Source organism: Triturus cristatus, chromosome 5_2 (assembly GCF_964204655.1).
Source record: "Triturus cristatus chromosome 5_2, aTriCri1.1, whole genome shotgun sequence".
In the NCBI taxonomy this organism is placed as follows: Eukaryota; Metazoa; Chordata; class Amphibia; order Caudata; family Salamandridae; genus Triturus; species Triturus cristatus.
The window spans coordinates 315,108,967-315,253,145 of record NC_140588.1 but is presented as its reverse complement, the minus strand read 5'-3'; the positions used below and the strand labels follow the sequence as shown (position 1 = coordinate 315,253,145).

At 43.7% G+C, this 144,179-nt stretch overlaps 1 long non-coding RNA gene across 1 annotated transcript; it reads right to left on the bottom strand.

Annotated features, from left to right (window-relative positions):
- Positions 1–75,767: 75,767 nt before the first annotated feature.
- Positions 75,768–136,005, bottom strand: LOC146822918 (uncharacterized). Its single transcript, XR_014961854.1, has 4 exons — positions 135,903–136,005; positions 121,570–121,708; positions 97,986–98,013; positions 75,768–75,790 (listed from the first exon to the last, which is right to left on the bottom strand). It is a non-coding gene; the product is annotated as an uncharacterized LOC146822918 (long non-coding RNA).
- Between the last annotated feature and the right edge of the window lie 8,174 nt (positions 136,006–144,179).

Here is a 144,179-nt window from a genome sequence, read left to right as displayed (position 1 = left end):
ACGACGTGTTCCAGCATGCAATTGATGATCTGAATAAAAATTATAGGCCGGCGGTGTGCACGTCCATAGACAGATACAACTTCCAACAAAGGAAACAAGCAGTGGGGGAGTCCATTGACGAGTACATAGCAGCGTTGAAGAAATTGGCAGTCACGTGTAAATTCGGCACATTACACGATTAATTCATTAAAGATCAAATTGTCATGCACACCACGAACTCGGCGATCCAGGACAAGCTGTGGGTAAATGGAGATGTGACCCTGAAGGAAGTCATAGCCATGGTGAAGAAAGCAGAGCTATCGAAAAGATGTGCGGAAGCAGCAAAAAAGGAGACAGCCGCCAGGCCCATGGTGAACAAAGTCACTGAGGTAGAACCACCGGAAAGAGGCAAGGGAGCAACAGGGGACACGAGGACACAGCCAAATGGACGTCCAGACCAGCACCGGCGAAGAAACCTGGCAATGAAGGCAAGAACACGTGCTACAGGTGCGGCAGTCTGTCTCATCCGGCCTATGATAAGCGGTATCCAGCCTTTCGTGCCAAATGCATGTTCTGCGGGATCGTAGGGCACTACGAGAAAGTATGTCGCCACAAGCAAAAAAGACTGAAAGTCAAGTATGTCGCACAAGGGTCAGATGTAGAAAGAGAAGGCGAAGAAGAAGAAGACAGCGTGTTGTGCATAGAAGAACACATACTGGGGATCAACTGCAACCGCTCTAAGAAACCCCAATGCGACCTAGTGATAGGAAGAATACCGATAAAGATGGTAGCAGATTCCGGATCCCCGTACACCATAATACAACGGACGGTGTGGGATGAACGCTTCAAACACCAGCTGGGACACCACCTGGAACCCCCGGATATTCATCCAGTCACATTCACAGGAGACCCCATTCCCATGGTAGGATACCGAAGCCTGAAATTTGAATTCAAGGAACGGAGTGCAAGATGCAAACTATACGTGGCAGAGAAAGGTCCTTCGGTCCTAGGGTGGATCGACCAAGGAGACTTGGGAATACCGTTGAACCCCGGTGGCACCACACAAGTTCTGATGACCAGCGATGAGCAACAACCAGACGTCGCAAAACTGAAGGAAGAATTTCCCACCGTGTTCGGAGGCAAAGTCGGCAAATTGACTAAATTCACACACAAGATCGATCTCAAGGCAGATGCGAAACCAGTGTGCCACAAGGTGAGAAATATCCCACTGGCTATCAGAGAGAAAGTACAACAGGAATTACGCAGGCTAGAAGATAATGACATCATAGAACCGATAACTAGTGCAGAGTGGTTGGCACCGTTGGTGGTAGCAATTAAGCCAAATGGCAAGGTGCATCTGTGTGTGGACCTGAGGGAATTGAACAAAAACATAATAGTGGAAAAATTCCTACTACCAAGGATAGATGAGATGTTGGCAAAAACTAAGGGGGTGAAATGGTTCTCAACCATCGACCTCTCCTCAGCCTACCATCAACTAGCCCTACACCCCACATGCTGGAAATTGACATTGTTCATAACCCCCTTCGGGTGCTATCAGTTTTGCAGAATGCCATTTGGACTGGCCTCGGCAGCAGCCGTATTTCAGAAACTTATGCACAAGGTGTTCAAGGAAGTGGATGGAGTTCAGTACTTCCAAGATGATATCTTGGTGATGGGAATGAACAAAGCAAACCATGACGCTAAGTTGTCCAAAGTCCTACATGTCTTGGAATGCAATGGACTCACTGCGGAGTGGGACAAGTGCCGGTTTGGAATGACATCTGTCACATACTTAGGCCACGAGATCAGCGATCAAGGCATCACACCTAAACAATCCAATGTCAAAGCGATATGTGATGCACCACCTCTGGGAAACAAGGAAGAAGTCAGGTCATTCCTAGGCATGGCCGAGTTTTACAGCAAATTCGTACAGCATTTCTCCACCAAGACACGCCACTTGCGCCAACTCCTCGGGGACAAGACAACCTTCGAGTGGACGGAGGAGACACAAGAAGAATTCCAGAAGATCAAAGCGGACATCAGCACAGCAGTTCCTCTATGTGGATTTGATCAGCAAGCAAAATCAGTATTAACGACGGACGCGAGTGAGAGGAGCCTAGGAGCGGTCCTAATGCAAGAGACAAAAGATGGGGAACTGGCCACCCTCAGCTTTGCATCCAGATCTTTGTCACCTACGGAGCAGAAGTACAGTGTAATAGAAAAGGAAATGTTGGCGGCAGTCTGGGCCTTGGAGAAGTTCCGCCAGTTCTTATGGGGCACGAGTTTCAGGCTAAGAACAGACCATAAGCCTCTGGTCAAAGTCCTCACATCATCTGGACATGCGAATGCGACCCCCCGCATCGCGAAGATGACCTTGAAATTGTTGGACTACAGGTATGATGTAGAACACATCCCGGGGGTCAGAAATAAAGTCTCAGTCGAGCCTCAGCCATGGAGGAAGCTCCAAGCGGTTCCGAGGATAAGGATACCAGAGTGGCGTTCATGGAGGATCACGAACGAGTGATAAGCGAACAGGAGTGGAAGGAAGCATATGAGAACGACTCAGACATCGGGGCTGTCAAGCAGTTCATACTAAGAGGATGGCCAGAGAAGAGGCACGTGGAGGCAGCGCTCAGAATATTCTTTGAAGTGAGAGAGGAATTATCAACTTAAACTGCTATGGATAGCCAGATAGAAAGGCACGTGCGGGAGTGCGAACAATGCCAAAGAGCGGACAAGTCCTGAAGCCTGATGCGCCCACCCATAGGAAAGTTTGACAGCCCCGCTAACCCTTGGGAGGATCTGTCGATAGACATCTTGGGTCCAGTATTGGATGCTCAGGGAGTCCAGAAAAATGTGGTAGTACTCGTAGACCGGTACTCCAAGTGGCCAGAGATCGACATACAGGAAGACATGGACACCGACAAAGTATTAAAGTTTCTAACAACCATTTTCTTTAAAGAAGGTAATCCACGCTCCATCCTAAGTGACAATGGGCCTCAGTTTAAGTTGGAAAAATGGAACGCGTACATGGGAAGGAATGGTATAAAGGTCAAACACACATCCATATATCATCCGGCGGGAAACGGTCTAGCCGAGAGGTTCAATAGAGTCGTCATGGGCTCGGTACAGTCAGCGATCGAAGCCGGGAAGGACTGGGAAAAAGAATTACAGTGCATGTTGTGGGCCTACAGGATTACCCCGACCAGCAAAGGATACAGCCCCTTCCAGATCTTAAGAGGTCGAGACCCATTCACGAAGGACAATGTTGCGTGGAAGGAGCACACTATCACGAGCAAGTGGTCTCCAGCAGCAGTGCACCACAATCTGGAAAAGGTGCAAAGAATATATAAGGAACACTTCAATAGAAGACGAAATGTCAAGGAGACGGATCTAGAGAGAGGAGAGTGGGTTCGAGTCAAACTAGCCCAGTTAAGAAAGAAAGGTGATAGCAAGTTCAGTGCACCAATGCAAGTGGAAGAGGTTTACAACCAAGCAGCCCTGCTGAGTGATGGGAAAGTTCTGGACAGGATGTCCAAATGCAACAAGATATTGCGATGGAATGAAAGAGAAAGTGGACAGGCAGAAACCCCCCAGACTCAAGGTACTGAAGTCAATCCGGTGGAAGAAGGAACAGGAAATACTAGAGAAAGAGAGAGAGAAGAAGAAGTAGAGTTGGGGAGTGATCCTGGCGCCTTGGAACTCTCGGGAAGCACCAGTGGAACGCCTCAAAGAGGTGTTCCCCTGAGTACAGAAAGAAGTGGAGCAAGAAATCCCCAAGAAGTTGCCGTGTACACTTCCAGTACTCCTGTGATGCGTACCCGCACCAGCAGAGCTGTGGTAAGACCGTTGAAGTACAGAGACTTTGAGATGGGAGACGGGAATGAGCCCACCAGCAGGTAGACAGAGAGACATTATCTTATGTTTGAAATGTATATCCATAAAGGAGGGAGATATGTAGCGTCGCGCTCTAGTCTTCACGATGTGACGTGATGACGTTGAGCGCGGTGGCCATTTTGGGGGCGGCCAAAAAGAGCGAGGGGCCCGCGAGCATAGCGGAGGTCTCCCAGCGCTCTCCCTGATTGTGTACCTACAATAAATATAATTTCACTTACCTGCAACCTCCTGTGTGAGAGTGTCCTTCCCCAGGGAAGCCTGAACATCACAAGAATGAGGGTGTAATGGAGGTGTGGAAGCCTGTGTGAGACTTGAGTCTGTTTATAAGAACCTCTTGTAATGACTTTAAGTACTACAGCCTGGTACAGAAAACATGTCTGTCTTACACAAGGAACCTCTATTAACGGCTTAAGTACAGCAGCCTCCTAAATCATATATATGTGTATGAATCGAAGGACCTTGATCACCTACTTCAGGTTCAGTAGACTTGAACAGAAAGCATTTGTATAATATTCAATGGATCTTTATCAACAGCATAAGATAAACAGAAGCATCAAGAAAGTGTAGATTGTAGCTTTTAAGGGAAAGCAAATGTGTTCTTTGAAATCGCAAGACCTATTGGCTTGGTCAATGCATGTTTTATTATTATCAGTCTTGCTCCATTGTCCAAAATGGCATATGCATCCTCATTTTATCCTTTAACATTTATTTAACAGCTCAGATTTTCAAAACAGTCATGGAATGCAGCACAGTAGCCAAAAATCAAGAGCTATTGCTCTCTTCTCCCCCGTCCTTGGAGCCGGCAGTGGCGGCTCCTCCATTGTGGTGGAGGAGCGTGACCCCACTGCTGGAACCAGCAAACATATGTAAAATAAAATGATAGTAAAGCAGTTATGAAACTGCTTTATTTATCACTTAATTTGACTCCAGAGCCGAGTATTCATGGCAGGGCCACCAGGTGGAGTGGCCGGCCCAGGGCACTGCCACTGTGCATGTCGCTTCGGCCAGCAGTCCACGGCTGGCCAAACCGACATGCGCACTTGGATATCTCCAGGCTATTTTCTTGGAGATATCGGCAGGCTCAGGAGCACAGGCTCACAGTACGTGGTGGAGTCAATCCCTACACTTATCTCTTGCTGGGTAATACCATCATTAGAGTAGCATCTGGATTGGCTCAGGGGGACTCTGGGAGCCTGTGCGAGCATTGGAGCTGAGGAGGCCACAAGGTAGCAGACGTCAGGCTGAAGGTACATTTTTTTTATTCCCCCCCCACTGCCCCACCAATTTACCCTGTCTGAGGGCCAGCGCAGATTTTAGCTGCCGTGCACCAGGCACACACCTCTGTGCCATAGTGCAATGGTGTGTGCCTGAGTCTACCATAGTATAATCTACAGTTGGTTCTGTCGGTGATTCAATTGCTTAGTATTTGGTAATCAATACAACACAACAAGGAACGTTTTGTCAACGTCAAATTAAAAAAATATAAATATTTTAAGAATAGCCAACGAAACACACCAAAAGCACTAAGTTATTAGTTCAGAAACAATCTTTACTCAGTTTTAAAGAAATATATGGCTGTCACATTAAATTTTTTTATCAACAAATGGGTAGAGTGATTTTCGTGAATCAAGTGCAATAAAGTGATAAAGGGATATCATGAGTGAAAATTGTACGAAACACATCCAAGTAAAACAAATAAATCCTATGAGATAATGAGGGTCTGTCCCTTCATAATTTTATAATCCCAGTTTTCACTTACATACCGTTTGTGACAGTTCTGGATACCTCACAGTGGTACAATTCTCCTATATGCATCTTTATTATCCCTTATTTGTAGATTCCAACCGGATGGTGGATTCTCACTAATTATTAATTAATTGTGCTGCTCGCACAAATTCCTTTTCTACAAACTTCACAATTAAGGTAGGCCATGCGCCTCATTGCCAGTATCACATTAATGATCCATAATACAGTCTAATCAAATGTTCAATATACCTTAAATCCCAGATTCCAACCGGATAGTGGATTCACCTATTATACTCTTTCAATATGCGTCTAAGATGTGGAATGCGTCTAAGATGTGGAACTCTCTCCCTTTCCACCTAAGGTCCAACCCGAACCTGTTCACCTTTCGTAAACAAATAAAAACTTTTCTTTTTAATCAAAAAATATCTAAATAAAATCATCCACCAGCGATCCACCACAGCAGAAGTTCTCTATCCACCAGCGCCTGGATGCCTCAGGGTAACTGCCTGCGCTTTACAAAACTCCTTTACATTACATTACTTTACATTACATTAATTTGCGACGACTTCAGTTCTAAGGTAGGCCATGCGCCTTTTGGTCCATGTTTTAGTATATGCTTCTGGAACAGAGTCTATTCATCTGAAACTATACCTTAATTCTATACTTTGATTCTAGACTCTAACCGATGGGGATGTCTTCCCATTAACTAATCTCCCATAATATTGAATGGTCCTTGGAATCCGTTAATGAGATTGTCTAATATTTTCAGAAGCTCTGCTGTGTGATACATACCACAGTAAGATCTGGTGAGTCCATTACTAATTGTGGCCGCCTAGTGATTAAGTCATTTTACCCATATAAATACACCAGACTCAGACAGTGCATACCTCTAAGTCTAAACGTCAACACTGTTTTTGTTCATGTCCACCAGTTTCCTCACCCCAAGGCTATAAAAATAACATAGGGCCTTAGTGAAAACTGAGATTATAAAATTATGAAGGGACAAACCCTCATCTCATAGGATTTATTTGTGTTATTTGTATGTGTTTTGTACAGTTTTCACTCATGATATCACTTTATCACTTTACTGCACTTGATTCACAAAAGTCACTCTACCCATTTGTTGATAAACATTGTTCATGTGACAGCCATATATTTTCTTTAAAACAGAGTAAATACTGTTTTTGAACTAATGACTTAGGGGTTCATTACGATGGCGGGTGGACCGTCACGGACAACGGGACCGACCGCCAGAGGTGTAGCGGTCCCGCTATGCCCATTAGGATGCGACCACGGGTGGTGCTGCAAGCAGCACCGGCCACAATGTCAAAAGTGCATGTTATGCATTGGCATGCACATTGTGCATGCAAATGTAGGGGGGTACCATAGGTACCCCCCAAGTGCAGCCCCCAACCCCCCGGTGAATTTCCGCATGCCTTTCCATGGTGGAGTCTCCGCCATGGAAAGGCCTTTCTGCATGCCCATCATAATATGGATGGTGGTGCCTGCAAGGCACCGCCACCATGTTATGTCCCTTTTCCACCCGGCCGGCAATCCGACCGGCGTTAAAGCGGCGGACGGTCTTTCCGTCCGTCGCAGAGCCCCTCGCAATACTAATATGGTGGGGGGTGGACCAGGGACATTTTAGCGGGCGGATCTCCAACGCCGGGGCGGCGGGGGCCACCGCCTGTCCCGCGGTGGTGGACCCATCCGTTATGCTAATGACCCCCTTAGTGCTTTTAGTGTGTTTCGTTGGCTATTCTTAAAATATTGATATTTTTGAATTTGACGTTGACAAAACTTTCCTTGTAGTGTTGTATTGATTACTAATACTAAGCAATTGAGAAAGCCGACAGAACCAACTGTAGATTGTACTATCAACACCCAGGTTCTGAGGGACACAGGGTTACCCCATTATGCTTAATGAATCTACCATAGGTTTTGTACTGGAAGGGTAGCCTTTCAGTACAAAATACTATGCTTAGACACACTTTAAAACTTTTCCTACTTTGAATGTGTGCTGAATAGTTCAGTACACATGCAAAATCAGAAAAGAAAGGAGAAATAAAAACAATTCTTTCAAATGGTGCTGCACAGCTGAGGGGGAAGGAAGATGGCGGATTGAATCTGCCCTGAGAAGCAGTATCCAACAAACGCTCTGATGGATGGCTATTCTGACGAATTGCTGCATGTTGCACGCTGTGTTTAATGAATAAATCATCAGATAAACTCTTACTATGACTTTGACTTATACTTGTGACTTAAAACCAAAAGTTACTATTAAAAAAGAATCTCAACACCCTTTCCCCTGATATTTTTTAAATCTATCTGGCGGTCGAAAAACTTACCTTTCATGATCCGAAGGGACGGCCAGTTCTTTTTACTATCTGGAGACACCCAGAGCTCCGTGCATTGTCGGCTTGTACAACGGCGCTCAGTATTCTATTGGCTTGGTCTAACGGCTTGCCTCTGATCCGGACAACAGCTAATGGCTCCTCCGAAGGTGGTGCAGCGGGTCGGACGACTAACCAGAAACTCTGCTGCAACTGGTGCGGCTAATCCTGTAACAGAACAGACAGACGGGGTACTGAAAAAGGCTGCTTTAAGAGTAAGCAAGCCGGTGATGCAGCTACTCTGTTCAGGAGAGGCTGTAGATCTTCTCGCTTCTGCCTCTGAAACCGCCATGGCAGAGATAGTCATGAAGGTGGTACAACGTAAGTTTGTAGCATCACTGGTGGGCTCACCCGGTGCTATGCTTGCGGCAAATGCTGTGAGTGTCATGCAGCCGGGAATAGAGTCAGCGGACGCTTTGGGAAATGCGGCTAGCTCAGGAGGAGTTTCTGAATCTCAACTCAATAGCGGACCTGCGACAGGCTTGTCGCTGCTTGATTCACAGGAAGCTGATGTCAGTCAGATTCATCTGCCAACAATTAAGGTGAGTGGTGGTAGTGGGAGTAATGCTAGCGATGCAACGGGCGAGCTGACCGGCTCCTCTGCTCTGACACTTACTGAAAGCGAGCAATCTAGCCTTAAACTTAATACTACTAGGGCTATGTTGCATACGTCTCCAGCAGAGCATCGCTCTAATGAAATAACAGAAACCGGCAAAGAAAACCTGCAATCCACAAATGCGATCTGTAACGTCTTCTTGGCTAGCTTGGTAGCTTCTGCAGTGAACATAGATACACTTGTTTCACCACAATTGCACGCACCAGCAGAAACAGATATTGTTGAACTGCCAAACTTGATAAACCCTTCACAGAATAGCATACATGTGGAATCATCAGTTGACACAAATTATACATCATTGCTCTCTCTATCACAAATGAATATCAATGATTCATCTGGCCACTCAATTGCGGAGATTACAAATTCTCAACCTCCGTCTGTAAAAAAAGAAAAAGCGTAATTTGAAGTTTGGTAAATCAGTAAGGACTGGTCGCACGGCGAATTTACCAAATAGTGATGCTCTTACTCATCAACAACAAGGCAAAATTATGACTACCTCAAAAGCAAAATTAAATACTCAAGAAAGCCCTCTACGCAAATGGGTTACTTCTAAGGGGGAGGTAAAGGCGATCGTTTCAAGGCTATCTGGATCCGTACAAAATGTGCCTACTACTAGTGGACAGCCTGCTGTGCAACTGATCAATTGCCAAAGCATGCTAGCATGACCAGGGGCTGCAATAATGTTGAATCTCCCGCACCATCCAGTGCTATATCTGTTGTCAATCCATCTAGAGATGTTTCAATGCCAGCAGCTGCGCCAGAGCCTTCATTAACTTTAATTATGCAAGCGCTATCAGCTCAAAGATCTGAGGCACAGGAATACTATACACAACTTAGGGCAGACAATGCTATTATATAGCAATCGCTGTCAGCAGTAACAAGTAAGGTGGCAGAACTTGCAACTGAAATGACTACTCTGCAGCAAAGGCTGTCTGATAACGAAGACGCAGTGATGCATTCTACTAAATTGCTACAAGAGCATGATATGCAACTTAATGTCCTGTAGGAGAAAGTTGAAGATTTAGAAAATCGGCAATGTCGGAATAATCTACGAATTTTTCGGCTCCCGGAAGGCAGAGAAGGCTCGGACTCACGACCATTTATCCTTTCAAAAGGCCTTTCCTGATTTAGCAGACTGGGACTGGGATTACCAAATACAACGAGCCCATAGATTACCAATTTTCCTTAACCAAGCAGATCAGATCGGCTTGCGCCGACCTCGACCAATACTTATCTATGTTGGTAACTTCTTGTTACGCCAGGCTATTGCTATTAAATCCAGACCTACTACACCAGTCTTAGTTGACTTGTTTTCCATCATCGCAAGATCTGATCTATGTAAAATCACAATGGATAAGAGGTGGAAGATGAGGCAATGTATCGACTCTTGGAAGGCTCTTGGAGCACTGGTCTATCTTCAAGAACCTGCCCGATTGAAGGTTATCAAGGATGGTATCTTACACATTTATTATACTGACCAAGCACTCGCTAAAATGCAACAAAGTTCTAAATAAGAATACAAACTGGAAACATTTGCTACTTTTGAGATAATTTAAGCAAGACCAACTTGAATCGCTTTAAAATATGGGTTTTGTTGTCCTTTTTCTATTTTTCTAGCTTCTTCTCTTTTTCTTTTCTCCTTTTTTTCTCCATTTTTCTTTGCAAATGTTCTTACAAGTGTGGTATTATTAGCCGATGCTGGAAGGGTTTCGTAGGATTCTGCTTCTCTATGATGTCATCGATCGACAGCAGGTTAGAGGGGGTGAATCCTTTCCAGGATACGGGGTGGGGGCTGGGGAAACTGCCAAGGTTCAAGGGGGTAGATGAGGGGGATGTCAGTTGACTGAGGGGTGGTGTACTGATAAGCACTGGCTATGGGGGTGTAAAAAACGGATGACACAGATCAAACTAGCATTGAGCAGGGATATAAGCCACTGCATTTGCATGGGAAAGGGTAATTTGTTTATGGTTTTATTGCAGATATCTAAAAACTTGTTGTTGTTTAAGTTATTTTTGAAATTCTCTAATGAGAGAATTAGTGTGAACCCGAAATATTATATGTCATATCACAATTAGATATATTAGTTGGAATGTGGCTGAGCTAAACTTATCTATTAAGTGGCGGCTGGTCAAAGAAAAGCTTAAGATATATAGACCGCATTTGGTAGTTTTAGTGGAGACACATCTGGCATATAAAGACGAGCCTGTTTAAATAGCTCAGTTTAGAGATGTTAGAATGTACTTCACAGGGTGCAGCAGTCAAAGGTGTAGCAATTCTTAAGGACAAGCATTTTCTCTGTAAAAAAAACTTAAAACAGTTTCTGACCCAGGTGGCAGATAGGTCATCTTACAGTTTGAAATTAACATTAAAAAGTTAGTTTTGTGCGCATTGTATGGGCCAAATCATGATGATCCTACTCTTTTTAATAAATTAATGCTGGAGCTTCTCGACTGGCAAGGGGAAATCGTTATTTTGGGTGATTTTAATTGTACCTTAAATTACACTATTGATTCAACTAACCGACATGCCTCTCCAAGAATGAGTAAGGTCCAAAAGGCAATTCTTGAAATGGCTCGGCTTTATGGGTTGTCTGACTTATGGTGTACACTACAGCCCACTCTGCCCGGTTTCACGTATTATTCTAAACCACATCAACATTACTCCAAAATCGATTTAATATTTAAGAGTAACTGCCTTTTAGAAATGTCACATATAGAGGTCTGCCCTCGAATAACATCTGACCATAATCCGCTCCTGATCTGTTTTCAGCTTTTAATTGGGGGGAAGAGTAAGCGTCCTTTTTCATTTCCAAGGTATTTGCAGTCCGATTCACAATATATCACATATTCAAGGGGCTCTTACAGAATTTTTGCAACATAATTTGGATACTGCCCCTCCCTTCATTATATGGGATACGATGAAAGCTTTCATATGTGGCTCCACCCAGCAATACACCTATCACACGAATAAGATCAATCAAAGGTGGGTGAACGAGCTTTGTGATACCTTAACAAATCTAGAGACTGCACATGCTGAGGAGATTATGTCTAATGGGCAAACATTGAAGCAATATATTCTTCATTAATAAGTACAAGGGCGCTCATGACTCAGCAGTTTAAAGAGAAGGCTGCAGCTGCCTATAATAAAAATCGATTGAATCAGGATTAATATGGGGATTAGGTAGGAAGATTACTGGCTTACCAGGTTGCAGAAAAGAAAGCTAGAACCCCGATTGATTCAATTATGGGCAGAGATGGTCGGACATACAGCTTGACTAATTAAATCTTAGAACAATTTTATCAATTCTATTCAGAGCTGTATGCTTTGCCTGACAATGTTGGCCGAAGAATATTTACAATTATCGAACTCTCATGTTCTTAATACAGATGCTGTTGATTAGCTCCAGATGGATATAACGGAAGAGGAAATTACAACGGCTATAGCAGCACTGCCATCGGGTAAGGCTGCTGTGGATGATGCTCTACCTATAGAATTTTATAAAGTTTTCAAAAACGTAATCCTCCTGTTGCTTTGGGTGGTCATGTATCAGATTGGTGAATACAAGCAAGCCCCTAAGTCTTGGGACATGACAAAGATCATTTTCTTTCTAATGAAAGGGAAAAGCGCTGATGACTGTGGGTCTTTTGGCCCAATTTCCATTATCAATTTCGATGCCAAAATATTCGCTAAAGTTCTTGCCAAACATCTGGCATCTTATATGCCCACTCTGGTATCCAAACATCAAGACGGATTTATTACTGGTAGGGATTAGGCCTGGGTGGTGAACTTCGCTCTGTTCGCGGAGTTTGTGGAGTTTTCTGCACTCCGCATTCCGCGGAGCTTGCGGAGTGCAGAAAACTCTGCTTTGCGATGTGCAGCTGAGTTTTTCCCCGCTTGGCATCGCAGCGGTAAGTTCGCGATCGCGAAGGCTAAGTTCCCGAGCGTAAGCTGCCGCTCGGGTATAATTTCTATCCGAGCGGCAGGAATACCAGCACAAACTGCAGTTCGCACTGCACTCTGCCACTCGCTGAACTTTGCTGAGTTTTTTTGTATCTTCGCGGAGTTCCGCGTAGCAAAACTGTGCGAACTGCGCCCAGGCCTAGATACTACTGCACATGTCAATACAGCTATAACTACTTTTGAAATTGCTAACAAAAGTCTCAGCAAAATGGGTATGATTCTTTGAGATGCTGAAAAGCATTCGATCGGGTGGTATGGGACGCACTATGGCGGATACTGAGCAGCAATGGTTTACCAGACCAATTTACGAACTGGATTCGGGCACTATATACTAATCCACAGGCTAAACTAATATATGCCCACTCACACACGGCTACATTTTCTATACAATGCAGTACAAGGCAGGGTTGCCCACTCTCCCCTTTACTTTTTGCCCTTTGTATAGAGCCGTTTATTCAAACTTTAAATCGGAATACTAATATTATTCCATTTAGTAATGGTATGTACCAACTTAAGTCTATCGCTCATGCGGAGGATATCGCGGTCTTTACATAAGACCCAGCAACCGCAGTCAGTATTATCCAGGAAGAAGCTAAGGTCTTCGGTCGCTTTTCGGGGTATAAAGTAAACTTAATATACATAAAACTCAAGTATTACATAACTTAGAATCTACAACTTCTATTACGGACGCCTGTACTGTCGCAACTTACTTGGGTGTCAGGATTACTACTAATGTGGATCGAATATGGAAACTTAATTGTGAAATATTACTTCAAACAGTAATTAAGAAGTTTAAGAATTGGAATAAGCTCCCAATAACCATCATTAGGCGAATTATTATAGTTAAAATTACAATTTTACCAAAATTGCTGCAATTATTTCGGGCTATTCCTATACGGGTCCCAAATTATTTTTTCCACAAATTAGAGGGTGCAATCAGTAGTTTTATTTGGGGATACAAGCAGGCGCGATGATCGATAAAACCTCATTATTTGATTGGCTTGCTCTCATGAAGGATATTTATGAACGAGAACATACACTTGCTAAAACTCGATCTACTCATTCAATGCTAAGATTTGGACGTATTTGAAAACACTTTGAGCATTAGTATGGTATGCTATCAGACTGATGGTTGATATCCCCAGGATGTAGATATATTTACATGTATATTGTCTACTCAAATGCTGATCATGATTTATTTCTTTGTATTGCTTTCTAATGCTCTGTTTTGCTTCTTGCTCATGTCTCATATGTTTTGTGCTCTTTATTATTACTAATGTTGTGACTGTTTATGTCTCTTTTTTTCTTTTTTCTTTTCTTTTTATATATGTATCGTACGTTAAAATTGAAACTAATTTTTTTTTTTAAATGGCGTTAACTTTTGGCTCTAAGCCATGTTAACTACTGTTTGTAGATAGGGTTTTGCATCAAAAGGCATGGGTCGTTGCATGGAAATGCCCTTGTAGCACCCATGTAATGCCCCCTTGGTGCTAAGTAACGTAAAGCCGTGCTTTGTTCTGCTTTGCGTTACTTTCAGGGTACTTTTCAGCGCAAAACAAGTTTTGTCCTGAAAAGTAAATGAGGAAAAAGCATTTTGTGCTGGTTAGCGTCACTTTTGTGATGCTAGTACAAAATGTTTGTAAATCTACCCCTTGTTTACTACACACCACAATTTGCTGAATCCGTTCACCCATAAGCAATCCCATTCCTTTCACTTCCTTTTACATCTTTGGTAAATAGCCCTCGTAAAAATTCATCAAGAATTAGATCATTAACCTTTTATTTTCATGACAAGCCCGTTCTCCTAAAAGTACCTCTTTTTCTCAATGTAAAACTGGAAAATGAAACCCAAATATTCCAACTCAGTGGGCTTCAGCATCTGACTGTCTGCTCAACAATTCTTTGCTTAATAATACTCCTCTTGTTACTCTAGGTGACATATTACATGTTTGCTTCTTGTAACCCTCTGAGCCATACGATGCCCAGTTTATCCATCCATAACAGCTCGTTTTCTAATAACTTTCCTTTGCAGTCATCTTCTCTTGTTGTTGGTTATTCACAAGCTCTATACAATCCACAACTTGAAACCTCTATTGTGCTAACATGGGACTTTTAAATTGACACTGTCTGGCAACCATGTGACCTTTTTAACTACAGTGCATGGCTAACTCAGACTACCCATTGTTCAACCTAATATTGATGGTAATATGCTAACGGTACAGCTAAGGGACTGGCTCCTCTCTTGCTTCTTAACATTTCCATCCACCGAGATGGCAGATCAAGGAATATTCTCTCATTAAAACTAATCACCCACCTTAGAAATGTATACTTGATCAACCACAGTTTAACATCTTAGTCTCTGGTACTTCAATATGAGCCTGATTTTTTTGTAAACAGATTTTATTGAATCAAATAACAAATAGCAGCATTGTTGTTCTTACAGGAAGTCATAAGGACAAAAAGAACTGAATTAAGCAATCAAAGCAAGATACAAATATACAAAGATATTTATAGAGCACGCTACTCACCCGCTAGGGTCTCAAGGTGCTGGGGGGGGGGCTGCCGCTATTGCTCGAAGAGCCAGGTCTTGAAGTGCTTCCTGAAGCTGAGATGGTCCTGTGTCAGTTGAAGGTGGGAGGGGAGGGAGTTCCAGGTCTTTGCTGCCAGGTAGGAGAAGGATCTTCCTCCGGAGGTGGCTCTGTGGATCAGTGGGACGATGGCGAGGGCGTGGCTGGTGGAGCGGAGCTGGCGGGTGGGGGTGTAGAACGTGAGACGGCTGTTGAGGTATTTCGGTCCCATGTTGTGGAGGGCTTTGTGTGTGTGTGTGAGCAGTCTGAATGTGATCCTCTTGTTGACGGGGAGCCAGTGGAGATTTCTTAGGTGCGTTGAGATGTGGCTGCGGCGAGGGATGTTGAGGATAAGTCGCGCAGAGGCGTTTTGTATGCGCTGGAGACGGTTTTGGAGTTTGGTTGTTGTTCCAGCGTAGAGGGCGTTCCCGTAGTCCAGTCGACTGGTGACGAGGGCCTGGGTGACTGTTCTTCTGGTTTCAGTGGGGATCCATCGAAAGATCTTCCGGAGCATGCGCAGGGTGTTGAAGCATGCGGAGGAGACGGCATTGACTTGCTTGGTTGCGTGTGTGGTCGGTGGGAGTTGGTGGGGCGCACAGTGCCGAGGGCCACCAGGAGTTGTCCCATGCAGAGGGGGATTGTCCGAGGACGAGGACCTCCTTCTTATCCGAGTTGAGTTTGAGACGGCTGTGCTTCATCCAGTCTGCTACCTCTTTCATTCCTTCCTGGAAGTTTGTTTTTGCGGTGGCTGGGTCCTTGGTGAGGGGGAGTATCAGCTGGGTGTCGTCGGCATAGGAGATGATGTTGAGGTTGTGTTTTCGTGTGATGGCGGCGAGGGGGCTCATGTAGATATTGAAGAGTGTTGGGCTCAGTGACGATACTTGGGGTACGCCGCAGATGATTTCGTATGCCGAGGAGCGGAAAGGGGGGAGGCGGACTCTCTGGGTTCTGCCGGTGAGGAAAGAGGTGATCCATTCCAGGGCCTTCCCCTGGATACCCGTTTTGTTGAGGCGGTGGACTAGGGTGCGGTGGCATACGGTGTAAAAGGCTGCTGAGAGGTCCAGGAGGATGAGGGCAGCTGTTTCTCTGTTGCCCATTAAGGTTCTGATGTCGTCTGTGGCTGCGATGAGGGCGGTCTCGGTGCTGGGATTTGCCCGGAATCCGGATTGGGAAGGGTCGAGCGAGTTGCTGTCCTCGAGGAAGGCAGTCAGTTGTTTGTTGACGTTCTTCTCAATGACTTTGGCCGGGAAGGGGAGGAGTGAGATGGGCCGGAAGTTCTTGAGGTCCCTGGGGTCAGCGGTGGGTTTTTTCAGAAGAGCGTTGATCTCAGCGTGCTTCCAGCTCTCCGGAAAGATGGCTGACGTGAAGGAGCTGTTTATGGTGTTCCGTAGGTGGGGGGCGATGATGGTGTCGGCCTTGTTGAAGATGTGATGGGGGCAAGGGTCGGCGGGGGAGCCAGAGTGGATGGTGTTCATGATGTGGATGGTGTCTTCGCTGCTGATGGGGGTCCAGGAGTTGATGGTGGTGGTGGGGGCCGTCGGGCTGGTGTCCGGAGGTGGAAGCTGGGGACCGAAGCTGTCGTGTATGTCAGCATTCTTGCGGTGGAAGAACGTGGCGAGGGAGTTGCAGAGGTCTTGTGAAGGGGTGATGTCGTTGTTGTTGGCGTCTGGGTTCGAGAACTCTTTGACGATGCTGAAGATTCTTTACTGTTGTGGGTGTTGTTGTCTAGTCGTTACTTGAGCGATGTCCTCTTGGTGTTCCGGATCTGCTGATGGTATTCGCGGGTGGCAGCTTTGAGGGCTGTCATATTGTCTGTTGTCCGTTCTTTGCACCAGGTTTTTTCGAGAGTTCGGCAGGATTTCTTTGCGGTTTTGAGGGCGTCTGTGAACCATGCGGGTTTTCTGGTGGTGGACTTGCAGTGGGTGTTCTTTAGTGGAGCGAGGTCGTCGGTGCAGTTGGTGAGCCAATGGGTGAGGTTGAGTGCTTAGATGTTGGCGTCGGGTGTGTTGGTGTCAGCAGGTGCGTTCTGGCTCAGTGATGTGGTGCGTTGGTCCGTGGTGATTTTGCTCCAGCATCTGCGGGGGATCCGAAGCGTGTGTTGGTGATGGGTGGTCTTCTTGAATGTGAAGTGTACGCAGCTGTGGTCGGTCCAGTGAAGTCTGGTGGCGTGGTTGAAGGTGATGTGGTTGCTGGCGGAGAAGATGGCATTGAGGGTGTGGCCGGCGAGGTGGGTGGGGGAGTCTACTAGTTGCTTGAGTCCGAGGCTGGTGAGGTTGTTAAGCAGTGTGGCGGTGGCGCTGTCGTTGTTGTTTTCAAGGTAAAAGTTCAGGTCTCCTAGGAGGACGTAGTCTGGTGAGGCTAGGGCGTGCGGGCTGATGAGGTCGGCTATGGTCTCGCTGAATTGTGCACGCGGGCCCGGGGGTCTGTAGATGAGAGTTCCTCTGAGGGTGGTCTGGGGGTCGGTGTGGATCTGGAAGTGCAGATGTTCGGCGGTGGGGAAGGTGTCTTCGATGTTGGTCGTGATGCTGATGGTGTTCCTGTAGATGACGGCGACCCCTCCTCCTGTTCTGTTGGTGCGGTCCCTTCGGGTGATCTTGTATGCGTCCGGGATGGCTATAGCAATGTCGGGGGCTGAGGAGGCGTTCATCCAGGTTTCTGTGATGAAGGCGACGTCCGGGGCTGTTGTGTCGAGGAGGTCCCAGAGGTTGATGGCGTGCTTGTGTACGGAGCGGGTGTTGAGGAGGATGCACTTGAGGTGGTTGTTGCCGATTGGTTTGGTGGGCGTGGAGCGGTTTTGGAGGCAGGTGAATTTGCAGGCTTGACAGGTGAAGGGTCCATGGGTGCGCTTGGGGGTGGCTTGGTAGCAGGCTGGTGGTCGTCCGGTGTTGAGTGCGTTGAGGGCGGTAGTGTCGTATCTCAGTCAGTTGGTTTGGGTCCGGCGAGGTCCAGGGGTTCTTGCGCTGAGCGTGGTCCGGGCGTGGACGGGCGTAGACGGGCTTGCCTTTGGCACGCCTTCGGTGCACCATCGGCGCTCCCGCTGCGCGTGACCGCTGCGCGTTCGCATGGTCTCCGCCATAAATGGCGAAGTGGGAGGGAGGAGCAGCTGGGAGGCGGGAGCGGGGCGGCGAAGGGGGAAGGGAGGTGAGGATACAGAAGAGAAAGGGGCAGGGACGCAGGGGAGCAGCGGCAGGGAGCGGGGGGGAGTGCACAGGCGGGAAAACGGTCCCAAGGGGCGGCGAGGGAGAGAGAAAAAATACAATCACAAAACAGTGGCAAAAACAGTCACGGGGCAACAGTACAGTTACAGGGCACAAAATACAGGAGAGCACAAAATACTAGTTTGCAGAGGACGCGAACTCGCGGCAGCAGCGGTGATAACCTGAGCGCACTCACGAGGAGCCATGCGGTACGTGGAGCGACCGGCCCTTCAGCAGGGACAAAGTCACAGTATGAAATCTTCGTGTCAATGTCCGTGGTTAGTAGGGACACTGAGAAGATGAAAAGCAGTACCAGGAGTCAAGCATAATCAAAGTGGCGGGCTCAATATGGGGATGGAAGCATCCTCTGTGGGGTGCTTAAGCAGGCCCTCATCATCACTCTCACTCACACCTCCCTGGAAATCAGCCAGCATGATGTCCCACACTCTAGCAAAGTCCATGGGCCTTCTACCCTGACGTGGCTCTCAGTGTAATGTTACTCCTTCCTATGTCACCCAGCATTAAACATCCGCCCTCCAACCCTCCAAGCGAGGTCCCTCAGCATGTTTCCAAATCACAGCAATTCTTTGTTTAGCCAGTACAAGGGCTAAATGAATTAAAAGAGTAGTAAACAGCTGCATCTCGTGCAGGTAAGAGTGGTGGGGCCGGGTGTGGGGGATTTTGACAGAAGACAATGATGGAAAATGTATTATTTATTTAATTTCCCCTCGTGGTTGTCTGTCGTATCCCTTCAACTCAGTCCCACCGCTTTTACCTGCACGAGCCCCTGCTGGTAGTAACAATATGCTTAGCAGGCTGAGGAAAGAGACCCAAGAACCAAAAACGTAGTGTGGGCATGACGGTAACCATCTGTGGCCTCAGTTCAATATGAGATCAACTGGGGCCAGCTCCAAAGCATATGAAGAATATCCCCTACGGCAACATGGCAACACGAGCAATCAGGAGGGGCTGGCGGACAATAGATGCTGAGCTTCAGGGGCATAACTTCAGCCCTATGGAGGATATTAAAGTGTATCTGAAGCGAGCATGTCGATTAATCTTAGGAGCTGCCTCCCACATTTTGACCCAGACTACTTCCGACAGAATAGAACCCAGGTTGGTTTACCAGCGATCGCACAATACTGCAAAAGGGGAAAAAAGTTGTCGCTCAGTGCACTATATAACCCTGAGGCTAACCAGCGGGTGTTAGCTGTGTCACATAAATTGCTGCAGCTGTGGAGGGGCTGAAGCTCTACTCCACGTTCCCCCCAAAGTTTGTGTAAAGCAGCGGTCAGGGTGCCATAGAGTATTAACTGGCTTCTAGGAATGACGAAGTCCTCGCATAGCTCAGCAAAGGTCTTCAACATGCCCTCTGAAACCAACATGCTCACTGTTGCCAGCCGTACCTCCTCATAGTTTATTAATCATTTCTCTTCCACTGCATGTAGCTGCGAGATCAGTGCCCATAAGGGAATCACTGGGGAGTATGGGGATTGCACCCTCGCCCACCCAAGGACTTTTATCTAACATGTCCTAAGGACAGTAAGGTCCTGTAGACTGCCAGTACATGCCCACTTCTGGTTAGGTATTAAGGTCTAAACCTGTTCCAGGTTGGGGAGATCTGGCAATTGCATCAATCCCGGGCCTTCCTCTCCGGGAACAAGCTCATACACCATTGCAGCTGTGCCACTAGGTAGTAGGAATAGAAATCTGGTGCATTCATCCCACTAACAGTCGTTGTTCACTGCAGCTTGGCCAAAGCAATGCGTCGCTGCCCCTTATTCCATATGAGATTAATAAGTATGGAATCAAGGTCTCGGAAACTGAACCGTGGGATCACTTAATAGAGTGTTGCGAAGAAACACAGAAAATGAGGCAGCGCTACCATTTTGGCCATGGCTATGCGATCCAGCACTGACAGGGGCAGGTTCTTCCAAATACTATGCTCACGTGCATAGCAGCCACTTCCATCCTTATATTACCTTCTAGGAGGTCAGGGATGTAAGGACTCCAAGGTTTTGACCACAGTTGGTTCCCAGTGCATATATTCTAAGTCCAGAGGCTCCTACCGGTCACCACAGATTGAGAACAGACTGTTTTTCCGCCAGTTCATTTGGAGGCGAGAGGTCTCGTGTAAGGCCACAAGACAGTCTCTCACTCTCTTAGGTTCTGTGTGCAGGTCATTCAAGCGATGCACCATGTTGTTCGCGTACAGGTAAATAAAGTGGGACACATGCGGAATCTGGATGCCAGCAAAGGACAGGCCACCACGCACTTTGCAAGCAAGTGGTTCCACTGCAATGGCAAAAACCAGCAAGGAGAATGGGCAACCCTGCCATGTCCCACTACATTTTGCACCGATAACTTGTGGCCAGTGTGAACCCTTGAAACAGGGTCAGTGAATAATTGAAAGGTCCAAGAAACAAAGAGCAGCCCTGGACCTATCCGGAGCATGGCAGCATAGAGGAAGCTCCAATCTAGACTGTCGAATGCCTTTTTGATGTCCACAAACATGCACCACCTTCTGGCAATATATGTCCCTCTCCTATTAGTACCAATAAGGACTTAAAATTAAGAGTCATTCACTGTCCCAGTATAAAAACACAAAAGAAAGAGGGCAGAGGCTATAGAAATCCGCACCCAACAAATGACAGGTGTCTTTGAGTCCACACGATAGCGCAACGAACCAAGGAGTACTCCCCTCTATACTCCTTATTTAGGAACAAGTCCTATCATAAGCACAAAAAACACAAAGGGTTCAGCGCTATATAATGTACATTTGTTATTCCAGGTTCATGTTTCCAATCAAAGAATAAATTATTCAAGAGTCTTCATTTCTTGATAAAATAAATTTCTTCTTTATTTTTCTTTTAAAATGTTTTCTTTATTTTCAAGAAGCCAGAGATCATAGCCAACGCGTTTCGTCTCACATCGAGACTTCTTCAGGGCTATTCAGATTAAAATGAAAGAGATACATTACAAATCCAAAATTTGAAATTTTACATCTTTCACATACACAAAACACAAATGCAACACATTCAGGATCATAAGCAGTACAAATTTACAATATAAGGATCATGATTTAATAATTCCATCTTAATGCATAAAATGCTTTTGGATTCCATTGTAACAGTTTCTCAAAGACAAGAAATAAAAATTGTTTTTAAACTCAATCGTAATAAAAAGGTTTTTTTATCAAAGACAAAGATGGAGAAAATATATGTGCAAATGGTCATAGGCATACCTTGGCAGTACAATATTGCGTGATCCCGTCAATATATAATTGTTTCATGTGTTCTAGACTTCATCAGAGATTCAGAAACTCTATGCAGTACACAGTATCTATAATAATAGATATATATAATAAAATTAGGAATTCCTGTCAGCTATTTATATATATATTAAGAACATGAGAAACCATCACACATTTCTAATATCTGTCTTGTTATACCCATAGAACATTATATATCATCTTTGTATCAAAAACATAGTCTCAAACGGTGTGTAGCGAGGCAAAGAACAGGAGAAAATCAAATGTCTCTATTTGGAAAAGCAGAAAAACCAAGAGACCCAAGTTAAAGAAACAATCAGAAATCTTTTTCCTAATAAAAGTCCAGTACCATTTCAAAGCAAACTGCCCACTCGATATATCACGATAAACAATATTTTATGCGTCATTTGTGCGTTGACATGTTAAGCACTGTTAAATGTCTAAATAGCAGTCAACATTATAGAATAGCACCGTAGTTAAACAAGAGGATTGTCGCCACTCATGTAAGGGCCTTAGTCACAATTATAATGGACTACTAAAATACCACTTTATATTCATTAAGTTGCAGATACTTATGACTAGCATGAAAGTTTGACATTTCAATATACAATAATACCATGCGTCAATGCGGTTTAGCACATAAATTAAATGGACAAATCATGACATTGACGTTTCACTACTTCACTTCTATATTGGATACTATTGCATGTCTTTCTATCGTTATACAGAAATTAGTCTAAGTGTGAGCAGCGTCGTGACTCTAACATACATTTTGTTAAAAAAAGCAAAGCAAAAATAGTGACTAATGCAGTACCAAATTGTATTGAATCTGCGGCAAACATCTATGTGTCACACCAGTACGGAACACAGCAATATAAATCATCATATGTATTCATTATGAAAACACGCCGGTGAGATGCCATATTATGTCTAAGCTGAGGCGGACATCTTTGAGTTGTTCCAACCCAGGCCATGACAATCTAGCTCATACGAATAAGTGACCTCATAGTGTATAGGCATTTGACATCGTCTGCATTTCAATACAGCATTTCTTCAGACAAACACAAACTGTCAGTAAACCAAAATTTATAAAGTTGACTAACATTAAAAAACAAAATAGAACAAAACAGCCTCGACATCTTTTGTCCATTACGAGACATAATGGCAATCACACATAGATTTAAACTCACCCCGAACGGCACGGTAGCCCAAGATGTATGTCCTTCGTGTTGTTGATGTAAAGACGAGCAATTGCAGCCGCGTCTTTTTAAAATACCCACCCGGAAGTGTCAATTAACAAAAAGTTAGAAAACGGACAAAGCTTAGAATTGAGGTCAGGCAACACCGCAAGATGATCCTAGTATCGCGGCCATTTTTGACTTGATAACGCGCTCACAAGAGCGTGTATCATGATTTATATATTCGCCAAATTATGTTCTACGCTAAGTCTAAAAATTATTAATTTGAATTACTGGTCTCAATCTACATGTTTCTTTGAATTTATAACATGATTTTTACAGAAACGGCAATATAGTTTTCTCGCAGTACTAATTATTTATTACTGCTAACCAACCATAATGCGATTTATAAAAAATACCTAATATGGATAAATCAATATGCTTTAAGTATACCGACACCATTATTCATACGGTTTTTTCAATACCGAAGTGTATGCATTTGAAAACGGGCCATGTATAACCTGATCAATTTCAGTTCAAAACGGCAGCCATCATTGAGTATGTATATAGAAAGAGTTTTTAACCTAAGAGAGCCCAAACCGTTTCAGGGCTTTAATACGTCCTTATCATGACTGTTTTGTCACAATTAATCAAGTATATAATAGACAACATGTTTTTTTTAAAACATCATTGTTAATGCGCTATGTTCAAAGCAAAATTAAAGCAGTTGAAAACGCGCCACATGTAACTTTATTTATTTTGGTTCAAATGGCGGCCATCTTTAAGTAGATATATAGAGAATATTTTTACCTGAGAGAACCTGAATAGTTTCAGGGCTTTGATATCTCATTACCGTGATAGTTTGCTGTAATTATCAAAAAGATTGTACAAAGATCATGGAAAAAACAATTATTAGTCTGTGAAAGAGAATTAATGAAGAGGGCATATTACGCTTTATTCCAAAAATCATAGTGTAAACAATGCCCAATAGGACAAATGTATATAGGAACAAGCACATAGATCTCATCACTAGGTGTTCTCATGTTCACCTAGGCTATATAGGTTGTGGATGGAATTTCAGACTTACAATCATTACAGAAATAGATGTGAATATAAGTGTAAGTCACTATAGTATTCGACAGAGAGTGCAACTAATTCATATCTACAAGAAATGATGATAAGGGGGGTCCTTTTCCACCTGGGCGCCCCATTATCTCTGGGAATGGTGGACCAACAGAACATATTGCACAATATGTCGACAAATTTCTACAGCCAATTGTAAAAAATCTGCCATCGCATCTTAGGGATAGTTCTGATCTGTTGTGCAAACTAGAGGACTTTAACTGGGATCATGACAACTTATTATTTGTGTCTATGGATGTTGAAAGTTTATATACTTGTATTCACATCCAGGACGGTATGAGAGCTCTCAAATACTTTCTTTTTAAAAGGGGAGCACAACATCTGGAACATACTGATATGCTTCTGACTATGGCTGAGATGATCTTGACACAGAATGCATTCTTACATAATGACACATGGTTCCTGCAGAAGCAGGGCACTGCCATGGGCTCCAGATTGCGCGTTTTCAACTGCTTTAATTTTGCTTTGAACATAGCGCATTAACAATGATGTTTTAAAAAAAACATGTTGTCTATTATATACTTGATTAATTGTGACAAAACAGTCATGATAAGGACGTATTAAAGCCCTGAAACGGTTTGGGCTCTCTTAGGTTAAAAACTCTTTCTATATACATACTCAATGATGGCTGCCGTTTTGAACTGAAATTGATCAGGTTATACATGGCCCGTTTTCAAATGCATACACTTCGGTATTGAAAAAACCGTATGAATAATGGTGTCGGTATACTTAAAGCATATTGATTTATCCATATTAGGTATTTTTTATAAATCGCATTATGGTTGGTTAGCAGTAATAAATAATTAGTACTGCGAGAAAACTATATTGCCGTTTCTGTAAAAATCATGTTATAAATTCAAAGAAACATGTAGATTGAGACCAGTAATTCAAATTAATAATTTTTAGACTTAGCGTAGAACATAATTTGGCGAATATATAAATCATGATACACGCTCTTGTGAGCGCGTTATCAAGTCAAAAATGGCCGCGATACTAGGATCATCTTGCGGTGTTGCCTGACCTCAATTCTAAGCTTTGTCCGTTTTCTAACTTTTTGTTAATTGACACTTCCGGGTGGGTATTTTAAAAAGACGCGGCTGCAATTGCTCGTCTTTACATCAACAACACGAAGGACATACATCTTGGGCTACCGTGCCGTTCGGGGTGAGTTTAAATCTATGTGTGATTGCCATTATGTCTCGTAATGGACAAAAGATGTCGAGGCTGTTTTGTTCTATTTTGTTTTTTAATGTTAGTCAACTTTATAAATTTTGGTTTACTGACAGTTTGTGTTTGTCTGAAGAAATGCTGTATTGAAATGCAGACGATGTCAAATGCCTATACACTATGAGGTCACTTATTCGTATGAGCTAGATTGTCATGGCCTGGGTTGGAACAACTCAAAGATGTCCGCCTCAGCTTAGACATAATATGGCATCTCACCGGCGTGTTTTCATAATGAATACATATGATGATTTATATTGCTGTGTTCCGTACTGGTGTGACACATAGATGTTTGCCGCAGATTCAATACAATTTGGTACTGCATTAGTCACTATTTTTGCTTTGCTTTTTTTAACAAAATGTATGTTAGAGTCACGACGCTGCTCACACTTAGACTAATTTCTGTATAACGATAGAAAGACATGCAATAGTATCCAATATAGAAGTGAAGTAGTGAAACGTCAATGTCATGATTTGTCCATTTAATTTATGTGCTAAACCGCATTGACGCATGGTATTATTGTATATTGAAATGTCAAACTTTCATGCTAGTCATAAGTATCTGCAACTTAATGAATATAAAGTGGTATTTTAGTAGTCCATTATAATTGTGACTAAGGCCCTTACATGAGTGGCGACAATCCTCTTGTTTAACTACGGTGCTATTCTATAATGTTGACTGCTATTTAGACATTTAACAGTGCTTAACATGTCAACGCACAAATGACGCATAAAATATTGTTTATCGTGATATATCGAGTGGGCAGTTTGCTTTGAAATGGTACTGGACTTTTATTAGGAAAAAGATTTCTGATTGTTTCTTTAACTTGGGTCTCTTGGTTTTTCTGCTTTTCCAAATAGAGACATTTGATTTTCTCCTGTTCTTTGCCTCGCTACACACCGTTTGAGACTATGTTTTTGATACAAAGATGATATATAATGTTCTATGGGTATAACAAGACAGATATTAGAAATGTGTGATGGTTTCTCATGTTCTTAATATATATATAAATAGCTGACAGGAATTCCTAATTTTATTATATATATCTATTATTATAGATACTGTGTACTGCATAGAGTTTCTGAATCTCTGATGAAGTCTAGAACACATGAAACAATTATATATTGACGGGATCACGCAATATTGTACTGCCAAGGTATGCCTATGACCATTTGCACATATATTTTCTCCATCTTTGTCTTTGATAAAAAAACCTTTTTATTACGATTGAGTTTAAAAACAATTTTTATTTCTTGTCTTTGAGAAACTGTTACAATGGAATCCAAAAGCATTTTATGCATTAAGATGGAATTATTAAATCATGATCCTTATATTGTAAATTTGTACTGCTTATGATCCTGAATGTGTTGCATTTGTGTTTTGTGTATGTGAAAGATGTAAAATTTCAAATTTTGGATTTGTAATGTATCTCTTTCATTTTAATCTGAATAGCCCTGAAGAAGTCTCGATGTGAGACGAAACGCGTTGGCTATGATCTCTGGCTTCTTGAAAATAAAGAAAACATTTTAAAAGAAAAATAAAGAAGAAATTTATTTTATCAAGAAATGAAGACTCTTGAATAATTTATTCTTTGATTGGAAACATGAACCTGGAATAACAAATGTACATTATATAGCGCTGAACCCTTTGTGTTTTTTACTGTCCCAGTATAAACCTGGACTGGTGGGTGTGAATGAATCTAGGCATGTGTGTGAGCAAGTGGTATGCTGGTATACCGCTGAGAATTTTGTAATCAAATTTTAACATTGACAGGGGAGGATATGCAGTCATAGCCGGTTTGAGCAAAGGGACTACAAGTGCTTCAAGCATAGTGGGGGGTAGTACCTTAACAGTCAATGCACTTTGGAATAACGTCACGAAGCGTGGGGTGAGAATATCAAGATAAGCAACATAAAATTACACAGGGAGGCCATTATTTCCCGGGACCTTCCCACAGGCCATGTGCTGAACCTCAGCATGGATCTCCTCTTCCATCATATTCTCCCCAGAGCATCAATGACCTTCCAGGTCATCTCATTAGGTGGCAAGGCAGTTAGGCACTCACTAATGATGGAGGCCCTAGGGGTTTTGTGGGCTGCCCCCAGACATTCGTAATAGTCTGCAAAGCAGCTATTGTTTTCTTCCTGAATGAATTGATGGGTGCCTTCTTGAGTTATCAATTATAGGATGTGCAATCCTTGGTGTGAGGGGTTAGCCAACCAAGCTAAAAGAAAACCCGTTCTGTCCCCCTCCGAGTATGCCCCAACCATATAAGCTTTATGACCGAAACAGCAGAGATGCGCCAGATTTTCCACCACCCTATCCCTTGCTTCTAGTAACTCCCACTGCAGGTATGATCTTTCTGGGCATAAGCGTTCTAAGTCTCTGAGGGTGCACTCATGGGTGACGATGTCCCCTAACAAGGTCCTCCAGTCCCGCGCTGCTTCCGACTAATCACTACTTTAAAGGCTTCCCACTCCATAAGCCACAACAAAGCTGAGCCAGCATTCACATCAAAATAATGCTGAATACCCTCCCAAAAGGTTTCTCAGAATATAGGGTCCTCCAGGCTCTCCGCTGTTAAACACGAACAGGGTTTGCAGGTGTGAGTTTCACCCAGTGCAACGTCAACAACAAGAAATACTTCAATGTGAACTTGATGCCAAATATGGTCAAAGACATCATCCAAAATGAACAGGATGGCTACTGCAGTATCACTGCATGCGCAGAACTTTCGAACCAAGATGTTGACTTGTGATCTATGCATCTCATCTTGGCCTTTCTCGATGTTTCTCCCTCATAATATACACCATCAGGATGCCTATATTCTACTTTTTTAAATCTCAGTTGTGATGAATTCTCATTTTTCACTTTTATTTTTCATCTTAAGGATCATATTTCCTGCGCAATAGAGGCAAGAGGGGTAGCGTTAGGCTTCAGATGACAGAAATGTTTGTTGGCCAGGCTAGTAAGAGGGCATCCATGAGTAGAAGATATCAGTCAAGTAGGATGTAGCCTTATGGCTACAGCGGTCGACCTCGAAGCTGGCGAACCAGGTTCGAGTCTCAGCAACGACGCTCAAGATCCTGTGATTCTGGGCAAATCACTTAATCTCACCGTGTCTAACAAAATTGAATGTGTCCATCTGTAACAAAACTGGTGCTCATGTAAAGCGCTCTGATACTCAATGTCTCGGGTCTAGTTTGCGCTATATAAAACTCTAAAAAAATAAAATAGAAAATGTAAATGTTAGCCAAGTTTATCCCAAGCAATGCAGACAGCTTCCGCAACCTCTCTGGAATATCAATAACACCCTAATATGGAAAGATTAGTAATGACACACAGAACTAGGCTAACAGTGGGTGATTCTGAGGGGCTCTGTACACTACATTCTATGACAAAGAAAAGCTTGTATGTCAGAATATCACATTGAAGAATATTATCTAACTTTTAGAAATAGGGGTCTCTATATGGCAGAGGTATGGACCTTGTCCATGTAGAAACCGTTCCTTCTAGTCAGGGTTTCCTTCTAGTCAGGGTAGGGCGATCACACACTTATAAACACACAATTTAAAAATAACCTTTACTAAAAGTTGTGTCATTAAATTCCGAGTTCACAGAGCCTAAACTCCTTGGGCCTCATTTACAATATTTTGACGCACTGCAGTGCAGGAAGCCTTTCTGCTGCACTGCTGTGCGTAAAAATAAAAGGACAGGAATGTGCAGTATCTCCAAGATAGGGTGCATTCCTGTGCTTCTCCCCTGCACTGGCCCACAAACAGCACCTGTGCACCAGTGCAGACACCCTTGAGTCATTTTGCAAAGGTGCCTGAGCTGAGGAGATGATTGTTTTTGTGCAGTAAGGCACACCTTCCTGCACAAAAACAATAATTAAAGGCATTTTCCTCTTTCTATGTGTGCTGCAGAATTCAGCACGCATACAAAGAGGAAAAAAACAAGAAATAAAAGTATTTCTCCTTGTTGCACCTCCTTACATCTCCCCTGGACAGGCACAGGATTCTGACACATTCCCATGTTTACAAAAAGATTTAAATCTGGGAATGCGTCAAGTTTTATGGATGTTGCGTGCGAATACCCACAGCAACAATCATGGACGCCCCTTTCACACAGAGTTATGCGTGTAAGAGAAATATATTAACAAGGTCATGAAACGTCATGCAGGGTGACTTTACATGGCTTTGTAAAAATGGGGAAGTCCATTGCGCTGCCTGTACATCAATAAAAGTGTTGCACAGGTGACGAAATGGGCTTATAAGAAGGCCCCAAATTACTAGCTGTCCCAATTGAAAACTAAACATGTAAAATGTTACAGTGCAGCTCCAATGATAGTTTATGGGAGAGCTAGTCCTTGCAATAGTGAAGAAATACACAGTTTTTCACTATCAGGACATGTAGAACACACAAGTCCTACCTTTAACATACACTGCACCCTGCCCATGGGGGTACCTTGGGCCTACCTTAGGGGTAACTTACATGTAAGAAAAGGAAAGGTCAGTGCCTGGCAAGTGGGTACACTTGCAAGGTCAACATTGCAGTTAAAAACGGCGCATACAGACACTGCAGTGGCAGGTCTGAGACACATTAGAAAGGCAACTTCTGTGGGTGGCACAACCAGTGCTGCAGGCTCACTAGTAGAATTTGATTTACAGGCCCTGGGCACACACATTGCACTATACTAGGGACTTACCAGTAAATCAATTAGGCCAATCATAGATAACCAATCATAGTTACAATTTACACATGAAGCAATTGCACTTTGACACTGATTAGCAGTGGCAAAGTGCCCCAAACTTCTAAACCAGCAAAAAAAAAAATCCAGCACATATTCTAAAATGCAGGAGGTACAGGCAAAAAGTCAGGGGAAAACAAGCCAAGGATGCCAAATCTAACACTAACATAAATACCCTGCCCTTAATAGTATTTACAAAACTATTGTCCAGTGGGTGCGTATTTTCTATTCTTCTCTCCACTGGGGCAATATTTTTGTAAAAGATATGCAGGAATACATATTTAAGTCAGGCGATACTCTGAGTATGATATTCTCATACCTTACCAAAGGCAAAACACGCTAGCTATTTCACAAGGTAAGACATAAAGGGCCGTATTATAGAATGTGCCCCGGGGCCAAAATGGGCTTTCACGCCCGCTTTATGCCCTCCTGGGGAACTTTTGTGTTATAGAAGGGGTGCAGACGCTTGTGCGTCCCCTTCTATAATACCAATAGCACCAGTGCTAACTTCAGAGAGTGTTCCCTCATTTGCATAGCGGCGTGCCCTATGAAAATGAGGGAATTCCTTTGACTCTGTGCCCGTTCCATTTTACAGACGCGGGAGCAGAGTCAAAGAAGCCCTCAGGTGGCGCACTGACAGTGCGCCATTTAAAAAGTGGCGCACTGTCAGTGCACCTCCTGAGAGCAGCCCTCTGCAGCCCTCCCCAGACATCCCCTGACTGCATCTGCCTGCAAGGGGATCTCTAATCCCATTTGAAAGTGCAGGCAGGTGCCGCTTGCACATGTGAAAACAAGGAGCAGCTGCTCCGTGTTTTCACATGTTTTCACATGTTTGCACGTGTTTTCACATGAATGCGCGAGGTCGCCGCTGCCCTTTTTTGAAAGGGGCACCAGGCGCAAACAATGATAATTTGTAATACGGCCCAAAGTGTTCTAGTCTAGAATTCTGGTATCGCAGGTCAGAAGAGATCTATGTGATCAGGACATCTCGTCAATGAGTACAACAGAGGATCCTTGATATCTGCTCTGCATGTAACTCAAGAGGTTCTTAGGAAGATTATTGCTTTGAGTGGTCTCCAGCTCGCTCATTTTTATTCAGCTAGATCCGAGTTCTTAATTAATGACTGCCAAAATGTTTCCTTTCACCTGTAATCGCTACGAAATACAAATGGCTAAAGCAATATGGCAGCTAGTTTTGAGATATAAACTGTCATATCTTTATGTGGTATGGCCATTTAAAAGAATTTCATATTGAAATGAAGATGTTTGTATCTTGTATAATAATATAATATAATAAGGTCAACACAGGCATAACAACATCTGAAATACTAAAATGACTATATATGGGATAAAGTGCCCTCGTCTGTACATTGGTTATTGCAAGTCACTGAGAGGTGTTGTGACCATAGAGATGCACATGGCTGCAGACCAACTGCATGTATTGGTCAAGAAACTCAGAGGTAGCTTGCCATCTGCTTCATAACATACAATAAGGCGGTACTTTATAATATATATATGATGTTGGCCTCTTACACCCTCCTTCTCCAATTGCATTATAAGGTAAGAAGTGGCCAAATGTTATGTGTGACATCTTCTGATGATTCTGCCTTTTCAACCTCTTTAACTCTGCATATTGAACTTAAAATGTTGACTCAAAACTGCAAATCCCAGAACGCAACCTGTTGTAGGCTAAGAAGCATGAGCAGTTGAAGGTGTCACATGTCAAGTGGGGGCTCTTGGCAGCCATGCATAAGCAGCCCCGGAGTTAGCAGCTCTTATTAATCCAAACAACTGCACTATTTTTTCCAGTAGGCTGCTTAGGACACCGCCCACAATCCTTCCCAAAGATAATGAGGGAAATTGGAACACTGGCCCCCAAGCACTACCTCTGTCAAGTGAGGGTATATTTTATAAACTGTAGCTGGCTGACATATGGTGTTTGGGCTCTCCTGCTTCCAGACACTCAAGTTCCTCAAGTAGATCTTCAAATGACTCCCCACCAACACTTGCCAAACTGTCACCCAAGCCCTCTTCACCAGCAAGCTAGACTACAGCAGCACACTCTGTGCTGGGATCAGCATTTAACACAACTCAGCAGCCAGGTTCAACCTTATCCTCCCACCCTTCAGTCACATCACCATGCACCTCAAAGAGCTCCACTGGATCATAATCCACAAACGAGTACCTTCAAACACCTCACACACACATACAAAGCTTTACACAACATTGGCCCTATGTACCTCAACAACTGCATAAACTTCCAAAACATACCAGACACCTCTGCTCAGCCAGACTCATACTCGCATACACCCTGTGCATAAGTAGAACCACATGCCGTGGCTGTGCCTTCTCCTACCTCGACCGTAAAGCCTGGAATGATCTGTCCCATCACATCAGAGTCTCTTGCTCTGTTCTTGAATTCCACAAGAAACTGAAGACCTGGCTCTTCACCTATCACTGACCTTGACTCGGCCCATACAGCTCCTGTTTCAGCGCCAGTATACCCTCCCAGGTGAGTTGTGTGGTATACAAATATACATAACATAACACAACATAACATAACACACATCCAAATTATTTCATGCTGTGGGAAGACCGCTGTGCCCCTTGAGCACTGTAACATCACACACCACTTAAAATAATGAATACAAGTGGGTGGGTATGTCACTTTCTTTTTATAGACACATTCTGGTGTGAGAAAGCAGATGTAATTAGATCAAATAAAAAATCACCAAAGTAACATAACAGTCTCTCACATGTTATGTTGATATGGGGCAGTTTTGAACTTGCTAAGACAATATTTCAAAGGCTGTTTTGCATGGCATAGGGTCTGTTTGCATTTGTGTTTGCTGCAAGCAATGTTTATAGTGACGTCAGGACGACCCCCAATATCAAACCCGACCTACCGGACAATGGAACTGTCCCATAAACTACCATCAAACCATCCCACACACTGGCCTGTAACACCAGCCCTTCTGACACTGCCAGGGTGCCCTAAATACCTGTCCAACCCTAGTCTGAATTTTAGTCAATAAATTTCAATACTCGACCTTCTTTCAAAAGCGTTATTTTCTAAATATAATTCTGTACCCCATCTATTGCTATTTTTTCTTTTTTTCAGTGTTTTGAAAAAATGTGGGGGATTTAATACAAACCGACCTGTTATGCTTTCACACAAGTATTGGCTTTCAGCTTTACTGTTCCTTCCATTAAACCACAATTTCATTAGGTTTCTTATTTACTGTCATTTTTTTGAAGACTTCAAATGCATTCACAATAGTGATAAATGGGTCATATCTACAGAGTAGCCCAGCTTCCATCCAATTTCATTGCATTTTTATTGTACATTCAGCCGAAGTTCGGCCATTGCGTAGATTTCATAACTAACCTTCGAAATGAGGAAGCCCTCGAAATATTTATAAGACGAAGTGGTCCTTCAGTAAGTTTTTCATGAAAGAAAGGAATAACTACATTTCTGTGGGGCAGAATGAGAGTTTACACTGTATACAGGGGACATAATACTGGCGCCACAATTACCATTGCCAGACAGTATTCTCTTCTCAAAATACTGGCGCCAGAGTTGCCTTTACCAGACTGTACTCTCTCCCCTGCACTGCGCAATTACGAGTTTTGGAAGCAGACTGGAGATTAACATGCAAGTCCCGGAATTATCGAGCCCATTCTAGCACGCGATTCACCATTTTCAGCTCTTTTCTGCACACACTGAAAGCAGGTGGAAAACGTGCTCTGAAAACTAAGGGGCATGTTTACGAGCATCAGTAGGTCATCTTGCACCTCCCAACATGGTGCAACACAAATCTAAAAAGAGCACAGCCGTACTGGGAACCGAAACCGGCCCGCCGCCCGGGCAAAATAGCCTGGTTGGGGGTGGTACTAGTTGGAATTACCACTCCCATCTCACCGCTGCTGCTTTTGCCGGTAACAAAAACGGCTCCCCAGGGATCCAAATCCGGCCCCCAACCTGAAAGCCTACCGGGGGAAACACCCGGTGCCCGCTACGGCCAGCCCGGCCTTGCACGCATTCCATTACTCTGCACCAGGGAGGCTTTTCCATTGGTGTTGTGTGGGTTGTGCCATCCAAAATCCATGAATTTTGACGCATTCCCAGATTTACAGGAATAGGTAAACCAGGGAATGCGCTAACAAAATACCACTCCCCAGGAAAGGTGTAACAACGAGAAATATCTTTATTTCTCCTCTTGTTTTCTTCTTTTCATGTGTGCTACGATCTGCAGCACATATAGAAAGCGGAAAAAAAGCCTCTTAGGATTGTTTTTGCCGGAAGGTGCCCCTTCCTGCAAAAAACAATCCTGCATGCAATGCAAGCACCCTTGGACCATGCTGCAAAGGTGCCTGCGAAGGGGCTAGGCAGCCCATTCTGAGCCAGCGCAGGGGAAAGGACAGGAATGCATTGCATTCTTTTAAATATGGCGCATTCCTGTCCTTTCCTTGTCACGCAGTGCAGCAAGGTGAGGTGACTCGCTGCCCTGCGCTGCCTGACTTTTCTGTAAATATGCCCCCAAGTTGTTTTTACCTGGTGCAATATTCATCCAGTAAAAGTCTTAATCGTGTGAAGATATCACTCCACACAATCTTGTAATTGTCCCTTTGTGGCTCATAAACACTACACAGCAGTGCCTTAAATGTTACCAGTCCAGCAATCAATATTCCACACGGTTCCCAGAATTTGGCATTTCCGTGACCTTTCATCTGCACAGGTGTCAGCGTGGACTGGGGTACTGCTTAATCCATATTCCGGACCCCTCCTCTGTCCTTGCTGGAGTAATTTCACTCTGTCTATTTATAGAACCCATTTGGTCTTCAACATGTGCTCTGACCCAGTGGAATCAATAGAAATCCTCTTGTTGCCTTAATTCAATTGCTAGTTGAATGAAAGTGAATTGACTTACGCTAGATTCGTTCTGACAGAAACATGAAACAGTTTTCACATTCAATAAGGTTGCCTGTTCCTCTGTTTTCAGCTTCGCATAAAGTCCAGGCACTGTACAAGAACAATCATTCCATGTGCAGCCTCTGGAAAAGGAGGTGACAAAGGGCTGCGTTTTTTCCAACTAAAACTGTCTCACGCAATGGTACACTTCCTCTCAGTTACCGTCTTTGAACGAGTCAGCAATGTGTGGGTTTCCACTAAGTAAGATTCTACCAAGAGCTTTGTTTTTTCAAGGGGCGCGAGAGGCATGAATTCACACGGCACATTAAAAAACACTGCGCACGAAGGCTCAGAGACGTTTTCGGGCATGGGCAAAGAGGGCTCTGGCCCAGGGCCCCAGCATTTCTGATCTGCAGAGTCTTGCCCTGAAGACCTTGAATAATTCTTAAACAGAGTGTTATGAATACTGTTTCCCTTCAATTTATTTTAAATGTGAGTGATGTGGGAGAGTCTATTATAGACATTTTGCAGAGAAATGATGGGGCTCATTTATGAGCCCTTGCGTCACTTTTGCGCCACCGGTGCGTCACTTTTTGTGACGCACCAGTGGCGTAAAACATGCGCCATGATGCACCATATTTACAAAGTGACGCATCTACCTAGATGCGTCACTTTGTAAACCCCTGCGCTACATTATACATGCGTCAGGTATAATGTATGCAGGGTGGGCGTTCCCACGTAAGTAAGCATCGTAGAAGTGACACAGTGAAATCTACGAGATTTCACTGCGCCACTTCTAGGGTGCAAATGCGTCAATATCTTACGCCTGCCTCACAGCAGGCGTAAGGCTGACGCAGGCCCTTTCACATGGGGCTTGCCCCATGTGAAAGGACACATTGCTGGAGTTGCGTCACTTTTGTGACACACTCCAGCAATGCGTCACTTTTGCGCCTACAGGTACGTCAGAAATACTGACGTATCTGTGACTCCTTGCGACATGATGGTCATACTGTAAATATGACGCATCATTGGAGTCGCAGGGAGGGCGCAGTGAAAAGTGACGCATCACTGTTTTCACGCAGTGATGCGTCACTTTTCATAAATGAGGCCCGTTGTGTTTATGTTGCATGCAGCATCCATAAAAAGTTTTTTTTAGACCAAACAGGAGCTCACATATGAGAAATGGGAGGCTGTCACAGATATTATTTACAGTAATATTGGTGAGCTGCTGCTGTGTTACAATATTAGAAGCACGTCACTATCCCTAAATATTGGATGTAACAACTTTAGAATTTGGAGAGATGTTCCCGTTCACTGTCAATGACCTGGCCAAAGAGGGCATGAAAGAGCTGTAATCGGATCATTAATTCAAATCTGTTCCGAAAAGGGGCCCACAAAATATGTTCGAACCAGGGCCCACGAAGTCCTTTCAATGTCCCTGCGAAGGCTAGGAATATTGCTGAATAGTAAAGTATTACAAACGTAAGAACCTGAAAGTGGTTTTTGAAGAAAAAATAATAATTTAATATGTCGAGGATGGATTTTTGTCAAACTAGGTTGCTAACTTACTTTCCTCCAAAGGATTTCCAGCAATATGATATTGTGTTTACTATCAACTGAAAACCAATCGTGGAAATCACCCATAAACTGATACTCATTCTTACTTATCTACAGTCTGATGTTGTGTTGGCCGCCTCTCCCAACAAAATACTTTTCCAACTGTACATTGTACATATCTTTGCAAAAACACCCGCTAAACTTTTCCAGCATTATTTGCCACTCATAAAAATGCATAGAAAAAATCTTCCAGCCTCCTTTCCTCAGCTCCCTCAAATAAATCTTCTCATCTCATCAAATTGATAAAAAGAGGTCTGACATGACGTCGATGGATGCTCTATGAAAAACATTTCAATAAAGGTGACCTCCCAAACATCTACATTTCATAATCAGCACACACTAAACTTATGGGTCTGTAGAACTCAATAAATGCAGGAGATTTATTTAGAAAAAAAGACACAATACATACTGATATCCAACATTCGGGGGATGGCGCACCGCCCATGAATTAATTGATCAATTGAAAAAAAGTGAAGCAAACTCATGAATCAATGCTTGATATATTTCACTTGGCATGGCATCTGTACCAGTGGCTTTCTATAGCCATGCACTCTTAAACATGTTTATAAGTCCTTGCAATCGGATAGGTCAAATAATTTCTTCTTGTTGTTGGAGTGAGAGTCTGAGTATTTTTTTCTGTTGTAAATAATTATATATATATATATCTATATATATAGATATATATAGATATATATAGATATATGTATGTATGTATATATATAAATATTCACTGAAAAAAAACATAGGTTTCAGGCACGTTATAGCTAGGAATTAGCATTTAAAAAACCTTAGAAATTCACTGAAAAAACCATAGGTTTCAGGGGCGTTATAGTTAGCTGGACTTTTCACTCATACAAAACCATAGAAATTCCCCCGTTATAGTTAGTTCAGCTAACTATAACTCGCGCGCCCGCAATGCACTGCTGATGACGTCACATATTACATCACTCATGACATGGTCAGTGACATCACTCATGACATCACTGATGACATCTCAAATGACATCACTGATGACATCACTGATGACATCATCCAGTGAATGTGTGTTTTTCTGAAAATTACATATTTTTTATATATGTATATCTCAAGGTCGATGGAAGAATAAATGGGTATATAAGTGTCTAAATGGATGATTTGTTTTTGAAAAATTGATTGTATAACTGACTGATTAAGTGTATCTTAGTGAATACATGGCTTAGTGAGTAATGTTTAAATATGTAAATATCTGTATCAGTCTCTCACTTTGTGTATAAGTGGCTGTATGGGTTGGTGAGTAGCTACATGAGTGTCTATATGGGTTATTAGTTGGTTTTTTGAGTATCAGTATAAGTGTCTGATGTCTGCATGGTTCGGTGGGGGGTATTGCGTAGTGCATAGGTGCATGAATGAGTGACTCACTGTTTGTATGTGTTGAAGACAGCATGTGTGCAGGACTGTATGGGTGGATGAGTGTGTGCATGGGTGTGTTAGTGAGTGAATGACTGTCTCAATAGTGTCTCTATGAGTAACTACATATGTTTTAAACTATTATATGTGACTATTGGTGTATATAAGTGAGTATATGTGAGAGTGAGAGATTGAAAGAGTTCCTGTATGAATAAGTATGTGTTTCTATAAGTGATTGTTAAAAAGACTAAGTATGTGTAAGTTTCTGTACAAGTAAGTGTGGTGGTGTGTGTATAACTGTATATGCAGGTAAACGGATGTTTGATTCTTTATTAGCATGGGTGACTATGTGTGTGAGTAACTTTATGGATGAGTGGCGTTGTGTAACAGGATGTATAGGTGTGTACATATGATGAGTGAGTACATGTATGACTGTATAGGACTGTTGGTGAATGAGTGGATGTGGATGTGGATCTTACAATTACTGAATAGGTTGTTGTAACTGGTATTGGTATGCCCATTGTTTTGAAAATTTTAATTTCTATTTTTGAATGTGTGTATCAAAGGTTATATTAGGGGGAGAGGAGGTCTGCCACTCTATCACAAGGATGATGTCATCAGTGATGTCATCAGTGATGTCATGAGTGATGTCACTGACCATGTCATCAGTGATGTAATATGTGACGTCATCAGCAGTGCATTGCGGGCTCGCGAGTTATTGTTAGCTGAACTAACTATAAAGGGGGAATTTCTATGGTTTTGTACGAGTTAAAAGTCCAGCTAACTATAACGCCCCTGAAACCTATGGTTTTTTCAGTGAATTTCTAAGGTTTTTTAAATGCTAATTCCTAGCTATAACGTGCCTGAAACCCATGTTTTTTTCAGTGAACTTCAAAGGTTTTTTAAATGCTAATTTCTAGCTATGCCTACAGAGATAGGACATGTGAAGAAAGAAGGAAAAACACACAGAACGAAAAAAAAGAAATGCAGAAAGAAGCAACAGAAGTCCTCAAAGACGAAGAAAAGTGCAGGAAGAAGTATAACGTGCAGAAAGAACAAACAGAAGAGCCGAAACAATCCTTGTTGTAAAATCATCCTGTACCCTCAACTTTTTCAGACTGATACTGGTGGTAACTGAGTCTGACTAACCAGTCCTAGAGCCAGTGCTATGTTAAAAGACACTCAGAATACAGTGAAAACACCTACATACACTAGGGCACACTATGTGTTGGGGTCCCCCTGTGATTAGCATGACCTCCTCTGTAAACCCCTAGTATATAATAGGGCAGGGGATTAAAACTACCTCTTAAAACGCACCACAGGGCGTGTTTGAACACGTCACCTCATGCCCCGTCCCCTCCCTTCCCCACTGTGTAAACACGCCCTGTAGCCGTTTTAAGTTGGGAGATTAAGTCCCCTTGAATCCTGAGGGTCCCTAGGGTCCAACTAGACCACTAGGTACCTCCAGTAAGCGCCACAGAGCTGCGTTGCAGAGAGGTGTAAAAAGTGGCATGGCCTGCACCACCTCTCTGCAATGCAGAGCAGTGGTGCTTACTGGAAGCACCTGGTGGGCTAGTTTGACCCCAGGGTCCCTCAGGATTGAAAGGGAATTATTTCCCCAACTTAAAAACGCGCCACAGGGCCTGTGGGCGTTCTGAGTTGAGAGATTAAGTCCCCTTGAATCCTAAGGGTCCCTAGGGTCAAACTAGCCCACTAGGTACCTCCAGTAAGCGCCACAGAGCTGCGTTGCATGGAGGTGTAAAAAGGGGCGTGGCCTCAGAAAACCTGTCTGCAACGCAGCTCCCTGGCGCATACTGGAGATACCTGTTGGGCTAGTTGGCCCTCAGGGACCCTCAGTATTGAAGGGGAATTAATTCCTCAACTTACAAATGGCTAGGGGGCGCGTTTGCAGAGTGCTGCAAGGAGGGGGCGTGGCCTCCGGCGCCATGCAGGTCTTTTATTTCAGGGGTGTGGAACTTTCCAAATAATCTAGTTGTCCAAGGGACAAAATGCCACTGAGATCTACATGTCCTGTAAAATCCACTTGTCCCACCTACCCCCGTTCCACATCAAACCTAAGGGCTCCGGCTGACAGAGAAACATTAATATATTTTTGCTTTATTAAAATCAGTAAACCATTGAATGCTGTGCAATAATAATGCTAAAGGAAAACTTGTCAAGCGATATTATCGCGTCCCTGCCCCCCTGCGCCCCCTCCCCTTAACCCTGACGGCAATTCTTTTATTTCTATTCCCCTTTTTTCCATTTTTTTTGGCTGTGTATTTATTCCCACAAAATACGTACATTTCAAACCATACGTAATGTACTAATTTACCGTCACCCTTGGCTGTATAGTTATTCCCACAAAATACGTACATTTCAAACCATACGTAATGTACTAATTTACCGTCAGCCTTGTAAAAACGTATGGGTGGGATATTAAAGGTGTCAGCCAGCGTGCCTCCTGCCATTTCCCCCTCACTTTTGCAGCTGGCCAGACGTGAGCCCTACGTTCCTTGCGAATCGGTAAGTTGTATCGAAAAAGAAACAGCAAAGTTGGGAGCTTCCTTTAATAATAAGAATCGTTTTTTCGCCAAATGTACCCTCTTTGCAACATTAATCAATTGTGTAATGTATATTTGTCGGTGTGTTTACGCAGTTATGGGCTGAAAGTTAATAGCTCACTATTCTATATTAGGACTTTAAGTTATATATTGCAAGTCACCAACGGATGTCTCTTTTGAAAGCATTAATCTGCAGATCTGTTCCCATCTTATGCACTCTGTAATCGATTTCGTACATGTTCTTTGCAGCAGGCATATTAACCCTCTGCACTAACTTCACCGAGGTCACAACCTCAACTATACAAAACACAGATCTTTTCATCAAATGTACCCTCTTTGCAACATTAATCAATTTTGTAATGTATGTTTGTCAGTGTGTTTATGCAGTTCTGGGCTGAAAGTTAATAGTTCACTATTCTATATTAGGACTTTAAGTTATAAATTGCAAGTCACCAACGGATGTCTCTTTTGAAAGCATTAATCTGCAGATCTGTTTCCATCTGCGGTATGAAGGCTCCGGACCCGCGATGTTAAACCCACGTTGCGATGGCAGCGCGTGAATCTGAATTTGTTGTAATGGGTGTTTCCCCCATGAAGCGGTGGTAGCGCAGCGCGCCTGCTTGCGATACGCTTTTTTGACGTCCTCATCTGAGGCGCCGAGGCGGGCCAGGCCTAGGCTTTTGTACTAATTAATCTACCCACGTACGGTTGCTAAAAATATAAATAAAAGAAAATCGCAGCACCTCCGTCACAATATCACACAATTCAAGCGGGCAAAACTGCTTATTTTACCTGAATGCTTATTGCAAGCCTCGTGGCGGCCACGGACTACTGCTTGCAGAGGCTGAGTGACGTTTCACTCCCCCAGCCAATCACTGGCTAGAGCCCAGTCATGGGCTGCTAGCTAATCAGATGCCGCCAAAGGCTCTCTGCAAGCTTCGGATTGGCTGTGAGCCCCAGAGTGCCCACAGCCTGTTGTTTTAACATGATTAAAACGTGATTAATGTCTACATGTCCGTCGGACATAAATAGACAATAAATCTTCTTGCCCGTCAATATAAACAACATGGTTCGGGCGTTGGGCGATTGATTCCCCCACCCCTGTTTCTCTCAAACATGGTTCGTGATATCACAGCAGAAGGCTTTTTCACATGGTAAAATCACCTTAGAACACACCACAATTCCTAAAATGAGTATGGTACCATCAACAAATGATTTATAATGTAACTAAAGTCTTAAAACCTTCTATTAACTGCAATGCTTTTTAATGAGGTGCTATCATGTATATTGGTCCCAAGATGGCTGACAACACAGTAGATAATATAACTATCTACTGGCGACCGCCAGTAGATAATATATAGATATGTATGTATGTATGTATATATATATATATATATATATATATATATATATATATATATATGTATGTATGTATGTATGTATGTATGTATGTATGTGTATATATATGTATGTATGTATGTATGTATGTATGTATGTGTGTATATATATATATTCACTGAAAAAACCATAGGTTACTGTAGGCAACTATAACTCACGCGACCGTAATCCTCTGCTGATGCTAATACTGTATTTAGACACTTATTTGCCCATGTCTTCTTCCATTAAATTTTAGCTATACATATATTACAAATATTTTTTTTTCATAAAGACACATATGTCATCAGCAGAGGATTACGGTCGCGTGAGTTATAGTTGCCTACAGTAACTATAACGGGGGAATTTCATTGGTTTTTTATCAGTAAAATGTCCAGCTAACTATAACATGTGTGAAACCTATGGTTTTTTCAGTGAATTTTTACGGTTTTTTAAATGCTAAGTTACTTTACGCCATTTGTGGCGTGCGCGCCCACTTAACGCAGTTCGTTCCATGCGCGCACGGTGCGCTTCACGCACCGTGCGCGCACAGTGAGCACGCGGTGCGCTTCGCGCACCGCGTGCCCACATTACGCTAGATGGGCCATGAACGCACGATGCGCTTCGCCGTGCGCACATGGAGGACATATGATGAGCAAACTCTTAAATCTGCTTTTCATTTTTTTTTACCGTACGCTTACCGTAAGCTTACGGTACGCGTACCCCGTGATTTTTTTTAAAATCAATAAATGTTTTTTTTGTACTTTTCTGTCCTTCTTTGACCCCCTTACAAATGTTAGGGGGTCTGTAACTCTCCTCATTGCCCCCTTTCCTTGTTTTCTCTGTTTTTTTTCTGAGTGAAACACACAAAATGGCGGCCGCCGCTTCCTGGTTTCGGCCGATTCGAATGTTTACTAAGATCTATGGGCCAATCAGAATCTCCTTCGCGCACGCCATGTTTCTTCCGTACGCTTACCGTAAGCTTACCGTACGCGTACCCCGTGATTTTTTTTAAAAATCAATAAATGTTTGTTTTGTACTTTACAGTCCTTCTTTGACCCCCTCACAAATGTAAGGGGGTCTGTAACTCTCCTCATTGCCCCCTTTTCTTGTTTTCACTCTTTTTTTTTCAGAGTGAAACACAGAAAATGGCGGCCGCCGCTTCCTGGTTTCGGCCGATTCGAATGTTTACTAAGATCTAAGAGCCAATCAGAATCGCGCTCGCGCACGCCACCGTACGCTTACCGTAAGCGTACGGTAAGCGTACCGTAAGCGGGCTCAGATATATATATTGATTTAAAGGCTATTTTCTCAGAATCTACTGAACAGATTTACACCAAACCTACAAAAGGCACTTCCTTGACCTAGGGACTACCTCTCTGCCAAATTTTGAGTAATTCTGTTCAGCCGTTCGGGCTGTAGCTCGTTCTAAAGGTCCTATGGAAAAATGCATGGGAAAAACGCGTTTTGGGACCCCCCTTTTATCTCAGCCCCCGCTTGACGGATCCCCCCGAGACTTTCAGGGTAGGAGCGGAGCGTAGCGCCCCACCTATTTTGAGAAATTCGCGAGGATTCGTCGACCGGCGCCAAAGTTATTCAAAATAGAATGTTGAGGTTTTCCTATGGAAACGTGGTCCTAACTATAACTACCTACTGGCGACCGCCAGTAGGTAATATATATATATATATATATATTATCTACTGGCGGTCGCCAGTAGATAGTTATAATTAGGATCGTGTTTCCATAGGAAATCTCAAAATTCTATTTTGAATAACCTTGGCACCGGTTGACGAATCCTTGCGCAATTTTCAAAACAGGTGGGGCGCTCTGCTCAGCTCCTACCCTGAAAGTCTCGGGGTGATTCGTCAAGCGGGGGCCGAGAAAAAAGGGGGGTCCCAAAAAGCGTTTTCCCCATGCATTTTTCCATAGGACCTTTAGTCGAAGGTACAGCCCGAACGGCTGAACAGAATTACTTGAAATTTGGCAGAGAGGTAGTCCTCAGGTCAGGGAAGTGCCTTTTGCAGGTGTGGTGTCAATCTGTTCAGTATTTCCTGAGAAAATAGCATTTAAAAGCATGTAAATATCGATACGCACGCACCGTGCGCGCACTGTGCCGTGCGCGAGCGAAATTCTGATTGGTTGTTAGATGTCGGTAAACATTGGAATCGGTCGAAATCAGGAAGTGTCGGCCGCCATTTTGTCTCTCGCACTGAAAAGGAAAGGGGGAAAAAAGGTTGAAAACATGAAAAGGGGGCAGGGAAGAGAGTTCCTGACCCCCTAGCCTTTGTCAGGGGGTCACAGAAGGACCCCCAAGGGGAAAAAACACATTTTATTTTTTTCGAAAAAAATCGCGGGGTGCGCGCACGGTGTGCACAGTGCACCGTGTGCCCAAAGCGTGCGCATGGTGCGCGCGGTGAAAAAACCTTGAAAAAATAAATAAATACATAACTTAGCATTTAAAAAACCGTACAAATTCACTTAAAAAACCATAGGTTTCACACACAGTTAGGAATTAGCATTTAAAAAACCTTGCAAATTCACTTAAAAAACCATAGGTTTCACACAGGTTATAGTTACTATAACTCGCGCGACCGCCACTCTATCACAAGGATGATGTCATCAGTGATGTCATGAGTGATGCCACTGACCATGTCATGAGTGATGTAATATGTGACGTCATGAGCAGTGGATTGCGGGCGTGCGAGTTATAGTTATCTGAACTAACTATAACGGGTGAATTTCATTGGTTTTTTACGAGTGAAATATCCACCTAACTATAACCTGTGTGAAACCTAAGGTTTTTTAAGTGAATATATATATATAGATTCACTGAAAAAACCATGGGTTTCACACACGTTATAGTTAGGAATTAGCATTTAAAAAACCTTGCAAATTCAGTGAAAAAACCATAGGTTTCACAGACGTTATAGTTAGCTGGACATTTCACTCGTAAAAAACCAATGAAATTCCCCCGTTATAGTTAGTTAAGCTAACTATAACTCGCGCACCCGCAATCCACTGCTGATGACGTCACATATAACATCACTCATGACATGGTCACTGACATCACTCATGACATCACTGATGACATCTCAAATGACATCACTGATGACATCACTGATGACATCATCCAGTAAATGTGTGTTTTTCTGAAAATTAAATAGGTTTTATATATGGATATCTCAAGGTCGATGGAAGAATAAATGGGTATATAAGTGTCTAAATGGATGATTTTTTTTGGAAAAATGTATTGTGTAACTGATTGATAAAGTGTTTCAAAGTGAATACATGGCTTAGTGAGTAATGTTTTAAAATGGAAAATATCTGTATCAGTCTCTCACTTTGTGTATAAGTGGCTGCATGGGTTGGTGAGTAGCTACATGGGTGTCTATATAGGTTATTAGTTGGTTTTTTGAGTATCAGTCTGAGTGTCTGCATGGTTTGGTGGGGGGTATTACGTAGTGCATAGGTGCATGAATGATTGACTCACTGTATGTGTTGAAGACAGCATGTGTGCAGGACTGTATGGGTGGATGAGTGTGTGTATGGGTGTGTTAGTGAGTGAATGACTGTCTCAATAGTGTCTCCATGAGTAACTACTTATGTTTTAAACTAGTATATGTGAGTATTGTTGTATATAAGTGAGTATATGTGAGAGTGAGAGATTGGAAGAGTTCCTGTATGAATAAGTATGTGTTTCTATAAGTGATTGTTTAAAAGACTAAGTATGTGTAAGTTTCCGTAGAAGTAAGTGTGGTGGTGTAAGTGTACCTGTATATGCAGGTAAATGGATCTTTGATTCTTTGTTAGCATGAGTGACTATGTGTGTGAGTAAGTCTATGGATGAGTTGTGTTGTGTAACAGGATGTATAGGTGTATGAGTACATGTGAGTGAGTACATGTATGAGTGACTGTATAGGACTGTTGGTGAATGAGTAGATGTGTATGTGGATCTTAGAATTACAGAAGAGATTGTTGAAACTGGTATTGGAATTTCCAATATTTTTTTATTTTTTAGTCTCTATTTTTGAATGTGTGTATCAAAGGTTATATTAGGGTGAGAGGGGGTCTGCCACTCTATTACAAGGATGATGTGATCAGTGATGTCATCAGTGATGTCATTTGAGATGTCATCAGTGATGTCATGAGTGATGTCAGTGACCATGTCATGAGTGATGTTATATGTGACGTCATCAGCAGTGGATTGCGGGTGTGCGAGTTATAGTTAGCTTAACTAACTATAAAGGGGTGAATTTCATTGTTTTTTTATGAGTGAAATGTCCAGCTAACTATAACGTCTGTGAAACCTATGGTTTTTTCACTGAATTTGCAAGGTTTTTTAAATGCTAATTCCTAACTATAACGTGTGTGAAACACATGGTTTTTTCAGTGAATTTGTATGGTTTTTTAAATGCTAATTCTTATATGTAACGTGTGTGAAACATTTTTATTTTTTTATCTTTATCTTTGCAAGGTTTTTTACATCTTTTTTTTTTACTGTATATTCCCTTTAAACACTTTGATTAAAAAAAATAAATTCAGCAATATATAATTTTTCACCTTTTTTTAACCAAACAGGTAAGATATAGTAGTATAACATAGTGATTCTTTTTTACAATTTTTTTTTTTTCCGTGCGCGTACGGTAAGCTTACCGTAAGCGCACGTTTTGCTTTATGTACGTAATATTTCTACTATGTTTGCGTATGGTTATGCAATTTGCGTAGACGTCCGTACTGCGCACGCGACGCGTAAGAGCATATGTTACACGCGTGCGCGCGCGCGCACGTTACGCGGAAGTGTTGGAGTGTGCCTGTTATGCGCATGCGCGCATGCGCGTGTCTTTTATACGCGCATGCGTACTTTTACCGTAAGCGCTCCGTAAGCGCTCCGTCAGCGTAACGTACGCGCACGGTTGGTCATGTGATCAAGAAACAACACTTTTGATTGGTTTAAACTACTTTCAGTTCTAGAACCTTCCTACACCACACCCATTCCCCTCATTTCTGCTTGTGATCCCTTAGGAGAAGGAGCTGAGTTGTCTTTGTGATACGATGGCAGAACAGCAGTCCTCTTCTGAGAGTGAGCCTGGTAGCAGCATCATCAGAGAGAGAAGGAGGCAACAAAAGACTTCTTTTGTATGGGAATATTTCACCTATCCAGAGGGGCAGAAAAAGGTAAATGCTCCTTTAGTCACCTGCTCACTTTGTGAGCGTGTCTTATCTAGAGGGAATCCAAGGAAGAAGTATTCCTTTGGAAATCACTCTATGGTTAGACACATTAAGGATAAACATCCCAGGACTTATGCTAGACATACTGGAGAAACATCTCCAGTAAGTCACCCAAGCACACCTGCAGAAGCTCAGCCGAGTACATCTTCGGCAGCTCAGCTGAGCCCTTCCTCTGCGGTGGGAGCATCACCCTTTTCTGGTCCTCTGGATATAAATCCTCGTTTTGGGAGGGTTACAATGAGGTGCACAAGATGTCATGGCCTTATTGTTCATGCGGAGACCAGTGTTTCCCTCATAAACAATAGGATAGACCAGCACATCTGTGGTCCTTGTTAGTATTCCCATTCTTTCTTTCCTCTTTCCCTTTATGAACACAACGGTTCTTTTAAGAGCCAACCTTCCCTCTTAACTTTTTAAAAAAAAATTTAAATGACTTTTTTTTTTCTAAAAAAAAAAACCCAAACATTTAATCAACCTACAAGGTCCATGATGGACTACTACACAAATGAGAAAAGCATAGAGAAGAGTAGTGAAAAAAAGTGAGCATTAAAGTAAATGTGTGATAATTCCAGAAATTTCTCACTTACCTGACAATGAAGATAACTTAAAGAAAAATAAGTGATTTATTTAACTTTCTATAAAGAAGTTTATTTTTATATTTTTCCTTTCTCAATCTGTAAAAAAAGAAAAAGGTATTAATATTTAACAATACATTTTAGAATACAGTGCACATATTTTCATATTTCAACAAACATATTTTTGCCCTTTTTTTGCTGTTTTCAGAATATATTGCATTTTACTGTAAATCGTAAAAGCAATTGCATTCATCACTTAACAGCGGGCAAAAAAAAAAAACAATCAGAAAGATTGTTTAAAAAAAGCCCAGAATCTCTTCTCACTAAAACATACCGTAATAGAAATGAAACATCTGCAATATAAATCTCACGTAAGAACAATAACTAATTTCAGTAAATATCGTCTGAAAATTCTGTTGCATAAGCATAATCACCAAAATAATTTGTGTCATACAAGTCCACAATGCAAATTATTACCTTTCCGTAAGGCCAAATGGTAATTTTTATAATAATTTTTGATGACATTTCCGATGGTAATCCAATTAAATTGTAATAATGTTTTCTGCAGATGTTGCAATTTCTTTCTAAAATTTTGGTTTCAGAAAAATTAAATAGGAATTTGCTAAATCAAAAGGCAAACGTTGCTTGAAAACCAATTCAGAATCATCACACAGTGTCCAACCTTTTTCACATTTAAGAAAAACTGTGTAATGACCAGAAGTTACAAAAGGCCCATCATGGAAAATTATTGCAACTGTTACAAAAGTTTTGCCAGAAATTGATAATTGCTGTCCTGTAAATTTCTTTATTAAAGTGTCCAATTTTGTTCCATCAGCTCTACAACGTTGCATCATTAAAATTACATACTGTCCATATTTCTTTAACCCCTTGTGTGCCATGCCCTTTCCCCGCCCTGTGCCGGCCGTTGCATTAGCGGGCGGGGTTTATGACGAGCTGGACTCGTCATGGGCACAGCGCAACCGCGGCCCATGACGAGTCCAGCTCGTCATGGGCACAGAAGGGGTTAAAAATAACGTTGAAAACATGTCTGATTTACATTTCGAACATTCCATGTTGTGATTGGCATCTTTAACTAATTTACTAAAAGTCACTGATTTAGTCTCTGGCAATGTTAAATAGATAAACCTTTCTGAATCAACATTAGAGCTGCATGTGTAGAAACAGTTTTCACAACTATGTTCCCATTTATAGGAGAGACCAAACATATTTTCTATTTCTACCCCTTCATCTTCAAGTACCAAAAGCATGTACATCAAGAATTCCTGTGCATCTTGCTGGACATTTTGAGAAAACTGTGTTCGTCCTGAACAAACATCTAATAGATTTCTAATTTCATTCGCACTTTCTATTATAGCTTTATCAACACTCAGTTTCTCATAAAGAAGACTTAACACAGAACAGAATCTTTTTTCATGTTTTTCTATTATCTGCTCTTGCAAACTTTCAAGATAAAATACAACATTCAGCACTACATTTGCGTAGCAGTTGACACCAGAGCTATTTTCAAAATGGCAACCAACAACCTGTTCAACATTGTCCTTTTTCTTTTTGCTTGCAATCACATGACTCTCTTTTTGTTTTCTCTTCTCTACATCCTCATTACAGATATTCTCAAATCTCCTTTTCCGACAAACAACACATTTCTCCAACACAGGATACTGACCTAAATGAGGAGCATAGGTTCTTCTTAATCTATTGTACTCCTTAACACAATTTGCATCAGCACTAACTTTTGAGTCATCAAAGTCTATCATGAATAAACCAGATAATGTTTTCACTCGTGACAAAGCAACATATGCCAAACCTTCTTTGAACACAGTAGATCCAATGTTTACAAATGCACTATCAACAGTTAATCCTTGACCCCGAAGGAGTGGAATGAACTACCACTTTCTCTTAGACAGGCTCCCAGTCTCCTTGCTTTTAGAAAAGAGCTTAAAACGTGGCTTTTTACTAAATAAATTTTTTTATTAACTAAACTTGATCCTTCTCTTGTGTCTGCTTTTTTAGTTGTTATGTCTCGTTTTGTCTGCCGATATTCTTCATCAAAGCGCCGGGATGCTCCTTGGAGTAGCCGAGCGCTATAGAAGAAATAAATTAACATAACATAACATAACACTTGTGAATAGTTACAGCATATGCTAGAGAAAATGGAAACTGCTTCCTACGTACATATAAGTCTTTCACAAGCAAAAAACGGACTGAACAACGACTAATGTCTTTTACCTCTTCAATCTGATCAAATTTTAATTTTAAAAACTCAATTCCTTCTTTTTTCTGGTAGTTAACAAAACCCACAACTTTACCCATAGCTCCATTCACTAAACCTTTTTCAACATCCAAATTTCTCCTTAGAAATACTCGACAGTTCATGCAAAGATATAGATTTTTTTCTAATCCAGCTGTTTTCGAAATGTTCTTCTCTAGAGAATCCAATTTATTTTTCAGTTCGCCTGTTAATGTAATAGTAATTCTTTCATGTTGGATTTTGTCCACTGCTTCCATTTTCTTAATCTCTTCCTTTTCCAATTTCAAAAGTTCCTCATTGAATATCGAGCATTCACGTAGTGTTGGCATTAAGCAGATTACAGTATTTTTTTCTGCAATGTTCTTGTATATTTTCTCTGCAACTATTTCCTCATTTGGAAATAAATTATGTAGCAACCGACTCTGTATTGCTTTTCTGCCTACTTCTGTGAGTAGTCCAATTCTGATATCTTTCAGAATACTTCCATATTCTTCATCATTTGCTTGCCTCATATTGGTAGTGAGTTCTTTGTACTCGAAGAATGACCAAATATTTGCATTACCAATGCTTCCTAATGACTTCTTCGTGTCCTCATGTGTCACAGTATTAAACACTGGTTGTCCTTTAACTGGAGTGAGCTGCAGTAGATCCCCAAAAACTATAACATGTTTTCCACCAAATAGCACGTCATAGTCTCTTTTTAGAATTTGCTGCATTCTTAAATGCACAAAGGCAAACATTAAGTTTGATACCATGTTTACCTCATCAATAATGAGAACTTGCATCTTCTTCAACACTCTTGAAACTTCAAAACATGCTTTGCCAGTTAGCTTGTGATATTCTATTTTGTTCTCATGCTCCACTGGTAACATTAGCAAGCGATGGAGAGTAATTCCTTTTATATTATATGCTGCTAACCCAGTTGGAGCAGTAACAACACAAGATAAAGTTGAATCAGTTTTTTGCTGTAGGTAGCTTCTGATGACTTTAATTAAGAAACGTTTCCCAGTTCCAGCTTGTCCACTCACATACAACCTAATTGGTTCAAATGCTGTGCATGTGCACTCTTTATTTTCATGTAGTAATCCGTGATCAATTTTTTTTCTGACTTCTTCATAAATTTGTCATTGTTCTTCATTCAGTTGTTGTTCCAAATCTGGTAATTCTATTAAATCTTCCTTTGCTTGATTCATAGCCGTTTCCACTTCAGTCATGGCTATTGCAGCTTCATTTTCTACGATTGGTTGTCCTAGGGGATCTTGACTGAGTGTTCCAGAACTTTGGCTGTCTTGAGAACTGTCTCTAGCTACTTCAGCTGCAATTGTAGCTTCCTGTTCAATTTCTTCGTTTAACATTTGGACATAATTCCTGAAAATACTGCATTCAATGGTATCTTTACATGCATTAAATGAATCCTCATAGCTTTGAAATTCTCCAAGTAGTTCGTCCTCTGAACGCCATGGTTTAAACAACTGTAAAAGTGCCAAGTAGTAAAATTCCTTTTTGTCAGTAGTGTCACAACTCAGCTTCCTGTGATTAATCAAACTTCCTTTTGTTTGCTTCACTAAACATCCTTCCTCACCAATGACTTTATATTTTCCATTGTTGATGTCTTCTGTGGCTTTCCGTGATAAAATGTAGTTCTGCAGCACTTCATAGAGACACATGTTCTCAAGATGATGACTTCTTTTTGGGTAATATGTGTCCAACATGTTTGTTTTCAAAATATCTGTACTTTCTGGGTCGTTCTCGGCCAAATATTCAATTTCTCCAACAGATTTCATTACCCGATTTCGCATTCCTGCAAGGCCTAAACTGATCCAAATTATTCTTCTTGATTTCGAGTATAGACTTGCAGATGATAACCTATCTGAACATTCATAGGATCCAATTTCTCGATGCGATAACATCTTTAAACTGAAACTGTACAGCTTCTTACTGACAGTTTTCTCGTGAGAAATCTCTTCCCACATTTCCTTCAATTCCGTTTTCTCAGATTTAGTAATGTACGATGTGACATACCGAGCAACAGCAATAGAATTGTCTGCCACATACTGAATATCCATGTTAGCATTCCACATGGATAAAATGACTGGGTTGTAGTTATTTATATATTTTGACTCTTCTTTTCTTCTTAGGTTGTACGTATTTTTGGGAGATTTTCTTGTAATAGTATGTCGCACAGCTGACATAAAACTGTTGACTCTTCCTTTTGAAAGAACAGGTCTTGGAAATCCAAATCGACATTTTGTGTAGAATTTATCTTTGGTCTTGTAGTTCCGTCGACAGTATTTTCCACAGCGATGACTTTGGAAACGTAAAACTTGCTCTTTTAACTTTTTCTCTTCTGTGCTTTTAGGTATAGCACATGTTGCATATTCTTCAATGAAAGATAACACTGCTTCATCAGCATCTGTTCCAAATTTTGGAGCATCCTTGATCCACAACAGCATATGAATGTGAGGAGCACCTCTTGCTTGGTACTCTTTTCTCCAAAAGAAAGCCACAACTTCTCCAAGTGGTGGATTTTTTGTTGTTGCAGATAAAGGACATCATAGCCTCAAATCTATGATTGAAATATCTGCAAACATTAACCGGATCCAATGAGCACAATTCTCCTGCTGTCTTGTATTCGATGTTTTTAATGTTTGAATTTCCCTCTCGTAGAAAATCCAGTAAATCATCCCAAGCGTACTCGGCACAGCTTAGGGTTAGGAACCTTGTTGGAGTTCCTAAATTCCATAACATACATTTCAATTCTCCATGGCGTCTGTACCAATATTCATTCGTCCCACGCTGACAAGCCATCAGATTGATCAATTGTGATTCCAAATGATCATCTCGCTGCTGCACTTTGTTCATAAAATCCTTAGCAGACACATTATGTAGATGTGTTCCACTTTTTAAAATATGGTTTACTGCATAAGATAGTGCAGACAAGTCACTTTCAAATAACAGATGGAACAAATAAGGAATACTTTGACAAAATCTGGGATCTTCTGCGTATAATCTTGTAGTCCGATACTCAGAAGCAGGAATCTGGACTGGACGTTCATCATATCGTCCACCTTCTCCTGTAGGAAACAGCTGGGGAAAACAACGAGCTTCCAAACTCTCCTCCCATACACTCACGGGAGTTCCTTGTGCTTTTTTCATTTGAAACAGATCAATGGCGTTTGCCATTACTTCTTTTGAATGAAGAGGATGTATGCTGAAATGTTCATAAATTTCTTCTTCTTTTGACTTGTCAACTTTTTCAATTTGCCCAGTTGGTGTGTCTGTGTCTCCTACTAAATCTTCTTCATCTTCATCTATATAAACTGATTCATACCATTTAATATTCATTTTCAAATATAAATATGCTCTTTGTATTTCCCGTACATCTACCAGCTCCTGCCAAATTTTCTTATTCTTTGTAGGTACACCATTAACCAGAATAACTAATGGTTCAGTTTCCAAAGTATCTGTATCAATAGTTTCCATATTTTTTTTCAAATCCAACGGCAAATAGACAACTCTTCCTTTTAAACCTCTCTGTAAATCTGAAGGAGGTAATTTGCCTGTTTTTGGCTCCATACGTACTATGGTCTGGAACGGATGAACGCATTGAATGAGTATAGACTCATACGTATTTAAATCAGAAAGTTCTGCAGGAACTTCAACCAATTCTAAATTATTATGTACAGCTCTAGCTGGAATTTTATTTTCTTCCAACTTGTTGTAACAGTATTTACAAATACCACCCAAATCAAAACAATTTTCAAGAAATATATATGTTGCAAAATCCTTCCACTTATAATTATCTTCTTCTTCACTTTTTTTGTAGAGATCAACATTCCTTGTTTGAATTTTGTAATGGCTTCTCCGGCAACAAATACAAGTAATATTTGGTCTTTCATTAGAGATGATAGCAAATTTTGTAATTTGATCTTCAAATTTCTTATTTACGGAGGGTTCTACATTCTCTTTCACATTTTCCTCAATAACTGTGTCATTCCCTGCACTTTCTTGTTCTGGACCAAAGTAACAAAACTGAATCTCATCAGTAACCTTCTCAACATCTGATACAGATCCACGAAACAGAGCCTTATTCAACTCATTTAACTTTAGTGCTGGACTTTTAGCAAAATACAATCTTCTCACAAATTTCCTAATTTCAGTATGATGAACTGCCAGCATCCTAAAATGGTGAAAAACACTTTGACAAACTTTCCTAGATAAACAAGCCAGAGAGTGTCCTTGCAAACCAGTATTCTCTCTCACTCTGCATGGATCTAGTCCTTGAAGCACCTTAATCTTCTGTTTAACACTTTTTTTACTATATTCTCTTAAAAACTCACGTAATTTATCAATAGATTCCTGTCGCAAAGTACAAATACTACTACAATTCCAAGTATACACTGGGGCTTTAGGACGTCGCCCCATAACCTCATCTGCAATCACTTCTTCCTCATTTCTTGGAACCATTTTCTCCTTTTCCATTACACAACCATCCTTAACTTCATATGCTCGACCACTGGTGTCAACTGCATGCAGCAAACTATTACTTTGAAGATAACTCTCTTCATTAAAAAATGGTTCAGTACTTGAACTATGCATCCATTCTCCTAAAAACACTTTACAAAAGTTATTTCTTTTTACTACTCTTTTCTTTTTGCTTTGTGACTTCATTACATTAACTATTTTTTCTAATGTACGCATCCTGTTCAAAATTAAAATGAATAGTTTTCTTTTTAAATCTAAAGCCTTTGCTACAATGGCTTCAATATCTTTTTTTCTCTTTAAAAATTTTGCTCTTTTCTTATATTTTTTCACATCCTTTAGCAAATTGGACATCACTCTTCTCTGAAACATTTTCCTACGGATCTCTTTAAATGCTGATTTTCTTTTCAAATTAATTTTTATAGCTTCTGCTTGTACATTAGCATTTAGTAAATTCTCACTATTCTCCTGTTGTTTTCTACTTGAAACAGTTTTTCCAATGGGAGCATTTTAATTTTTTTTCCTTTTTTTGAATATATTTTTAAAGAATTCCTTTGTCTGCTTACCAGAAGACTTTTTCTTTTTCCCAACATGAGCATCTTCAACTAACTTGGGTCCTCCAGTTGTCTTCAAATAAACCTTTTTTTTTTGTTGTTTTCTCTGTCTTGATTTTATAGGCATCTTATATTTCCTTCACTGCTCTGGAGCAATACCTGAAAGAAACTAAAAAAAAATACCTTTTTGTAATTTAAATATATTACTATATTTGTCATGATCTTTTCTTTTCTTATAACACTATCTATCCCTTTCCTACAAGTGAAAAACACAAGAAAACCAACATGAATTTAATCTCTAAGATCAATTCCTGTGTGCACACAGACTCTTGGTGTAATTCTAGACAGAACGCGATATTTCATTTGCAATTCAACAGCACACTTTTTTTTTTTTTGCAATTGTTAATTACTCTAACAGTCTGACACATTTTCTTTATAGTTTACAGAGGCAGAAAAGAGCACATGTGCAATCTGCTTTATTAGAGCATATACATGTGTAACCTGGCTGACTGACTGCACTCCTAAAAAAGATAATGATCCTTGGTGATGTTGAATGCATTAGCATTTGTCAGGGGGTCCAAGAAGGCCATAAAAGACTCATGCTGTGATTTTACGCAGAAAATGAAATTTGCTTGCCAATTTCAAATCACACTTACTACTGACTTCTGTGTTTTTAGGCAGAAAATGAAATTTGCTTGCTAATTTCTAAGCACACTTACTACTGTTTTTTCCTGCAAGTGTTAATTACTCTAACAGTCGCACACATTTTCATTACAGTTTTCAGACACAGAAAACAGCACATGTGCAAACAGCTTTTTCAGACCATGAACATGTGTGACCTTGGTGACTGACTACACTCCAGCAAAAGAAATCAGCCTTAGTGATGTTGAATGTATTAGCGTTACTCACTGCTACCTGAAACACCAGTCACTTGTGAATACTCAGCATGATTCTACAGGATAAACTGCTGGGTGTGTGCTAACAGTCTGCTTATGCAGACTGTGTATTTTCAGTTGCAAGAGACATATGCATGGTTACTTCCCAAAAGAACCAGAGAGACACGAAATACATCTCTGACAGCAATTCCTCTGTGCTCACAGACTCATACTGTGATTTTACGTAGAAAATGAAATTTGCTTGCCAATTTCAAAGCACACTTACTACTGTTTTCTGTGTTTTTACGCAGAAAATGAAATTTGCTTGCCAATTTCTAAGCACACTTACTACTGTTTTTTCCTGCAAGCATTAATTACTCTAACAGTCGCATACAATTTCATTACAGTTTTCAGACACAGAAAACAGCACATGTGCAAACAGCTTTTTCTGACCATGAACATGTGTGACCTTGGTGACTGACTACACTCCAGCAAAAGAAATCAGCCTTAGTGATGTTGAATGTATTAGCGTTACTCACTGCTACCTGAAACACAAGTCACTTGTGAATACTCAGCATGATTCTACAGGATAAACTGCTGGGTGTGTGCTAACAGTCTGCTTATGCAGACTGTGTATTTTCAGTTGCAAGAGACATATGCATGGTTACTTCCCAAAAGAACCAGAGAGACACGAAATACATCTCTGACAGCAATTCCTCTATGCTCACAGACTCATGCTGTGATTTTACGCAGAAAATGAAATTTGCTTGCCAATTTCTAACCACACTTAGTACTGTTTTTTCCTGCAAGCGTTAATTGCTCTAACAGTCGCATACATTTTCATTACAGTTTTCAGACACAGAAAACAGCACATATGCAAACAGCTTTTTCAGACCATGAACATGTGTGACCTTGGTGACTGACTACACTCCAGCAAAAGAAATCAGCCTTAGTGATGTTGAATGTATTAGCGTTACTCACTGCTACCTGAAACACCAGTCACTTGTGAATACTCAGCATGATTCTACAGGATAAACTGCTGGGTGTGTGCTAACAGTCTGCTTATGCAGACTGTGTATTTTCAGTTGCAAGAGACATATGCATGGTTACTTCCCAAAAGAACCAGAGAGACACGAAATACATCTCTGACAGCAATTCCTCTGTGCTCACAGACTCATGCTGTGATTTTACGCAGAAAATGAAATTTGCTTGCCAATTTCAAAGCACACTTACTACTGTTTTCTGTGTTTTTAGGCAGAAAATGAAATTTGCTTGCTAATTTCTAAGCACACTTACTACTGTTTTTTCCAGCAAGCGTTAATTACTCTAACAGTCCCATACATTTTCATTACAGTTTTCAGACACAGAAAACAGCACATGTGCAAACAGCTTTTTCAGACCATGAACATGTGTGACCTTGGTGACTGACTACACTCCAGCAAAAGAAATCAGCCTTAGTGATGTTGAATGTATTAGCGTTACTCACTGCTACCTGAAACACCAGTCACTTGTGAATACTCAGCATGATTCTACAGGATAAACTGCTGGGTGTGTGCTAACAGTCTGCTTATGCAGACTGTGTATTTTCAGTTGCAAGATACATATGCATGGTTACTTCCCAAAAGAACCAGAGAGACACGAAATACATCTCTGACAGCAATTCCTCTATGCTCACAGACTCATGCTGTGATTTTACGCAGAAAATGAAATTTGCTTGCCAATTTCTAACCACACTTAGTACTGTTTTTTCCTGCAAGCGTTAATTACTCTAACAGTCGCATACATTTTCATTACAGTTTTCAGACACAGAAAACCGCACATGTGCAAACAGCTTTTTCAGACCATGAACATGTGTGACCTTGGTGACTGACTACACTCCAGCAAAAGAAATCAGCCTCAGTGATGTAGAATGTATTAGCGTTTCTCACTGCTACCTGAAACACCAGTCACTTGTGAATACTCAGCATGATTCTACAGGATAAACTGCTGGGTGTGTGCTAACAGCCTGCTTATGCAGACTGTGTATTTTCAGTTGCAAGAGACATATGCATGGTTACTTCCCAAAAGAACCAGAGAGACACGAAATACATCTCTGACAGCAATTCCTCTGTGCTCACAGACTCATGCAAAATTCACCACATACATCCCCTCTCAAACTCATAACTCACCTTTAAAATTAGTTAGTTGAGAAAGAAATGTGGCACTCAAACAGCAGACTATCAGAGTCAGAATATCAGAGCTGTACACCTCTCTCCTCTGAGCAGAACCAATTAATGGCAATGTTTCCCTCTCTTTTTTCACACATATACATGTTAATTACAAATCTCTGTGCTTCCAACATTTTTTCAAATGAAATCATACATTTCTATTGGTTGAAAACTTCAACACTTTTCCAAATGTACCCTTCCCCCAACTTGTCTTCTGCCTGCTACCATAGCAACAGCTCATGGAACACTGCTGTGAGGAGAGAGGTCAGAAGTTCACCACACAATGTTTCAAATCGAAAGACCAAGAGTGCTTCACCTGTCCAACCTAACAGCAAATCCAAACTATTCTTCTCTGGGAACACAATTTTCTGAACCAATACAAAACATGCTTCTAAAAATGTACACATACAGCCTAGTTTTTAGTGTAGAATGGTGTGAAACAGCCAATGAGTTCTTTTTATTTTAAAAAAATATGTATGCCTCCTTTTTCAAACTGTCTTTCATTTCATATTGCCATTCTACTGAAAGACACCTTCAGAGTGCATCCAGATCTCCTTGAAAGATGTTCACAGTGTGGATTGTAGGTCACAGCTATGTCTTCTGGAGTGAAAAATTTGCAGAAAAAAGAGGTATGGTGAGAGACCTTGCTTTGCCAAATGTAGACATTAAATGGATTGGTCAGAGAGGGTTAAAGTGGCACCAATTAATGCCTTTGGTGAAAACCTTTCTACATCTCACACAGCCTAACCTTATTATTGTGCACTGTGGTGGAAATGACCTCGGCACTTTAACTTATTAAGGACACCTTTGTTCAATTGATGTCGCTTTTTCCTCATTCTGCCTTTGTATATTCTAACATATGCCAAAGGCAAAAGTGGAACTGGTCCAACCAATTTTGTCCGCAGATTGACAAAGCAAGAAAGCACGTCAACAAATCTGTTTCTGCTTTCCTCAGAGACTATGGTATGGGTTCTATATACCACAACAACTTGCGTTACAACATGCAAGACATTTATAGAGGAGACGGTGTACATTTCAATGATGAAGGGAACAGAGTCTTCCTCTTGAACTTTAGAATCTGCATCGGTACTTACTTGTAGGTTACCAAAAAACACTCAATGAACACAACGGCTCTTTTTAGAGCCCCCTAATATCTAAACACTTAAAATTGTATTTTTCTTCTTTTATTTTTTTTTTCTACCGTACGCGTACGGTAAGCTTACCGTACGCGTACGGTAAGCTTACCGTACGCGTACGGTAAGCTTACCGTACGCGCACCCCGCGTTTAAAAAAAATAAAAAATTTAAATGTATTTTTCATACTTTTATGGCCTTCTTGGACCCCCTGACAAACGCTAGGGGGTCTGCAACTCTCTTCGTTGCCCCCTTTCCACATTCTCCTCCTTTTTTTTATCAGTGTGAGACACACAAAATGGAGGCCGACACTTCCTGATTTCGACCGATTCGAATGTTTACAGTCATGTAACCACCAATCAGAATTGAGCTCGCGCATGGCAGCGTGCGCGTACGGTAAGCTTACCGTAAGCGCTCGGAGCGCGCCTATAGATATATATATTGATTTAAATGCTATTTTCTCAGCAAATACTGAACACATTTACACCAGACCTACAAAAGGCACATCCCTGACCTGAGGACTACCTCTTTGCCAAATTTCAAGTAATTCTGTTGAGCCATTCGGGCTGTAGCTTGGACTAAAGGTCCTATGGAAAAATGCATGGGGAAAACACGTATTGGGACCCCCCTTTTTTCTCAGCCCCCGCTTGACGAATCCCCCCGAGACTTTCAGGGTAGGAGCGGTGCGGAGCGCTGCACCTATTTTGAAAATTTTGCCAGGATTCGTCAATCTGCGCCAAAGTTATTCAAAATAGAATGTTGCGGATTTCCTATGGAAACACGGTCCTAATTATAACTACCTACTGGCGACTGCCAGTAGGTAATATATATATATATATCACTGCCCTTGAATGAGTTCAAGTCCTTCATGGACAAAGTACATAGGTATTTTTAAAATATGCAAAATGTGTCAATATTTTTAAAGGAATGATTGTATTTCTATTCTTAGTGTTTAGTTCACGTGCGATTTGAGTAGCCTGGCATGAACAATTGAGCAAGTTGCAATACCACACATACCATTTGAAAGAGCCTGCCTTGATGGTGCTTCTGATTTTTTAGGGTAAACTTGATCTGCCGAGTTTTGCATTGTGGGATTGAGAGCAGGGTCCAGCACGATTTAACTGTTGGTTGGCACATGTCACATAGGGTCCTGAACGCAAGTTACTTCTACCCCTTCCAGGGTGTGTTGAGCATATATGTTTTTTAAGAGTTTTTGAGCATAATAAATTTGATCAGGGATACGTTGTGAGGTGCTTTTGTAAATAGTATGTTTATTAAATGAGGGAGTGAAGTGTGTATCTGTAGCAGACCTGATAACTGTTTGATCTACAGCGGACCTGATAAGTGGTTTCCCTTAGGTGCCAATCTTTCTGAGAGGCACCTTGGATCCTCCTTCCTTACTGGTTCATGTATTTATCAGGTTACCTTGTTCATTTTCCCTCCCTGATTGTTGGTTGAAGTTGAGGGTTTTGAAGCCCTGTGATTAGGATAAATTACTATACAGGTTCTAAGAAGAAGACCTCGAAAGAGTTCTACTGGGGATGATTTCCATTGCTTGTCCTTTTTAGGAAGAAGTTGGTTTTCCCATTACTCTCTTTCCTCCACAATGTCATTAGACTTTCCTGTACAGTCCTCTTAACTGCCACTGGTTAGAAATCCAAATCTGCTTCACTGCCATTTCTGGTGCATCTATTAAACTGGTGGCTTCCTGGCTGCAATCCAGGCTGTTAAGGCCAGAAAAGGAGATGTTTTCAACAAGCCCTCCAGGTGCATACTAATACATTCTGTCCAGCCCCTATCCATCCTCCTCCTGCTTTGACCCTTGTCTCCAGCCCTTTGGCTAGTCTTTAACCAGTTACCTCCTTAGCAGATTTGGCAACCATGGTGGGGAGTTAACAAGAAGAAAGTGTAAACACCACGGATGATTTAGGAGCAATGTAATTATTGGTTTGCAGATACCTTAGGTTGATTCACTAATTTAACAATGGTTTAGACTATTGTTAACCCCTTTGAGCTTTCCACATTTTTATAAATTAATGCCTAATCAGCCCCCTATTGCTAGTGCTGAATGTTGAGGTATTTAATAATTCTTTATTAGTCCTTCAGTCATTCTGTATTGCAGATTGAGAGGATTAGCTCATATCTCTCGTAGTGCTGCCAGACACAGCTAATGATTTTGTATTTCTTTTGCTAACTAGTAAAGTATTGTGTTTGCCCTTAAACGTGATCATTCAGAGTTAGTAAATAAAATCTATCTTGACTCCCACGAATACACAAGACAGCAAACAAACTTTGCGCATGGATATAGCCCCACTATCTTTGCAGTCAGCACCAATGTCTAGCCACAACACGGCTACTCATGAGGAAAACGCAACAGGGAAGACCCTGCACAGCAACACCGGTGGGGTTACTAACGTGGAGCATCACAGAGTTAGTTAAACACAATTTTCAAGCTAACTGTTACTTAGTAGGCGCTTATGCAGCAAATTCCACAGATTTTTGCAATGTTATTTATGTTTTTTACCACTACAGCAGGAATAATGCTCAGCAAAAACAATTGGCTCTGTTCAGAAAGGTACATTTACATGTGCAGGTTTTTTCATATGTAAATGTATCCTTACACTTTGTAGTAAGTTTACTACTTTTGGCTATTCACCACTTCCAGGTGCAAAGTTTCCATAAAGTATAGACTTACATGTCCCCACCTCCTGAAACCAGGGGGTGGAGCCTAATTTACTAGAGTACAGCTACTTCCAGTAGCTTTTCACAAGTAGAACAAGATCTCCACCATCTTCCATTGGTAAAATATAGGAAAAAGTAAAAAATGTTATTAAACTTCCAAATAGGGAAAAACACACAAATCGGAAAGACAGAGGAAGAGAAAGACGGCAAAACCATCACAAGACAGAAAGTAGGGACTGGCAAGAGCGAGATAAAGTGGCAGGAAGTGTCTGGTAGTGCATTAAGAAGACATGAGGTGGATTTAAAACTACCAGTCTTGGTATTCGGTAATTGCTTTGGCCGCGGGGCTCTGAGTTGAGCTTCAGGCATGGGTACTCTTTCTTTCACAAACTAAGCACTGTCTATTGCTACACCAATCTCTCTATTTGTACCTAGCGTAATCACGGGACCATCAGGGTCACAACTAGACCAAAACTTTGGGGGAACTAACACTTAGCACAGTGGTTGCAGAGCCATCATCAGAGCTGAATGAAAATTACTTGTGAGGGATCCATTCACTCATCTGGTACAATATATTATATGTATAGCTTGGCTAGTATAAATGATACATGGCCAGTAAGACATTTTTTAGCGCACTGGGCAGTAACATTGCTCTTAGTATACCGAGATTTAACAACTCTGACTATGGGTTTACGGTTCGCCCTCAAGAAATCTTAGAAGGATTAATAACACACGTTGCTTTGTTTTCGAACATATTAAGCCATTAGACTTGGTAGATGTAGAATTTCAGGTTTTAGTTTCTGGGACAAATAGCATCATATGGTGCATTCTATAACACATCAGTCTTAAAACAGTGCTTACAAAATCTTTGGGTGCCCACCACCAAATTAAGCTTTGCAAAAAGGCACTGGTTATGCACAATGTTATAGTTATTGTTCTGTTCAGACTGTATTTACCAGCATATAATACCAACACATAATTTGCAGGACAGAGTTAGTACATGAATCAACTCTGTTGCAGTCAGTGGGGAGAATACCTCATGTCCAGCCTCAATAACAAACAGAATGTTGAAATATGGATACCACATTTAGAAATTTGGAAATATATTGATTATACAAACACTCATGAAACTGAGCATGAAGTGTGATTATCCAAATTGGCAACACAATACAGAATCAATTCCAAAAATTGCAACAAACTCAAAAGCACTGGTAGCTGTAAAATATTTATTAGTAATGCACGTTATGAGTCTATTTTTTAGCATTGCTTCAAGTCATTTTCAACTTAAGTCTGTAGGATTTTACAGATATTTAGAATGTGTGTATATATCAATGGGGCTAAATCGGAAATGGAATTGAAAAAGGTTCTAGACAATCAGAAATTATTAGAGTAAGGAAAAGAGTGAGTTGCAGGCCTGTTAGGTTTTATTTTATTGTATTGCAGCAGGCAAAAATGTGGGCACAATAGAGAGGCCCAGCAAGTCTAATCCCAACCTCATTTGAATTTCACAGGAAGAGCACTTACCCCTCTGAGCAGTAAACAAGTACTGCAAGACAATAGATACCTCCTTTTGGCATTTGCAGTTTCAAGAAAAGCGCTTTTTTTGACTCACCCAATGGTCATTTCTAAACCTGGTCATTTTTTACCGTATCACTGTTTCTTGTCGCTGAATATTGGTTATTGGGTTTAGGTTTCTGCATTTAGAGAAACAGTTCCATGCATTTGCTTGTACTTCTTTATAAATAAAATAAAATAAAATGATAACTTTCGGGTTAGCATCATGATGAATGGAATGGATAGAAGGGACCAGGTATTACATGGTTTAAGACAGAGGTGGTTTTGTGATGTATGAAACGTGGTATAACCCATTAGCAGAGATATTAGCGCTTGCTACATTAGATTTTGTCATTCTATGGCACTGTAATTTTCAAGTCGACTGCCATCAAATCAGGGAAACCCATTCCATTAATGTATGAAAGACTGAAATGTCTCTGAAAGGATCCAGAAGGCACAATACTGGTCATTATACTCATACCATATACACAAACATGTACCTATGCATTATAGGTAGGCAGCCACTGGAAGCTTGAGCCAGGCTCAAACCTGAAGCCTGGTTTTGGCTCAGCTCTAGGTCATTTGAAGCCTTAAGCCCATAACGAGCTTCTGCTTCACTCCCTCTACCAAAGAAGTGGTGTTACGGCCAGAGCTGCTGACTATGGAACTCGGGAACCAGGCTCGAGTCTCGGATCAACATCATCTGATTCCGAGCAAATCACTTAGGGGCATATTAGCAAGGGCTGGCGATATAATTATCGCCACTTTAGCGTCTGTTTTTGGGTGAAAAGCGGTGATAATTATATCGCAATATCATCAAGGACACGCTAACACGTGTTTCCTTGATGTAGAGCCCGTTTTTTCACAGGCTCGCCTCGCATCGCTAATGAGATGCAAAAGAGGCGTGGCTGTGAAAACAACACATGTTAATATCGTGAAGGCAGCTTTGCGATATTAACAAGGAGGTGCAGCGATAAAAAAAATCGCGCTACCTCAGCCTTAACTCAGGAATTTAACACCTGTTAAATTCCTGACTAAGGCATACTTTTAATAGGATATGGATTATGCTGATAGGACCACAGGGTCCTATCAGCAATGTTATCCCTGTTTTCAATGGAACATCGCTGGAAAACCAGCAATGTTCCATTGAAAACACCGCTATCGCTGAAATATTATCGCCATAGCGCTATGCGTTGTAAATATAGCGTTATCATGGTGATAATATTCAGTGATGGCTGGCGATCATTTTTCTATCGCTATGAACGGCCAGCGATGATTATCGCTGGCCGTTGATAATATGCTCCTCTATTTCCTCATTTCTATAAACAATGCATGTGACCTTGTGTAATGTAAGTGCTAGTCATGTAAATCGCTCCAATTACCTTGGGTGATTTTGCCTTATATTTATATATGCAAAAACATGCACAAAGAGGTCAAAACAAATCCTTAACATAAGGAAATATTTGTACAGAGTGAAACCAAAAATATTTTATTTTACCCAAAAACTTTTTTCTTCAATATCGCATATAAAAGAACTTTTAAATATGTGAGCTCAGAATACCTGTTGTACAAAATATACATTTTAATAAATACTTCTCATTCCAGTGCTACAATGAGGCCTAATAAAGTCAAAACATCCACATGTTACAGAAATACATTTTTTCAACTTTATTGTGGTTTGTCGTATAATTTACAAAACGCATAGTTTCAGGACTCGGCTCGTGTCCAGGCTCTAAGATCCGAGCCAGGTCCTTCGCTCAGTTCTGGCTCTGCTCTCCTTGTTATTTTGCTGGCTCGCCCATCATTAGTATGCATGCACACAAACACACATGTGCATGAATAGAAAGGCTGCCAGAACAGTCTTCGATAACACCAAGTAAGGCTGCAATATTCCTTTGTGTTTTACTTTCAATTTAAAGGAGATGCGTGATATGGATGGTCTCACATCACTGCTAAAATAAAACAAATGGCTAAGAATTATAGAATTACATTATAATGTCTTACACGTTTTGTTAAATTTCATTGAGAAGGCAAAAATCCTTTACCCTGATGCTTAAATTCTTTGTTGTGATGTGACCAGCTGATTTCACACACATTTAGCTTGCTTTGTGTTGTTTCTTTTTAAATACCGATATCTTGATTAGGCAGAAAAATCAGTGGCGGGATGGGAGCGGGGCCCATTCGAAGACACGATGAACGGTGCATGAGCTGTGAGCGGCCTCTAGAGGAGAGGTCAGATTAGCTTTGTATGTGTAATTGTATTTGGCTGCCAGGCCCAGCCCAGTCCACAGAACCACAGAAGCTGATGGTGGAGGAGGGCGGCACTAAAGCCCTCTTAGCCCAATGGGTACTGCGCGCCTGGGAACCATTACCTTATATCATTAGAAAAGCAATGGGTATACCTATGCATTCTGGTCGAGCAGAATCTTGTTAACAGGTCCAGTTACATTCTCTCTTAGCCAGAAGCAAGGCTGTGGAGTCTTGTGTACTAACCCCAGCGGGTTTACCACTGGGACCGGTGCTACTTGTGTGTCAATCATTTCTGACAGATCCTTAAATGCCTGTGCCCACAATTTGTACCACGTGAAGCCCCCAAGCAAGATATAGAAAGTAAGCTTCAGGATAATCAGGATGTAGGAAGCTGCGGGTTCCTAAGGCTGCCAGAATGTGACAGATTATGTATAAAAACGTGTTATAAAATGCTCTATACCAGCTGAAACCTTCTGAGTTTGCTGGGAGCAGTAGCCACACTAGGCATCTGTTAGGTGCTTGTTCAGTGTCTCCTCTCATTTCATCCTGGCCGTAAAACGGGTTCCTGAGCTTATTCTCATTCACTTTAGGTACATTTTGGAAACTAAGGGGCATATTTACAAAGCCCCTGTGGCATTTTTACCCCGCCAAAAAGTGACACTACGGAGGCACAGTGTGCTGGTCCATATTTGCAAGGCCTTGCAAAGCCACCCTGCAGGACTTTTCATGGCCTTGTAAATATGGAGTAAGACAATGCCTTACTCTGCATGTTAAGGGTGTTCCATTAGTGTTGCTGTGGGTGTTAACATGCAACTCCCACGGTTTTTGACAATGCTCCAGATTTACAACATAGCGTAAACCTGGAACAGCACAAAAACTAATGCTGTCCCGATGCGTTCATCATTTCTCCTCGTTCTTTCCTCTTTCCATGTGTGCTGCATTCTGCAGCACAAATAGAACGATAAAAACGCCTACTTTGATTGTTTTTGTGCAGGAAGGTGTCCCTTCCTGCACAAAAACAATCATTCCAACAACTCCCTGCCTGCGTTGGCACTCGACTGCAGTTTGTGCACCGGCGCTGGCAGAAAGGACAGGAATGCAGCACGTCTTGTAGATTCAGTGCATTCCTGCCTTTTTCTTTTGATGTAGAGCAGCACACCTAGAAGGCTTGCGGCACTGTCCTACGCCAAAATATTGTAATTATGATCCTATGGACCATATTCACAAATAATTGGCATAGGCGAGCACTGCAAGTCATTTGCTGCATTGCCTTTTGTCAATACGAAAGAAATGCACCGTATTTACAAGATACGGTGCATTCCTGTCCTTTTACCCAGTGCCAGAGCAAAAATTGCAGCTGTGCACCAATGTGTCTGTGTTGTTGGCATGATTGTTTTTGTGCAGTAAGGGGCACATCCTACACAAAAACAATCACATCATCTTTCTATGTGTGCTGCAGAAAGCAGCACACATGGAAAGAGGAAAAAACGAGGACAAATGTAAACATTTCTCCTCATTACACCTGCTCTGAGAAGGTTGATGTTTTTGGCGCTGCAGCAGAGTCACGCTATTTTGTAAATCCATGGGTGTTGTGTGGTAACACCCACAGCAACACCCATGGCACACCTCTCTGCTGTAATGTAAGGCAATGCAGCGACTTGCTCTGAGTGGCCTTACACCTTATTTACAAAGCCCTTAAAAGCCATGCAGGATGGCTTTGCATGGCCTTGTAGATATGGGCCTGCACTTTGTGCCACTGAAGCATCACAAAAAGTGGTGCCCCGGAGGCTTTTAAATGTGCTCCTAATCGCTTCACCCTGGGGGTGACAAGATATGAGAGCTATGTTTGCGGGGGTGGGGCTCCCTGGGGATGTCTTTCAAAAGTCCCTTAAGTATCATTTTTAGTCTGTGATGCATGAAAGCATATAGGGGAGTTCTTTCCCCCCTCAGATGAACTCCCCAGGCCACAAGAACTGGCCATTGATAGATCATTGTCCCAATGAGGTAATCCCTAAATTGAAGACTTGCCTTGGGTTTTGTTGATTAGTGAATTTTCAATAAGGGGTAAGTAGGGTGAGTGCAACTGCTGTATACCTGAGTACGTTGCCAAGAAGCACCAAGAACGAATTGTGCTGATGACTGGGTTAATTTTCTTGCAAGGTGTAGGCACTGTCTGGTAGAGCATATTGTGCAAAGGTGTCAAGTTGGGAATGCCTCCTTCACTGGCTATGTGCTTCGGAGACATGGAGGAGTGGTGCTGTAGTATGCATATTGCACCTATTGCACCTATGCACATTTGCAAAACAGGATTGGATCCAGTGGCATAACGGACACCCCCGTAGCCCCGCAGTGCAAGGGTGGGGCACTCTTCTGTATATGAAGGGGGGGCCCCCTCAGCTTGTTTGTCCAGGTTGTGCGTCTTTTGTACACAGATGCAGTTTGCAGCCTGCTTTGAGCTGCTCTGAGCTGTCATGGTCTGACTCAGAAGTGAAGAGAAACAAAATAATAACCTTTGTTTCTCTTTCACTCCGAACCTGCCAGGACCCTTACAAGAGCAGATACCTCACCCCCATCCTCTCAAATCTCCTCACAGAAAGCATCTTCCATACAGCACTGCCTGTCTGAGAGGGGAAGAGGCTGCACAGAATGTATTGGGACAGGGGTAAGGTCGCTATCTTTAATTCCAACAGACAAAAATAGCCATCTGTACACAATTTAACATTCTGCAAAGGCCTCAACATGTTTCTGAAATAGAACTTTATAAGAAATCATCATTATTCATTTGAATATGGCCTTTCTGTCTTTCTCAATCATGGGTCACTAGGGCAGCTTTGGAGCACACTTAGGGTATTTTCTTCTTACATTACCTGTTTGAAGTATGAACTAATAAGGGAAAATATACCAATCTGATTTTTCTAATTGTTGTACCGGCCGGGACACTAAAATACAGCTCATGTCCATATAAAACCAGTTAGGTGGCAACCGTAGGAAGAGGATGTGTGGAACTCCAGAAACATAACCAGGACTCTGCTTAGGGGCAATGGAGGGACAAAATATAGCTAGAATGATAAATGAGTGGTGAAGGATGTGAAGGGGTGATTGTAAATGAGTGATTGTGGTAGGTGAGTGCTAAGGAAGTGGACTCCCTACCCGAAAAGCCTCTCCTACAACACCAGTCTTTTTTCTCAATTACAAGCACAGTTGTGCTTTGCACAGGGATCTTGTTTTGTTAACGGTCTGCCGTAAGGGGACAGGGATAGCATATTTTAAAATAGGTAAATGCAAGCATGGTGTCCTCTGCATATGGATGTATGACGTTACAACGCATGCTATTACAACGCATACCTTTACAACGCATTTATTAAAACGCAAACACTATTACAACGCAATATTTTACAACGAATACTGTTACAACGCAAAACTAAGTAAAATACTTAAAAGTGCTTTTACAACGAAAACCATTACAACGCATACCATTACAACGCAAAAAAATATATTTTTTAATAAAAAGTACAATAAAATCTGGCACGGGATGCAGGGAAATTAGGGGTTTTAGGGTGGGGAAGTGTATTAAAATGTGGAGCAAAACTGTACGTAAATTAAGTGAAATGCATTACAAAATGAATGCGCGAGTATTAAAAATAATACTCGAGTATTAAAATTAATACTCGAGTATTACAATTAATACTCCTATTTTCCCAAAAAATCCGTTTTAACACATTTAAAAGTTTTACACAAATAACGAATAATTAAACAACAGTACATATGCATTTAAATATTGATTATATCAGCAAATAAGTAAATGGATTAAAACAAAAGACACATACACATAGTCGCCATTTTAACCATCTCACTTCTAAAACTTGTCCTACAACACTTTCTATGAAAACAATAGCAAAAGACATGCTCCAAAATGGATGCCAAAACGGAGCAAATGAATGAAAACAATACATCTTTTAATGCTTTTTTAAAATATCATTTTCCACAGCAAATAAAAGTATACTAAAAAACACAACGAACGATGTTTTAAAAAAAATTAATAGTGACACTGACTAAAACTTATAAATACCAGCAAGACACCATTTTGCAGTCAGTTGATTATCAACTACCAGAGAGACCAGACGTAAAAACCTGACCCTCTGACACCTAGACTGTGACCTCGACTGAGAGAACACTGCAATCCTTTGGAGAAGCATTCTATCTTTCCAACTACTAGTAAGTCACTATTTTATTTTAACACCTTGTTTTGTCCTAAATCATGTTTTATTTCCATCCAAACAGTGATGTAAAAATATTTTAAAAATTTTATAAAATGTACTCTAACCAATTTATTTTCTCTGAAGTAACTTTAATATATACCAACTAAAAGCATCTTTTTTTTATTCCTAAAACAGAAATTTGTTTTTCATTGAAAAGCAACAAATCGTTTGCCTAATTTATCATCACCTCAACATACTCGACTCACCTTTGTTATTGTGAAGGTAAATTATTTATTATAATATTTTTTTCTGTAAAAATAATTTGTGAGCATTAGCAACAGTGTAGAATGGTGTAGGGATAAATAATTTTTTTTACACATTTAAGGTGCATCATAAAGGAAAGTGTGTAATGGTGCATTGGTAACAATTACTAAGGTTACTACAGTTAGGTGCAGCAGTAGAGAAAGTGTTTGATGGTGCAGGGGTAACAATTACTATTCTAACTCCAGGAAGATGCAGCAGTAGAGAAAGTGAGGGATGGTGTGGGGGTATCCATTACTACTCTAAGTTCTTAATGGTCCATCATTATTGTAATTTTATTATGTTAAGGGGTACCAATCCTAATTTTTTTTCAAACTCAAGTGTGGTGCAGCTCCATGGAAAGTATGATATGTTATGTAGTTACACTGAAATAAAATGTGAGAATTACAAACACATTTTCACATTTTTGCTTTTTTCACCAACCTTGTCAAAGTTGATTTTTTTTTTTTCATTTTCACAGACAATTGTTTGCAACTTTGTGGAAAAAATCTGTTTTACAAAAAACTCAAACCTCCAGCCAGCAGGCCAAAACCACAGCAGCAGCCAAACCAAGATAAGACACACCAAAAACAAAAGGTATTTTAAATTAACACTGTTATAAATCCAACAATGTAATAGTCCAACCTATTACTATTGTAACTCCAGGAAGGTGAAGCAGTAGTGACAGTGTTGGATGGTGTAGGGGTAATATTTACTATTCTAACTCCAGGAAGGTGCAGCAGTAGGGAAAGTGTTGGATGGTGTAGGGGTAAAATTTACTATTCTAACTCCAGGAAGGTGCAGCAGTAGGGAAAGTGTTGGATGGTGTAGGGGTAAAATTTACTATTCTAACTCCAGGAAGGTGCAGCAGTAGGGAAAGTGTTGGATGGTGTAGGGGTAAAATTTACTATTCTTACTCCTGAAAGGTGCAGCAGTAGGGAAAGTGTTGGATGGTGTAGGGGTAAAATTTACTATTCTATCTCCAGGGGGTGCTTCATTAGGGTAAGTTTTGGATAGTATAGGGGTAAAATTTACTAATCTAACTCCATGGGGTGCAACAGTAGGCAAAGTGTTAGGTAGTTACAGTTATATACAATGTCATCATTTCTTACAATTTTTGCAAACTTTGCATTAGTCACCAACGTTGTCAAAATGTTTTTTTTTTTTCTTATGTTCATTTTCCTAGACATTTTTATTCAACTTTGTGGAAGAAATCTGTTTAACACATAACTCAAAACTGCAGCCAGCAGAGCAAAACCACAGAAGAAGCCTCACCAAGGAAAAAAAGCCAAAAACAAAAGGTATTTTAAATCAACACTGTTATAAATCCAACCATATTTTAGTCATACCTTTTATTTATTTTTTAATGTAAGATCCCACAATGCTTTAAATATGGTTTGTAGTTGGAATAAAATTTAACTATTCTAACTCCAGGAAGGTGCAGCAGTAGGGAAAGTGTTGGATGTTGTAGGGGTAATATTTACTATTCTAACTCCAGGAAAATGCAGCCGTAGGGAAAGTGTAGGATTGTGTAGGGGTATAAATCACTATTCTAACTCCAGGAAGGTGCAGCAGTAGGGAAAGTGTTGGATGGTGTTTCTGTATAATTTACTATTCTAACTCCAGGAAGGTGCAGCAGTAGGGAAAGTGTAGGATTGTGTAGAGGTATAAATCACTATTCTAACTCCAGGAAGGTTCAGCAGTAGGGAAAGTGTTGGATGGTGTTTCTGTATAATTTACTATTCTAACTCCAGGAAGGTGCAGCAGTAGGGAAAGTGTTGGATGGTGTAGGGGTAATATTTACTATTCTAACTCCAGGAAGGTGCAGCAGTAGGGAAAGTGTTGGATGGTGTATGGGTAATATTTACTATTCTAACTCCAGGAAGGTGCAGCAGTAGGGAAAGTGTTGGATGGTGTTTGTGTATCATTTACTATTCTAACTCCTGGAAGGTGCAGCAGTAGGGAAAGTGTTGGACGGTGTATGGATATAATTTACTATTCTAACTCCAGGAAGGTGCAGCAGTAGGGAAAGTGTTGGATGGTGTAGGGGTAATATTTACTATTCTATCTCCAGGAAGGTGCAGCAGTAGGGAAAGTGTTGGATGGTGTAAGGGTAATATTTACTATTCTAACTCCAGGAAGGTGCAGCAGTAGGGAAAGTGTAGGATTGTGTAGGGGTATAAATCACTATTCTAACTCCAGGAAGGTGCAGCAGTAGGAAAAGTGTTGGATGGTGTTTCTGTATAATTTACTATTCTAACTCCAGGAAGGTGCAGCAGTAGGGAAAGTGTTGGATGGTGTTTGTGTATCATTTACTATTCTAACTCCTGGAAGGTGCAGCAGTAGGGAAAGTGTTGGATGGTGTATGGATATAATTTACTATTCTAACTCCAGGAAGGTGCAGCAGTAGGGAAAGTGTTGGATGGTGTAGGGGTAATATTTACTATTCTATCTCCAGGAAGGTGCAGCAGTAGGGAAAGTGTTGGATGGTGTAGGGGTAATATTTACTATTCTAACTCCAGGAAGGTGCAGCAGTAGGGAAAGTGTTGGATGGTGTAGGGGTAATATTTACTATTCTATCTCCAGGAAGGTGCAGCAGTAGGGAAAGTGTTGGATGGTGTAGGGGTAATATTTACTATTCTAACTCCAGGAAGGTGCAGCAGTAGGGAAAGTGTTGGATGGTGTTTCTGTATAATTTACTATTCTAACTCCAGGAAGGTGCAGCAGTAGGGAAAGTGTTAGATGGTGTATGGGTAATATTTACTATTCTATCTCCAGGAAGGTGCAGCAGTAGGGAAAGTGTTGGATGGTGTAGGGGTAATATTTACTATTCTAACTCCAGGAAGGTGCAGCAGTAGGGAAAGTGTTGGATGGTGTTTCTGTATAATTTACTATTCTAACTCCAGGATGGTGCAGCAGTAGGGAAAGTGTTAGATGGTGTATGGGTAATATTTACTATTCTAACTCAAGGAAGGTGCAGCAGTAGGGAAAGTGTTGGATGGTGTTTGTGTATCATTTACTATTCTAACTCCTTGAAGGGGCAGCATTAGGGAAAGTGTTGGATGGTGTATGGATATAATGTAATATTCTAACTCCAGGAAGGTGCAGCAGTAGGGAAAGTGTTGGATGGTGTAGGGGTAACATTAGAGCTAGTGTATTTACTTTTACATCCTAATTTGTTTTTCTTTTCTTCTCTTCACAGATAATGTCTACTTTGGAGGCAGCAAAATACATAAAATCAAAGAAAGGGAAACATGTATTAAACCATGCAGGATACATATATAGTAAGGAAAGAATAAGTTTTCCAAGAAATCATTGGAGGTGTGTGCAATACTACACTACCCATTGCAGTGGCAGAGCGGTTACACTAGATAATTTAGTTGTAAAAACAACAGAACATAACCACTCTGCCTCTGCAATGGAGGTAGAAATTAGAGAAACTGTTAATGAAATGAAAGCTATTGCAAGCACCTCCAATGATTCTACAGGATCCATTTTAAGAGAGGTTGCACAGCATGTCCCCAGTCATCTTGCTAGTAACATGCCTATAATTCCTAATTTGAGAAGAATTATTCAAAGACAAAAGCAGGCAAGTAACATCCAATTATCTACACCCCATACTTTTTCTGACATTAGAATTCCACATGATCTTTCTATTTCTTTTTCTGATGAACCTTTCCTTCTGCATGATAACCAAAACCCTCAGAAACGAATTCTAATTTTTAGTACCCCACGTAACCTAGCAAAGTTAGAAAATAGTGAAATTTGGATGATGGATGGGACGTTTAAAAGTACACCCCATCCTTTCACTCAAATTTACACTATACATGCAAAAATTAACAATAGTGTAATTCTCTTAGTATATAGTTTGCTACCTGATAAGACTTCTGCAACATACTCTGAACTTTTATCAGTTATTAAAAGTAAAACTTCTCAAAGTCCTAGGAAAATAATAATAGATTTTGAATTGAGCATGATCAATGTGATCAATAAAACGTACACGGATACCCAAATTCAGGGATGTTTTTTCCATTTTTCCCAGGCATTTTGGCGTAAATTACAAAAAACATCCCTAGTTGCAGAATATTGTCGAAATAGCAAACTACAGTTTGAATTAAAAAAATTAACAGCACTTTGTTTTGTTCCTCCCGATAGTTTGGACGAGTACTACACTGCATTTATAGAATCTGTTTTTCATACAAGTAATGAAGAGAAATTGGCACCCATCCTAAATTATTTCGAGGACACATGGATTGGGCACCTAAGCAGATCGGGTCGCAGGAGGAAGCCACGTTTCCATGTGGAGTGGTGGAACTGTTACACGAGCTGTTTAGAGGGAGAAGCAAAAACAAACAATGCCATTGAGGGATGGCATAACTCCTTCAACCATACAATTGGCAAACCTCATCCAAATTTCTACTCTTTCTTGGAAACTTTGAAGAAGGAGCAAAGTTTTCAAGAAATGAGACTTGCCCAAACACTTGCAGGTAGTCTAAACCCACGAGTAACTGTCAAAACTAAGGAAATGTCTGAGAGACTATTGGCAATATTACAACAATTTAGGTTGTGTGTGGCTCTAGACTACCTGGAAAATCTTGCTAACATTCTTTCTTTCTAAACATAGTTATGTACTTACTTTCCTGCTTTGCTTCAAATTTAAACATCCTTTAATTACAATTGGCATACAAATATTTTTCAAACTGTTTTTTTCAAAATTACGAGTCGGGCCTCCTAATTTTTTTTTTTTTTTCCACAATCTTCATTTTTTTCAAAACAACCAATGTATCCAAAACAACATTTCCATAATATTTGACCAACTTTCCAAAGATCAATAGCAAGTAATGAAATATTTGAAAACTTCCTACCTTTTCAAATTTTCAGAAGTCAAACAATTTTCCGAAATGCACATTGCTGCATAAACACCAAATTAATAACAATCTTTTTTTTCACAAATTATGGATACGTTTTTTTTTTTTTTTCAAAAAATGAAGATATAAATCATTGTTAAATCTTCTAAATTTTAGTAATAATCATTTTTAATAGTAACTTTAATTACTGTTACAGGTACTTACATTTTTTTATGAATATATCCATTTTCGCGACCCTACATAGGCATACACTAATGACATGAACGTGGACATGCATTTTTACATTTTAAACATCAATTAGTTACTCCGCAATCTCTCCTTATTCTTTTTTTTACTATATATGTATCTTGTTTTAACTTTATATCTATAAATAAATGTAAAAATGTTTCCTACCTGGACGCAGATCAGCTTCCTGCTGCTTCCTCCTCCGATGCTCTTCAAAATGGCGCCTTACGTTTACGTTCACGTCATGACGTCATCGCGTGCATCATTGTTAAAAAAGGACTACTTTATGTAAAATTTCAATAAATATATGTTTAAAATTAATAATAATTTATGTTTCTGTTTTTTAAAATATGTACATTATGTAATAAAAATCAATAAATCAAAAATGTTTTTTATATGTTATTTCAAATAAAAATATATTTAATAAACCGTATTTGTTTTCTGTTATTTATTATTTTTTTTTAATTAAAATATGTTAAATTTACATTATAATTTGTAAATTTGCAAAATGTGTTCCTTACCTCGACACTATTTTCTTTTTCTTTTCAAACTTGCTTTTTGTTCACTTTTCTCTCCTTCTTTTCTTGTTCCGCGGGTTGTATCTTCTTAAGCTGCCAAAATAAATGAAGGACAATTTAGCACATAGACTTCAATGCAAAAGCGTGGGAATTTTTAAAAAGTAAGTTCTATTTTCTTACTTCTATTTTCTATTGGTATAATTTCTTGAAAAAAATTATTTTTAAATTACTCTATTAATATTTTAAATATAATTGTTTTTTTTTATTTTTTTTTAAAGATTATTAATATTTAATATTTAAAACAAGGTGAAAAATACTCAAGTATTATTCTTTTATTATATTACTCTATTTTTTGAATTTTTCTAAATAATAAAATTAAATATACACAATAATTACTCTTTCATATTTTTAAAATATAGTATTTAATTTAATTAGTAAAATATTAATTACATATTTTTTAAATAATCCAAAAGTACTCGTTGTTTTTTAAATACTTTATATTAATAATTTCTTTTTTATTTAGAAACATAAAAATACTCAAGTATTAATCTCTCATAATACTAATCATTTAGTCTATTTTTTTATTTATTTCATTATTCTTAATAAATACTCTTTCATATTTTATAAATACTCAAGTATTAATCTTTTATTAAACTACTCTTTTGTTTAAATTTTACTTAATAAATAATTTAATTATTACACAATAATTACTCTATCATATTTTTTTATATAGTATTTAATATAAATAATAAAATATAAATTAATAGTTTTATTTAATCTCCAAAAGTACTCTTTTTTTTAATACTTTATATTATTTATAACTTTTAAATTTAGAAAGATAAAAATACTCAAGTATTAATCAATCATAATACTACTCTTTTTTTTATTTTATTTATTTAATTAAACTTTTTAAAAAATCATTCATATTTTAAAAATACTCAAGTATTAATCTTTTATAATACTATTCTTTTTTTAACATTTTAAATAATAATTAAATAATTTATATTCAATAATTACTCTTTCATATTTTTCAAATATAGCATTTTTAAAAAATAATGAAATAATTAATATTTATTTGTCAAACATAATTTATCAAAACAATTAAAAAATTAAAAAAATGCGTTGTAATGGTATATGCGTTGTAAAAGTACTTACCATATAAAAGCATGCGTTGTAAGTGCATGCGTTGTAATAGCATTGCGTTGTAAAAGTTGCGTTGTAAAGGTTGTTTCCCTCTGCATATACAATAAACCAAGGGGAGGTGTTGTGTTCAGTGCTTAGTTTGTAAAATAATAAGTCACTATGTCAAATAAAAACCTATAGACCTATAGGAAGAAACTAAAACAACGATTTGCTATAATAAAGGAAGTTTGGGCTCACGAAGGCATTAGTACTATTTTGGACTTGAACAGAAAAAGAAGATCAAACGTTCATTGTACCACTACTTATGAACATTACCATCTAGGTTCATGTACTTTGCAGTGCCTTTGATATATAATACACCATTGTATATTCACCTCCTTAAGGATCTTAAGGTTCTCCCTATCGTTATGTGGATAAGATGATTTTAATGATTTTATGACATTTATAAATAAAAATATACTATTATGTTCCTCATATTGTATTTCCGGATTCTGTTGGGTGCGAGCATTTAGTTCAATTTGAGTGAATGTGAATGTGAGTGAGTCAATGTATGCTTTATAAAGAAACCCAAGGGGATCTTTTTTATTTGACATAGTGTCTTTTGTTGGTGTCCTGTCCCCCTTGGTGTAGTGGGACCCCTCTCGCTTATTTTTGGTGTAAAATAATAAGTGCCAGAGCCCTGACCAAGAGGCCACTGCAGCTTGCACCACCTATCGTCCCTGTTGTCGCTGCCAAAACAACTACTAACCATCTTTCTGGCCAGCAGGTGCTACAGTTCAGATTATTTGAGGTCCACAAATCTAAAGGAATGACTGTGGAGGCAGATATTAGTAATTTTTTAATGTATATTGTATTCATAAAGAACTGTTGTTCTGCTCATCTCTAAATGAGAAGAGCATCGCCACCATGTGGCAGACGGTCCTCAGTGTGGGGTTGACAATTAAGTGCCGGTGCTGAGCACCGTAAACCAATTAAGTGCCAGTGCTGAGCACCGGAAACCAATTAAGTGCCAGTGCTGAGCACCGGAAACCGCCTGGTCAAATTAAGCACTGGTTCTGTGGGTACGTAATATATGTCAATCCATGCAGGTAAATGGAAAAGGTAATTTAATTACAGGTATGTTGAATGTATTACCCAAATCAGCGATTACCCATGCCTGCGTGGACTATCATAGACATCTGCACTATTTTCTCTATGCGTTTTTTTCTAGAATATCAATAGTGGAACTATCTGTAGTGTCCTTAGAAGCTATTTGTAGAGGGGCAAACATCAGGCAATAGTTAAACTGGTGGGGGCAACTTTATGGGATAAAGTAGCCCCTGACATACTTTATAAGGATATTGCAACTCACTGGGGAGTTTCATGACCATATAGCCGAAAGAGGTGAAGGTGGCCCACAATATCCTTATCATTTATGGCAGCAGGTACTTTATTCTTTGTAATACATGTTCATGCCATCACTTCTCCCACAAACCACCCACACCCTTGGTGTGTAGCCACTGATGTAACAATAGCTCCCGCAGCACATGTGGTGGTCAGGGCCCCCAGCTCCAGGATGCCACCTCCAGGACTGTGTACAGGCGGTGAGGTCCCTGTCCTTAAAGCTCATGACTAGGTCCACAGCATGGGGGGCCCCTCTGTGAACTTTGCAGGAGGGCCCCCTCAAGTTTCGTTACGCCACTGATTGGATCTGGCAGTTTGAGACTGCCTTCCTAAAATGGAAGGGCCAGTGTAGCTCACTTAAAACTAGGCTGCTTGCTTGCCCATTTTGAACTGGTTAACAGTGACTGCAATGTGGCAAAGACTTTGGCAGTTGAATGAATGGGAATGTTTTAAAGAAATATAAATATTCTGGATTAAACATAATTTTAATTAGGGGGATTCTGCCAATCATGGCTAAGAGGAGTTTTGTGCAACAGTCTACTCTTCTAGTTAGATAGTCAATGGCTCTGCCATATTTATCCCTCAACAAAGGCCCTGCTTCACAGTATATCTGGACTCCAAGGTATTTAACAGATGTTGTAAACCATTCGAATTGGTTCTCTAATTCGCATCAGCGAGTATTCTGCGTTCGACGAAAATGGCACATTTATCCTAAGTGATTGTTAACCCAGAGATAGCACCAAAATGCAATAACACCCTGATGATGGGAAGACGCGTCAGCATATAGGGAAGCATGGACATGGTGGATGTTAAAATAAAGGCCTCTAAGAGCATGAAGGTGCCATACTATACAGGTAACAGTTTTCATTTTAACAGAGAATGATAATAGGGATAGGCCACATCCCTGATTCATGCTGTGTTGTATATCAATTGGGGGACAGAGTAGATTACTATTCAAAATCTGGCTGTAGGGGGAGCATAAAGAAGCCTCACCCACTGAACGAAAATAGGGCTTATTTCCATACGACTGAGGTGCCGATCACGATCCGGTAAAAAATGTCCCCGTACGACTCGTATCGGGTCTTTTTACCGTACGAATCGTACAAGTGCCGTACGAACTGGCAATCACGATTCGCATGGTAAAAAGTCCATACGAACCGCACTGGGAATCATTCCCCACACGTCCTCGGGTCGGAAAATGTGTCCGACACGTCCTCGGACGATTTACCTTACAAACGTGAAAAACCAAGTCCGACCGAGGAATCACGATCCATCCCGTGCGTCCGAGGTTACAACCGTATGGAAAAAACACCGTCCGCACCGAACTCCTACAGCAACCATGGACACATGTGCCCGCATACGCGCCCAACACTCCCCCCAGCCCCCGTACGTCTGACACGTACCCCCCGTATATGTATACCCCCACCCGTCTAGGTACACCCCAGTACGTTCCAGTCGAACCCCCACCCCAGTACGTGTCATAGCCCCGTCTACCTACACCCCAGTACGTTCCAGTCGTACCCCCACCCCAGTACGTGTCGTACCCCCCATGTACCTACACCCCAGTACGTGCGAGCCACACCCCCACCCCAGTACGTGTCATAGCCCCGTCTACCCACACCCCAGTACGTTCCAGTCGTACCCCCACCCCAGTACGTGTCGTACCACCGTCAATGTACACCCCCCCACCCCAGTACGTGTCGTACCACCGTCCATGTACACCCCCCCACCCCTGTACGTGTCGTACCACCGTCCATGTACACCCCAGTACGTTCCAGTCGTACCCCCGCCCCAGTACGTGTCGTACCCCCCGTGTACCTACACCCCAGTACGTGCGAGCCACACCCCCACCCCAGTACGTGTCATAGCCCCGTCTACCCACACCCCAGTACGTTCCAGTCGTACCCCCACCCCAGTACGTGTCGTACCCCCCGTGTACCTACACCCCAGTACGTGCGAGCCACACCCCCACCCCAGTACGTGTCATAGCCCCGTCTACCCACACCCCAGTACGTTCCAGTCGTACCCCCACCCCAGTACGTGTCGTACCACCGTCAATGTACACCCCCCCACCCCAGTACGTGTCGTACCACCGTCCATGTACACCCCCCACCCCTGTACGTGTCGTACCACCGTCCATGTACACCCCCCCACCCCTGTACGTGTCGTACCACCGTCCATGTACACCCCCCCACCCCTGTACGTGTCGTACCACCGTCCATGTACACCCCAGTACGTTCCAGTTGTACCCCCACCCCAGTACGTGTCGTACCACCGTCAATGTACACCCCCCCACCCCTGTACGTGTCGTACCACCGTCCATGTACACCCCCCCACCCCTGTACGTGTCGTACCACCGTCCATGTACACCCCAGTACGTTCCAGTCGTACCCCCACCCCAGTACGTGTCGTACCACCGTCAATGTACACCCCCCCACCCCAGTACGTGTCGTACCACCGTCAATGTACACCCCCCCACCCCTGTACGTGTCGTACCACCGTCCATGTACACCCCAGTACGTTCCAGTCGTACCCCCACCCCAGTACGTGTCGTACCACCGTCAATGTACACCCCCCCACCCCAGTACGTGTCGTACCACCGTCCATGTACACCCCAGTACGTTCCAGTCGTACCCCCACCCCAGTACGTGTCATACCACCGTCAATGTACACCCCCCCACCCCTGTACGTGTCGTACCACCGTCAATGTACACCCCCCCACCCCTGTACGTGTCGTACCACCGTCCATGTACACCCCAGTACGTTCCAGTCGTACCCCCACCCCAGTACGTGTCGTACCACCGTCAATGTACACCCCCCCCACCCCAGTACGTGTCGTACCACCGTCCATGTACACCCCAGTACGTTCCAGTCGTACCCCCACCCCAGTACGTGTCGTACCACCGTCAATGTACACCCCCCCACCCCTGTACGTGTCGTACCACCGTCCATGTACACCCCCCCACCCCTGTACGTGTCGTACCACCGTCCATGTACACCCCAGTACGTTCCAGTCGTACCCCCACCCCAGTACGTGTCGTACCACCGTCAATGTACACCCCCCCACCCCAGTACGTGTCGTACCACCGTCAATGTACACCCCCCCACCCCTGTACGTGTCGTACCACCGTCCATGTACACCCCAGTACGTTCCAGTCGTACCCCCACCCCAGTACGTGTCGTACCACCGTCAATGTACACCCCCCCACCCCAGTACGTGTCGTACCACCGTCAATGTACACCCCCCACCCCTGTACGTGTCGTACCACCGTCCATGTACACCCCAGTACGTTCCAGTCGTACCCCCACCCCAGTACGTGTCGTACCACCGTCAATGTACACCCCCCCACCCCAGTACGTGTCGTACCACCGTCAATGTACACCCCCCCACCCCAGTACGTGTCGTACCACCGTCCATGTACACCCCCCCACCCCTGTACGTGTCGTACCACCGTCCATGTACACCCCAGTACGTTCCAGTCGTACCCCCACCCCAGTACGTTCCTGGCGCACCCCCAACACAACCTCCTAAGTACGGAGCGCACCCCATGCCCCAACATCACAACCGCATGTACGAGTCGTACAAAGCCACACACAAGGACATAATCGTACAACCAAATGGCCCATGTACACACCGTACACACGCTCAAAACGCACGTACACAACAAGGACAAAACAAAACAACACAAGAATACACCATTCGAAAGGCACACAGCCACTAAACATGGCCAACAACCACTAAAATAACACAATCACTGACCTGCAACTGTCAAAAACAAACAGAGGCCCAATACACCACCACTCCTTATAACACACCCACCCAAAATTCAAACACTGCCACACCCACCCATGGACCAATGAATAGGGCCCACACACACAAACCATGAGCCTTTGCAACAGACTCACTGCTGCCAGACACCACAGAACCAGACTACAAGCTACACCACATCTTACACTTGCACACCTTCACACGACCGCCCTCACAAACACCCTCTCATCACATTCACACACACACACAACCATCCACACCCCCCCCCAACATCCACACCCCCCCCACACCCACACCATCCCCACCCACACCCCTCACCATGCCCACTACCAAGAATCCAAAGTTCAGTCACCGAGAGTTGGAGGTCCTTGTTGATCAAATCCTCAGAGTCGAGCCACAGATCTTTGGAACATTGGTCAGAAGCACCAGCCAGGCAGCCAAAACAGCCATGTGGCAGACCATCGTCGATGCTGTGAATGCTGTTGCGGACACCAGGAGGACCAAGCAGGATTGCCAGAACAGGTGGTACGATCTGCGGAGGAGGGTCAGAGCCAAGAGACAGGAGGAACACGACCAGGCCAACGCCACCGGAGGAGGGCCCTCCCGCAGAGCCGTACAGTACCATCCCTGGGAGGAGAGGGTGATGGCCATACTGCCGGTGGAGGCAGTTGAAGGAGTAGAAGGACTCCGAGACCCGGGTGAGTACACAAACAACGCACCTCACATGGGGGGAACTGCAACCACAACCAAAATTAATAACAGGCACGCAACCACCACAAGCCATCGCATTACTCAACCACACTCCATGAGCAGGCACATGCCACTGCTGCCACCATGCCCCATGCACCCAGCTGGACAATGTCAAGTCACAGGCCACAGAAGACAACAACACATGACACGGTAACCCGGATGGCGGGAGGCTGGGCACCAAGAATCACATAGTGCGACTCCAAAGCAGACAACAATGCCCTCTGCCCATATGGCCTAGGTCACAGCCAGACAAACACTGTGTCCCAACACAGGAATGACTTGCCAGCAAATGGCGGACGCCTTGCATCAACACATGGGGGTGAAGGCACTGTTTTGCACATGCCAGCAGCTAATGAACAGCCAACATTGTGAAAGAGTGGCAGCACACACCACCACAGCAGCAGCGCACAGACACACAGCAGACAAAATGGGTGCCTGGAGATCAGAAACAAACTCACATCAACAGGCCAAGGGCCACTCAAAGATCTGCTAACAGTGTGTGCCCAGGAAGCTGGGTCAAGGTGACAGAGGGTGACACACGGAGGGAGGGAGAGGGGGACACAGAGGGAGGGAGAGGGGGACTGAGAGGGAGGGAGACGGACAGAGGGAGGAGGCTGACACACAGAGGGAGGGAGAGGGGGACAGAGAGGGAGGGAGAGGGGGACAGAGAGGGAGGGAGACACAGGAAGATGGACACAGGGAGGAGGCTGACACACAGAGGGAGGGAGAGGGGGACAGAGAGGGAGGGAGAGGGGGACAGAGAGGGAGGGAGACACAGGAAGATGGACACAGGGAGGAGGCTGACACACAGAGGGAGGGAGAGGGGGACAGAGAGGGAGGGAGAGGGGGACAGAGAAGGAGGGAGACACAGGGAGAGCAAATCAGTCCTTTGGTGTGTGGGAATGTCTGCTCGTCAGCAGGTGGACTGCGTGCATGTAGACAAGGGTGGCCAGTGCCAGAACCCCCCCTCTTCATCATGGCAAAACGCAGGGCCATGTCACAACCTGTACACGAGCACAAGGACAGCCACCTGCATCATATAAGTGTGTGGATCCACTCCATGTGCACATGTACAGTGCTACAAGGAAGGCGCAAATGCATGGCTCGCCACACATGCACACTCCACTGCTGACTGCAGTCACACTTGACGCAGCAAGTAAGACTGTGCCACACATAGTTAAAGGGGCCAAATTGGTGCCCAAGGGACACACACATGCACAAGTGCACTGTGAGTGGAATGCAAGACAGATCCTAATTCCAAGAGGAAATGTGCCAACTTTGTAACGGATGAAACATGGATGTTGCATGGATCAAAATTAACATTTTCTCTCTCACACACAGGTCAACGTTGTGCTGCACCCCCCAACACTGGGGGGGAACACTCACAGGACCCGGATCTGCAGGAGACCGATCCCACCGGCAGCGACCACTCTCACCACTCTGCGGACGACCCCGACCGACCTGGCCCCTCTGGTGTCCAACCACCTGCAGCACCTGCGTCAGGCACAACCGTGCCAACCACCACCCCCACTCCTGCCACATCCCAGGAGACACCCAGGATCCCTGCCCCAACACCACAATGCAGCCAGGCTCGCCAGGAGGGACACGGTGTCCCGGGCACCCAGGAGGAGGCAGGCGACAACGCCAATGCCACCCCTCAGGGGTCCCGGAGACCCGATGTGCCCACAAGTGCAGGCCAGACGCAAGTGGGCAGGGGTGGTGGGAGTGGAGGACGGCGGAGGCGCGAGCCTGACCATTTGGCTGGGGATCCGGTATTTTCCCATGTCCGTAACATCCTGGACTCATACCGGCAGGACACCACGGGCATGGCCCAGGTTGTGTCCGTCCTCGAGGGGATCAAGGTCCAGCAGGCCCAGCAACATGCGGAGCTAATAGCCTGTCTACAGGTACACCAACGGAGGATGGAGGACAGACAGGCTGAGCAAGTGACGGCGTCCCAGGGGATTCACGCTGAACTCCGTCGGATGGCCGACACCATGGCCGACCCTCCCTGTGCCAGAAGGCGGAGAACATCACCACCCACAGGGAGGGATCATGAGGAGGAGGAGGAAACATCCGACGGAGCATCCCAGACGTCGTCACGGCCTGCTGCTGAGGTTCCCCGCAGGAAGCCGGGTCGTCCACGGAAAGGACCGTGAGGGTGGCTGCTACATCACCATCTCCCAGGACACCTGGCCTGGCACCTGGCCCACTGGAGCAACAGCATCACAGCATCAAGAGACATTCTCTGCCACATGGCCCCGCTGGTCACTGGCTGACCAATGTTGACAAAGACTGTGGCATGGACTCTGAGGATTTCCAATGGCAAGGACACCAACTCCCCTACTGAACTTTGGATTCCCTAATCCCGGAAAGCCCCTCACTTTGTCCCCCCCCCCCCCCCAAAAAATAAATCACACTATTAAGAGTAGATGCCTGCTGGTAGCATTATTACCTAACATGTGTCTTGTACAGTCTAAACATGCCTGAGTCATCTGTTCACTTCAACCATCCACACCCTGGGGCCTGAGTCTGGCACAGGACACATGGGTCACAGTTTATTAGGCAAGACAGACATGGAGCACCATACACACCCGTGATGGTCAGAACCAGCTGAGGGGGTGGCCGAACAACCGTGCTGACAGACACATTGAGTACAGCAACAGTCATGCGCAGAGGTCAGGGATCCTGGCCCGTGTCCTGGGGGGCACCCAGGTATGTGTAGACAGGTGGCAGAACCATGTCCTGCAAGCTTGAGTCCGGTGGATGCAGAGAATGGGGTCATGGACAACGTTGGATGCATGGGGATGGCACATGTCACAATACCCACACAGTCATGGACATCATGCACAATACACAGTCTCAGCACACACACACAGCTTGCATCTTGCCACTCGACACATTGACACATAGCCACAATCAGGGAATACCATGCCAGACATGCAGGATGCACCGTGCCAACACACCAGCATTGACTGAGAAGAGGCACCTTGGAGGCATAGGGACACCTTTAATAGTCATGTTTTTGGGATTGCAGAGGCAACTTGAAGTACACATGAACACATCATGTGGAGTAACATGTGGCTCCAACACTGGCACCCCCCTTCTGCAGCACAAATGCGTGATAGCCATGGAACTGGCACACAAGTGTCGGCTAACAGCTAAATACCCACAGCTGCTCACGGAGAGCCTGCCATACACCATACATCCGCTGATGTGGAAGTCCCACGCCATGTCAAGACAATGTTAACCGTATGTGTCCGAGGGCAGTGTCACACACATTGATGCCATCATCACAATCCACTATCCCATCACTGATGACTGACAACCAGGCAGCCCATCTATTCAGGTGTACCCAGCTGCATGTCGTGTCCCATGGGGATGCCACATGTCTGCAGAGGAACCAAACCCCGACCGGGGCAGTGTGCACACATCGTGAACAACTGCCACACCCAATACACCCCAGATGCATCCCTTACCCCATGGAGACTTCCAAACGTGTCCGTGCCTGTAACGCTGAGTCAGCCCACGATGTCATGTCCATGAGGAATAGCAGTGCCACAACAATGCAACCAGCAAACGGCATGCGCAGGTACCTGGGGAAGAGAGACACACAAGAAGTCAGCCACAAAAAGCACAGCCACTTGCATGTGCAGTTACTCGACACATGTATGGTTGACAACATGCTTGGTCACAATTATGACTGGGGAAATACTACCATCACTGCCACCATCACTCCAGTGACACACCCACACACACCTCTGACCCACGTGCCATACATGCAGGTGGAGACACACATCACAACGCATGCCACACGGGGACCAATGCGTGCACACTCAGACCCTGGTACTCACCACTAAGCAAAGAAGTCGCGTATGAGCCGAGTCCGGATGTCCTCTTGCGGCTCCACATCCTCCACATCACTAGCCCCATTGCCAAGCCCTTCGTCCTCCACGGGTGGATGGTCCTCGTCATGTTGATTCAGGATGAGTGGCACAGCTCTTTCAACTGCCATGTTGTGCAGCATGCAGCAGACCATGAAGATCTTGCAGACCTTCGCCGGGGCATAAGGGAGTGCACCGCCGGTCTTGTGGAGGCACCGGAATCGGCTCTTCAGCATGCCAAACATCCTCTCTATCACTCGCCTTGTCCGGCCATGGGCGGTGTTATAGCGGAGCTGGGCCGGCGTGATGGGGTTGCGGAGAGGTGTCAGCAGCCAAGGCATGTTGGGATAGCCAGCGTCCCCTACATGGGAAGCACATGGACATCGTTAGAACTGGTGTAGCGGTCGTGCTGGTCGGCTATACAGAATACAGGACAGACAGACTGTACCCACCAACAACACATGCCCGTTCGTTGCGCAGCTGCATCATCATATCAGGCATCCCGCTACGCCTCATGATGTAGGCATCGTGTGCTGATCCTGGGAAACGAGCACAGACATGTGAAATCACCATATTGGACAGACACACCACAAGGGCATTGATGGAGTGGTAGTGCTTCCGATTGCGGTACGCCACCTCCCGTGCGTGTGGTGGTACCAAACCTACATGTGTCCCATCTATGGACCCAATGACATGGGGCATCCCTCCCAGGGCATAGAATCCACGCTTGACCTCAGTCATCTGTTCAGGGGTTGGGAACTTGATGAAGTCATCCAGGTGAATCAACATGGCCTCCAAGAAATCATGCAGCACACCGCTGAACATGCTCTGGGACATGCCACCAACATGAGCTATGGTATTTTGGAAGGTACCCGTGGCAAGAAAATGTAGGGCAGCCATTACCTTCAGCTGGGGTGTCAGTGCCGTAGGATACCTGTGCTGCGGTTGCAGGTGTGGTGCCAGTCTCGCCGTCAGCTCCAGAATCAACGGTTGGGTGAAGCGGTAGAGCCGGATCCTGTCATTCTCCTGCATGGTGGCCACGTCTGGAATTCTTCGGGCAACAGGAGGCGCTCTGCAGTAATTTGGAAGTGACAAGGAAGAGTGAGTGCACTACGAGAACAACTCATGTCTACTGAGCACATGTAAATCTGGCAATACACACATGCCACATAGGGAGTCAGGCATGTGCTACATGCCCAGGACACGTATGGATGCAAGGTGACACTCCTTCCAAGACCCAGCTACACACGGTGATTGAGAACCTCCCCATGCCATGCCATGGAAATAGCTGTGTCCCAGTGCAAGTGCACTGCCCGACGCAAGACAGGAGTGACATACACCCACACATCAGCAGAAGTGTGATGCCGATTGCAGAGACTGGTAGCGGAACACTTGAGCCACAGGTCACATGACATTACACTAGTCCGGCCCACACACCTTGCCATGAAGGTGCACATGTCATGACTCACCACACATTCCTTGTGAGTTTGCTGACATGGCCTTGTCACGCTACTCCGTGTCCCATGCATACATGTGCACCTGACATCCGATAACACATGTGGCATGGTGTTGGGAACAGTGTGCAATGACAATCTACACACAGCCACATGTTGGTTGCTGCAACGGCTGCAGCTTTTGAGGGTGCTACAACATCAACCTGATGTAAATCCCGGACACATATATGGCATAGTCACATTGTGCACTGTGGGTAGTGACAAGTCATGTGTCATGACCCCTGTACCGGGCATCATGGGACACTTCCGTGTGTTGGTGTCCGTGCCATGCCAGTGACGCTCACCCCAAGTGCGCAGTCCCACATGCACACATGTCAAAGGAGTCAAGGGCATGCCTGGCACACATTGCACCCTCACACAGTACACATGTACACATCTCATCATACATCTGGTGCCTTCTCCACTCAGGAGGCATGTTCCACATCACAGCCTGTGACACCTGTGCCCCACACATGTAGTAATGCACAGACGATGCCTTGATGTCCATTCCTGGACAAGTATGTCCATCCATGGACAAGTATGTCCGCCCTATTCCTACATGTGTGTCGCCTTTCACCACCGTGATGTTTAAATACCGCCTTACTGCTGCTGAGAGGGCCTGTGCATGTTCCCAAATCACTGTGGGAGTGCTGCCGTATGTGTACCCATCGTGATGGCGAGCGTACAGGCATTTGTACGGTCCGTAGCACTACGGGTACGCATACGCGTGCAGACCCATAGTGATAGTGAGCGTAGATGCGTGTGTACGTTCCGTACCACTACGGGTACGCATACGCGTGCAGACCCATAGTGATAGTGAGCGTAGATGCGTGTGTACGGCCCTATCACTATGGGTCTGCACGCGTATGCGTACCCGTAGTGGTACGGACCGTACACTCGCATGTACGCTCTCTATCACTATGGGTCTGCACGCGTATGCGTACCCGTAGTGGTACGGACCGTACACTCGCATCTACGCTCACTATCACTATGGGTCTGCACGCGTATGCGTACCCGTAGTGCTACGGACCGTACACTCGCATGTACGCTCTCTATCACTATGGGTCTGCACGCGTATGCGTACACGTAGTGGTACGGACCGTACACTCGCATGTACGCTCTCTATCACTATGGGTCTGCACGCGTATGCGTACCCGTAGTGGTACGGACCGTACACTCGCATCTACGCACACTATCACTATGGGTCTGCACGCGTATGCGTACCCGTAGTGCTACGGACCGTACACTCGCATGTACGCTCTCTATCACTATGGGTCTGCACGCGTATGCGTACCCGTAGTGGTACGGACTGTACACTCGCATCTACGCTCACTATCACTACGAGTACGCATACGCGTGCAGACCCATAGTGATAGTGAGCGTAGATGCGAGTGTACGGTCCGTACCACTACGGGTACGCATACGCGTGCAGACCCATAGTGATAGTGAGCGTAGATGCGAGTGTACGGTCCGTAACACTTCGGGTACGCATACGCGTGCAGACCCATAGTGATGGAGAGCGGAGGCATGCATGTACGGGCCGTTGCCATGCATTTGGGGTGCCCTAGGGCCCCCAAACGCACCGTACCTGTGTGTGATGCTCCAAATTACATAGGGGACAAGTATTAAGGCCTACATGCATGCTGGTTGTCATGGAGACCAAGTTCAAAATTCGAAATTGTTCTGGAAGGTGCACAGCAGAAGTCAGTTGGAATTCTTCTACTTTGTTGCAATGTGTTTGTGGGGCTGACATCATGCAGGAGAATGAAACCGATAGAGAACCCACAGACTGCTAGCTTTGAAGGGATTGGTGGAAACATAGGATGCAAATGTGAGTGACCAATCACTCTGTACTCCTGTGCATGAGACTGGGCAGAAGGGCACATATAAGGCAGCCAGGTCCCATGAGGGAGCACTTGCCTGCACATCTTTGCATTCGTCGACCCAGCTGCTGCTACTGATTCCCTGGAACCATGTCAAGGGCTGTGGAGAGGACACAGCCATTCACCCTGGAGGAGAACATGGCTCTGCTGGATGTGATCCTCCCACAGTACTCCATGCTGTATGGGCGACCAGGGTATCAGGTGAGTGCATAGGCCACTGCCACAGACTGTCCCTATGTTGTGACTGTGACTTCTGCCATTGCGTCCAGGTGTAACACACATGCCATGTACTGTCGGGGGGGTCCCAGGGGGGGGGTGCCTGATGTCTCCCAGCAGTGCCCTGAGACAGGAGGGGTGGGGGCCTATCACTCCCAGCAGTGCCCTGAGACAGGAGGGGTGGGGGCCTATCACTCCCAGCAGTGCCCTGAGACAGGAGGGGTGGGGGCCTATCACTCCCAGCAGTGCCCTGAGACAGGAGGGGTGGGGGCCTATCACTCCCAGCAGTGCCCTGAGACAGGAGGGGTGGGGGCCTATCACTCCCAGCAGTGCCCTGAGACAGGAGGGGTGTGTGCAGAGTCCTCCCAGCAGTGCCCTGAGACAGGAGGGGTGGGGGCCTATCACTCCCAGCAGTGCCCTGAGACAGGAGGGGTGTGTGCAGAGTCCTCCCAGCAGTGCCCTGAGACAGGAGGGGTGGGGGCCTATCACTCCCAGCAGTGCCCTGAGACAGGAGGGGTGTGTGCAGAGTCCTCCCAGCAGTGCCCTGAGACAGGAGGGGTGGGGGTGATGCACAGTGTGAGCCTTGATCATTGATTGTGACATTGCCATCATTCCACCTGTGTACCCACTGTGGCACGTACTGCTTTTTCCCTCACCAGGGGATGATGTCCCTATGACAAAGGTGCAATGCGTTGGCTGCATGACATGCCTTGTTGTAACCAGCTAATTTGTACCCATATGTCTCTCTGTGACATGTGGCTGGTGTATTGATGTGGTGTCACTTGTTCCTCCTCACAGGTAGGCGCCACTGCCAAGGAGCAGATCTGGCTGACCGCCGTCAGTGCCGTGAGGGGTGTGGATGGTCGGAGGCAGAGCCTGCCCCAGGTGAGAAAACGCTGGCAGGATATCCGGTGCTGGACGCGGAGGATTGCATGGCTCCTGCTGGGGGACTCACCTGAGAGCCACAAGAAACGCGGCCGCCGCCGTCTGAGCCACCTCCACAGGAGTGTGCTGCCGGTGGTCTTTCCAGACCTGGAGAGGCGCTTACAGGCGATGCAGCAGCCGGAAGGGGGTAGGTACATGTGTGTTCGTTGTGTGTCACCGGCATTTGTAAGGGCACAGTAGCATGAATTAACTGGCAGGGTTTAAAGGTGCTGTGCAGATCCTGTTTGCCCCATTATAGCGCTGTGCCCCTGCCACCCTTCCCCTCCTTGCAATGTGTTCCCTGGTCTGTGTGTAGTCACTCCTTCACAAGGTGATGTAGGCTGGCGCTTTGTCCACGAGAACAATGACTGTAGCATCATGTGTGGGGGTGGGGTGTAACAGGTTGTGGGACCTTGCCTGTGCACTGTCAAGTTCACTGCATGTGGGTTCCATGTCAGTTGGCACTGATGCTGACTCCAGACATGGGAGTTGGTCTCTCATGTGTCATGCCTTACAGCGCGCATGTCCTATGTGGTGGCCTGTGACATGATGTGCATGAGTGTGCGATACACATAGTGCAGGGATGGTGACGTGTGTTGCAGTCATTACCATTCAGTAGCATGTAGTTGCGTGCCCACTACTGTCCCCTGGGGCACCTTTTCCTCAGTGGTGTATGTGTCATCATACACGTGGACAATCTCAGTGTCTACAGCGTAGGTTGTGCTCTGTGCCATTGTCCCCTGTCACCATGTATATAGACGTGCTATTTTGTACAGGTGTCCACTGTGCAGCCTGACCTGATTGTCCTTCTACATACTCACAGTTGCCAGTGCCTGTGTGTCTTGTTATACTCATCTGAGGATGGGCACTGGTACCTCATTATTTGTACAGGCGCACCTTGGCTGTTTGGCGTACACTCTTGCTTTTTGCCTGCCCCTGTGTGTATCAGCCAGACTATGAGATGTTGGTGCCACCTGTGTCTCAACAATTTGCCTCGTGTAGGGTCTTGTTGGTGCGGGCAATGCCTATCTGTCAAATCCTGATTTCTACTTGCTGGGTCTGGGCAGTGTGTGATGTGTCTGGACACACACGCAATGTGCAGTGACCGAGTCATGTTGGGCATGTTTTCAGCATTACCTATGCAGCATGTGTCTCAAGTTCATGGATATGGTCCCTGGTCATCGGTATTTTCGCCAACGCTGTGTGGTGCAGATGCAGTGCAGGATTGTCCCCAGGGCCTGGGTGCTATGTCAGACTCCGTTTCCTGTGTTTAGCTATTGTCTCATGCTCTCCATGGTATTTCAGTGGCATGGTGGCTCAACCAACTGTGTGTTTCATGCCCTACATCGGTACCTTGTTTAGTAGATGTTAGGGATCTTCCTTTTCAGGCTATGCAGTGTTACCTATGTCGATTGTACTCATGTGACTGATGTGTACAGCTGTCTGATTAATTTCTGTCTCTCCACCCTGCCCACAGCATCGTCGGGGGACACAGAGGGAGACATGGACACAGGCAAGGCGGAGGGACCGAGCACCAGTGCCAGCCGTGACATCGGGGCTGGCACATCGAGTGAGACAGAGGTGGAGGATAGTGCGGCCGAGGACCTGTCGACTGGCACGTCAGAATACGAAGCTGACAGGTCCGAGGAGGATGTCTCCGAGTGGGCGGTGGCTGCACCAGCAGCTGACAGCGGAACAACACCTCGCACCGCCCCCTCAGTTCCCACCAGCCGCATCCCACTTGCTCGTGTCCCTTCCCAGCGTGCCCGGTCACAGCATGTCTCCTTCCTGCCAGGCACCGCACCCCCTGCCCCTGTCTCCACTGCTGCCGCCAATGCAGAGTCTGTGGACATCCAGCGGCAACTGCAGGTTGGTCAGGCTGCGATCCTTAATGTCCTCCATGCCCACGGCAAAACCCTCACCAACATCGAGGCTTTCTTGGAGGGCATTCATTCATCGCAGGCTGACCAACGCAACTTGCTGAGGTCCATCGACTCCACACTGACTGCAGCAGTGGGTCTCCTGCAGCGCGACCTCCCCCCACCTACCCCTGCCCCATCCACACTTCCCACTCCCATGCCTGTCCCACGTACACCCAGACGTCGGCATGCACCCACATCAACGGACACGGGCACCACACCAGCAGGGAAGGTCCACCGCACTCCTCCTGACACGCACACACAGGGTGAGGTAGGCACACCCACTGGGTCGGGGGGCAAACGTGTGACACGCAGCCATAGTGGGAGTCCGCATTCCACCCAGTCCACTCCCTCCAAATCCCCTCAGCTCTCCTGGCCACATCTCCCCCAAGGACTCCTTCATGGCCGCTCTGTCCCTGAGCCCCACAGTTACACCACCACGCAAGCGGTCAAGGAGGTCCCCGGTCAGGGTGGTTGAGTCTCCCCCCCTGTCTCCACCCTCCCCCGGTGGCACTGCGACCCATCCCTCTGACCCCCCCCCCCTCCTTGGGGCCTGAGGTCCCTTCGGGTGCAGGGGACTCCCTGGATGACCTTGCAAAGGTGTGTAGTGCCATCCTGGCCTCCGCCTTTGGCACTGACCCACCCCCTGTGGTGGAGTCCTCCATCCCTGCACCCACAACGCCGCCCCTTTGCCCTGATGTCCCTGCGGTGCCTGTTGCTTCCCCCCCCCGATGCCCTCACCAGTGTGGAAGACGATGCCATTTGACTGTGCAGGCAAGGTAGGGGACACGCATCCCACTGTGTCCCCCATCCAGCTGAGAATCATTGACTGCCCTATGGGCTTTGTGAAGATTGAACTGCCTGCGATCCACGGACATTGTGCTCATGCTGAATAAAGCTTAATTTTGTTTTCATTATCACACTACTGCTATGCTGGTATTGGTGTTGGTGGGGCTGCTACATGGTTTTTGGTGGTGTGTAAGGGTTTGGGTGTGTGGGATATGTAGTAGTGTACTGCACATTGGTGGGACCCTGGGATCTGTGTGCCATCACAAGGTGTTGGCTAACTTTCTTTGTTCATGTAAGCAGTTACTGCATGGTGCACTTGTCCCAGGGTGTATTCCTTCCTCTGTGTACCCAGCTTTCTTCCCTGCAGGGTGTTCCCAATGTTTAGCGCAGAGCTGTGTCTACATGAGCTGTGTGTGTGACGGAGCCCTTCTACTTTGGCCATGCATGCAGGGCCATGTCTCCACCTGCAACAATCGTGGCATCCTTGATGATCACTGTACTTGTGTGTGGAGTCTGTTGACATGAGTTCATGGGGACATGTTCCCTTGTAGCCAGTATGCATGTGGATAATTCTGGCCTCACACACATGTGTTACACCCCTCCTGTCTCAGGGCACTGGTGGGAGGACTCCACACCCACCCCTCCTGTCTCAGAGCACTGCTGGGAGTGATAGGCACCCACCCCTCCTGTCTCAGGTCACTGCTGGGAGGACTCTGCACACACCCCTCCTGTCTCAGGGCACTGCTGGGAGTGATAGGCCCCCACCCCTCCTGTCTCAGGGCACTGCTGGGAGGACTCTGCACACACCCCTCCTGTCTCAGGGCACTGCTGGGAGTGATAGGCCCCCACCCCTCCTGTCTCAGGGCACTGCTGGGTGGACTCTGCACACACACCTCCGATTTCAGGATATGTACGCTTGGCACATACACGGTGGGGGTACGCTCAATGCATTCGAGGTGAGGGTACGGGTCGAACTTACACTGTTGGGGTGGGGGTACGCTCCGTACATCCGCGGGTGGGGGTACGGGTCGTACTTACACTGTTGGCATGGGGGGTACGCTCCTTGCATATGCGGGTGGGGGTACGGGTCGTACTTACACTGTTGGGCTGGGGGGTACGCTCCTTGCATTCGCGGGTGGCGGTACGGGTCGTACTTACACTGTTGGGCTGGGGGGTACGCTCCTTGCATTCGCGGGTGGGGTACGGGTCGTACTTACACTGTTGGGCTGGGGGGTACGCTCCTTGCATTAGCGGGTGGGGGTACGGGTCGTACTTACACTGTTGGGCTGGGGGGTATGCTCCTTGCATTCGCGGGTGGGGGTACGGGTCGTACTTACACTGTTGGGCTGGGGGGTACGCTCCTTGCATTCGCGGGTGGGGGTACGGGTCGTACTTACACTGTTGGGCTGGGGGGTACGCTCCGTACGTCCGCGGGTGGGGGTACGGGTCGTACTTACACTGTTGGCATGGGGGGTACGCTCCTTGCATTCGCGGGTGGGGGTACGGGTCGTACTTACACTGTTGGGCTGGGGGTACGCTCCGTACGTCCGCGGGTGGGGGTACGGGTCGTACTTACACTGTTGGGCTGGGGGGTACGCTCCTTGCATTCGCGGGTGGGGGTACGGGTCGTACTTACACTGTTGGGCTGGGGGGTACGCTCCTTGCATTCGCGGGTGGGGGTACGGGTCGTACTTACACTGTTGGGCTGGGGGGTACGCTCCGTACGTCCGCGGGTGGGGGTACGGGTCGTACTTACACTGTTGGCATGGGGGGTACGCTCCTTGCATTCGCGGGTGGGGGTACGGGTCGTACTTACACTGTTGGGCTGGGGGGTACGCTCCGTACATCCGCGGGTGGGGGTACGGGTCGTACTTACACTGTTGGCATGGGGGGTACGCTCCTTGCATACGCGGGTGGGGGTACGGGTCGTACTTACACTGTTGGGCTGGGGGGTACGCTCCTTGCATTCGCGGGTGGGGGTACGGGTCGTACTTACACTGTTGGGCTGGGGGGTACGCTCCTTGCATTCGCGGGTGGGGGTACGGGTCGTACTTACACTGTTGGGCTGGGGGGTACGCTCCTTGCATTCGCGGGTGGGGGTACGGGTCGTACTTACACTGTTGGGCTGGGGGGTACGCTCCTTGCATTAGCGGGTGGGGGTACGGGTCGTACTTACACTGTTGGGCTGGGGGGTACGCTCCTTGCATTCGCGGGTGGGGGTACGGGTCGTACTTACACTGTTGGGCTGGGGGGTACGCTCCTTGCATTCGCGGGTGGGGGTACGGGTCGTACTTACACTGTTGGGCTGGGGGGTACGCTCCTTGCATTAGCGGGTGGGGGTACGGGTCGTACTTACACTGTTGGGCTGGGGGGTACGCTCCTTGCATTCGTGGGTGGGGGTTCGAGTCGTACTTACACTGTTGGCATGGGGGGTACGCTCCATGCATACGCGGGTGGGGGTACGGGTTGTACTTACACTGTTGGGCTGGGGAGTGCGCTCCTTGCATACGCGGGTGAGGGTTCGCGTCGTACTTGCACTGTTGGCATGGGGGGTACGCTCCATGCATACGCGGGTGGGGGTACGGGTCGTACTTACACTGTTGGGCTGGGGGGTGCGCTCCTTGCATACGCGGGTGAGGGTTCGCGTCGTACTTGCACTGTTGGCATGGGGGGTACGCTCCATGCATACGCGGGTGGGGGTACGGGTCGTACTTGCACTGTTGGGCTGGGGGGTACGCTCCTTGCATACGGGGTGGGGGTAGGGTCCGTACATATCCGTCCCCACGCTATGTGATGTTTGTGCGGCCCGTACCCAGGCCTTTGCCACGTGGGTGCGATCCGTCCCGCCATTGTTGGGGTGACGTGTGTGGGCGTGGTCCGACTCGTACCCACGCTCTTCAGGCGAGGGTACGGGACGTACCTGTCTGGTTGTGTTGCCGGTTCGCGTGGTGACGGACTTCCGTTGTGGCGGGCGCTGGCTTATCAGGACACGCCCCCACCCCCTCGTGGTGACCAGGGCATGGGAGTCAGGTATGTCCAGGCCATGTGTGGTGTGTGACTTATGTGGTTGTTTTGTGGCCTGCCCTGGTCGTGCCACCCCCACCCCACCCCACTTTCCCCCCTCCCTTAGTTATTCTGACCTTCTGCGGCGTCTGCGTCGTAACCTGTAGAGGAGGTGTACTGCTATGAGGGCAGGGATGACTCGTAGGTTCGGGTCCATGTCTGTCCGTCGCGTACTGGTACTCCTTGCTCGCGTCGTCCTGTCGCGTACGGGTCCTCCTTGATCGCGTCGTCCTGTCGCGTACGGGTCCTCCTTGGTGGCGTCGTCCTGTGTGTCCGTCACGTACTGGTCCTCCTTGTTCGCGTCGTCGTCTGTCCGTCGCGTACTGGTGGTCCTTGTTCGCGTCGTCCTGATTTCCCGGCAGTTTTTGGCTGCCGCAAAATATTCACCGTGCGGGGTGACGTCGGTGCGAATCGTGATTCCTGGGTCGTGAATGGCTGGCTGCGAGCGTCCCGACGTCAGGTCGGCGCTTTCCCGGATCGCATTGGTAGGTTTTTTTTGTTCGGTCGGGCTTTTTTACGATTCGTACGGTAATGGTGTACCCGTGCGAATCGTAATTCCTTGTTTGTAAAAATTGACGACGGGGTACGCGTCGGGCGGAGATTGTGCTCCGTCCGACGGTTCGTACCCGGTTTTTGCAGGATCGTGATCGGCACCTGAGTGTTTGAAACAATCAGCGTCTTTCAAGTAAACTGAATGCCTTATCAGTGTTGAGGAAGACTGCAAAACCATCTATCTCTAAGGTGGTTTAATAAAGCAAAAATCATGCAAAGATTATAGGAGGTTGACCTCTAAGCACAAACCCAACCTGCTCAGGTAGATCTACAGCAGGCATATGAAGAAACAGACTAGTAGCCAGCAATATTAGTATTATTTTATTACCAATATCTATTAATAGTAAGGGTCTTTTAGAACTAAAATTCATGGGATATTTACCTGGCCTTAGTAAGGTATTCAGCAAGGCTTCCCCCAAAGTGCTGAGAAGGGAGCCCAATTGAACGCTCCTTGATTCAGACTGAGCATGTATGGGGCAAGGAGTGTGCTAACGCAGTGGAGTTGGTCACCCTTTCTTACCTTCCAGTGACAAATCTTTTTAGAGTGCCTGTGGAATAAAAGAGTTAGGTTAAGTTTCAATTCAGAATTAGACTACAACCCATTTAGTCACACAGTGAAGCTCAAAGTCATAAAGTAGGATTAAATATGGATTTATTACAAATTCAAAGCCAAAGTGATATAAATCAGTCTCAGAAACATAGTATAACAGTACAAGATTATAAAAAGATGGTAAACATAAAAAAAATATGCCAGCAATTCATCTGCTGTAAGCTCTTTACGCTGCTCAAATCACAGCTCCGATCGCGGACGGGAGGGCACAAGCATGGCAGCATCGGCATCTTGCATCGGCGTCGGGAGGCTATATCATTGGGCACACTGACAATTATATCTTTAACTCCTGTCACCAGGATGGGCTGCACTAGGTACTCATGATGGCCATCCGTAAGCAGTGCCAGAGCCAACTCGGTGAGATAAGTATTAACCTCCAAAGTGATAACCTCCCAGTTTAATTTATAGAATGTCCCATAAAAATACATGAAGGCCTTCATTACTGATCTATGTGAATTAATAGAAAATAGAAACCGAGAAAGCACATTGGAGGAAACCAAATCTTAGAAAAATAATTTTAAGGAAAGACAGTTTTAAGGAAATAAAAAAAATAAGAATTAAAGGAAACATTTTAATGAAAGATAATTTTAAGGAAAAATCAAAAATTACATTAAAATTGGAGTCCTGAGGTAGTGAGAGGTTTCTGGAGTCAGGGATGTTTAGGGGTGATGAGGGTTTTTAGGCGTCAGAGATGTGTAAGCTCTGGTGTAGAAGGGGGTTTTTAGGGTTAAGGAATGGGTGGTGAGGAGCTTTTTGGGTTACTTGAAGGGTGAAATTTAGGATTGATGATGGGTTTTTTATGGTTCAGAGATGAGTGCAGTGTAGGAATGTTGAAAGGTTTTTAGGGTTCACAAATGGCCAGAGTTTAGGGCTTTGAGGAATTTTTAAGGTTGAAAAATGGATTGTGTTTAGGGGTAGTAAATTGTTTTTGGGGTTAAGGGATGGGTGGAAGTTAAGGTGGGGCATGGTTTTAAGGGTTCAGAGATGGGTGGAGTCTAGATGTAGAAAACGATTTTTAGGGATCATGTATGGGTGAAACTTAGGGGTGATTAAGGGTGTTAGGAGTCTGGGGTGGATGGTGTTTCTGGGTGGCGAGGGAGTTTTAGGTGGCCAAGGAGGGGTGGTGTTTAGGGATGTTTAAACTGGTTTACTTTAGAGTTTCAGAGATGGGTCGAGTAAAGGGATGTTGAAGTGTTTAAAGAGGTCAGTGCTGGGTGAGGTTTAGTCATAGAAAGGAGTTTAGGGGTTCAGAAATAGGTGGAGTTTACGTGTCAGAAATGGGTGTAGTTAAGGTGTGGTGAAGATTCTTTAGGGTTTAGTGGTGAGTGAAGTTTAGGGGTAGAAAGGGCATATAGGGCCAGGGAAGTGATGGGTTTAGGAGTCACTGATGAGTAGAGGTTTAGCGTGCTGAGGAGTTTTTAGGGGGTAGAGATAAAGATGGTCAGGGATTACGATGGGATCGGTATTTATGGTATTGAGGGGCCAATGAATTTAAAACATCCTAAGTAATTGTTTGTCAATGTATAAAATAATAATCCAAAGTAATAACCTCTGCTGTAAAGCACTGAAATAAATAACTCTGACAAAAATGTAAGTAAAAACAGCAACCTCTGCATTCGTACCTCAAAAAATAAGCTTGCAAAAGCCCATTTTTAAAATAAGGCATTCTATGAATTGTTTTTTATGAAATGGTAAATGCCATTCATCTTGCAAATTTCCATAATTTCTTTTTTTTTTTTTAAATTAAACTTTCCCTTGTTGTCGTCTGTTGGCTATCTCACAACACCACCCACCGCTCTTACCTGCATGGGCTGCTCCTCGCCCTATTGCAGTACTACAAAATGTACTACAAAGGGCAGTTTGTGAAAATGCCCCATAGTGTCCTTTTGATGTGCTAAACACAAAAGTAAAAGAGAAATTTTCATCCGTGCCAGTCTCCTGTTGCTTCTAAGCTGTCAGCACTTGCACACTGAGGGGCTTGTGTGGAAGTTGCTTTTTTTAATGGAATAGGGCACCAGGAAGATATATCACTTTCCAATTAGATTAAAAAATGTGTATCTTTACGGTAACAAATTAATTCCTTTATTTTCTCCTTCATCGCAAACATATATACCAAAATATCGTCCACCCAACATGTTTCGTTAAGGAAAAATAATTTTTCTGAACTTCCTCAGGCCTCGTCAGTATCTTGGCATCAGTAACAGACTTCCTACTTCAAGGAATTTCCAAATAGATGTATACTCCATGGGGAATGTACTCCCATCAAATCCACCCTTAATATCAAATTTGACGTCCACAGGTTTCTGAATATTCAATAATAAAAAAACAGTTTCTATCTGCGAAGTTGTGGCACCAATCAACCACAGGTACAGGAATTGCAGTGCACGAGTCCATAATTTTCTTTAACATGGAAAGAAGTGCAGTATCTGAGGTCCGCCGTTGGTTCCTTGTGTGGAAGTTGAATGTTGAAGTTACTTGAGTGCATCCAGAGGATTCCTGAGGTGGAGACTCTCCAGACCACAGGTGACTTATCCAGGTCTTCTGTTCTGAGGGTGCTCCAGGTTGCGTGCACCTGAGGGAGTAGAGTGCTTCCACCCTTTTGCTTCACAACTGTCCCTGTGCTGCTGCTGCAAAGTGTTTCCCATGTTTCTCTCCTTCTGGAGACAGGGCTAGCTTTCAGTGCTTCTCCATCCTAAGTTTTAAAATATGCCATTTTATGACTCTATTTATCCTTAAAACACAAAATAAATATTGATAAATACCAATAAGATGGCCAAAAATTAAATATGGATAAATACAGCTGGAATTGTAAAAAAAAATTATATACCATAAAACTGGGAGCCTAATCATGATACACCATTGTTTACTGACAGTGAAATTAATCTCACTTTTTGCGTGTTAGAAAAATCGAAGTGGAAGATGTGCTTGAAGTCATTTTTATTACTTGTGATGGTGTGGTCATCTACAGTGATTTGGAATGCTAATATGATCTATGAATATTCAGTTTTCAGACTATAGACTTTTGCCTGAGTTTGTGATTGTACAGAAAGACAATTTACAAGTGCCTAGCTTTACAGATGATGTACTGCCAAACTAACACGTTTATAAAACATGTTCTTTTCTTTGCCTGCTTTTTGTCTGTTTTTTTCACAGATATCAAAGGCATAGGATGAAAGATTCTCTTTCTCACAAAGGCAACTGGGTGAAAGAAAGACACCTGTGGAATGCACAAGCAATTTGCTGGACCAAGGCAAATTCTCTGGGAGAGCACTGTTGGTCTATGGGTTACTTATCCCCATCTCATTTCCAGCTGTAGCGTCCTTTCCCAAAAGGGTACTAGTCAATGACTACACTACACAAGGGGCTTAGTATAACACGTCTTTATTCTTCTGTGTGCAACCACAAACTCAACATTCTAAACCTCAATTCACTTCACTACACTCTAATGCTTACGTCACAGTTCTTTAGAGTCCATCAGGATCCACAAATGTCCCGTCATTACAAACTCACATGACACTACAGCAGTGTGTAGTAAAAGTCGTAAATAGTAGAGAAATTGTAGCATTAGTTACATTAAAGCAAAGAAAAATCATTCATAGTGATGTAAATCCTGAGCATTTTTCAGTAGATGAATGTTCTCTACCCGTGGAATTTCAGAAACAAGATACAAATACTCACAAAAAAAGTAGTTTGGGGCCTCCAAAGTAAAGGAGTTTACTGCTTACTTCACAATGTTTGCTGTTAACTTCCAGATCTGAATATATTAGTCCTACATGCTCATTTTCTATTATTGCCTGCAGTGAAAGATTCAAGTGCATTAAAGTCATGTAGGTGACCTGCTAGCTGTGAGAATCAAAGAGGCCTAGGGCCATATTTATCAAACTTTCATGCAGCGCAACGCAGTGCAACGCAGCAAGCCACTTTGCTGCACTACATGAAAGGGCTGGAATGTGCCATATTTAACATTAGAAGGCTGCCTAGATGCAATGCAGGTACCCTTGCGTCATGGTGCAAGGGTGCCTGCATTGCAAGCAAGATTGTTTTTGTGCAGGAAATGTCACCTTCCTGTACAAAAACAATCCTGAGAGGCGTTTAGCTCTTGCTATGTGTGCTGCAGAATGCCGTACATGTCCAAAGGGGATAAACAAGGAGAAATAAAGGTACTTCTCCTCCTTATGCCTCTCTTGGGAAGGCGTGGCATTTTGACGCATTCCCAGATTTAAGACTAAGGGTAAACTTGGGAATATACCAAAATCCATGGGTGGATGTGTGGTAAGACCTACGCTCCACCCATAGAAAGCTTCCCTGGGGCATAGTAACACAAGGCAGCAATTTTCTCAGCCTTGCATTACTCCAGATTTATCAAGCCATACAGGGCCATGCAAGTTGGACTTGCATGGCCTAATAAATTTGACTTGAGTGTTGACTTTTAGTGTTGCTGCGACCTAATGCGCCCTTATGTGCCCTTGCGTGGCACAAGGGTGACACAAAACTATTATAAATCTGGCACTGGAAACCCATGAGGAGTGAGAAACTTTAGGGAACTATGAGTTTAATGTTCAAAGCACTTCTTTGGTTGCAAACTCTATGGTTTGCAAAATCACATTGTTTCCAACAGTGACACATCAAGTTATAATGTACAAAATCCCTATAATGAGTCAGGAAAGATTTTCCAATTTGTAAAAGGGTTATTGGTACCTTTCCGGACTTCAAGTAGTAAGGGTGTCAAAGGAGCATCCCCTTTCCAGTTGTGATTTTGAAAGGTATGTATCAATGCTTTGTAATTGCAATTGCAATTGCAAACCATTGATTGGATACTTATCTCCAAGTTGATGTGGCTACTCTTTCAAAAAAGGGAAGCTGCCTCTGGGGTTCAGCTTACCTTTTGGGAATCATGTGTGCAGCATCTGTGGAACCAGGCAGTAATCCATGGGACCACTACATGCTGTTCCTAATGTCTTCCAAAACGTGAAACATTTTTTGAAACAGTCCTTTAATGTCCCTTAATAGACACGGGCTGGATTTTAAAAAAAAGAAAACATTTATTTTCCTCATCCACGTTTCAGAATAGATATTAGTATATAAGGCCATATGTTCTGAGATCACTATTATCATTTTTCAAAATCAAATATTGCAAAACATCTCTGAACCCTTGATAAGGTCCAAGCAGTTGAAACACATGTTGGCAGCCATCTTCGTTTTTCAAATGAAAAATTCATGCTAAAACTAATCATATCAAAGAGAATAGAAGTATGTTTTGTACAATTATTCATCATTGACTTAGCAATTGTTCTTAGACTCTCTTCTAGGCGCGGATGTCACAATTACGAATTTGCCAGGTTGGCCAGGCTCTGTAAAATGCTGCATCCAGAAGCCAAATTGCCTTCTTTGAGAAGATCTCACTTTGCAAAGGGAAGCCGACAGCTTGGATGAAGGCTCACTGTTACAAGCATTGAATCCATACCAGTGAGAGCTTTTTACATGATCCTGGTAGATGGAGGGGCTACTGGAGGACTTGGTTAAGGAGTGGAGCTCAAAAGGGTTTCTCTACACATTTGGGGCAAAAAAATTATTTAAAAAAGTTAGACTGACGACGCTTAAGGCAGCACTTACCCTATGGGTAGGAATAAGGAACATACTTGGAATGGGGTACTTTTCGGATGGTGCACCAATATGTGATTCATCAGGTACACCAGAATGCCTGCAAAACCAATTAAGTATTCCACTAAGGAGGGGGGTATAGAACAATGGGGGGATCTCATGCTGATGAAAGAGGTTCCATGGGAATCTAGACGGCAAAGACAGGGGGTTTCCTCTCAAGGTTTAAATACCTGCATTTGCTATCCTGGGGGGAGGCAAACAGGAGAGAGATCGGCGGAATCTGGGAGTTCAAAAAAAAATTACAGAATGATGCCCCTAGAAGGAAGGAAGTTACTGACTGGTACCCGACTCTGGTATTCTCTGAAGACAAGAAGCTGAAAGCACCACATGAGATCTGAGATGGTGTTATTCAGATGACGAAGCTGCAGAGAATGTGGCAACTTTATTTTAAACTACTCTATAGGGTGGTCAAGCCAGCAAATCTGAAAAGGAATAATTTTTTTACGGTCAATAGGCTATATTGGACACCCCACAAATTGGCAAAATTCGTAACAGCCGCAGCCCCAAGATGTCATAGATGTGGTATGTTAAGTGTGGATTATTGGCATGTGTTTTTCGAATGCCCCCTGATACAGGACTTTTGGTCTTCGGTCAAGAAAGTAATAAATGGAATCTTGCGTACTAATATTAAAATGAGCTTAACGTTGATCATTATAGGGCTGGAGGATCAGCCGAACTTGCCTCTATCGGCGAACAGGCGGGCCCTACTGTTCTATCTGATCCTTCTCGCCAGGAGAGAGATCTGTAAAAAATGGATAGATTCTGCACCACCTCAGGGTTTGGACTGGCTCCAAGCGGTTAAAACTATCTGCAAAATGGACATAGGAATTGAGGCTGGCACACATACTAAGATCTGGGATGATTTTTTTAACTGGAATGGTATAATAAGAATTTAGGGGCAGATTATCAAGCACGGCGATAACGGGCTTGAAAATATACCGCAGAGAATTCCAATAGAAGCCCATGTTGACACCAGAACATGGGCTTCTATGGGAATTCTCAATTCAATTCTGCTAAAGCGGCGATAATTTTAATGCCGTTTCTTGATGATATGCCCCTTAACCCCTTGTGTCCTATGATTACCTGCGTGGAAAGAGCAACCAGGAAACTGGTTGGGCAGGAACGCAGGACTATATGTGCTATTGCAAATAGCCTGGGGTGGTACAGGTCGGATGTCAGGCTTGACCGTGCAAACAATGGTGGTATGAGGACTAACAAAAAAAAATCCTGGCAGATGGACAGGTAAGCAGGGCCTTATTTTTTTCATGCTTTCTCCTTCATAACAGTACTTTCCCGCCCATCACGCCTCATGGAATAATTTGATTTCATGATGGGGCCAGCACTGAGATAACATATATCATCAACATTTAGACCGCCTACTAAATGCTGGTCTTAATGTGGATGGTGGATAGGCTATATTTTGGCCACATTATCTGCAGGTAATGGGGGTGACACTGGTGACCATATTTACCTTGATTATGAGGGTCATAGAGGTCCCCTTTATGTTGGTAGACACCATACTGTCCCCTCATGAGTTGTCATACTAATTGTTGGCTACCCCTTGAAACAATGAGTGAGCAGAGCGGAAAACAGTCCTACCAGATAATTTTCACCATGATGACAATGAGTACATTGTGTTATATGTGTCCACTGTGGTTAATTTGTGAAAGAAAGTGTGCTGATACCTCTATTCAAAAGGAAGTGGCCGGTGCAATTGAACATCTTAATGCCGAATCCCAAGTCTGGTAGTCTTTACACTCCCTGCCCCTTGTTATTGCTCTTGTAGGTTCCTGTTTCTGTCTTTGTCATGGTTTGCAGTCTTTCTCTTCTTTCGTGTTTCTGATCTGTGTGTTTTCCCTCTCTTGCATGGGTAAATATGTGATGCAGAAAAATAAGTGCTGGTCCCCAAATATAAGTGCTGGTGTCCCACACCAGCAACCACAGTTTAAATTAAGCACTGTTTGCTCACCAGGGCTGTACAGCCTAGGGAATTACCACCTGCCAACGTTGGCAATTACTTTGATCTACTGATGAATGTCAACTCTGAGGGGTACTTTTTGGAGTGAGTAACAATAGAAAGGTCTACCTATTTCTTGGCCATATATTTGAGTAACTTGTGTCCAGTATTTCCACTTTGCAACTATTTACACCTGAGAAAATGCAGTTGTGGATGGTATTTTTAACCGGGCATTGCTATGAATAGTGGCCAGAGTAGAAAGTTGATGACGGGAGAAAGGTCCAATTTGTGGAGATTTCTTCTAACCTATTCTTGGAGTCCATTTTTCACAGAGGATACTCATTTGTATGCCGCAGCCATTTGCCACCAGCCTACAGTCTGGGGACTTCCTGTACCAGGATTCCTGCCGCACAACAGAAGGGGCGGTAGAAAGTCCTGTGACTCTAACCGAGAACACTATATAGAGCACTGAGAGCCCTCGCAGCACGGGCCTCTCCCAGGCGATGCCTAAGTCAAGGGCAAAACCGTCTCACACCTGTCCTGCACCCTTCAGCGACAGGATGAGGCTTGGCTGGGTCACCACCCTTGGTTCTATGGGTTCTATGGCTGAGCTGTGGTTATGCAGAAGTAAGAACAACTTCCATCAACTTTCTATATTCAGCTGAATTCTATGTATTTGTGCTTGGTTATACTGTCTATGATTTCGATCTAGGGATTTCTACAGGATTTATTTCCACTTTATTTGTGGCTAAAAATCCTGCAGCCTCCACTTGTCTACCTATTCTTCCATCTTGCAGTTTTATTGTTATCATGTTGCCCGGCTTGCTATATGTGCAATATTGTATTGGGTAAGCTGTTAGAGCAGCGGGCCCTTTAGTTGATATACTTGTAGTCTGGACTATTAGCAACTCAAGTGCTTTTTTTTGCTGAATATTAGCTGCCTATAGTTATGGGTAAAAGGAAGTGTTCTGATAAACTTGCTGGTGAACCAATGGGGTAAAGATACATGCTGCTTCTCCCATACTTGCACTCTACAAGCATTTTTACACCCCAATGTTTCTAGTAATCTTGGTGACAAACCGAAAAAGCTACAAGTTGCTCCTTTATTCAAGAAGAGACGGGCACAAACTAAACCACTCCCACCCTCGGCTACTAACCCAAAATAAAGTTGCAATGGAGTATGTTGATGTTTGCTGCTTACTGTGTAATTCATCCCAACTCTCAACTCCTTAACAACCCGTGGCCATATCTTCTAATCATTTTTCTTCTGCGGCCACCATGTTTTGTTGCCTAACAACCCTGGAGCATCTGTTGTCCCCACCCAGCAACCCCCAGAGGCGGAGAACACCAGCGCCTAGATTAGAGGACTTTGCACAATCATTTAATCCTTGAGGGCAGAAATAAAGGGCTTAAGGGATAAGCTCATCCAGTATTCTGAGCATCTGCCAGCAGGTCAGGAAGAGGGCCATAAGGTTCTCCAAAACCAGAGGGCTATCTTCCACTCCGATTCATTGTCCGAATTGCCACCCCCCCCACGCCAGATCACTAAGCATGGCCCCTGCAGGTACCTTGGTTCACTCTGGGGCTCCTGCTGGTGAACTGCAACTGCCCCTGCCAGTAGGCAAGCGACAAAATTCCCTCAGTGCCGGCCTAGACCAATATTTTAATTACGCAAAACACACACTCAAGGGGAGAGTGTGGGGCTTTTCATCTAATCTAGTTAAACCATGTTCATACCCTGCTCCAACTCCTGTTGTTCCGAAAATGTCCCCTCCAGCTGAGGCACTCACCTCTACTCATCCACTGATCACTGCTAACAACCAAAATGATTTTACCCATATAAGGACCATGATGACTGGCATTCCAAAGTTATATCCACACGCCAAGGAAGATGAGGCTACCCTAATAAATAAAGTGACCCACTGGATCAGGGATTTGAGGAAATGTTATAGTGCAATCCATTTTCACATAGTTAGGGCCACTCGATTGCCACATTCAGATATCCTAACCTGCACTAAACTACAGTTTTCCTACCTTTCAATTGTGAATGGTCTATTTCCAGTCTTATTCCCACAAATTCCCAGATACAGTTTAAAACCAGGGTCTTTCCACCTCAGAGTACAGCAACTTCAAAACCTTTCTCCCCTTTCCCAAGAGGACAGACGGGACAGCATAGGGATCTTTACTTGGAAAAAAAGACTATGCCGAGTGCCTTTTTCTACCCAAGTCCCCACTAACTGCCTTGCCCTGTCCCAGCCACACCGTTGGAGGATTCCCCTGATTTAACCTGTCCTATTAACATGAATGCCTGCACACTCCCTTCTTGCTATCATCTGCGCTCCCCACACAATGAATTAATTCTCCCTCATCCGAAAACGCAAACCCTGTCCAAGACCACTTCTAATAACGATTTTATTCTTGTCTATTGGAATATTTCAGAGTTAGGGAATAAGCATGCCAAAGTGATTGGGGGGCCTTTATTGAGATGGATGATATAATTATGTTTCAAGAAACTTGGGAGATCGATTCCTCCATTTGGCAAGGTTTTAAGACATTCTGTTAGAACTGGGGGTCTCTAGTTGTCAGAGGTAGGTACCTTTGACCGAATAGGGACCCTTGCTTCTAAGTCAGGGAAAAGGGATTACACTACTGGATAACCCCTGCTCACCCCCTTGATAGCTTGGCACGAGCAGACAGGCTTATCTCAGAGGCAGGGTATTAAGCATTTGTGAACACATGCAGTAATACGGTGAAAACACTACAGATGGACACCACACAGGTTTTTATAAAAATAAGTATTCTTTATATAGACTTAACACAAGACCACAAACGACAAAAATCCACAATACTGTACTCAAAATAGACTTAAAGACGGTAGAAGTCACTTAATTCAAGTTGATGATAAGTGCACTCCTGGCGGCCATGCGGCGAACTCTGTAACTTTGGAGCCGCGACAAACCCTTCAACAACTTTTCCGGTGATGTGACGGCGGCCTCTGCGGCAGCGACACGCTTCTCCGGTGATGCGCCGGGTAAGAGCATAGACAAAGGCACGCTTCTCTGGCGATGCGACGCAACAGCTGCAACTGCGACACGCTTCTTCTTCGTTGAGTCGTGCTTCTAGCTCCCAGCGACACGCAGGCTTCTGAAGGCAGAATTCCCAGCAAGAAAATTCAGAGGGGAGCTGGTGGAGAAGTCTTTTGTCCCTGAGACTTCAGCAGGAGGCAAGCACACGTTCAAGCCCTTGGAGTAATATTCTGCAAGATGGTGAAAGTTCTTTGAAAGTTCCTTCTCCTCTCCTTGGCACTGAAGACACCACTGTAGGCCAACCCAGCATTAAAGCACACTGGCAGGGGGGCAGTCCAACTTTCACAGCTTCCTTGGTCCTTCTTCTTGGCAAAGGTTCATCTTGTTGTTCCAGAAGTGATCTAAAGTCTTGGGGTTTGGGTCCCCATATTTATACTACTAAATCCTTTCTCCTCTGAAGGCAGAGGGGCCTGTACCTAGTCTAAACCAGTTCTGTGCAGTCCTGGAGCACTTCTCCAGGCCTCCTTCTTTCCTTTGACAGTGTGGGCCAGGGTCATCAGACACACCTCAGGTGGTGGAGCCAGAATTGTGGAAGGCAGGCACAGCCCTATTCACACCCAGGTGCTACTCCTCCCACCACTCTACATGCAGATAGGTCTATTCAGCCCTGTGCTGACTCACCCTGTCTCCTGGAATCTCCCAGCCCCTGTCCCTCACAAAGCCAGACACACAATACACAAGCTAGCAGAGGCAGGCAGGATGGTTAGGTAAGAAAATACCTACTTTCTAAAAGTGGTATTTTCAAACACTGAATGTTAAAAACAACTTTACTAAAAGATGTATTTTATCATTCTGAGTTCAGGCATACTAAACTCGAATTTCTACCATGTTCCCTGGGTCAGTTAGGATTATAAGATGTTGTAATCAAACTGCCCATTCTGGCCTATGGGGACTGGTAACCTTGCAATAGTGAAAAATTAAAATTGTAATTCACTATTAGGACATACCACACACATCAGGGCATGTCCTACCTTATACTTACAATGCACCCTGCCCTTGGGCCTACCTTAGGGGTATCTGATATGAAGAAAAGGGAAGGTTTAGGGACTGGTAAGTGGGTACACTTACCAAGTCAGCATGGCAGTACTAGACTGCACACATGCTCTGCAATGGCAGGTCTGAGACACACTTTACAGGCTCCTTCTGTGGGTGGCACAACCAGTGCTGCAAGCCCACCAGCAGCATTTGATTTACAAGCCGTGGGCACACATGGTGCACTGTACTAGGGTCTGACAAGTAAATCAAATAAGCCAATCATGGAGTCACTAATCCATACATCAATTTACAATAGAGAGCATATGCACTTTAGCACTAATCAGCAGTGGTAAAGTGCCCAGAGTCATAAAACAGCCAACAACAGGTCCGAAAAAATACAGGAGGAAGGCAAAAGGTTCAGGGATGACCCTGCAAAAAGGGCCAAGTCCAACACATTCCATGTGCCAGCCCATAAATCCAAGTCCGGTAGATCCTCAGGTGACCTACCCACTTGGGCTACGATCTCCCTGGGTTGCCACTTAGTCTTGAGGTTTACCCAATGGAAAAATGTAAACCTATTATTTTGAATGTTTACAGCAGGAGTGTTCCTAAGACAGCAGAGTCCCCTTTATTACATCAATTGAGTGTCATTATTAATACAAAGATCAAGAGGAAGGCAGCTGTAATTGTGGCTGGGGATTTCAACTTGTGTTTCAAATTCTCTGCACTTCAAAGGAAAATGTCTAGTGACAAAGACCAATACTGGGGTTTTTGCCCAAAGTTTAGGTCCCTATTTAAAGACCAGTTAGACGTGACATCTTTTGGCATTATTTCCCCTGTCTATTTGCCTCCTGACCTCCTGTTTTGATTGTGTGCTGAACTTTGTTTTGCTGGTTTTAGGAATCTGGCCACTTTTTCACTGCTGACTAGTACTAAAGTGTATGTGCTCCGTGTCTAAAATGTAATGGCATTTGGTTTCTCCATGATTGGCATATTTGATTTACTAAGATGTCCCTAGTATAGTGCGCCACATGTGTGCAGGGCTTGTAAATCAAATGATACTAGTGGGCCTGCAGCACTGATTGTCCTGTTAAAGATTGCAGGGATCTGTTAGCGTGAGCTGAAAGCCATTTTGTTCTTGGCAGCCATTTTAGTTAGCCATGTGCTCGCCATGTGCTGTTTCCCTCTTCCAGAGCATTGCACATGCTCAGAGGGGCCTAGCTAGTAGAATGCACCTGCTCCTATTATAGAACTGTCAGGCTATTCTTACTAATGTGCTCAGTTTGGACTCTCCTCCCACTTTGTTGAGCAAGCAAATCTTGTATACCCATATTAGTCATTTTGCATGCTGGTACATGCCAGGACCTCCCCTTGGTTCTATGCTGACTAATGTAACCTAAGCATATATAAGGTCCCTTTTTTCTGTACTCCTTAGAATGCTTCCTACAGTTCCTGAGGGTACGGTGTGACGTAGTCTCCCTCATCTGAGGTTAATAAAGATATCTTTTATTTTACAGCTTCTGTGCCAATCTCTTCTTTGTTGGTTTAAGAGAACCAGGTGTATCAGTGAGACCCCTGTAAAGGTTTCTATTTTCTACAAATAGCGCCTCCACGTGGACCTCATCAGAGAATGCGGCTATCCAAGGGAGTGGTATTGACAGGAGACAGGAATCTACTGAGGAGGACAGGACAGGACTCTACTAAGGAGGTACTCTGTGCACGGAGATTCTGGAGATTCTCTGTCTCTGCAGCCCAGTATATTTCTGGTCTTCCTGGTTTGATCCTCCAAATGTTTACCGCTCCGGACTGAGAACATTTTTTGGCGTGAGTATTCTAAAAACGACCGTTAGGTCATTCCGAACTTGGCAGTTTAGAATATGGAGACCTATGCTCGGTAAGGTCATTTGTGAGATAGTGAGAGAAGTGCGCCGGCTGCACAGATAAAGTGAGATAAAGTGAAATATATAAAACAGTGAAGTGATATAAAGTTATATAAACGTGAGATATAAAGTGATATAAACGTGAGATATAACGTGATATAACAGTGAGATATAAAGTGATATAACGTGAGATATAAAGTGAGACATAAAAAGTGATAACGTGATACAAAGTGATAAAGTGATAAAGTGATACAGTGATATATAGTGATATGGGAATATAAGGGAGTATATATATGAATTGCAATTTGTGTAGGCAGGTAATGAGGAGACTTTTCTCTACTTTTTATAAAATTTGAACGGCACATTACTTAAGTGCTACTTTGCGTATAATATTGCATATGCTGCAATATTTTTGGCATGCCTGTTTCAAGCGCACATCAAACAATGTGTTGCTTTTTGGAGGTACCATGATGGGATGTGAATAGACTCAGCCGGCTCCCCTAGAGGGAATATCTAAATAGGTTTAGGTATAAAAAACATATTTCTTCCTTGGTTAAAAAGTACCCCATGGAATTAAAATATGTATATAAAAAGGATCCTATTTTGCACACTTTTATAAATAGAGATATGCAGAACATTTGTTTTGTGTTCTGCCAGCCAAATCTAGTGAATTTGGTGTATTTTGGCTTCTTGAAAATGGAACAGTCTTTGGGCTGTTTTTGCGCAGTCTTTTGGGCTACTATTGAGAAGCACTTCTTGTAAATATGACTTACAACTAGTATTTACAAATGGTTCGGTTTAAGTACAGTCTGTGGGCAGTCTTTTTTTTTGTTTCTGTCCTAAGTGTTGATTTGTGAGTTAAATGTGTGTTTAAATGTCTATGTGGTTTGTGGTTTGACATTGGTGGTACTTGTGTGAGTAAATAGTGATTGTGCTTTTTGTGTAAGAATGGCTAGCTTTAAGCGCGCTCTATTGTGTGTTCTGAGTGTATGGCCCCCTTCTGAAAATGTCTGGAATGAGCTCAATGTGGTTTTTTTTGTAGTCATTGTGTTATGCAAAATATCATTAAAATAAAATATATTTTAAAATAATCCAGCAATGACTTATGTAATATATGCTAAATAGCTGCACGCTATCATTAAAATTGACAGAGTAAGACACTATACATGTGTGCAAATTGCCACCATGCTAAAGATAAAATTATAATTCACAATCAATAGGAATAAAATAGGCCACATAGAAAGGAAGAAAAAACGAAATTGTGGACTTTACAATAATTTGGACTAAGATACAAAATGTCACAGCATTTATCCTTATGTATTAGGTATTAAAAGGCATTCACATTATCTGAGTGAGTTGGTTGTTGTTGAACTAAACACACATTACAGAACGATAGATTTGTGCTGGCTTGAAAGGCGTGAGAATTCGATGCCTGCTGATCACAAGTAACAGCTGTGTCAATAGCACATGGCTTTTTTTGACTGCAGGCTGCAGAGGAGAAAATGCTGAGTCACCTAGATTTTAAGTCAGTGTAAACCTAGTATAAAGGCCTGCATTACAGACTGCTATTTTAAAAGTTAGAAATACAGTTTCAATATTTTGGATAACAGAGAAAAGATAAGAAGGGATTTCCTTTCTTAATGCCTTTTTACATAAGCACATCCGTGGTTTTGATGTTAAATAATAACTGTCCTTTAAAAAGTGGGGCAGATTTTTTCATGTTTCAAGTAAGGCTTCTGTGTTTAGCGTTATAAATGAATGTGATAGGAAAGGAATGACGCTTGCTTTTCATATGTGCAACCATCAAAAAGGTTGAAGTTATTAAAAAATAAAAATAAAAAGGGGAATTTTGATTATATGAAAAATAATGTTATTAAAGATAAGTGCATTAAATGTGTTTTTTAATCTTTATAATGCCTAATAATAATACTGTGAACACTAGCATTAACATTTTATTTAAGCAGTGTTTTACAAGCAATAGGGGGAACTAAAATGGAAAATGTCACTTTACTCAGGCGTACAAAGCTCATTTTTATAAGGGTGTACCTTATACATTTCTGATCCCCCATCTCTGGGATATGTAGAGGACATTCTGGGGATGACTAATATGCCCAAAATATGTAGGATATTCATTTTTAAGTGCCTCAAACACCAAAGTCGAAATTGGGCAAAATTGACCTTTTAAAAGCAGTTCTGCAACTCAGAGCATCTTTCAAGCTGCTTTTAGGCTTCAGTAAATGCAAACATTTAAATATAACACAAGTAGCTGACTTCTATACTGCTAGACAAGCACTCCGCACACTGCTTACAAACATAAATAAATATAAAACCCAGCAGAAGAGTTTCTCTTACCTCTGTATTACTGGAAAACAGGAATAACAGGACTGCCTTTCAGCTGTGATTCTTCATAGTGACTTTGAATTGAAAAACCGCATGGAAAACCTTGCACACAAAATAGGACAGCTGGTAAAGGGTTAAAGGTCGAGTTCTACATTTAGAAGCCTAGCAGGGCTCAGAGCAAGGTTTGCTTTGACATTTCGCCCTCTGAAGCTTTTTGAAAGACGAGATGGCAGGGCAGGGAGAGAAAGAGCTTTTGCTTACTTTTTTTGGCAAAAGCAAGATTTTGTGCACTCATATGAACAGAAGGAAATATAATGGTATATGTAAACTCTGATTAAGAGAATGGCTCTGCCATGTATATAGCACTAATGCTTTTAGGGATGAGTTCAGGAGGCAATGGAATTTAGTTTGAAGTCATGTGCCCCCATGTTACACTAGTATACTTGCTAAAGGAATTGATGGTTGGGTATTCATGTTTTTTAGCCAGCTCAATGTGCTATTTACCTCTTATAACTTTGTTTATGCCCAGTTGCTACAAATAGGAGTTGATAGTGTTGACAGAAGTGAAACCTGTTTCAGGTTTGCTACTGTCAAAATGGGGGAAGGAGGCTAGCTCCTCTACAAATTGAGGGTAGGCAAATTTATGTTTTCTCTCTCTTTTTCTCAATTTCTTTTGAGCCTGTCTAAACTGACTATGAAATAGCCATGAGCCATTTAATTGGCTATTCAGTAATACTGTTTTAAACATTGTTCGCATTATACAATGAATACAAAATATATGCTATGTTACTGCCCATCCTGTTTGATGAAAATATGAAAGGATGAGTTGTCTAGATAGCTGTTCCCTTATTTGACCTTTAAAGGGAGCTAGATGTGGGTAGTTTGTGTTCTAAAATTCTCAGGTGATAACACCATTAGTATTAGCTAGTCTGTGTAAATAAACTGACATCCGTATTAGAGCTGATGTTGCATAGTTTGGATTGTGAAAAGTAGAATGCAGGAAAGACCCCATGTGATCCTTAGCAAACATTTTTGAAGAAATTATTGTTTTATGGGAGTTTGTTTGTTCTTCTGGAGAAAATGTACCCATTATGTTGAAGTTTTTAGTTCTTTATGTAATAAGAATCCCTGTTACATTAGCAGTTTTAGATTTTCCTGTTGCTCCGATAACATGAGAGCATGGTCCTAAGTGTACAATGTAGGTGCTTTTATTAAGATAAATCATTTTAAGAAGTGTTTGCAGTCCTGTACAAGTAATATAAAATCTATGAGTAAATGTGTAGAACATTTCCTTTTTTTCTTGAGGGTTTTCAGATTAGTACACAGGAGTACACAGATGTAAGGATTTAGGGTATTTCTGTGTTGTTTTTCTCTTTTCCTCAGAATTTAGTAAATGAACACAGACTTCCTAGGCTGCTTGGGATTGGGTGATGTATTCCTCTTGTCAGTTCACCAAAACGTTCCTTTTATACTTGCCAATAGGTCCAGTCTGCTGTTTTTTTTACTCTCACATAGATGAAAGTGGTTCTTAGGTGCCTTGCAAATATAAGGGGCGTCCCAAGACTAGGAAGTATTCTGAGACTATCCTCTCTGTTGATAGACCATTTCTGTGCCTTGTCTAAAGACCTTTTGTTCTGTCCACAAATAGATATTTGCTGCCTTACAACCATTGCCAGAGGGGCCTGGACATCAGATTCAGCTTGGGGAGTCAGCACCAGTCCAACTTGAAGCCAAAGTGAAGTTAACCAGCACAGGCGTTGCTGGCAACTAGGACCTCAGTGAAGTCGGAAGCCCTGGGATGAATTGTGTACCCCTGCCACTGTCTTCGGCGAAAGACGGGGTCACAAATCAGCAAGGAGAAATCGTGGATCAAGTTTTTATGCCCAGTTAAGAGTCACAGACCGACCAGAACGGCAAGGAGGCTTTGCTTGAGGGGACCCCTTTTGAAACAAGGGTTGCTTCAGAGATCCATCATCATAGTCTTTATTCGAAAGTTCAAATTCATAAAAGACATAAGTATCACAAAATTACAATTCATTAAAAACACAAAATAGATGCAACAGAATCATAAAGTACATCATATAATAAATATTAAAATGCTTCAGAGATCCTAGCATCAAGCCTCTGAATCCTAGTCCCAAAGTGAATGCAAGTTTGCACCTTTGTTTGTTGGTCAAGAGATACCTGGGCACACTGGATGCAATGTGTGGCCCCAACGAATGAGCAGTGCGCCAGCAGAGCAATATAGGAGTTAGGGAAAGACTTGAGTTTAGGGTACAGGTGCTGTGTCTCTGGTGCCTTTTGATTGAAATGAAGAAAACTGGTGCACTGCCAGAGACACTGGACAGAAACGATGAGGGCATTTGCTCTTGGGGGGTGATTGCCCTATCCTGAAAGAAGAAACTTTTCCCATGAAACTGGGCCGTGATTTTTGAGTTGCGAGTTGTGCAGCTCCACCGTGGGAACAACAAGAGCCTGCCTGTGAGGTTTAAAACAGACACAGGGAGAAGACTCCCCTCTGGCTGGTTGTACAGCGGCTTCAATTTCCCAAGGACTTCTTTTTTTTGTTAAAAATGTACCCCTTTAGTCGTCCCATTTTTGAGGAGGAGCAGCCCTTTGCAGCTCTTTGTCCTAATTCCTATTGCCCCGTGTGGTCCTCCTGGTCCCCTGGAGCCTGGATAGTTTTTGTAATAATATGTCTGACTGCTTTAATATTTGCATTAGGAATAATGTTTATTCTGCGAGAGAAAAGTTCATCTGAGCAGTTGACAAATGTTACTTTACCCTTTCCTTGATTATAATGATTGATACTCTAGCCCTCATAAAAAGAACACTGGAAAAGTCTATTGAAAATGTTTTTTACATAGAATTGGACTAGATGGTTCTGGGATTTGCTTTCTGCTTAGGGTTGAAAAATATTGATAGTTCTGTTTGTGATAATAGTCATTACTCTCTCCTGCTATCTGTATGACCCAATGCTCTGTTCCCTTTGTACTCCTGCTTATACCTTATATATGCCCGCTTAACAATATTTAGAATGAGAAATGCCCACCTAGCAATGGATTAGGGTATTGATGAATTTATGAAAATTAATGTGCAAAATATTTTCTATGTTCCTACTGGATCATAGGAATGTCTTTAGCTCATGCTAAAAGGACCATCTGTTAAAGATTGCAGGGATCTGTTAGCATGAGCTGAAAGCCATTTTGTACTTGGCAGACATTTTAGTTAGCCATGTGCTCGCCATGTGCTGTTCCCTCTTCCAGAGCCTTGCACATGCTCAGAGGGGCCTAGCTAGTAGAATGCACCTGTTCCTAGTATAGAACTGTCAGGCTATTCTTACTAATGTGCTCAGTTTGGACTCTCCTCACACTTTGTTGAGCAAGCAAATCTTGTATACCCATATTAGTCATTTTGCATGCTGGTACATGCCAGGAACTCCCCTTGGTTTTATGCTGACTAAGGTAACCTAAGCATATATAAGGTCCCTGTTTTCTGTACTCCTTAGAATGCCTCCTACAGTTCCTAAGGGTACTGTGTGACGTAGTCTCCCTCATCTGAGGATATTAAAGATATCTTTTATATTACAGCTTCTGTGCCAATCTCTTCTTTGTTGGTTTAAGAGAACCAGGTGTATCAGTGAGACCCCTGAGAAGGTTTCTATTTTCTACAGTCCCACCTACATGAGTAGCATTTCATACCTGTCCTAGGCCTGTGTTATGGGTACGAATATATTCACTCATGTGTGTTCCTCTCAGAACATAATGTAAATCCCGATTTCTTGATGACCATATTGAATACATATCATAATAGCTAGTTGGTAGTAAGTATGGTTAAAACCGAAGCATGCACAAGTTCAATGTTTATTTGTCCAATGTTTAACACTGTGTCTGGATTGGTAACGTGAGTAAGCAAAAAGACTTGACATTGACTTCAAAGGCACATGGAACAACATTTAACAACGCCATACTTGCAGCCATACTTGCAGCGCTTGTCTGTGGAAGCTCTGTGTTTTTAATGACCCGTTTTTGTCTTTTACTTTAGTTTGTGTTTGGACACTTATCCCCTGTTTTTAAGCCTGGCCTCGCATACTCACATACTCGCACTGCTGACATCTAACCTGCACTATAATTGCCTGAAAAACACCGCACTTTGCGGGTCCTTTGCCCCCGACTCGTGGCGGCCATATTGGGTGTGGGTGATCCTTCGCGAGCTCTAGTCCCCTTTCTATTTCGCTAGGCGTGCTTATAGGTAGCCATGCTGACGCGCAGCGGTCACGCGCAGCGGTCACGCCGGACTGACGCCGGAGTTACGCCAGAGTTCAGCCCGTCTGTGCCCGTCCGGGCCCAGACGGGCATAGGGCCGGTCCCCCTGCCCGACTCACGGATGCCATCTCCGGCTTTCATCAAGTATACGAGGGATGAGCTCATGCTTTGGCGGCCACCGAAACTCGCCGCATGTAGGTATGTTCACGAGGGAGGGCAGCCGTTCCTGCCCTGCGGGGCTTGTAATACGGGTCTGGTAACGGCCAAAGACAATTGTTTGTTGTCAATGGCCCTGTTGAACTGTCGATCCCTCCCTAGTCATGCGACAGAAATTAACTCCCTCATTCTCGACCACAAGTTGGACGTCTTGTTCTTAACAGAAACCTGGATCTCTTCCAGCTCCGGCCCGGATATGGTCAGAGCACTTCCACCAGGCTTTCTTATATCTCACCTAGATAGACCAGTAGGGCGGGGAGGTGGAATTGCCATCCTTTACAGGGATACGTTAACCTGTAAGGTCCAGGATGGAGGGATGAGCGACTGTGAGAGCTGTCAATTCTCTCTACGGTTGTCACATACCGCTTCCTTGGCAGGCCTCCTTGTCTATCGCCCACCTGGGACCATGGGCAACTTCCTCAACTCTTTTCTTGAAACGGTCGCGCTTCTTGCCTCTTCCACATTCAACTTTGTGGCACTAGGTGACTTTAACATCCATTTTGATGACCCCTCTGACTCTCTGGCAGTAGATCTTCAGGGTGATCTGAAAGCATTCGAGATTAACCTGGTCAATTCAGGTGCAACGCACGGGAAGGGACACTTGCTCGACCCCATTTTTTCGAACTCGGAACGCCTTAAAGTACTGCCCGCGCTGGTTCTGCCCTGGACAGATCATTTTATAGTTCCGGGCCTGTGGCAGTTTGATGTCCCAGTGGTACCTACACCTAGAGTATACACGGTGGAAAGAGCCTGGTCTAGGCTCCCAGTGGATACCTGGGCAGTACACTTGGAGGCGACACGTCCCCCCCCCCCGGGCCTGACCCGCTAGTCGCTGATGCGAACTTAAACACCTGGTTGACCAACTCGCTCGATGCTATCCTCCCTAAGAAAAGACTACTCACCAGGGGTAAGAGAGTGGGCTCAGCTCCCTGGTACACGCCAGAGCTCAGAGCTTTGAGGAAGGGTTGCAAGAGGCAGGGGCGGATCTGGAGGAGGGACTGGGGCGAAGTGAGCCGGAGAGAATACCGGGCAGCACTTAACATCTACAAATCCGCCATCCGGGCAGCGAAATTCAAGTTCTTTCAGGAGAGAATAGGACTCTCTTCTAATTCCTCGAAAGAGTCGTTTAAGGTCATCAGAGAACTTCTGCAAACCCCCGGACCTCCGGTCACTCATGACAACCCGCGTGAAAAATGCTAAAATTTAGCCACTTTCTTTAAATCTAAGATAGAAAACATCTTGGCGTCCCACCCTCGGTTAGCGCAGGAGCAATCCTCCGAATGCAACCCTGGGTCTCAGCCTGGGGTGAGGACAGCAGAGCTGGACTCCTTTGGCCCAGTCACTGTGGACGAGGCTCTTGGGGTCTTGGTGACCCTGAAGAGTGGGTCTCCGAGAGATCCGGTACCGATGAAATATCTGAAGCAGGTAGCTTCTACCATCGGCGGCCCAGTGACAGACCTTTTGAACCTATCCTTCACCCAAGGAGTTGTGCCTCCCAGCTGGAAAGGAGCGGTAGTTACGGTCCTCCTGAAGAAGCCCAGCCTGGACCCCGCTGACCTTGCTAATTTTAGGCCTATCTCCCTGCTTCCCGGCCTTAGCAAGGTGGTGGAGAAACTTGTGAATAGGCGCCTTTCTGGTTTTCTGGAATCCAACTCTCTCTTGGGTGACTCCCAAACGGGATTTCGCCCTGGCCAGGGGACGGACACTGCCCTGCTGGCAGTCGTGGAGAATGCCAGGAGCATTTTGGATTCAGGGGGATCGGTGGCAGTGATCCTCCTGGACCTTAGTGCGGCATTTGACACCGTAGACCATCAGGTGTTACTCCAGCGGCTGTCGGGGGTGGGGGTCTCCGTGTTGGCCCTGAAATGGTTCGGGTCCTTCTTAGAAGATCGGACGTTTGAGGTCTGGGAAGGCCACGAGAAGTCAACATCGGTTCCCCTCCAGTGTGGTGTGCCATAGGGCTCATCGTTGAGCCCCACACTATTTAATATCTACATGGCCCCACTGGAGAGTGTGGTACTGCCACTGGGTATCAAGATCATCAGCTATGCGGATGATACCCAGTTGGTGGTTGGGCTTCCCCAGCCGGCGAACCAACTCGACCTGTTGCACACATGTTTAGCCAGGGTCTTCACCTGGATGTGCAACTCATCACTTAAAATTAACGGTTCAAAAACCGAACTGATGATGCTGGGGAACTCCCCTCCCTCCTTGTCCCCTAGTAGCTGGCCTAGCTGTCTGGGAGCGCCACCTACCCCAAAACAGGAGATTAAGAGCTTGGGGGTTTGGCTGGAGCAGGACCTATCCTTTAAGACACACGCAAAAAAGACCGCAGGCGTGTGTTTCGGCCTGCTCCGGTCAGCCCGGAAGATCCTACCCCTCCTCCCGATGGCCACTGGGAGGTTACTAATCCAGGGTCTCATTATTTCACGGCTGGACTACAGCAATGCGCTGTTTCTGGGGGCTCCAGAATCAACTCTAAACAAATTGCAACAAGTGCAAAATGCTGCCGCCAGGCTTTTGACGGACCTTCCCAGGCGGCAGTCAGCCCGACCTGCGTTGAAGGCGCTCCACTGGCTCCCTGTGAGAGAGAGGGTGAAGTTTAAAGCACTCTGCATGGCTCACAAAATCTTGCAGGGAGAAGGGCCCCCTATCCTGCGGAGTATGGTCCAACCTTATAAGGCCTCTCGCGCCCTCCGCTCAGACCACCAACATCTCTTGCAAGTCGCGAAAGTAAAAAAAGCCAGGACCGGCGGTAGAAGATTTTCCGTCAACGTGGCAGCATTATGGAACTCCCTTCCGCATGCCCTTCGCTCCGAAACTGGCACCTTGCGATTTCGCAAACTTTTAAAGACTCATCTGTTCCCTGCTTAGTGCTCTGCTGGTTTGGTGTGTACTCTGGACGAGCGCTGGGATGCCCAAGGGTAACCACGCGCTATACAAGACTCAATAATAATAATAACGTGCAAGACACGAGTTTGCCGGTAGCAGCATACACGTGTAAACTTCCAAAATGTGAAACACGAGATGCAATGGCTTACGCGAGCGGCCAAGAGTATTTAAACCGCTCGCAGTTTCAATTGTTGCTTAGTCTCGTTGAGGTTCAGCGCTTACCTGACTCCTGCTTCTCTACGGCCGGCGTTGTCCCAACATCCTGTCACCCGGCTTCATCTCCTGCAGGCTGCTCCTGACTTCCCATCCATGATCGCGACTCCTCCCACTTCTGACTCATCAAAGTTTCACCTCCGAACTCCTGTCAAAAAAGAAAGAGAGAAAAGATCAAAAAACAACAATAAGACTGACACGGACAACTTTCTAACAGAGGTAACAGAGTGATCAGGAAGCAATTGGTGAGTCAAAACTATAGCTAATGACTGCAGCATACGCAAAATCAGATGTGTGCATTTGTTCCTAAGGCACAACTCGTTCTTATCACAAGTTAAGAATTTAACGGTGATCATTAAATCGTGATTACATTTTACTCAGACAACAAAAACTCATGTGAACTCTTTTTAAATTAAGGACACCAAAGAAAAGAACTCATTTGATATCTTCAAATATTTACTTGTTTGTTTTATTATTTGAAAACAGGCATTTTGTGTGAATTATGCATATGAGTTTCCAAGTGGAAATGCTAAGGTACATATAATTGGGTAATACAATTAGAGCTGAATCTAATTGGACTGTATGAAGGAATTAATGATAAATTTATGAATGTTTGTGTATTATAGAAAAGACTCAACACTTAAAGAATAAGAAGCTTGAAATAAGAGAGAATCTCATTTATAAAGAAGCATAGTGCTGTATTTTAGGTAAAGACATTTCCAAAATCCAGAAATGCAATAATGTGAACTTAAGAGTAATTCCTTGAGTGGTTTTAGTTATTTATTTCTTCTTTTTTAGTCTAATATCAAGCATCACCCTGCTAAAACATTTCCACTATATATATATGTTGAAGACCCGGAATTGTAAAGTCCAGTCCAATGCAGAAATCTCCAGAAACGCTGTTCCCGGGGTTTGCTAGGACCAGGACATCAAGCTTGTCTTGTTTCTTTCATTCTTTCTCATCCCATCCCCTTTTCCCCCTGGGGTCTTCCAGATAGACAGAGTTTTACTTACATCTGACTTTCTGTCAGCTTCCAGAGAGATTGGGTCAATAGTCGTCGGCAAGCAGAGCAAAAGGAGTGCTGGTGTGTGACTTAATGTGACAGCCTGCCACTGCAGAGCCTGTGTGTGTGGATTTAAACTGCCATGTCGACCTGGTAAGTTCACCTACTTGCCAGGCCCAAACTTTCCCTTTTATTACATGTAAGGCACCCCTCAGGTAGGCCATGTGCAGTGTATTTAAAAGGTAGGACATGTGTTGTTGAGTTTATATATCCTAGTAGGAGAAAACTGCTAAATTTGTTTTTCACTACAGCAAGGCCTATCTCTCCCATAAGTTAGCATTGGAGCTGCCTTTTAACACTTTATACGTGCAATTTCCAATTGGGAGCAGATAGAAAATTGGAGTTTGATGGGTCTATGGACTCACATTTTAAAAACCCATCTTTTAGTAAAGTTGGTTTTTGAATTGTAGGTCTAAAAATGCCACTTTTAGAAAGTTGGCATTTTCTTACTTTAGCCCTTATGTGCCTCTGTCGGTCCCTATAATACACATCTGGGTTGGATGACAGCTTAGTTTTGTGAATTCTCTCTAGATAGTCACACTCAAAGGGAGCTGAGGTATACCCTGCATATCCTGATGGTCCATCACCAGGATGTTGGGTCTTCCTGAGGAAACATGAGAGGGAGGAGCTGACACTTGCACCAGAATAAGTTTGTGCCTGCCCCTAAACAAAGAGCTGCATAACCTGTAGTGTGTCTGGAGCCAGGGCCAGGAAGGGAAGGGTCTTGTGTACAAAGACCTTTCTTTGAAGTCTCCATACTGCAAAGGCTAAAATGAGATCCCGCCAAGTGTGGGCGGGGTCCCCAATACAAGAAGGAGGGGGGAATATAAATAAAATAAGGAATGGTACTTCAAAAGGGATCTCAAATGGCCCAAGCAGGCACAGCTCCCTACCGGTGGGCAATCTCTGGCGATTGCGAGTGAAGTGCTTGGGGAGGAGTTGGTCCAAGTTAGGGGTGGGGGACTAGCTGAGAGGACCCTAGTGTACTTTGGTGTCAGCGAGATGGTCCAGACAACACTATGAAGTATAGGCAGTGGGTGTCTGTCAATGAGAAGAGGGTAAAGGCTCAGACAGACACAGGAGCCAGCATGACAACCATCTGGTGTCATTTTGTGTCTTCAGATCAGGTAGTCCCTAAGGTGATCCACCAAGTAGATGCTGTTGACAGAAATGAGCACTAATGTTTGGTGACTAAGATTCTCTTTGAATGGAAGCGGGTCTCAGGTTCCTTGAGGGTAGCTGTTCAGTCCATCCATGCCTGTGGATTGTCTACTGGGCAACGACCTGGAGCATACCACACTTGAAGATATTGGGATTACCTGACTGGGTGTGCCTGACCACACGGTCTATGGCAGTACGTGAGGGTGGTCAGAAGGACCTGGAGCCTGAAAGAGGGGCTTGGGTCCCTGCCAAGAAGAGGAAGGGCAAGGGGCACAGGAAACCTGCACCTGAAGATCCCACAGTCCTGGAGGATGCTGACCCTGAGCAGGACGCCCCAGAATCTACAGGGAAAGATGTGTCTGAACAGGGGAACCTGCCTTAGCTGACCCTTTGGCAGCAGGAAGTAATTATGCGCAGTGCATAAAGAGTGTCCTACTCTTGTGGAACTTTGAAGGCAGGCCAAAGCCCAGGCATCCGGTGACACCCACGGAACTCACCTGATTTACTGGGAGAATGATCTCCTGTATAGTGAGCATAAGGTTCCTGAATCTGGGGCAGCCCATGTGCTGGTGGTACCACAGCGCTTTAGAACCTTCCTACTGGGTTTGGTCCAAGATGTGCTGGTGGCATGTCATTTGGAGCAGGGCAAGACCTTTGACAGGATTGTCACCCACTTTTACTGACGTAAAATGATGAAGAACTCACATGCATTCTGCAGATCTTATGCTACCTGGCAAGCAAGTGGCAAAACAGGGGAGATATGCAAAGCCCTCCTCCAACCTTTCCCTGTCATGAACACTCCTTTCAAGCGGGTGGGCAGAGACATAGTGAGGGCCTCTGGATATCAAGAAAGCCATGGGAAACAGGTTTGTCCTGGTCTTGGTGGACCATGATGCCCGGTACCCGGAAGCTATCCCTCTGAGGACGGTGACGGAAACTGACCTGGCCGGGGCAATAATGGGGATCTTTACCAGCATGGGATTCCCCAAGGAGGTGGTATCTGATCACAGTACCAACTTCACATCCTTGTACATGAAGGCCATGTGGAAGGCATATGGAGTAACCAACAAGTTCTCCACTCTTTACCACCCCCAAACCAATGGGTTAGCACAAATACTTTACACATTGCCTCTTTAGTTTAGCCTGACTGCGCTGTGCAAAGCTACCAGAGGGTGAGCACAGGCAACGTTAGGGGCTTATTTATGAGATTCCTTTGTCACTTTTGCACCATGTAAAGTAGTACATGCATTTTCTAGCCTCATTTCTTTCCTCTTTCTGACGTGTGCTGGATTCTGCAGCACTCATAGAAAGAGGAAAATGCCTATTAGGATTTTTTGTGCAGGAAGGTGTCCCTTCCTGCACCAAAACAATCCTACATACAATGGAGGCACACTTGCACCATGGTGCAAGGGTGCCTACGTTGGCACTAGGTTGCCGAAATGGCACCAGCATGGGGAGCAAGGACAGGAATACACTCTATCGCATAAATACAGTGCATTTCTGCCCTTTCACTTTGACGTACGGCAGCACAGCAAGATGCCTTGCTGCACTGCCCTATGCCAAAATCAACTATGGGCGTAGTTCGCAGAGTTTTGCTACGCGGAACTTCGCGAAGGTACAAAAAATTCAGCGAAGTTCCATGAGTGGCGGAGTGCAGTGCGAACTGCAGTTTGTGCTGGTTTTCCTGCCGCTTGGGAAGAAATTCTACCCAAGGTGCAACTTGCACTCTCAAACTTACCGTTCGCGATCGCAAGCAGGGAAAAAACTCTGCTGCAAATCGTGAAGCGGAGTTTCCTGCACTCTGCGAGCTCCGTGGAGTGTGGAGTGCAGAAAACTCTGCAAACTCCGAGAACGGATAGAAGCTCACCACCCAGGCCTAGCCAATCCCATAAATGAGTCCCTAAGTGTGTACTTCGGTTACCCTGACTAGGGCTGTAGTTCCTGCTTTGACAGGATGCATACCTCTGCCAACCAGAAACCCAATTTATAACAAGACCCTTTCAAACGTAGCTTTGCAGTTTTTGGATCTCTGTATGTGTTGCCATCTGAGAGCCTGCAATGACAGAACCAAATCTCATGAAGAGAGGCATCTCACTTTTAAAAGGAACTCCTACCAGAGTCATATCGATTATTTCCTTGTGGATGTCGATCTTGAGAAAATATAGTTGATATGGAAGACTTACCTAGGTTTGAGAGTGATCACTTCCCTTTGCTTCTTATGGCAAAGCAGTCAGAGCAAATAGGGTCCCTAGATTGCCCATCCGGGATCTGTCAATTAGTAAGAACCAAAGGACGGTCAGGTGGGTGTGTCTAGCGAACAACGAGGATTTATGCGCCCATTTATACCAGGGCGTGGCTTCCATCTTGCCCTTATTAGCTGACCCAGAGTATTGATCTGATAAGATCATGAAAGTCGATACTAAATGGTTTAGGAAATGAAATGACAGTTCTTTACCAAATCCCCTTCTTATAAGAACTCTACCCCGACAGCAGACCCCATATGATACTATAGGGACTGCAGAGTAGCAAAGAGCCGCCTTCTTATTGCCCTCAAGGGAGGATTCTCACAAAATATCTAATCTGCTAGCCTTGACTATCTACACAAAATCTACTTGAGACACAGCTAACTGGAATTACATATTGACAGGTGTGCGCAGAGAGAACCAGGACGGTTTTTGGCACGTAATTTCACATAGCGCCAAAACAATCAGGATGAAGCCTGAATCCCATATTCTTCGTCAGGGTTGGGTGAATCATTTTAAATCCTTATATATTTCCTCCTTGCCTCACCCCCACTCTAAGATCTATGGTAAGTCTGTCCCTGTGCTGGCTACAACACACTGTTTGTCTTTCCACAATTCTGATCACTCCAAAGTAGAAGGGTTATTTACACTGGTGGAAATCAACTCAGCCGTTATATCATAGAAGCCTGAGAAGGCCCTGGGTTAGATCAAACAACGGCAGACCTTTTCATTTCTGAACCTATCTTTTGGGCACCTTACCTTACTCGTTTTGCCTATGCCGTTATGGTAGGCGCAGATATATCTTAATCATAAAAAGTTGCTGAGATCATTCCTATTTTTAAGAAAGGCTCAAAATCAGACCCCTCAAACTACCAGCCAATCAGTCTCATTGATTCCAGCCAAAAGTTTTTTTGCAAGCTAATACTCAACCGTCTACTTTCCTGGATCGATGAAAATAAGATCTTGACTCCATTCCAGGCCGGATTCCGCACCAAAACCAGTACGGTTGACCAGGTCTTCAGGTTCCAACTAATAAGGTGGAAAGCGGCTGGTCTATACAAGGATACTCTCTATGTCACTTTCATTGATCTCAAGTCGATATTTGATATGGTCCCCAGAGACAAACTTTGGTTTGTTTATATGTAGGGCTTCCTGGTCCTCTTCTTGACATCATCATCCCGCTCCATTGTGACAATTTTGCACAAATTCCCTGTGGAGTCAATGAGAAAACTACTGATCTCTTTGGGGTCGAAAAGGGGGTAAGACAAGGTTGCCCCCACGCTGTTTCTGCTGCCCATTAATGGCTGTATTGATTACCTATTGGCCTGTGACAATGTTTCCCTGGTACTTGGAGGTATCAAAATGCCAGCTCTATTGTTCAAAGGTAAAACCTTATTAGCATCCAAGACTCCCAAAAGCCTTGAGACCCTTTTGAAAAAGTTTAACTCATTTTGTTTGGACCACAGCCTACTGATTATTGTGAGCAAAACCAAATTTATGGCCATTCACCCCATAGAGGATTTAGAGGGGTTATAGCTTTAGAAATGAAAGAGTTTGACAGAGTGCAGGATTTTGACTATCTTGGCATTCATCTATCTAGCACCAACACCTGGGTTAACCAGCTTTCAAAAAGCACTCTCTTATTGAACCACAGGGCGGCTGCTATCTTAAAATTTACAAATATGACCTCCCTCCATCACATTTTCTCCTTCTTTAATTCTGGAGGGCCCAAGCCATAGCATCTGCAACATACGGAGCAGGATTTTGCGGCTATGGTAACCTATATGCCTTGGAAAGGAGCTGAGAACACATTCTTGAGAGAGGCGCTTAAACTCCCCAAAGCTCTCCATTAGTCTTTAAACAAGACTTAGGTATGTGGTCCATAGTCCCCCTAATTCGACTGAAACCAATTTTATATTGTGTGTGAGTTTGGCCTACTCCCAAGATGGCAGACTATAGGGTAGGTCTCAGTGATGTTTTGAAGAGGTCACAGAGTGGGGTGGAGCTTCCGTGGCTGGATTATGTAAACAGTTCCTTCATTCCATGGGCCTGCAAGAGTATTGGTCAGATCCAAACAAAATTACACCATCTGCAATATAAAAAGTTGAAGCTCGCCTGTTGGGAGCATGAGGAGGTAAAATTGCCCAATCAGGCAGGTCTGGGGCACATGACTGACGCTTTAAAGAGTTGAAGCCATTTTTCCCTCCTTTGAGATTTATATGGGCAAGATTGACCCTCCCTTTTACAAAAGCACTTTGCTTAACGTGCAGGTTGGGTACACTTCCCCATGCTACAATCACCCCTAAATGGAAAGTTAGAATTGGGGTAGCAAAACCTCTCCTGCATGCAGTGGGGGTGAAGAAACTGTTGATCACTTATTGCTCTTTTGTCATAATTATTGCAAGCAGCGGAAGCATTGGATTGTTCCCCTATGTCGCCTCTTAGGTGTTCACCAGTACAGGGTAATCTTGAGAATATGCAGAGCAGATACATCCCTTGTCATTATCTTTTCCCTCTCCAGGTACCTTGAGAGTATTTGGACATTTGGCGTAAAATTCTCTCCCTCTCTACCTCAAATGCCCAACTCACCCCCAGCTAGACAATACCCCGGCCCCAGGCCATTAAGAATCCATCTTATAATATTGTACTGTATGGTTTTACTGTACTTATCAGATCAGTGATATGATTATGTGAGTTTGTAAATATATTTTTTAATGAATTGTTTTTAATAATTGTAAAAATGTGATGTATTTGTATTGTATTGTTAATTTGCTACTTCTATGGTCTATGACCGAAATAAAGTATTAAAGAAGATGACAGGAGACGCCTAGCCCACATATGTTACTTTTAAATATCATTGCTGCACTGTTTGTGAAGAGATGTGGAGGAGAGATCTATGTGATTTGAATTAACTGATTCAATCAAGACATACTTCTCTTCCTGATTGCCTTTATTCATACATACCCCTTGAGATGTACACTTTTGATTACATTTGCGAGCTATTCCGGAACAGAACCCTACCTGCAAGAATATATCGACCAGTCGCGGCTGTTACCTCCCACCCACAGTGGGGTAGGAGGGTGGAAAGGGTCCTCTTCCTTATTTGGAGAAACAGGAAGCAGGAAGTGCCAGGGCCCCCACGCTCCCCGCAGTCAATCACAACACTGCAATGCAGCGTTATGATTGGCCTGAGCCCTGTGACACGGCGCTGCGGAGCCGCTACTGATACCGACACCCACAAACCTACAAATGTCCATGCGCTCTTGTGCATTTGGGAACAGGCCGACCCTGGAATCCCCACAAACCCCCCTCTAACTGACTAGAAGTAGGAGAATTTCCGTAAGCAAATTCGTTTTTGAATCAGGCGTTTTGTGTTCAACCGAGAGTAACACCTTTAGAGGTCAGTACATTAAGGATTCCTGTTTTTCCTGCTTAAAACGCTTGTGTAAATAAAAGTGAGCAGAGAATGAGGCATCAATAAGTTGCAGTAATCAGCTGCATGCGGTTAACTCAGTAATTTCTGCTACACGTATGCATTACTTTCTTCTTATGTAGCTTCTGTTTGTAAGCTGCATGCTGATAACTCAGCAATTTCTCTTACACGTATGCATTGCTTCCTTCTTACATAGTTTCTGTTTGCATGAGATAGCAACATAATGGGAATGCCTCACCTTGACGTTCCCATAAATCAGATGTATTTCCATACTTCATCAGACATGAAAATTATTAATTTTGTTTCTGTTTCACTTGTAGTTTATGTAGTTTCTCTTAAAAGCTGAAACATTGAGGCTTTGGGGAAATAATTTTTGTGCGAGATATCAATGAATACGCCAAGGGCACTAAAATTTTGCAGTGAATGATTTGCATCTCATTCAAATAGGCACTGGAATAAACAACGACCCGATTCACAGAAATAACTTAAGTCAAAATCCTAAACTTACTACTTTTGGTATTCACAGATGGCATTTAGTAGTAGTAAAGTTAGGATTTTGTCTTAAATTTGACTTAAGACAGACTTAGACAGACTTACGACAGACTTAAGACAGTCTTAAAACAAACTTAGGACAGACTTAGGACAGACTTAAGACAGGTTTAAGACAAAATCCTAACTTTACTACTACTAAATGTTTTCTGTGAATACCAAAAGTAGTAAGTTTAGGATTTTGTCTTAAGTTAGTTCTGTGAATCGGGCCCGGCACCTTTTTACGTTCACATAAAACCCTGTAGAGAAATGAATGTTGATTGATGCAGTATGGAATTGATTATTGGACTACTGAATATCGACCCCCAGACTATTGTGCTATAAGAATATCGCAGACAGATTATAGAGGGACAAAATATCGAAAGGTAAGTGCATTTAGGGAATTATTGGATTCACTATTCCTAATCCCACATCGAAATTCTTTGAAGATATATAAATCTCTAATGTACATATATGTGGAGTTAGTTATTGAAAATCCAGACTTACTTACCTGTCGATATTTTATGTTCTATATTTTGTCCCCAATATTGTGTTCCGTCGATATTCTGGTGTTCTTCATTCCACAAAAATGGTAATGATATGTGACTTATGCCCTCCTCATGAGTGAACCCTTTGGTTCCATTTTGCAATGAGCCAGGTTTTTTTGTGCCCCTGGAGCAACTGGTACCCACAGTATCAGTTACTCTCGGGTCAGTGAAATACTGCTCTTAACTTGGGCCCTAGTGTACTGGGTTTCAATGTTTATTATGTTTGAAACTTGCTGCCCAAGAACACTATCCAGAATGTTACTATACTATTATCTCCACAATTGTACGTCCTGCCATTAACTACATTTTTGTTTTCTGAGTATTTTTAGCCCGATTAAAACAGTGTCCTCAACATGGAAGCATGCAGTAGTATTACCACTTCTAAAAAAAATGTTGTTGGACTCTACCAAAGCAGAGATTTCGTAGATAATCTCCTTTTTGCCCTTCCCTATCAAATTGTTGGACAAGCACATCAATCTCCAACTATCCACCTACTTCATGTCTCCCAGGCTAGCTTCTGTACACAAGATAGTACAGAATCGTCTTCTTGACAGTAGAAGGAGAAATTAGATGAACATTGGATAGAGGTGGAACTGCAGCAGTCATTTTGTTAGACCTTAGTGCGACGTTCAACACCGTCTCTCAGAGCATCTTACTCAGATGGTTACAGGACTGTGGGATAAGAGATAGGGCCCTGACCTGGCTCCTATCCTTCCTTGAAGGTCGGAGTTTCCAGGTCCTAAACAAAGCCCACTTCTCTAAGACCTTTATGATTGACTGTTACATTCCACAGGACTCATCCTTGAATCCTGCTCTTTTTAAATATTTATGTCCCCTCTTTGATGGACCTCATTGAATCCTTCAGCTGTGTACAACTTTCTTATGCCAATTGGCACTTAATTGGTCTTTTCACTTTCTCCTGAATATGACAACTTGGCGGAGTGTCCCAGAACCTGCCTCCTTGCTGTCTCCAATTGAATGGGGAATAATTGTCTTCAGCTAAATGGGGCAAAAGTGGAAGGTTTGGTAATGTGGAATCAACCATCTCTCTGGTCTCCAGCATGATGTCCAGATGAGCTTGTCCCATGCCCTTCCCTGAATCCTGTTGCAAAAGACTTTGGGTTTTGACTTGGCTGTAATTTGAATATGGAACTGCAAACAAACTCGCCGGTTGCTGCTTCTGTCTTCCTCGCAGTTCAAAAAAGATTTGATGGGCCCTACAGGACCAGACTTGGAGAACTATTGTCCAAGCTACGATCATCTGTCACCTGGACTATGGCAATATCCTCTATCTGGGCCCAAACTATTCAAAATGCTGCAGCACAGATGCTACTGCATGTACCAAATAGGGGTCGGAGGAACTTGCAGTGATTTACTCTATGGAGTTTTATAAAAACTCGGCGAGATTCTGTGGAGTCCCGCAAGTGGGCAGAATCAGCACATTGTGGTGATTTTTGTGCCGGAAGCTTGTTCCACCCTGCAAAATCAGGGCAAACGGCACCACATGGTGTACCAGAGAGCACTGCTTCTTTGCTGTCACTTGAGTAGATTTTCTACTCGAGCGGCATCTTTCTCACAGCGAGCAGCAGCTTTCTCATTGTGAATGGTCACGACTGCCCATGACTGCCTGCTTCGAGAAAATCTCACTGGGTGCTGTCCTAGCAGCCGAAAATTGCACTAGGGGGACAATTCTTCCTTGTGCTCACTAACTTAATGTCGATGAGCCACATATGAGAAAAAACTCTGCCACGCAGCGGTTGGTGGAGTTTTGCCTGAACTCCACGTTACAAGCGCAACGCAGAGTGGGCAAAACTCTGCAAACTCCACCGGCAGAGTAGAATTTATTTCCCACCACTAGTCTTTTCAGGAAACAACTCAAAACCTGGCTATTCAAGGGCAGTTGGTACATGGGTGCTGCTGCAATAGTGCTTGGACTCCCTACTTGTGTAGCTATGTCCTCTATTAAAACTTTAACAAAAACCTATTGGCTTAGGACTCTGTAGACTTGAGACTAACTTACAAGGTTACAAATAATGAACTTAACTTTATAAGCTAAATAGCTCATTGTTCTCCTGCGCCTGCCACTGGGACCTGCAGGTAACAGAAGCTCCATAACCTCAAATCTCAGCAGGCACTCTCAGACGTTTTAAAAGGTGAAGAAAGTGAGTACCAGTGAGTTGTGTTTTGTTTCTGCGCAAAAACATATATTGTTGCACACATATGCAATAGTTCTAAAAATTCAGACTCGTTTTGACTAGTCAGTATATTATTTTGGTAGACGTATTATTCAAATCCTAGCTGCAAGAACTTGCATTAAAATACTAATAACAAATTACTAGCAGTCACAATGTTCTGCGGTACACTGGCCATAAGACATATCCTTCATATTTTTCAACTTTTGCTGTGCAAAAATCCCATTCAATGCAGGAAAAAATGGGCTTCTGAGAATGGCTATTACTCTAAAGATGCAAATGTTTGCTGTTAATTGAAAAGGTTACTGGCGCAGCAATACAAAAAAATCACATTCCATGCTGCAGCGCTGTTTTGAAGAGTTGCTTTTATTTTAATATATAGGCCAGGCAATAAAGTCAGTATTTACAAAGTTTCATTGCACAAAGTGTCTAGCTCCAGTAGAGATTATTTCTAATATAAAACTCCTTTCTTACACGCCTTGCAACACAGCAATGATAGACCAGCGAAATGTCTTAAATAATTGCATTTCAATGCACGTAACCGGATGTTGGTTTATGATTCTGTAACTGTTCAATATTTTTATTACGATATCCTCCCTTTTAGTACCTTTTAAGACACGTGTTTACTTTATTTTTTTCAGCTTAATTGGGCTGGGAGAGCTTAAAATGAGTGCTATTGAGAGCACACTCACTTCCTTGGTAACAGCACGCTGTGTGAGTACGTTCGATTTTATTCATTTGTTCATTCAGTTTTTCATTCACTCACCCATCCAGTCATAAACACATTACATTATGGAGAGAGCTTTAATCGTCTTGTTTTTGCTTGTCTCTAGGTTTTTGAGGTCACCTTTTTTTCTGGAAGGTGGCTCCCCAAGAACCCATAAATCAGGGGCAGGCCTATCTTAGGTGCATCATCTCATGCGAGCTATGCTGTTGGTCAGTCAGAGTTACCCTTGCGTTCAAATGAAAGCGCCTGCATACATGAGCGTGTTTTTAATCTTCGGGAACACTCAATAAAAAAGCCATTAATGGAGATCTCGAAACAAGTGCCTGTGTGTGGTATCAAACTTGTTCTGCCTCCAAGTGAAATTCCCTCTGAAAAGCACCCACATTTAATACATGCATAAGAATCCCTGGTGACCTTCTACCCTAGTGACCGTTCACGTTAAACAAGAATTCGCAATGCAATAGGTCTCATATTTATGCGAGTTTAAGCTATTGGCATTGTAAATTTTATTCAGTGGAGGCTCGCAGAGGGAGTGCTGCAGGGCAGTGAGGTGGGGCAGGGGGAGGGGCAGGGTGGGGGTAGTGGACTCGGACATACAAAGGAAGGGAGTAAAGTAAGTAAATAACTAAAACTACTTACCTTGCGCTCACTGCATCGCAAACTCAGCGATGCAGCGAGCGTAAGCTAAATAGTTTTATTGATATATTTACTTACTTTACTCCGTTCCGTCGTATGTCCGAGTCCACTACACCCCACCCTGCCCCTTCCCCGCACCGCCCCACCGCCCAGCACCACTCCCTCTGCGAGCCGCCTCTGCTTTTATTTATGGTTTAAAAACGATCACATAAAAAAAAGACATAGTCATTTGCAATGTCAATAGCTCAAACTCGCATAAATGTGAGACCTATTGCATTGCAAATGCTTTTTTTAATAACGATTTGAGCGAATGTCGTTTGCTTTATGGCTGAACATTTTTGTTTTTCTTGCTGTGTGTAGTATTTTTGGGAAAACCGCTTAAACAAACTAACACCTTTTATTTGACTCTGCACATTCGAGCCCCCTTCAGCCTACCTCCTGAACTGCTGAACAATCAAAACAACAGAGGCCGTTTACGTGGTAAATGAGGTTCAAAGTGGGGAGATTTGCATATCAAAAGAGAGTCGAGGCTTGTGTGCAAAAATACAATGCGATGGACCTAATAGGATACAAAGCGCGGCGACATAGCCCATCATGTCAACGCACCTGTTACTGCTGTGTGCAACATTCAGCTTAGACGTACATTCTTACTGGACCAGCTTTGTCGTTCATCCTTCCGAGTTTGAAATGGGCACTGTGAATTCAGGGTGCTATGCACCCACAGATGAGCTAGTGCAGGATGGTCCTCCGCCGAGAAGGAGTTACAATGTGAAACAATGATGCCACGCTCACCGAAATCCTTCTAGATAGCACTCCCCATTCAAACCAACATCCTTTAAAAGGGGCATTTTAATTTAAAATAAACACAACCTTTACTGCACCACTGTCCCCTACAGGTGCAAACAAACATACAAAAAATATATATAAAAAACATTAACTTTTTACCTTTTACAAAGTCATTCGATTTATAACATATTAAAAACATCAATTGGTGTTTCTTACACAGGTATTCTCAGTCCAGAAGTCTATCTACCCGGTGCTTTTTGATGGCATGTTGCGCATCTCTCTTTACACCCAGCACGCCCTTCACAACCAACGATAGGTCGGCACACTGCTGTGGACACGCGGGGAAAGCAAGCGTTAGGGGCAGCAATGTTCATTCATTGCTTGGCCTCTGTGCGGGAAGCCTGCACTTTGGGCGTGTCTTTAAGTGCTCGATGGGAACGGGGGGGGAGGGCCAGAGGGTTCACACTGAGGAAATGTTTATTTTCTTTTATATGGTGCGCATGTAGTCTGAGTGGACGTCAAATGACTTTAATAAAAGGCACAGTAGGCACTGGAAATTATGTGCATTTAGAGTTGAAACATTTGAATCACAACGCCTTGTCAGGGGTAGTAAGCTTTATATAAATAAATAAATTGCCTTGCACCGTGTGTTCGTCATAGAAGTGCTCTCTGGATAAACAACAGTTGTGAGTGAAGTATTTGGGGGCATATTATCAAGCCAGGCGATAAAATTATCGCTGCTTTAACGGCAGAAAACTGCCGCTAAAACGGTGATAATGGGCTTGATAATATGCTCTATGGAATTCCAATTGAAGCTCAGGTTAGATGTCCTTCACACCTAACATGGGCTTCAATTGGAATTCCATAGAGCATATTATCAAGCCCATTATCGCCGTTTTAGCGGCAGTTTTTATCGCCTGGCTTGATAATATGCCCCTTGGTGACCCCCAGGACTAGGAAGCGATACGGTTGGAAGAGGCGCAATAAAATAAAAATAAAAACATTGATCTGAGAGACTCCTTACCTTTTCCTTGAGAGTCCGGAGGGTGGGTGGCCTTGGAGGGTGGCAGTCACAGACTGGGCCTTATCTGCACACACAGGCCCTTATCCACTGTAGAGGCCCGCTCCCTCTTGCACCAGGGAATTCTGGGCAGGCCTGGCACCGTGGGGTGCTGTGAACTAACCGCTGATAGGAGCTTGCCCCCCTTTACCTCTCCGCCCCCGCCCCCTCGAGAGGAGTGTGCAGACGCACAGGAGGTATTTGTGCCCTGGAGCAGGGGAGCGGAGGCGGCTCTCTAAACCGGCCCTACTTGTTGAGGATGGCCTCGTCTGACCCACCATTCATACCTCCCCTCCGAAGCACCTAGTGACCTCCTACACCCACCCCCATCTTCATGGATTTACACAATTTCAAATAGTGGGCATACTACCCATAGGCGTCAATGAGCTTTACAATATAAAGTGTTGCATCACGTTAAATATGTGCACGAGATTACACAAGTTACTTAAGTGACAGGTTGATAACAAGAACAACATTACAAAATGTTACACAAGTTTCATACACGTACAGGGCCGGACTGGGAACCAAAACCGGCCCTGGCAAAGTGCTTGGCTGCCCCGCCCCCTTCCGTGGGGGGTTGGGGGTGTCACCGAGCTCTTTGCCAGGGCCGATTTTCGGCCGGTTTTGTTACTGGGCCGATTTTGGAGCTATGCTGCAAAAACGGCCCTGTAACAAAAACGGCCCCCAGGGGCCCAAAACCGGCCCCCAACCGTGCGGCGCACCAGGGGGGATTGCCCGGTGCCACTAGGGCCAGTCCGGTCCTGTACACGTACAGAGTTACACAAACTTTACAAACTATAGAAAGCAGGATGAACAAAATAAACCGGGATCCTCTTGCCGACCAAAAATAGCATTTTAGCGCTTAGAAACGGCAACCGAGAAGTAAAAAACAAAAGCATTTGCAATGCAATTGGACTCGCATTTACGCGAGACCTATTGCATTGCGAACAGGAGTATGGTAGTGCCGGTGGGCAGGAGGCAGGGGGGCAAGAAGGCACGAACAACGGGAGTGCAGGCGGAGAGAAGGCACAGATGGGGAGTGGGGAGAAGGCATGGTAAGAAAATTGTGCTCATGCAACACTCGAAGTAAAGGGGCCGGTAACCATGGAAGGATACAAATGACGACATGGCCGTCATAAGAAGGGACTAACAAGCCTACAAATCAATCCGAAGGCAGCATTTAGAAAGGACAAAGACACAAGCAAATGAAAAATATGGGCGGGGGAGTGAGTGTGGCTTCTCTCCCGGACTCTACTACCACAGATCAACCCCAGAGCAGTGCTTGCGTGCTGGCTCCGGGCTCAACCTAAAAGGCGATTTATTAGCAGTTTGAATTTTTCACTTGCTACACAATGGCACATACTCAGAAACCTGCCTCTGAAGATCGAAGTGTCTGTCTGCAGAGCATCAGTGTATATATGTGGATATGCACAGTATACAGGCAGTGACCCAATAGCCTCTAAGTAGAATTACTACATTCTTATGCATCTAAAATAATTGCATTTTAACCTAGAACTGAGTCTATGAAGATGCTTTTTTGAATATGTCGTTATAATAATTGCTTATTCCATGTATATAACAAAAGAACATGAAAAGCAAGCTTTTAAAGGAAAACAAACACACAATAGTTCTTTTAATAACCATGTCAACTCAGATTAGTCCATACCATAGGCAAATCAGACTTGGCCCTGCTACAATAAGAACCGGCCAGTCCGAACTGCCAAGCCAGGTCCTCTCTGAACACAATCAACCCAAGATCAGGTTCCCCATGTTTAAGGCTTTAAAGGAGGCAGAGCACAACGTTTACTGCATTTCCTAGTAGCCAAGTAGTCATACTTAGCTGTCTGCTGTTCTTACAATTGGAGAATAAGTTTCAGTGCACATAAGTAGCAAGAGGGGGTAGACAAACTACTATTCACACTCAATCGCAAAGTCCTCCAGAATTCCTCTTTCCATAAATCTACTAACAGAAAAAACAAGTAGAGTCTCAAGCATTTTACAGCAACAATCCACGTTCACTCCAATGCTCAATACCACAAAGTAATCCAAGTTTAATTCCTCATGGCCAAGTCACCACTTAAAGACATAACTGTGACTGGTGCAGGGTATGAGTTGTATTGGGCTGTGATCGGTGCAGGACAGGTACTAGTACTAGATAATGACTAGCTAATAGTCCAGATTTCCACAGGATCAAAAATGGAGTATGAATCTAACTGCTGAAGGGTGATGTAAGAAGAGGTGCTAGGTGACTACTGTACAATTACAAGTCTGGATAATGAGTACTGCAACACGGTCCCTTGATGGCTGGAACAGGCCTTGTATTTCAAATCTGTGGGTGCAGAAACAACACATGTGCAGTACAAAGAGATGTATATATAAGCAGGTTTGAAGTTAGAAGGGTAGGTGCGCGATTGTACGTAGTAATAGACAGTGAAATGAGAATGATTGGCAATGGTACATGATTGGGTTTGGTGCAGTTAAGGAAACAGGTAGAGTAGAGATTGCTGTAGTGCCACCACTCATTCAGGTCCCCATCTGATGCAGGAGAAGGGTTGGTGCTGGAGAAGGAGTGGTAGCGATCTGTCTGCTCTAGACAAAGTGATCTTTGTGCTCATTTGGTGCCTATCACACATTAGTTCTGAGTTTGCATTTGTATTACAGCTGTCCACAATTTAATAAACACAAGGCATGGTTTAAAGAGATGGGTAGTGAAAACTGTTCAGGTCTCTGCCAAGCTGGAAATGTTTTCAGCATGACATAAATAATTTCACCAGAGGTCTTCCACTGGCACATAATTCACTAGAGATTGTTTTACTTCTTATTCCACAAACTGGAGACATTTATGTTACCACTCAACTATTTATGTCTGTAAGACGTGTCAAACGTTGGATGGTCTTCCCTCAAACGTTTTGCCTCTCCTCCTTCATTTTACTGAATCTATTTTTGTTGGCCTTAGGACTCTGGGCACTTTACCACTGCTAACAGGTTCCAAAGTGCTTTTTCTACCTCCCCTAAAACATGGATAGATTGGCTTACATCTAAGTGGCATATATAATTTACATATAGGTCCCTTGTAAAGTGATATGCCATATACCCAAGGCCTGTAAATTAAATGCTACTGGGGGCCTGAAGTACCTGTTGTGTCAACCACTTAAGTAGCACTGCAAAACATGTCCCAAACCTGCCATTGTATCCTGAATGCAGTTTCAAACTGTCATGTTGGCTTGGCATTTAACCTTCCTTGTCAAACATTAAACTCCCCTTTTGTTACATATTTGTCCCATCTTAGGTAGGCCCTAGGTAGCATGGGCAGGTGCTGTGTAATTAAAATGTTGGGCATGTACTTTTGATTTTTACATGTCCTGGTAGTGAAAAATCCCAAAATTAGTTTTTAACTACTGTGATGCCAACCCCTCCCATGGGATAACCTTGGGGATTCCTTAATATATTTAATTATATGTGATTACCAATTGGGAACAGGTGCCTATGTCATGTTTGGTATCTATGAAATTGTAATGATCAATCCTCTTTTATGGTAAAGTAGGTTTTTATTACAATTTTCAAAATGTCACTTTTAGAAACTCAACATTTCCTGTCCTCAACCCTATTGTGTCTGTAGCCTGTCTTGAGTCACATGACTTGGTGTAGTTGACAGGCTTTGTGAATTCTCCCAGACAGTCACAAAGTCTGTAGAGGGAGTAGGTATGCCTGAGTGGGCCATTGACTGGCAGGATGGGGCAGAGTTGAGCACAGCCTCACTTATCTATACCTGAATAGTCTGTGCTCTGCCTTCACACAAAGGGCCTGACATCCCTGCATTGTAACTTCCGCCAGCTTGGAGTCAGGGCAGGGGAGGCAGGAAATGCCATGCACTTCAAAGTCACTGTCTAGAAGCTTCTCCCACCTTCCAGGATCTCAGACACCAACTTTCAGTATACTTCTAGACCTGTTGATACTGTGCCAGAAAGAAGGACTGTTTTACTGCTACCAGGACTGCCGCTCTGTTGGACTGCTGCTCTAAAGGAACTGCTGCCCTTCTGTGCAGACCTGCTGCCTGCTGCCTATTGCCTAGGGAAGATGAACAGAGCCTGCAACTTCATCTTGAACCCAGGACCACAGAGTGACTCAAGGGGCTAGTCTGCTGGCTTCCTGATCTGAGCCTCAGGGACACAAAAGGCTACCCAAACAGCTCATGGACCCATCTTCAGCGAGTTCCTGACTCCCAATAGTTACCTCTCAGGTCCTGGGCCCCTGTTGGGACTCATGAGTTCTTAATTCAAGCTTTTGGGCTCTTCAGGAACGGGCATGTTGTTCACACAGAGACCGCGCTGTCGGCACTGAAAATGAGCATGAGACACCGCTAGTCCATCTCTTTGCAGAGAAAGCATTAATTACTCACGGGGGACTGCCAACGGGAAGCTCCAACCCGCTCATCTGTACTACGCCGACCACCACCTACAATGCTCCCCTTGCTCCCAGTGACCCTCTACGTTGCAAACGGGACTCTTGGCAAAAAACTTGAGAAGGGGAACCTTCAGTGGGACTAATCTGGGACTGTATCCAACCTGTGCTCCATCGCAAACGGCCTAAGCTTCTTTTATTTAGTAAATTCAACTCTATTTTTGTAACTGGGTGTGGACTCTTTTTGTGTGGTGTTTTCACTGTTTTACTGTTTGAAGTGTTGCACAAATCCTTTACACATTTCCTCCAAGTTAAGCCTAACTGCTCTGTGCAAAGCTACCAGAGGGTTGAGCACAGGTTAATCAGTGGTTTGCTTGTGCCTTACCCTGACAAGGATTAAGGTTTGTGGTTGTTGCTTGACACCATAGTCAACCAGGAACCAAATTTCTCACAATGTAACACTGTTGCAAAAAGGACTCATCCTCATTCAAAGCCATTCCATAAAATGTTTTGGGAAGAACCTACGTTTTTAGCTTTTCCAGCTAAAGTCTCGAGCAGAAATCTGTGCAGACTTTGCATTCGTAAATCCTGATGAGGTTGATAAAATGTGTTCATTACCTTATACACTAGCTAACACAATGCAATCTCATCCTTATAAGTGTTTCAGGAAGAAAACTATCCTCTGTTCATAGTGTAAATCATAATCCATTTACAGTACGAAACGCTAACAAATCCCCTAAAGAACTACGCAAGGATCAAATTTCCAAAACAGATGTATATCAATAAAGAATTACATTTATTTTTGTCTTTGCTTATGTCAAGACAGATTCTAGGCGTTACAAAGGTATGTCAATACATATGTATGAATCTATATCTGTGTATATATGCATGCATGTGCGTATGTATAGAGATTTGGGTATTTCAATCAAATCTACAAATCAATGGAGCACTGGACAGCGGAGGGGAGTACATATATTGAGATTGGTGGATTTTCTAATTAAAACGCATTGGTGGTAAGGTGACAGTAGGAGGAGATCCCAGTGAAGGAGATGAGGGAGAGTGTTGCACATGCCACAACCAGAGCGTGCAGTGATCGTTAGCCTCTATGCCTGCATGAGCATGTGGTTGCCTGGTGCTTAAAAGACAGTCTGTATGAGTGCTCTAATTTGTTTCCACTATTCTTCCCTGCCTTGCTTGTCCTGATAATAGAAACCTGCAAGTGTCAAGATGGCATTTTAGTAGAAAAAGTGCAACCCTTTATTTCTAGATGGACGTATTAAAGTAAATTCCAGTTTAGGGCAGGCTGGTAATACGACTACTGCCAAAAAATGGAAGAATTACAGTTCACTATCACGTATGTGTATTCCCTTGAACTATCATGAGGACATGGGAACCTCTGCTGGCTCCACCATTGCAAATGCCACTAGCAGTGAGGAAACTGTGAAAATATTGATGGGACATGTGCCTAGTGTAAATTGGCCAGTCATTCTCCATTTTCAATGGTTCTTTCGCCTCAGTTAAAGACCACCAAATAGGTGATTTTCCACAAATCTGCACAGTGTTCCATACATGCTGTGCTAAAACTTCCAGGATTCCAGGGACACCAGTTATTGTCATACTGTAAAGGTACCCTGGTATTAAGGGTCCATTTCCAGGAACCACATTTGGAGTCAGCAGCACCAACATGATGAATGATCATAGCGGAATTGTTGTTTTGATTTCTTTCCCCTAAGACAGCTGCCATTCTCTGTCAGTGTGGTTAATGTTTGCCCTGTTCCACATTGATACAATCACCCAGTCGAGTTTAGACCATAACCTTAATATTTTTTATCGAGTTTCAATATTGCCCAAAGCTCACAAACGATTCCTTTTCTTAGAGGTTTTTGACTACCTAAATTCAAATTAGGTCACAAACAAATGTGAAGGTAAAGTTGCATTAATTTTTTATAGAATTAAGAATGTCAATCATTTACTGTTGTAAAAGAAAGTTACTAATATTCGAAAATTCTTTCTGATTCGTAGAAATCCCCCATTTGCAAATTCATATTTAGGAAAAGCATCCCTAGATTGGCCACTAAAAATGTTGGTGAACTGACACTAACTGACACTATTAGAACTGGATTATTAATTAAAATGCCTAAGGATTGGGCCCTTTTTCTTAAGAAAATCATGGATTGGTGATAGGTATGCATTCAACTATGTACTGTACTAGGGGTTCCATTAAACTGACTTCGTGGCACTATGGGCATTTGTGGAATAAGGAGCCCTGGGCTATTGAGGGGCATATTTCCGAGCAGAGTTGCGTCGCTGGTGAAGAAAGCCCTGAATGAGATTTATGAAGCCACACAACACTACTTGGCATGGCCCTTAGTCTCTCCATACATCCAAAGTAAAAGAAGGCAGCACAAATTGCTGCATTGCCTTACTCTCTGCTAGGAAGGCATTCCATGGGCATTGCATGGGTGCTCCCATATAACTCCCATGGCTTTTGAAGCAGGACTCCCCAGAGAGGCGTAACATGGAGAAATACTTTTATTTCTCCTCATTGTTTCCTCTTTCCATATGGGCTGCATACTGCAGCCCACATAGAAGGAGGAATATGCCTCTCAAGATTGTTTTTGTGCTGGAAGGTGCCCCTTCCTGCTAAAAAAACTGACCTGCATGCAACAGAAGTAACCCTGCACCATGGTGCAATGGTGCCTGCATTGGCACTGGGCTACCACAAGAGTTCTACTGCAGGGAGGAAGGAAAGCGCGGTATTGCCTTAAATGCTTTGCATTCCTGTCATGCAGTGCATTGTAGCAAGTTTACTTGCTGTACTGCACTACTTGACTTTTTCATAAATCTGCTCCTGGGCATCACTCAATGGGAGTCTGGCCTTACAGATTGGTCCTTATGGAAATGGTTGTTCTGCAGTATTGTAACAAATGCTAATCTCTGCAAAATGTCTATCTTATAATTAATGCTTCATTTGTAAAATAATGAGTGCTGGTGCCCAAGTCTCTGTTCAGATGCCTGTGCCAAGTGCAACATTCTCCGGGTTGGTACTCTCAAATAAACCTCAGACCTATTTTATCCACTGCCAGACACTCCCTTCCCCTTTATCTCTCTAGCAGGTTCCTGCTTTCTGCCTTTGTGACAGACTCAAATTATGCACTGCCTATAATTGTATTTAGAAACTCTAGGGTGAGGTTTGAGGTAACCCATTTTATAAGCCATATTGAAATAGTGATTGACACTACAAAAGCTAATATCCATTGATTTATGGCTAGTCAGGTAAATGAGTGAACTAAGCCTCTGCCTCTCCACATCCCACACTTCAGTACACTGGAGAGCCAGAGGTTTGGACTGAGGCTCTGTCTCCATGCGTTTCCGCCACAGGACCCGCGACCATTGCTGTTGCCTTGAGTTTGCGGAAAACGCTTCACCGCTCCACACTCTTCGCATATCCATAGGTTCCAACTCTCAATCTACGAGGATGTTGCTCCTCCTCGGTCCCGGCTGGGACCTATCCCTTACCCGGCTAGAGGCACCACCAACGCTCACTGGAGGCACAACCCCCGGCCCGACTCTCTTCCCCGCTCCGTGATTCCGGGCAACTTTTGCATCGTCTCCGCCGGGCTTTTGATTTCCTGACCGATCCCGGTTTCAGGATCCACGACCTCATTGCCGCCGACCAGCTGCTGGTCATCCCCTTCCGTACCTGTGCACAGCAAACTTCCCAGGCACTCGTTACATCGTTTAGTCCTGAAGAGATCCCATCACTTTCATGGGGATCGAAACGTCGTCGACTCACGTCTCTAACTCTAAACTATATTATGTATTTTACTGTTGAGTATG